At 45.2% G+C, this 144,179-nt stretch overlaps 1 protein-coding gene, 1 long non-coding RNA gene and 4 other non-coding genes across 6 annotated transcripts; 1 reads left to right on the top strand and 5 right to left on the bottom strand.

Moving 5' to 3' along the window:
* Positions 1–79,672: 79,672 nt before the first annotated feature.
* On the bottom strand, positions 79,673–110,805 carry LOC125740326 (polymeric immunoglobulin receptor-like). Its single transcript, XM_049011291.1, has 14 exons — positions 110,679–110,805; positions 109,782–110,274; positions 109,263–109,391; positions 106,884–107,204; positions 105,583–105,894; positions 92,168–92,458; positions 89,427–89,451; positions 88,955–89,046; positions 88,338–88,375; positions 87,523–87,666; positions 83,069–83,137; positions 82,238–82,291; positions 81,864–81,950; positions 79,673–80,098 (listed from the first exon to the last, which is right to left on the bottom strand). Exons 3-14 carry the CDS (start codon positions 109,306–109,308, stop codon positions 80,021–80,023), a joined length of 1,557 nt encoding a protein of 518 aa, XP_048867248.1. The 5' UTR covers positions 109,309–109,391; positions 109,782–110,274; positions 110,679–110,805; the 3' UTR covers positions 79,673–80,020.
* LOC125740365 (uncharacterized) lies at positions 97,147–97,778 on the top strand. Its single transcript, XR_007397589.1, has 2 exons — positions 97,147–97,212; positions 97,572–97,778. It is a non-coding gene; the product is annotated as an uncharacterized LOC125740365 (long non-coding RNA).
* Positions 110,806–118,954: 8,149 nt separating the features above from the next.
* Positions 118,955–119,026, bottom strand: trnae-uuc (transfer RNA glutamic acid (anticodon UUC)). The gene has a single exon. It is a non-coding gene; the product is annotated as a tRNA-Glu (tRNA).
* A 1,379-nt stretch (positions 119,027–120,405) lies between these two features.
* On the bottom strand, positions 120,406–120,478 carry trnar-acg (transfer RNA arginine (anticodon ACG)). The gene has a single exon. It is a non-coding gene; the product is annotated as a tRNA-Arg (tRNA).
* Positions 120,479–121,470: 992 nt separating this feature from the next.
* Positions 121,471–121,542, bottom strand: trnae-uuc (transfer RNA glutamic acid (anticodon UUC)). Its single transcript has one exon. It is a non-coding gene; the product is annotated as a tRNA-Glu (tRNA).
* A 116-nt stretch (positions 121,543–121,658) lies between these two features.
* Positions 121,659–121,731, bottom strand: trnar-acg (transfer RNA arginine (anticodon ACG)). The gene has a single exon. It is a non-coding gene; the product is annotated as a tRNA-Arg (tRNA).
* Between the last annotated feature and the right edge of the window lie 22,448 nt (positions 121,732–144,179).

The raw sequence follows: 144,179 nt of genomic DNA, 5'->3' as shown, positions 1-144,179 counted from the left end.
TGCGTACATTGTTCTTAATGCACACCTCACATTCGGACAACCTTGCATCCACCATTGCTTGCATCTGAGGTGCCCAGAAACCTTGTCGTGTAATTTTCCGTAACACCTCCCCCCTTGCGCAATGGTCAAGACCATGCGCATCCGTTATCAAAATGTTCACCAGAGACAGAGGTGCGGCCAAAAGTCCCTCATGGTTGTGATACAGACCATTAGCATCCTTAGAGGCCCCCCTTTTTAGCCAGACAGAGGCCTCATAGGGACCCGCACGCTCCTGCAGGGCCACCAGATCAGAAACAGTAAGGCTCTACAGTCACCATAGGCAAAAGATGAGCAGCCCTGACCTGTGCAGCTGCCCTGGCTGCCGCATCAGCGGCCGCATTGCCTTGTATAACAAAATCACGACCTTTGCGGTGGGCCTGACACTTAATAATAGCCAAACGCTTAGGACGCATCATTGCATGTAGCAACTCCAAAATCTGATTATAATGCTGAATGGGGGAGCCGTCACTTTTGCGAAACCCCCTTTGCTTCCAGACTGCTCCAAAGAGATGGCATACACCGTGTGCGTATGCAGAGTCTGTGTAGATAGTAACCGTCTTATGTTGTCCTCGCCGGCACGCTTCAGTCAAAGCCTTTAGCTCCGCTAATTGAGCGGAACACGGTTGTGCCGCTGGCTCTGAAACGAGAGTGTAAAAATCATCACCCTGTGCCTGAACTACAGCAAACCCAGCCTTTAAGGCATCCCCATCTCTCCAACATGAGCCGTCCACAAACAACACCATCTCGCTATTTTCAATGGGAGAACTCTCCAAGTCTGCTCTCAGTTTAGTGTAAACCAAAGACTCTGCCACACACTCATGTGGCTGCCCCTCATCCTCCAGGGGAATGCTGTCTGCAGGGTTTACTGTAGTGCAGCGCTTTATTGTCACATCCGGGTAAGTGAGAAATGCAAAGTACGCTAGCTGCCTTGCTGGGGTCAACACAAATTTGCCTTTGTCAATAAGGTCCACCACCTTATGTGAAGTATAAATTGTCACTGGATAACCCATCGTGATGGCAGTGGCCTTTTCATAGCCTAAATAGGCAGCCACCACTCCCTGGAAACAGGGTGGGCATCCCTGAGCCACATTGTCCAGCTTCATGCTATAGTATGCCAATGGCTGCTTCCGTCTGCCAGGACACAAGTCCTGAGTGAGCAGAGCTGTCCCAAAGCTGTCCTTCCTGTTCCTGACATACAGATAAAACGGCTTGGTGTAGTCTGGGAGGCCCAGAGCAGGTGCATTCTGTAGCTCCTGCTTGATAGATTCAAATGCTACCGAGACCTCATTTGTCCAAATTAAGGAGGCCTTCAAATTAGTGTGGCCCTCCTCCTTTATCAGTGCCCGCAACGGTGCCACCTTCACAGCGTAGTCCTCAATCCAGTCCATGCTGAATCCTGTCATCCCTAAAAAAGTCAGCATCTGTGACACAGTCATGGGTTTCGGAGCCTTAGTGATCCCCTTTAGCTGTTCTGCTGCTATAGCTTTCCTCCCATGGCTGATCTCACGCCCAAGTACGTAACCTGCTCTTGGCAGTACTGCAGCTTGGCCTTGGACACCTTATGCCCCCCTTTCGCCAAGACCTTCAGCAACTGCACTGAGTCCTGGTGGCAGTCTGCCAGCGTTTCAGCACACAACAATAGATCATCCACATACTGTATTACTGTACTTTTTAAATTCAGTCCATCTAAGTCTGCCTTAAGCACCTGATTAAAAACATGCGGCGAATGCTTAAATCCCTGTGGCATCCTCGTGTAGGCATACTGCTGACCCCTGTAGGTGAAAGCAAACAGAAACTGTGACTGTTCTGCAAGGGGCACACTGAAAAACGCTGAACACAAATCCACAACTGTAAACCATTTTGCATTGGGGGGCACATTTGTCAACAGGGTGTGTGGATTGGGAACTTCTGCTGTCTGATCCTCCACTACCTCATTTACTGCACGCAAATCATGTACCAGCCTCCACTTTTCACCTCCTGCCTTTGGCACAGGCAAGAGGGGGGTGTTGCAGCAACTAATGGTAGGCACCAACACCCCTGCATCCAGTAATCCCTCTATCGTTTCCCTTATACCTTCCTCGGCTTCAGGTTTCAAGGGATACTGGTTTTTCCAGGGTGGTGTGCACCCTGGTTTAAGATAAATTTCCACTGGGCTAGCTGAATTTACTAGGCCTACATCTATCGTGAGCAGTCCACACCTCCTCAGGCACTTCTCTTTCCATTTCCTGCCAACATTCCTCTGTACTTTCTTTTGCATCACACTGTACTCCTATCATGCTCCACAGCCACGGATCTCTGTTGTCTAACTTCAAATCACCTACAACCTTTGCACTCCACTGAATCCTTAACATCTTCTCTCCTGCCGCTGCCTGTACGCCTTCACACACCGTCGGCACCCAAACCACCTGCTTTGCTCGCTGCATCATTTCTCCCAGATCCAGCATGGACTGATTAAAAGCCATCGCTATGTGGGGCTCCGTGTCTGGTATGTTGTACCATTCTCCCACTATTCCCATTTTCCGTATCGGAATGGCTACTCCCTCAGGGCCTAATATTATCCCGTCTGTTATCATGTACATCCTTTCTTTCTCCCAGCCAGGCAGAGACTCTATGAGCTGATCCCACTCACCCTTTATTTCAGGATCACTGAATTTTCCCCATCGCAACAAACCTATTGCTATATTTGTTCCTGTATAAATGGACTCCACTGTCCTAAAATTTCCCAAATTTTTCCAGTATCATCTTCAATCCCATATGAACTATACTGCCCTTTATGGAACAACAAATTTTGTCGCATGAGGCTGTACTGTCCACTGAGCACCTCTACACCCCCCTCTGTACATTTTATGTCTATCTGCAGCTGACACAAAGCATCTCTGCCTAACAAATTCACTGGGGTGTGCTCTGATATTAGTATGGGCATATTTACATTTTTGTCCCCTATCTTAATCTCCACTGGAGCAGATTTTGGAATATGCTGCACTTGTCCCGAGAATCCTATGGTCCTGACCTTCTCAGCGGACCGGGGGATATGATTGGCATCTTTTAGTCTTACACAAGTGTAGGTGGCTCCAGTGTCTATCATCATTGGAATTACTTTGCCATTTATTTGAACCTGCAGCATCGGCTCAGCCTCAGACCCCTTACTCAACATTGGCATCTGAGATACCCCTTTAGGATTCTCTGGGCAACCCTAGAATAAACGTCCCTGGGCCCATGGGTTGATCGGACCCCGTGATCTGTTATTCTGCAACTGCGGATTGCCACCCCTGCCTCTATTTGGCATTGGACCTACAGAGCCTCCTAGATTAACCGGGCCCATAGGGCGTGTCGGGCTCACCCCCGAAAGGGTGGATTTGGGCAGACTCTAGAGGTGTGTCCGGGCTGGTTACAGTTCCAGCACACCAGCTGAAGTGGCCTGTTCTCCAGTCTTCCCATAGACTGGGATTGTCTCATTTGTGGGAAATCAGGTGCTCTCTGATCACCCCCCCCCCACCTATCATATCTATTCTCTCTATTCCAATCAGGGACCGAAGGCCAATTAGTATTCTGAGGGGCCCCAGCGACAGGAGACTGTCAGCTGTCCACAGGCTGCCCCCGGGGGCTGGGGTCCGGAGAGACCACTGGTGCCTGGACTTTTTTCTTTTTAGCGGTCAGCTCCTCCAGCTGCATCTGATTCAGTTTCTTTGTCAGCTCCCTCTCACGCTCTTTAGCAGAGTCCTCCTCCTCTCTGTACAAGTCAATAGCATGAATCAGCTGCTCACGGTACTGCTCCTCAGGCATAATAATAAGTCCCACAACTTGCCTTAGCCTGGTTCTCACTGGCTTAGGGAGCGCGTCCTGCAGTGCCCTCCGGTACAGACCTCTGAATGCCGGATTCTGCAGGTCCTGCTCTGTCTCAGTGCGCCACCGTTTTTCTTGAGCTTGCAGATAGGCAGCTGGGCTCTCCCCCTCCTTTATGGGCTCCACCTTCATTTCAACCACACTCAGCCGTGGAGGAAACATTAATCGCAGCTGGTGCCAGAGGTTAGCATGGTAACCGCCAAAGGGACATGCATCATTCAAAGGAGTCCCTGTCGCCGCTGCCAGGCCACTGCTTCGCAGCAATCTCTCCATTGCGTCCACCCCCAAAGCGCGAGCCATAACTGCCTTTATGTCCCCTATCGCCAGGAGCCGACCCATAGTTTCCTCCTCTAATGCTTTTATCCACTTTCCGGCCCCTTCTGCTAAGACTGGGAGTCTGAGAAGCAGGCCCTCCAGATCCTGTCCTGCCCACGGCACATACTGTGTCTGTGCTCCTTTCACCATTAACGGAAGTGTAATCGGAGTGTACCTGGTGGGGGCCCTTACAGCCCTCCTGCTTCTCACTACTCTATCCTCTACTCCTTCCTCACTTTCTGTTTCCGTCTCCTTCTCCTGAAACTGACTCCATCCTTTAGATGGAGGGTTAGGGGTGTCCAGCAGGTGCATCAGCCCTTCTGCATCACTACCACTACTTACTCCGTACCCCACCTTTTTAGCACTTCCCCTTTTCTCAGATCCACATGCCTGGCCTTCTGTTATTAGCTCACTTCCTTGCAGTCCTTCCTTCACAGCCTGCCGCAGCAATGCACTCACTTCCCTGTGTTGGGGAAAGCGCCCGGCGTTTCCACCCCAACTCCACATTTACGAGACACACACTTTACAGTTTTACTTGCAGGGGTACCCACACTCTCTGCAATGCAAACTACAGCAGAATGTGTTACAAAGGGTGGTTCCCCTTGGCTTCTTTATTTATAATCAGTGGGGGGCGCAAGAGAGGGAAGTGAGATTCTTATCTAAGTAGGCAGCTGTTAACCACCTACTTAGAGTACAATAGCTAAGAGTATGTGGCTAGAAGATAAGAAATAACGTATATATGTATTTACATTCATTGTTGATCATACAGAAATGATAACAAGATGATTAACAACTGTTTCTTCAACCTAACACCCTGTATCCATCTAAACAACTTGCCGTTCCTTTCTGCTCCCTTCCTGCTTCCTCCGTCTGTATCACCTCACCTTTGAATTCTACCTTCCCCTCTATTACTGGAAACTGACCCTTGTACGAAGGAGGTGGGGCTTCCACTAACGGGTATTGACTTTGATAAGACGGTGGCCATATTTCTTCCTTCCTCATCTCTTCTTTCTCACTTAATGCCTTTCTCATTGCTTTCTGGTCCCTTCTCCGGGTCTCTCCCTTTACTTTAAACAACCTCAAAACTTCCAGTTCCTTACGCCTTTTCTTTTTACGCCTTTCTGTGTTCTTATTAGCCTTATGATACTTTATCAGAGTCTCCATCTCCTCACACACTGCTACATCCCATGTGCCCCCTTTAGGCCACTTAGTTACCAGGGCCTCTGTTCTATTCTCCCACTTTTTAGACATCTTTTCTATCTTTGTTTTAAGCAGGGGGTGCTCCCTCCCCAGCTGCTGTACTGGTGTGTCTGCTGCCTTTCATTTTACTGTTTTCCTCCACTCTACTGTCACTTGGGCTGTTTTCCTGTCTGGTATAAAAATTATCAAATTTCCTAACAGCCAACCCGTGTTCTATTGTTTTCCTTTCTTTTCCTTAATAAGAATTCTCTCCCGGACTGAACCTACTTCACCTTAAAGTGTCACTGACTCTAAATTATTTTCTACTTACTCCTAACGTTGCACCCAATTATCTACGGGCACACATATACAAAAGCCTCCCTTCTCTCCTTTTTATCAGCCTGATTTTACGTTTGCCTGTCCACCATGCACACGAGCCTCCTCACGCTTTCTCTGTTAAACTCTCTAATTCCATTGAAGGTCACAAAACCCCTTGTCTATGACCTGTTGTTCTCTCACAAAGATATGCTTTAATACCCTTATTCTCTAAACTTAGTCTCTATAGTCCATAGAATATTCTAATCACATTTTATTCAAAAAACTTTATTTTGAGATTTGTCAAAATTCTAAACTCACCTACCTGCACTTCCACTACTATAATTGATTTTTTATAGAAATGCACAAATGCTCTATCCAGTCCCCCTGCTAGATTGATCCCTTTTTAATTTTAGTTTTCTAAGCAGTTTTACCTCTGGGGTGCTTATTTCTGCTTCATACACCTTATCACTCAACTTATCCGTCAAAAATATATGTGCTTTTTCTCTGATTCAACCCAAAAATGCATATATGATCACTTTCCCCACTTCTGCATAACAAAACCAATCTGATCCAGCAGACCTTTAAAATCCCCACAACTTCTAATACTTAGGCTCTCTCTGGCCTTATTACTTTACCAATATTTTATTTGCAACACAACATAACCTTTGCTTAAAACAATTCCTTAACAACTTAGCAATATCTTTGCATCACGACATAACAGCATTTAACAACTTAAAACACACGGGCCCCTCCCTTAGGGCCACCCAACCTTTACTTTATCAGAACAGGGAGACCCCCCTCTCTTAGGGCGATGTCTCTGACTCACACTAATCCAAGAACCTGCAGCACAAACACTGGCCCTCTCTCAGGGCAATACCTTTAAATCACTATTAAACCTTCAAGGCCTCTATGCCTCGCAACAGTATATCAAGCCCTCAGGGTCAACTTTCCCCTCCTTCAAGGCGCTTATCTCTGAGGGAATATCCACACGTGACCCTTCCTTTAGGGATTTCTCTCACATCACACACACACACTGGGCCCACTGGACACTGCACAAACAGCTCTCCTATCTTTAGTTCTTCTAATCGGCGAGTACCCTTACCGGGAGGCTCTGCCTGGCGGCGTATGTCCCCGAGACACCCCCGTCTCCGTCTCCTTATTCTATTTCCCTATTCTATTAAACAATAATAAAAAGCTTTCCTTACCTACGTTTGGGCGCGCCGCTCAAATGCAGACGGGTGTCTCCCGGTTCTCCGCCAGGTGGTCGCCTCCCCAGGTCTCTTCTCCGATCCTGTTCGTGACGCCAATTTATGTCGTGGTTTTTTCTCCTTCCCCGCCAAATCAGAAGTCAGAGGGCCGCTTGTGTAGTATCCAGAATTCAGTCTTTATTGCAACAATGAAGTTACATCCAAGGCTGGACACGTAAAGTGTGTTCAGTACTGTTTTACACCTGTTAGGTTGAAGAAACTGTTATTAATCATTTGTTATCATTTCTGTATAATCAGCAATGAGTGTAAATATGTATATACATTATTTTGTTTTCCTTTATCTTCATACTTTAGATTATATTAGTTTACACGTATCCTGAGTACGTGTTTAAATAGTTGTCCACCTGAGTAAAACCACAACTTCTTCTTACTCTCACAGTCCTTTCTTTGTTCTCACTCCAAGACCCCTGCCCCCCATTGACTATAAATAAAGGTGACAAGGGGAACCACCCTTTGTAACACATTCGTTTGTAGCCTAGCATGCAGAGAGTGTGGTTACCCTTGCGCAAGTAAAACTTTAAGTGTGTTGTCTCATAATTAATAGTGTGTGCAGAGTTGGAGTGGAAAGCCTGACGCTTTCTCCAACAGAGGGTATACTGTAGGTAGGCCTGTTTGTGTCTGTTTGTGTGTGTGTACGCGTTTGGGTGGGTGGTCATGTACATAGTGCTATAAAAACATGTTATGTTGACTTTGTAGGGACATGTTTTCGATCCCGAAAGTAAGAAGATACTGAATTTTATTAAATTCTGTGAATGCAGTCAAAGGAATAATTCAAAAAGTCTTGCATTTTGTTTGGTTGCTTACTGTTACTGCTTGGTAACTACTGCAATGTTTAAGGTTGCCATAGTTAGGATTGGGGTTACGCCCGTACAAATGAATGGAGAATCTCCACAAAGATTCAGATACCTAATCTGTGTGTGTGTGTGGATTAGGTGTATATTACATTGTGGGGACCAAATGTCCCCCACAATGTGACAAAAACCTGTTATTTTGATGTTTTGGGGGGCATTTTCAGGTACTCACAAAGATCTGTAAATACAGTCAAAAAACTAACTATGCCAAAAGTCTTGTATTTGGTTTGGTTACATATGGTTAAGGTTAGGGGTTGGTAGGGGTTAAAGTTGTCATGTTGGGATTACAGTTTTCCCCATAGAAATGAATGGAGAGTCCATCCATCCATCCATCCATTTTCCAAACCGCTTATCCTATTGGGTCGCGGGGGGTCCGGAGCCTATCCCGGAAGCAATGGGCACGAGGCAGGGAACAACCCAGGATGGGGGGCCAGCCCATCGCAGGGCACACTCACACACCAGTCACTCACAAATGCACACCTATGGGCAATTCAGCGACGCCAATTAGCCTCAGCATGTTTTTGGACTGTGGGGGGAAACCGGAGTACCCGGAGGAAACCCCACGACAACATGGGGAGAACATGCAAACTCCACACACATGTGACCCAGGCGGAGACTCGAACCCGGGTCCCAGAGGTGTGAGGCAGCAGTGCTAACCACTGCACCACCATGCCGCCCCTGAATGGAGAGTCCCCACGGTATTATAATTACACACCTGTGTGTGTGTGTGTGTGTGTGTGTGTGTGTTGTGTGTGGTATCAGATCAGTCCCTGAGGCCTGAATGCTTTTCCAGATGCTAGGAGAGTGAAAAGATTATGTGAGGGGTGGGTGCGGTCATCCACAATGTTGGTGGCTTTGCGGATGGAGCGTGTGATGTGAATGTCCATGATGAAGGGGAGAGAGACTCCAATAATCTTCTCAGCTATCCTCACTATCCGCTGGTCTTGTGATCTGAGGCGAGGCAGTTCCCAAATCAGACCGTGATGCAGCTGCTCAGGATGCTCTCAGTAGTTCCCCAGTAAAATGTTGTGAGGATGGGAGATGGACTTTTCTCAGCTTCCGCTGAAAGTAGAGGTGCTGCTGTGCTTTCTTGACTATGGAGCCTGTGTTGAGACAAACTTGTGTGTTGTTTTTGTTTGTCACATAGCGTAAAAATTGCCTAAGGAATCAAAAATGTGGTTCCATGGGGTTCCAGACAGTGGCCTTTTTTCGAAGACAGTGAGACTAAATTTTATACCTAGGTGCACCAGTTATGACATTAGTCAGGTAGGCTGTGGTCTGTTAGTTGGTGACAAGTGGCTGGTGATCCATGCAACCCAAGCAGAAGTGAGCAGAACTTGTATCAGCCAAATAGACAGGAGCCCCCAATCAAACACCACATCCTTTGTCTTTTGTTGTTTCCATAGTAACACTGACACTGTCTCCATCCACACCCGTCACCTCCTGTTTGCCCACTGACAGCCCTGGAGGACTTGAACACACAGGTAAAACACTCAAAGATTTGCACAGCAATGAAATGTTTATGAATATCAGCCCATTACAACATACATACTGTATGTAAATGTTTGCCCAATAAAGTGACATTTTTTAACATATTACTTATCATATTTAACCTCATGAAGTCGCCCAATTTAGCTGACACTGTTACTTCTTCCAAGTCTCGTTTATCATATTGAGTTAAATTAAAATGCAGATTTTTGAAATATTAAAACATTTTTTCCTTCTGTGTTTGTGTTAAGGTCCTTCCTTTTTGACTCAGTGACATGTTACATACTGTGCATCTCATTGGCTACAGTCTGCAGTACAGACATCTTACCATCAGTGACTGACAGATTAACCTGATCAAAGAGGCTCCACTGATCTTCACACCACACCAGTACCGATCGGAGTCCTCAGCTGTCAGATTGTTGATGGTCACAGTGAAGACTCGCTGGTCAGGATCATCTCTGACTGACACTTTACCCTCCTGTGGAGAGTCAGTGTGTACTGTGGGAGTACATGACCTCACAGCATGCCATTTGTACCAGTATTTCACATGAGTTTTATATCTGTTACCATAGGAACATGGGACTGTTACAGATCATCCTCTCTATACACAGACCCATTTCACTGTCGACACACCATCAGCACCTGTGGGGAAAATAATTAACTGAATAAGGATTTTCCACCTCATGACATCTCTAACTAATGATGCTTGGTTTGTATAATACTTAGATTAGGTCATGTGTAATTAACAGAACAGTGATGATGTATAAAACTCAAAGACCATCATTTTACTATAAAAACAAGGAAAACAAAACTAGTGTCTGATCTTGGGAAGGGCTTCAGCAGGATGTAGGATCGGGAATCTGAGCTTGGCAGTGTGTTCTAGGGTCTAAGAGGAAAACCAGGACCTTAAATCCCTAGTAAAAGGCCTAGATGAGGTGAATGAATGGGCTTGTCACTGTGTGGGATGGCCACACCCCTTCAGTACTATGGCCTTACTTGTAAACATATCCAGTCCTGTGATACAGGCCCTCTCCTATTCCCTCTATACATGCTTCCTTTGGGTTCTATTTGTGAACATTATTATGTAAAATATCATTGCTATGCTGGTGATACGCAGCTCTATCTGCCATTAAAACCTGGTGACTGCTGCTCTCTGGTGGCCCTTTCTAACTGTCTGGAGGATATTAAGAACAGGACAGCAATGACTTTCGTCCAGATTAATGAAAACAAGATAGAGGTAATGAGTTTTGGTCACTGTTCATGATCTCAGAGAACAATTAGGGCCTCATTCAGAAAACTTCCAGTCACATACTAAAAATCTTGGTGTCATCTTTGATTCATCACTGAGTTTGATAAACAAATAAATGCTGTTGTGAAGGGGTGTTTCTGTCAGCTGAGTTCAATAGCCTGGCTTAAACCACACCTTTCAACCAAAGACCTGGAGAGTTACTCCTGCTTTTATCCTGATTGGGTTACTGCCGTTCTCTGTACCCAGGTTTACAGTTACTCCTGCTTTTATCTTATCCCCATTGATTTACTAAAATTATATATTTTATGTAACTTTATCCAATGTCTCTGGTTGTATGACGTATTTCATGCTTTTATTGTACTATTTTTATCTACAGCATTTTGGCACAATATGTATTGTTTTTTTTACTGTACTTTTTCAATAAAATCACTTGACATGACTTATACAAAAAGCATTTCAATGTATTTTAGTTCAGCCATTTATCTTGCACATTCATATTAAGTACAGGGTCAGTACAGTACTGGGAGCATGGAGCTGATCGGAGGCAGCACAGGGCATAAAGTCGGGGAACACCCAGGACAGGATGCCAGTCTGTCACAGGGCAAACACTCACACACAGTCACTATGGGCACTTTTAGAGGCATCAATTCACCTGAACCACGTGTCTTTGGACTGCGGGAGGAAACCAGAGAACTGAGAGGAATCCAAGGTGGATACAGGGAGACCATGCAAACTGCCCATGTAACACCCTGAATAAAGGGGAAATCTAAATAAACACATCCATGCACGATGCTTCCTCCGTGGTAGCATTACCGAGAATATATGTGTATTATTTTCAAAACATCTGCAGAGATGCATCGTTTTGTCCAAAATAAAATATTCCAACAATTAAATATGCGTTTATAAGGTTATTCTCAAAACAAAATATTGCACCAATTATATTCTCTTTCAGCTCCGAATGTAATTCCATTCTGCTGTACAGGTAAATAAACACTAACATCTCTCACTTTTCTTAAAACAGATAAAATCAAGTGTAACAGGTAAGTATAACAAGGGTCTATTAATCAGTAAACATGACCTTAAATTTACAAATGAGAATTTACAGAAAATAAACATAAAAAATACATATAGCATGTGTCCCTTCGTATTATCCGTTTTTTATCATGGCGACTGACTTAAGAAGTGAACATACGAATAAATGCATAACAAAGTACACCCACAAACATACCAAAACCCAAATGCTTTGTGTGCGTCTTACTGAGCTTGACCTGAGCAGAGTGCACACACTATACAACAAGCTGGCCTCAGGTCATTCTGTTCCCGCCACTGGGGAAGAAGTTTCAGCTAGCCGCTTAGCCATATACTGATTAACAATTTACAACTGACAATACAGCTTCAAAACACACTCAACATACAATCGACATGTTAATAAAACACACATAAAATAGCGCAGCAAACATATTAACAATTCAGGAGCTAATATGCTCATATCGTACCTGAATAAAGGGGAATGTAAATAAACACATCCAGGCACAACGCTTCCGCCGTGGTAGCATTACTGAGAATGAGGCATCGCACTGAAAGTTTCCCCTTTCCAGCCTCCGCAGACATAATCAATCAACCCGTTGTGAGCAGTAAGGCTCAACAGGTAGACAGCAAGTTAAATATGGATGTATAGGCAGGTATAATTTTTTTTCTTTAAAAGCTTTTAACCCCGTCAGCCCATTTTTAACTTTTCTCATAGCTTTGACATTTTAACCTTTTTTAAATAAAACTTTGTTTTTATCTGACATTTTATATTTATAATTATGAATTTATTAATGTATTAATAAATGAATTCTGCTTTCCCTCAATGACCGTTTTATTTTTTTTAAAACTACTGTGTTACAGCTTTCTAATAAAAATTAATCTATCTCACCCACAAAAAGCTGGGCCAGATATCGAAACCACAAGCCCAGCTAGAGGTTAACTTGCTCTCCAAACCTGCTGCAGAGTGAAACACAACCAGGTCTAGTCTCAACTCCTGAGGCTGATCGTGACCACTGATCTGGACCCCCTTGCCTTCTCACTCTGGATCTTCAATTCCATGTCACTCATCCCCCTCCCTCTGAGCCTCAACACCAACTTCTAGAAGAAAACATCAATATTACCTTTATCTTGCAATTATTATACTTTTTAACACCACATCTGTCTGTGACAGACAGGTTGACCCAAGACCAAGCTACGCCCTGCCCTTAGTACCCCAGTTGACATCCCTGATGGATCATGTCATCCTTTGCCTATGCAAGGAGGGAAGTGATGAGGAAACGCCTCCTTCTGTTACCAAAGAACAAGGGATAAGTTCTTTTCCTAACTTCGCTGGGTGTTTCACTGTGGGAGATACAGACGGCTCCCAGAATGCACTGCAGTATCCCGAATCAGGAAACTATAAACACCCAAAAGCTGATTCTTACACCAGTTCTGAGGGATTGGCTTCCAACACTGCATGTGCACGGACGGCCCTGAGACAGCCAGCCTGTAAAAACACACAAATGTGTACAATGTAGCTCAGCTTGCCACATTACAGATATCCTGGCCTGACACCCCCTGAACAAGGCCCATGATGTGGCCACACCCCTAACAGAATGGGCATCGTATCGCACCGAATCACACTGCATCACAATAGGGGTAAATGACATCGAATTACGTTAGTAGTTTCTTCATATGTATCTTAATGAATCAGATGGTTGCCAGTGCATTGAGATGTGTATCACATCAGCCTTAGTGATGGAGAGGCACACCCCTAATGTATAAGTTTAGGGTATAGCTTGTACAATGCAGTGAGGAAGCCTCTGGCGGGACAGTGATTTGCCCCTCTGGGGTGTAGCCCAGGACACGACCAGCTGATGGTACCTCCTGAAGCCCGCTGTCCTGTGTACATACACAGGCAGGGTCTGAACTGGATACAATGTGCTCAGCTTCTGCTCCTCAGCAGAGGAAAGAAGAGGGGGCTAGAAAGCTGTCAGCTCCAGTGAAGAGAATCTGTAGGCCAAGTCTGCAATATTGTGACCACCAGCATGACTCTAAAAAGGATGACACTTGTATCCAAAAAGGAGGACTACAGCACAGAAAGGAGGATGACATCTGTGTGCATTGGTTCCCATATAAAATTTGGTCAATGAACAAATTTCTCGATCAGATTCCATTTTTTTAAACTAATGTAACGCCGGTGGGGCGCATATCCCAGCATGCCCCGCGTACAATTGTAAATAGAAGGACCACGACAGGCACCCAACAAGCACCGAACCCAAATACACAGATGGGAAACACAATGTAGTCAGATGCTGAACTGCGAAATGCACATGCAGTGAGAGATTTACACACACTAAATACACGTTAGGATCGGACAGGGTATACACACAAGACATGGGCAAAGTGTAAAGTGAGGTAGACCTTCAACAGCACGTCAGTCCATTGTAGGGCAATGGAAGCTGGAGAAATGCCATGTGAACAGCAGAAATGTGGTCATACAGGATGTGAGGGTGAGACTGTGTGCTGTATACAGAGGGTCTGACCTCACGACTTTGTTTCAGTCTTTAGTATTGTGATGACATTGTGATAGCCCAGTGATAACTATACTGGATGGGTGGTACCCCTTTAAAGAGCAAGGGGAGATGGGATACCATTGTGGTATACAAGCAGGTCCTCAGGGTTGTCACACATGTTTTTGTGAGGTGTACACTACTGGTTGCTTGAGCCCTTGGATGAGACACTGGTCAGTGCCCTGCAGAATCGCTGTGGGCAGTGTGAGGACTTCTGCCCTCTCAGTTAAACAATAGGCGGAGGCACTGAGTCAAATGAGTCTCTCTGCATCCTGGCTAATGATATCAAGGGGTTGTGTAGGCGTGTCTGTGCTCACATGGCTCTATCAGTACAGAGTGAACTGGCCAGGGACCAGTTTATCCAGACACTTAACCCCAGATAGCTCACATTCAGACACAGCCAACGCACCCTTGTATGCATGTCTTTTCTTTTTGGTAAGAAGTTGAACTTATGTTTAATATGTTTTATAGTAAAACAATTCACTGGAAAAGAAGGATGTTATTTTCTTTTATGAAAAGACTGATATTGAATACAATAGGAAATGTATATTAAACCTTTTTAATTTACATGGGAAATATTTTATTCATAGATGTAAATATGGACAAAGAAGGAACCCAGGATCCAGAACTTTAAAATCGAAATGGTACTTTATTTCCAAACTCTGCATGGATCAAAAAACAGAAAAGCTGTTAAGACCATGGATGCATTTTCAGCCTTGAGCTTACCGTTAAAACTTTTTCTCCTTTTTCTATTCTGTGCATTTACCCCTGTCTGTATCTTGCTGTATTTCGTTTTGTTAAGTGTGTTCAAATGAGAACATCTGCATGTTGTTGTTTGGAATGCTTAATAATAAATAATAATAATAAAAAGAGTATCATGCGTGCAGCCATCTTTGTTTATGTACGGCTTCAGGGTACAGCCATGTTTGTTTACATTCTTTTTTTTCTCCCAGAAGCTTTATTAACAACATAAAATTCAGAACAATATACAGAAATACAAATTCTCATGGCCGATGTAAGAACTATAAAGAATAAGCTAGGGGGCAATCTACCGAAAAGAAAAACAAAATAAATACACAATATGGGAGCATGAATAAAAAGGGACACTTTAAACAATAGGTTTTCATTAATCTGATGTGAGATGATTCTAGCGCTTTTCCAGTTTTTTTTTATCTACTTAAAAAAGGATATTACAATTAAAATTTATTCAAGAACTAGGGAAAAGAGGGCTTGTTACTCCTTCACTTACTACAGTGTCTTTGTTTACGTTCGGCTTTAGGGCGCGGCCATCTTTGTTTACGTTCGGCTCCAGGTCGTGGCCATCTTTGTTTACATTCGGCTTCAAGACGCGGCCATCTTTGTTTACATTCAGCTTCAAGACGCGGCCATCTTTGTTTACATTCGGCTTCAAGACGCGGCCATCTTTGTTTACATTCCAATTAAGGGCACGGCCATCTTTGTTTACGTTCGGCTTAAGGGCGCGGCCATCTTTGTTTATACTCGGCTCCGGGACGCCGCCATCTTTGTTTAAATTCTTTTTTCTTTGTTCATACGAGGAACGGTTACTTGAGCTAAATCTGTTCAGTCTCAAGCAAAGGAGACTGAGGGGGGACATGATCCAGGTATATAAGATTCTAACAGGTTTGGATGCTGTTCAACCAAATAGTTACTTCAGCATTAGTTTAAATACACGAACTCGTGGCCATAGGTGGAAATTAGCGGGAGAACATTTCAAGCTGGATTTAAGGAAGCACTTCTTTACACAGCGCGTAGTCAGAGTATGGAATAGTCTTCCTGATAACGTAGTGCAAGCTGAATCCTTAGGTTCCTTTAAATCAGAGTTAGATAAGATTTTAACAACTCTGAGCTATTAGTTAAGTTCTCCCCAAGCGAGCTTGATGGGCCGAATGGCCTCCTCTCGTTTGTATAGTTCTTATGTTCATTGCAGAATAGAAACCCACAAATGCAGCTCCCTCCACCAGCAACGCCAACCAGCTTAAGCGCTTCTATGCTCAGTTTGATATGGACAATAAAGAAACTGCCACAAAATCCATGCCCCTGATGACCAGCCCCTTATAATTCCACCACCGTTGTGGGGTCCATACTACAAAGAGTCAACGCAAGGTAAGCTGCAAAGTGCAGACAAATTTACAACCTACCCTACCAGGGGGTTCATTTGAAGCCGGTGTTCTGTCGAAACATGCTACCCATTGAATTGTGCTACTTAGTGGATCTGCGCATGCGCAGTCCCACAAGTTTGCACTCAGTTTCCACGCCCATGAATCCGTGCTACCTTGGTGCTGAGACTTCGGTTTAAAAAGGTGAGTTTAAAACGTTTTTTTTGCTTAATTTGACCGAAACATTTGAATTTCTGCTAAACTGTTGTGAATGAGCCTTAAGGTTGAGTGAAATAAAAACTTAGTGAAGAAAATTATAGTGGAAAAGCTTTATTGCGATCCAACCAACAATTCCCTGACAGCCCACGGATCCGCAGACCGAAACTGGTTTAGGCTCCCAAATTTAAACACCTACGTTTACATCTTTTTTTGTAAACTTGAATATCTTGTGGTTATCATATGTGTGCAGCGCTATTCAGTGCACAGTGTGGTTCATACGTAAATGCTTACGCACGTGATGACATATGCGATCAGCTACCTTTTGATTAAATGTATGATAATGCTAATAAAAACGAACAGCTCTTCTAATAACATTGAATGTCCACAGAGTAGTTTTTCAATAATTTCGGTCAGCATTTATTAACTTTACACAAACGTTAGTAACAATAACTGCGAATGAACTCCTAACTAATTTCTGCGCCATTACCCTGGTGAAAAGGTTTACCGTACGAATAATAAAGCAATTTACCTTTTAGTGTAAATATGAAATAGTGACGAAATGGTAGCCACCTAATACTCAATGCACAGTTAGAAAATGAATACTATCTTGGTACTATTGTGTTAAATTTTTCAAGTGTGTGTGTGTGTATGTATGTGTATATATAGTAATAATAAAATTCGTTATTTGTGTGTGTAACTTTTATTTCTCATCTCTTAGCTAAGGAGGAAAGGTGGGCAGAACTATTTAACTTTCTGTCTCTGGGTACATACCCATGTGGATACAATAAATCCCAGAAACTAAACCTTAGGAGGTATGCTTCCAAATTCACATTGAAGGGTGAGTATCTGCAATATATTCAAATGTAGCTGGTGTCTTGGTGAAATAGCTCAATAATGATGTTAGTTTCTGAATTAATGTTAATTGCAGAAGGAGAGCTCTTCTATGGCAGAAGAAAAGTCATTAAGACGAAAGAAGATGCAAGAAAGCTCTTCAAAGAATTTCACTCTTCTCCAATGGGGGGGCATTCAGGCATCCTGAAAACGCGCAATGCAATGTCCTCTAGATTTTATTGGCTTGGCATGACCATTGATATTGACCGCTGGGTATGAGTTTTCATTTGTTTTGTCTTATATAATTGTGGATGCTGTATCAATATATTAAGACTTGATTTCTTAAAGGTCTTGGAATGTGACATGTGCCAGAAGGTTGGAAAACCTTTGACTTCTACACAGCCATTAGAGTGTATTAAGGTAAATGTATATTATGCTTTATTGGTATTATAAACAGCTATTACTTAAAACATCAATTTTCATTTATATTTAAGACATAAATCTAAAAATAAATGTATTTGTTTTATTTTGATAGGTTTCTGCTGTATGGGAGCTCATTGGCATTGATCTGACAGGACCTCTACCACAAACTGAGGATGGGTTCCAGTATATCCTAACAGCGACAGACTACTTTTCAAAATGGGTTGAAGCTTTCCCATTAAAAACAAAAACAGCAGCTGAAGTGGGACGCCATATTTGTTCTATTATATATAGACATGGTTGTCCTAAAAGAATTCTCTCAGACCAGGGAAGAGAATTTGTGAATGATGTATGTGTGTTTCAAATTAGTATTGTAGTAAATATAACCCAGGAATTATTTCTTTCTGCTTTGATTGTATTTGTTCTAACAACATTTTTTTTTTTAGCTTAACAACAGCCTTTGTAAAATTTTGGGCATTGAAAGAAGTGTCACTGCTGCATATCATCCCCAAACCAATGGCCTGGATGAGAAAACAAATGATAACATAAAACGGCAAGTCTGTTTTTGAGGTTTTTTTAGAATTGTGTGAGACAGGTTCTAGTCTTTTAACATTACATAATGAATTATTGATATTTTTGACAATAAATCCCTTAATATTTATTCTCTATTCATATTTATTTAATATAATTGATCTCAGTATGTTATGCAGTCCATGATCAGAGCAAGAAATTCAAAACTCTCTGAGGCAGAATTTATCTCATTTTTGCATTTCTTATCTTACATCTTAGGGCTCTGAAAAAATTGGTCAATGAGAAACAGAACAACTGGGATGTCTTCTTGGATGCTACATTGTTTTCTCTTAGATCTAAAATCCACACCACCACAAAATTCTCTCCTTTTTTGTTAATGTATGGAAGGGAGGCAGTTTTCCCCTCTGAGGTTCCTGTTGACATGCCTGTAGGTTTGTTTCTGGAGTGCTTTATAAAATCTTAATGATTTGTGGCAAGATCGGATCATGTGTGTTGAAAAGTTTCTTATGACTGACAAGTAGTTATTTAAGAAGTCAAACTTTAACAGAAATAAGTCATGGATGTTCATATCTTGAAACGGCAAATTGCATTGTTCTTAATGATTTAAAAAATAATACTTTTTGTCATGATCTATGAATAATAATAATTTGCTGTGAATGTTTTTCCACTTCAGCTTTCCACAATTATTCTTCCAGATGAGAAAAGCTATGGCATGTTTTTTGATGAGAAAAATAAGGTAGTTGAGACAATAAAAACAACAACAGCTGAAAACATCTCCAAGTCACAGGAAAAACAGAAGGAGGCATATGCTAAACGAATACAAAAGAAGTACCAAAACATAGATTATCATGTTGGAGATGAGGTGCTTCTGTTCAACATGAGGAAGTGGGGACGGAAGGGAGGAAGAATGGAACCGGATTTTACTGGACCTTATGTCATCCAGGCAATATGTGGCAAGTTGGTTACACTGTCTAATTCTAAAGGGGCAACTTTAAAGAACAACTACAATGTAAACCACATCAAGCCATACAGAAGGAGCCAAACTGATGTCCCAAGTCAGGAATCACACAAGGTGCCAGAAGAGTGTAAGACAAGTAAACCTCCCTCTAGCCCAGAGCCTCTGACAGAGAGGCCACAGAGGCCTTCAGTAATTCATTTTTCTGCAAGAAAAGATGTTAAAATCCTCCATGAAACAAGAGGGGTAAGAGCAAAATCACTACCTAACAGACTGTATGTGCTCTTTTTTTCCCCATTGTATGTACTTTTAATAGTTTTATTCTGCATTATTTTTCAAAATACTGTACGAATATAGACAGTTTTGTTACATTTTGTTGTATAACTATGTGAAATCTTAAATCTTTCAAAGGAAAAAAATTCAAAGGAAAGCTTACAAGAAAGAGGTTGTAGTTCTATTTGTGCATGTTTGACCCATTGGTCATTTGTTTGGCCTACCCAAGTTTGTTTGCATGAAAAAGGGTTTGGCCTGGTCATGTTGGCCTGTTGGCCATTTTGACCCGTTGGTCACTGGTTGTGTAATACAATATTTTGGCCTGTTGGCCATTTTGACCCGTTGGTCACTGATTGTGTAATACAATATTTTGGCCTGTTGGCCATTTTGACCCGTTGGTCACTGGTTGTGTAATACAATATGTTGGCCTGTTGGCCATTTTCACCCGTTGGTCACTGGTTGTGTAATACAATATGTTGGCCTGTTGGCCATTTTGACCCGTTGGTCACTGGTTTTCTTCTACAGTATATTGCCAAAAGTATGTGGATAACCATTCCAACGGATTTGATCAAGCAATAAGGGAAATCTTTGTTCCAGCATGTAAAGACAATTATGTGGGTTCAGCTTTTCACAACTGTTTTAAAATGTCCTTTTTGTGACATTAGATCCCAAAGAGAGGCTTACTGAGGCTAGCCTTGAACATGTTTGAAAATAAATGTTAAACAAGCACATATAATTATGACATTGTGGCGTCGGTATACTTTTGGCCATATTACAGTAGTGCAGGGACTCTACAAAAATGTCTGTGGTTTAACATTTATTTTGCGTTTTTAGTTAGAATGCTCTGGTCTGCCGAAGATCATGGCCAGGTGGAAGCAGTTGTTGGACCATACAAATTGTATGATACATCTTTCCGAACACTGCATGGGAATGAATGGTTGGCTGATGAGGTAAGAGACTGCTTAGTTATAAATGTATTAAAAAAGAATATCTAAAATTGTTATTAAATTTGTTTTCTATACTTCAGGTTATTGATGCATACTTGTTCATTCTCATTGAAAAACAGCAGGCAAGTGGGAATCATATTTATGTAACTTTTGTTTAATATTTCTTGTACTATAATTTAGTGTTAAAATAATTTTGTGTTTAACAGAAACCTGTTCATCAAGTCTGTGCTGTTGTTGCAACATCACTTTTTTCTGGACAGTTCCAGAGACTCAGAAAGGTAACTAATTTTTCACAGCATCTATATTAGTGATTATCTATAACAATAATTAATGATAACTTGGAATTGAACCTGTTCTTCAGATGAAGTTTCCAGAGGAGGGAATTTGGATATGTCCTGTAAATGTTGGAGCTCATTGGATTATATTGGTATGGTCACATTTTTTGCTTCTTCTATAACGCAATATAATTGACATTAATGAAATATTATTTGCATGTATTTTGACTATATATATTTTACTTGACGGCTAATGCAGCAAAATTCATACTCTTTGGATAAAGCATCTGCTAAATAAAAATAAATGTAGAGAGAATAACAGAACTGCACTGAATATTTTCAGATTGTCAACATGTGTGAAAAAGTTCTTGTGCTGATCGATCCATTGGCAAATGAAGGTGCTTATGAGCGCAGGTTTCTACGCAACTGGAGGTAACAGTTCTGTCTAAAGGTGTCTAAATTGACTGTTGCAATACAGAGCAAAGTTTAAGGCATTTTATGTAACGGAAATTGAGCTGAAGCTGTCACTAAAAGTGATCATTTGTCATTGTGAACATACCACAAGACATCACACAGTGCATCACAAATGAAATGTGACCTCTGCATTTAACACATTTAATTTATTATTATTTTTTACAATAATTAGGAATTTCTTGAGGACGACAGACTGTGGAGACCATGGAGCAAATTGGACAGTACAAGCTATGCAGCACAACAAGCAGGCTGATTCCAGCAGCTGTGGCATTTTAGCACTGATGGTTAACATTTTGTACTATTATTTTTGGCATTTATAAGTAAATTATACTTATACTGAACACACTAAAATGCAATGCAATTTTGCAGTTTTCTGAACATTATCTTGAGAGGGGAGACATCAGTGGTGTCAAGACATCTCCACAAGCAATAAACAAGGCAAGACTTGAAGTAGCCTGTGCACTGCTCCAGTGTAAAGGTGAGTAGAATCAAACACTTAGTGAAAGCAAATTAAAAAATGGACTACAAGGAGTTCCTACTTAATAATGTTAAATATAAAACTATTACACCTACAGTATAATAGTTATTTTGGCAACTTTAAAGAAAATATCAAATTTCTTTCAATTTAATACAACAAATAAAATACATGTGCATTTTTACTCACGTGAAATATACAGAGTGTGCGATAATGTACTCATATAGAATCACAACAGTTTTAAACCTTATAAAAAAACATTGTTTCTAGGGAATGCAGATGACTTTTGTGTGGTTTGCTCATTGCTGGAAACTGATGCTGATAAGAGCATGATTGAAATGGTAATGTATAAAAGAATGTGTGTTTTGTACTATTAATTTACTTTAGCATGTCTGCATAGTGACATATAATTCGTCTCATTGTGTAATTATATGTACCTAATTGTTATTTTTTTTGCTTTTCTCACCTGTAGGTGCAGTGTGATATGTGCAGTAGGTGGGCACATTTTGAATGTGCCCAATATGAGAAAGACAGTTGTTTGCCATATCTGTGCAAAAAGTGTCAGAAAAAAGAATAATGTTCTCAATGATTTCATACTGTGTAAGCCCTGTTTAGAATGTCCTTAGAGTTTCCCGTATTTTGTATGTTTTATTTATATTTTCTTTTTTACATTAAAATTTTTTTTAACGAGTTTGACATATTTTACAAGTACTGGTGCAATAAAAAAGTAGAAGCATTATTTTGGTTTGGACTTGGTGTATTGCTTTTTTAAGTAAAGATGTTATTCAAAATACATTTAAATAAATAACTTTTGGGCGGCATGGTGGTGCAGTGGTTAGCACTGTGTACCTCACGCCTTTGGGACCCGGGTTCGAGTCTCTGCCTGAGTTACATGTGCGGAGTTTGCATGTTGTCCCCATGTCGTCGTGGGGTTTCCTCCGGGTACTCCGGTTTCCCCCCACAGTCCAAAAACGTGCTGAGGATAATTTGAGTTGCTAAATTGCCCGTAGGTGTGCATGTTTAAGTGAATGGTGTGTGAGTGTGCCCTGCGATGGGCTGGCCCCCCCATCCTGGGTTGTTCCCTGCCTCGTGCCCATTGGGATCTGGGATAGGCTCCGGACCCCACGTGACCCAGTAGGATAAGTGGTTTGGAAAATGGATGGATAAATAACTTTTACTACACAATGCTTTAGATTTGTTATAAATTGATACATATAATTTTTGGTATAGAACAAAACATTACAGATAATTTGATGCCATCCTAATAGCACAAAATCACTTTGTGTTGCACTGTAAGCATTATTTTATAAGGGATATTAGTCTATCAAATTATGCTACACATACAATTTAAAAAACATGCTAATATACACTGAACAAAAATATAAATGCAACACTTTCGATTTTGCTCCCATTTTGCATGAGCTGAACTCAAAGATCTGAAACATTTTCTACATACACAAAAGACCCATTACTCTCAAATATTGTTCACAAATCTGTCTAAATCTGTGTTAGTAAGCACTTCTCCTTTGCCGAGATAATCCATCCCACCTCACAGGTGTGGCATATGAAGGTGCTGATTAGACAGCATGAATATTGCACAGGTGTGCCTTAGACTTATATTTTTGTTCAGTGTAAGTATAGACTATAGAGTATCAAACCATGCTCCCCATATTCAAACTGTGCACAAAGACTGAATATTGACGTGAAATCATGATATTCTGCACTGGGAGCATTTTTCGATAGGGCACCTTAGTGTATCGAATTATGCTACTCTTGATATTTTAATTAAAGCTAATATAATAGAGTATCAAACCATGCTCCCCATATTCAAACTGTGCACAAAGACTGAATATTGACGTGAAATCATGATATTCTGCACTGGGAGCATTTTTCGATAGGGCACCTTAGTGTATCGAATTATGCTACTCTTGATATTTTAATTAAAGCTAATATAATAGAGTATCAAACCATGCTCCCCATATTCAAACTGTGCACAAAGACTGAGTATTGATGTAATATTATGAGATTCTGCACTGGGAGCATTTTTCGATAGGGCACCTTAGTGTATCGAATTATGCTACCCTTGATATTTTAATTAAAGCTAATATAATAGAGTATCAAACCATGCTCCCCATATTCAAACTGTGCACAAAGACTGAGTATTGATGTAATATTATGAGATTTTGCACTGGGAGCATTTTTCAATAGGGCACCTTAGTGTATCGAATTATGCTACTCTTGATATTTTAATTAAAGCTAATATAATAGAGTATCAAACCATGCTCCCCATATTCAAACTGTGCACAAAGACTGAGTATTGATGTGAAATCATGATATTCTGCACTGGGAGCATTTTTCGATAGGGCACCTTAGTGTATCGAAGTATGCTACCCTTGATATTTTAATTAAAGCTAATATAATAGAGTATCAAACCATGCTCCCCATATTCAAACTGTGCACAAAGACTGAGTATTGATGTAATATTATGAGATTCTGCACTGGGAGCATTTTTCGATAGGGCACCTTAGTGTATCGAATTATGCTACTCTTGATATTTTAATTAAAGCTAATATAATAGAGTATCAAACCATGCTCCCCATATTCAAACTGTGCACAAAGACTGAGTATTGATGTGAAATCATGATATTCTGCACTGGGAGCATTTTTCGATAGGGCACCTTAGTGTATCGAATTATGCTACCCTTGATATTTTAATTAAAGCTAATATAATACAGTATCAAACCATGCTCCCCATATTCAAACTGTGCACAAAGACTGAGTATTGATGTAATATTATGAGATTTTGCACTGGGAGCATCATGTGATAAGGGAAACAAATTTTCTCATAAATTTGATAAATAGCATGAAACCTTGCCCTACATATTTTTCTTTTTAATTTAAAGGATGATAATACAAATGCTATATTACTATGAAACATGTACTGTTATGGGAAATACACCATTTAAAAAGGAAACCATAAAGTAGCATTTTTCGATGCGGTAGCGTAAATCGATAGACTCTGCTATCGATTTGTGCTACGGTAGCATTTTTCGACAAAGTAGCATAAATCGACAGAACACCAGCACCCGGCGATATTTCGCCACCTGTGGGTAAGTACATAGCCGGCTACTTTCAGTTGTTGAAAAAAAAAATCTGCCTCTGTTACCAGAATCAAACGATCAGCACTCGGTGCCACAATAAAAGATTTATTTTGCAGAAATTTCCGTGTTCTGTCTAGGCGCAGCCATCTTCATCTTAGCTTGGCTTTCTTAATTCTTATCTTCGTTTTGATTGGCTATTTTTGGCAAGTTTTTATTCTGCGTTTTCTGATTGGCTGATTGAGGCAAGTGGACAAAATGGCGTCTAGAAAGCGAAGCAGCCTTCTTGACCAGTGGCTGCAACCGAGCGCGAAATTGCCCAGGACTGAAGGAACTGAAGGTGAGTTTAATACTTAATAAAGTGAAACCAGCATGGCGTAACACTATACTATTTCATCCCGGTGTCGTCGCTTCGTTTGCTGCATGCATTGCATTGACATACGACTCGACTCGTCGACTTATTCACACAGTACAGATGCACATGGATCAGACCAGCAGCAGACGATCGATATCTTCGTTCGTTTGAGCCAACATCGGCGTAAAATTGGTGAAGAATATGGGGAGATATTGCATGACACTGATTTTGTTTGAAAGCTAAGGCCGACAGCTTATTTACAAAGTGAAATATTCTGACAAAAAAAAAACGACAGAACGCTGGAGCATCTGAACTCGCTGATCTAGTTGTGTGTGTAGGCTAGCTACTATTACTAGCCATATAAAATACAGCGATGACGTCACGATCAGCCGAGCTTGTTTACAAACATTAACACGTGTTCCAAGTTAACCCATTCTGACAGTTTTTATACCATGCGTGAAAATTCAGTCTTTCTTAGTAAATTCAGTCTTTCTTATTTGATTTTCAGATTGATTATTTACCCTGTACTGTGCCTGTGGAATATTTCTAGCCGAGTCTTGACATGAGTGTACCTGGTAGGATTATGGAATTATTTTGATTTAGGAGACCACTGAATTTACTGAATTTAAGAAGCTACATTCAGACAGTTGTAGTTGTAGTGTTAACATGTCTAATAGGGTGTGAAATAAATAAAGTCATAGACATAATTTCCTTTGTCACGTTAACTTTATTTTTTTAAATGATTGGTTAATGGTTAAAAGTCTTATTTCAGACACTGGTAAGCTGACCTCTTGTTGATGAAACCATTACTTGATAATTGAGCACTGCAACTGACCAGTACATCAATCATTAATCAACATAATCTGAGAATGAGATACATTTGGTGTCCTCAGTAACAGACTGCTACTACTACTTAGTACTACTACTGTATGATGAAAAATAACCCAGAGTTTGTGTCAGTAAAATTTGGTGGAATGAGGCCTCTAAGATGCCTGAAAAAGGGACTATTAATGGGTCTACATTTCAAAATTTCCCCAGAAGGACCCCTACCACCCCCTGAAATTGGTTTACGTCTCATGTCTCAGAGTTTGCATGTCGAGTTTCCCTAAACAATGGTAGCCACTTACTTTCAAGGTGGTAGCCTCCTTCTCCTGAAACTAATGAACCCCCTGCCCTACATAGTGCACTACGTTTACTTTGTACTATGAGTTCTGTCTTTGCACCATATCTGTTTGGCACTATATGTCAGTCATTCCTGTTATTCAGTGATTTTTCTGTCCCCATAGTTTACTTACATTTTCTCTAACATGAGTCACATATTTAAAGCAAATAGCTTATATATTTAGGTCTTTATCACGTAAAGAGATATAATACGTATTAAAATATCATTTTGTATATACACACCTTTTTTTGATGTATGCATTAAGGCTGCTATGATTAGTGGACATAGTGGATGACATGTCTTTCTTCAATATCACTACGTAATTATTGGAGTAGTTATTCTCTATAGCCCTGCAGTGACATACAGTTTGTTGTTGTCAAAATTAAACTTAAACACTCAATGTGATTTTATGCAGGAAAATTAATTGTTTAGATTGCATCAGAGGAAGCTGGAAGGGGGGATGTGACCTTTATGGAGTAGAATGAGACAGAAGAGCTGTAAAATAAATGGTTATGCTAACTGCAGTGAGGCCTCTTTCACGCAGATCTGCTCAGACTGTCTAGTCAGACCATGAGAGTCAGTTAATGAAGGAGGTTTGGATTGTCTGCTGGGAACCTGTACAGCCGGTGCTTTGTACTGCTGATGGCCTCTTCTTCACACGTGCTTTGCTGCCACCTGCTGGTTAAAAAAAAATCTTATTGCATTGCTTATTGTTAAAAATTGTATAATTGTGAATATTTTGATTTAATAAATATTCTGATTTAATTAATATTTTACAAATATTTCAAAATTAAATGTAAATAGTTGTGGATTTCAGAGCTCCCCCTCAGAGCCCACCAATCAGTGACCATCTTGTAGTATAATGAAAGACATGAAATTAGGACTTTTTTTCTCATCCTGTAACGTCTCTCCTGCATGCCCTGTTGCTGTACCACAGTTCCTCCTGTCATCAGAAGCAGCACCAGCACCTGCCTGCCATCACCTGCCCACTTTGAGACTCAAATCTTAAAATATAGACAGTGTGAATTGGGACCTTGACATTTTGCTCATATCACTACCTGTGCCGGCACTTGGAGGATGGGCTTCCCCTTTGAGTCTGGTTCCTCCCAAGGTTTCTTCCTTCTAAGGAGTTTTTCCTTGCCACTGGTTTGCTCTCTGGGGGCTTTGGGCAGGGGATAAGGTAAAGTGATTTGAGACAATGTAATGTGAAAATGCATGACAGAAGTAATGTTGAATTGAATTGAAATTAATCACACCAGCTTGTCTCAGCTGACAGCAGCTCTTACTTATCTGATGAGGGGTAAGGGGAGAAAGATATCACATACCTTCTAGTCAACATCAAAATAAATATACATATAATAATGTATTGGAAACTGGTATAATACTCACTAAATGGGACCTATTATGCTTTTCCCTTTCTATTAGTGTGTTTTATGGCTTCAGGTGCATGTAAACAGTCTGTAAATTCTTAAGACGCAAAGTACATAGCAAAGGGAGTAACTTTCACCACGGAAACCACTCTTCTCTCATCTGCCTAAAACACCTCATTGGAATTCCAGCCCTTATTTTCACAACACGATGAGGTCTCTTCATAACACAATCCTTATTGGCTGTCTACCTGCAAGGATCTGTCTGCCAACTGCAAGACAGGGGAATGAAGGGTAAGCCGACCAATCAAACCACACGGGACTCATTGGGGGTGGGATTAGACAGAGGGTGAATAGAGATATGCATTAATGAGAAAATATGTGTTTTTGGAACACTGAAGCATGCAAACTCTATTCTTGTAGAGCCTAAAAATAGAATTATAAATTGAAAGTGAGCATAATAATGCCCCTTTAAGCAACAGTAGGCTGCTGTCTATGGTGCTGAATGCCCGAATTGGCAAATTTTACATAAAATTCCTTTATCTAATGTAACTATAACCCTCTAATTTTGTTGGCAGTGATGCTATGTGAAGTCTACTAGGTTGGTATTGAAAGGATTACAGTGGGTAATAGGTGATTTAGATGAACCTAGATGAAATTTGACATCCAAAAGGGTTTGGGCACTCAGTTCAACTTTGGACAACAAATCTTCCCAGAAGTTTCTCTCTGTCTCTCTTGCTAGTTATTTTCTGTTTCACCTGAATCAAGGAGGAATCAAATGCACAAGCACACTGTAGGATATATAAGATGCAAACCCATTAAAAAGCTTTTTGTTTAAATATTATAAAACATATTTACATACATTAATTAAGTGCTTTGAAACTTCATTTAGAAAAAGCAGGCGATGACCAGCCCAACCAGTAGTTCCATCTCAGATTTTTCAGAATCTCTTGTCCCTTGGATAACTTTTGAAGTCATGATATAACTAATTTTCAGCTCTGTCTTCAACTTCATCAGTTAGATGATCATTGTGGAGGGAAATGCAGTGAAGCCATGAAACATGCTAGATTTAAACTTTTCAGGTGTTTCACTGAGACACATTGCCAATAAGAATTACAAAAAAAAAAAAAGGTCTTCTCGTTTGGCTCTCATCGGAGGCGGTCGCACTTCTTACCCTCTCCCTCCCCTTATCTTCCCTGCTTCGCTCCTCTCGTCTCGTCTAGTCTACTGTCTTATACTGTGTCTGTGAAGAGACTCTCTCAGCCCTGCTCTCCAAACTACGAAAAATTATGGATTTGATCAGCTGGTCTCTCAACGCAATTGACACCATCTTCTCGACGAGAAGCCTAGGGTCGGGGGAACCTGACTGTCCTGCAGGAACGTACGCAGCTGGCTACACGATGGACGGATGGGAGCGGTGGAGGGTCGTGTGCCTGGCAGCTCTTTCCGTGGAGGACATTGAAGACATTTACTTATTCGGAACCATGATTACAGGTATTATGCTGATTGGATTAGGCATTGCCCTGGTTTATCAAAGATTGAAGAAGACGGTGACAGCCTCTCAAAGCCCCACTAGGCTGGCCGGAATGATTGACGGAGTGGGCAGAGCTGTTAGCACTCAGACTGTGCAGATGGATCGCAAACTGGATAACATCGTGGAGAAGCTAACAGCTTTGCAAAAATTATTGGATGGCGGAGATCAGCGTGGACATTAGAGGAGCTGGAAATTTCAGCTCCCCGCATGGAAACCCAAACAACCTTATTCTATCAAGTATTTGGCTCCCCCATATCAGCACTGGCCTTGGCCAAGGCTGCTGCTGGAACTAACAACTCCCCCAGAAGAACAAGGCAGTGAGACTCTCTTGCATTCCTCTCCCCCAATCCCAAGGACTTACCCTCACCCCATCCCACGCCTCCGCCGCTTCATACCCCCAGCGTGAACAGGCGGGTCTGACCAGCGCCGTTTCTATGGCAGCAGGACCGGATGGCTGTCTGTCTCTGCTGGGTCACCTCCACACCCCCTTTCCGCTACCCGTTGCAAGTCGTGTCATTTTTATGTAAGGTGTAGTGCCCATGTGCTTATGTTGCTGAGGTGTTTTTTTCGGTTCCCACAATGTACTCCCTACTGGAGTGCATTCTGGGGGGTGTTTTTTTATTCTCCTCCTCTCCCACCATGTTATCTTGTTTCTATTCTTCTCACTTCCCCTGTCTCCCGGCCGGTCTTCCCCCTACTGTGATGTCTGTGTATATGTAAGGTCGGTTGATGGCCTGCTCTTCACCGGTACTTGTGACTGGTGCCATGGTATATTGCATCAGCAATAAAGGGTTCCGATGATGATGATGATGATGATGAAAAAAAATCCCCAGGTAATTTAATTTAATAATTTAAAGTAAAAATTAATTAAATTTAATTATTTAAGATAATAAATTACCTTTGTCTTTTCTATTTATGTGTGCAGTTTCATTATGGGTTATTGCACTTAATTTTGAGTACTCAGTTACAAAGAGAATGGGTCACTCCAGTATCGATGGGTGTCCCAGAAGGGGGCCCGGCCATGTCTCGATCTCCCGGAGAGGGAGACGGGGACACACCATCCATGGTTGCTGCTCCGGCCCCGCTGCACGCTCCCACCCTGCAAGGCCCTTGGAGCCCTCCAGGTCCTGCTCCTGCCCTGTTCTGCACTCTGCCGCTGGACTACTGCATCTGGGCACTTCACTCTATATTTACATTTATTTAAATTACATTTTTTTTGCTTTTTAAAAACTAATCCCTTCCTTATTCCCTTTAGAGATATTTAATATGATTATTAGGATAAAATATACCATGTCAAATTCAGTGTATACGTGTCTACTTGGCTCATAAAAATGATTGACTGAAGTCAGCTTCCAAAAACCATTGGCGCTGTGTGTACAGTGAGTCGTGTCATTTGATTTAGGCTTAAAAAGCTTTTGTTGAAAAAGACATATTTCGCATATACCTATTTTGTGTCAAGTGTGTGTAGATTGTAAAATGAGAGTTAACTGTAAAATCACCATTCATCCTGTGAGAATTTTTGTTTTAGTTATGACTTCAAAAGTTACCCTGACAAGGCATTCTGTACAATCAGAGATGCAACTGCTGGTTTGAACGTAAAGTTTCAAAGCGCTTAATGTATATGTCTGTTTTATAATGTTAAAACAAATCTTTAATGTGTTTGCACCTTATATCTCCTACTAGTGCTGGGCGATATGGAAAAATCATATAGCGCAATATGGATTAATTTATATCACGATAACGATATATATCACGATATACCACAATAAAGTACGTTTTCAGTTATTCTCTGAAAAGTTTGACAAAAATATCATTGCATACTTTTTTTTGCAACTTTATTTTGAAGTTACATTTAACTGAACTGTCACAAATGAGAAAAATACATTTTAGTTTAGCAATATAAATGTATCAAATGACAACAGATGTGGTGGAGGTAGAGCTACAGTAGCCTTCACATTTTTTTTATCCACATCATAGTTATTTAAATAGTATTATCAAAATAAACTATTAAAAAAAAACTATTAAAGTGCACAACCATTTCAAGTTTCTGAGCAGAAAAGCACTCAATTATAAAAAATAAACACAAAACATTTTTCAACCTTGTAGTGCAAAGTTTGCAAACCAAAATAAAGTATCAAAAGTAAATATCAGAGTTGAACATAACACTGTTTAAGGCATTAGCCATGAATAAAAGTGCAAACATAAAAGGCTACTTTGTAAAAGTAGAAAAAATGTCTCTGTCAAATTTAGAGGTTGAGTGCGAGGAAGACAAGTTGGTCAACTGTGTTTGGCTTAAGACATGACCTCTTACATGTGATGATGTTCCCACTCGCACTGAAGGCCCTTTCAGATGAAGAACTAGTAGCGGGAATGCTTAAGTACTTCTTGGCGAGCCTGGCCACCGATGGGAAACTCAACTCATGCTGCCTCCACCATTCCAGAGGGTCGGTCTCCGAGTCAGGCCCAGGTGCCTGAAGATACATGGAGAGCTCCAGTTCAATGGATGCTCTGCTTGGCTGGGAGTGGGTGGTACCTTGACCTGCCTTTTTGAAGTAGCTACCCAAACTCTTCTTTGTTTTCTTTGTGGGATGGGGACAGGGAAGCTCTGGATTATCTTCAGCAGCTGGGGGTGAAATGGAGGCTGCTTCTGTTTGTGCACTTTCAGGTGCTGCCATGTCCACCAGCTCTGCTGCAGCTCTCATTTTTATGAACTCCACCCTCTCTTCCTTCATGTAGGCTGTCTTAAACCGTGGGTCAACAAGTGTCGCCATGTCCAGAAGGTTGTTGGTGGTATGGTCATCATACTTTTCATTAAGGTACTTGAGAATGCCCTCTTTTATTGCTTTTGTGAGCTCTGTATCCCCATCCTTCTGGCTGAGGATTTCGTTGTTAAAGAGGTGCAGTACCGGCTTCAGAAAAGATACGCTGACATACTTCTCCCCCGACAAAGCATCAATAAACTCGAACAGTGGACCCAGTGCTGTGTTTAAGGACTCTAGCACCACCATGTCTTGCTAGCTTGGCACCAGGTGTCTTGCCTAAGTCAGATAGCAAGCAAAGAAAATGGGTTACTATCATGAGGTGAATCTAGGCTACAAACAAATCAGAATCCACAATGAAAATCAGTGTGTAATGTCCATGTCTCACCTTCTTGTCTGCAAGGAGGACCTGTGAAAGAGCTTTCTCCTGTTCAAGGAACCTCTCTATCATCTGCTGCCGAGAGCCCCATCTTGTAGGGGTTTCAGTTATGAGCTGATGGGGAGGCAAGCCCAGCACTGCTTGTGCCTTGGCCAAGTCACGTTTTCTCTTCCATGAGTTGGAGAAGGCACTGACCACCTTTTTACAGACTCCAACTGCACGTTCCACAGCCTGCTTTGTAGATGCTGGTGTGAGAGCTTTCAGAGCGTTCTCTGTTTGGATCAAATGGAAAAGTATGTAATTTAATAACATATTTTGACATTTTAACTTGATCATGTATTCCTTAACCAATTTATGGATTTATTTAACATTTAACGTATGGTAATACAACTAGATCTGTGGGCAGCTAGTATTCAGTTTTTGCCATAAAAGGGTAAAATAATAAATAATGAATAAAATGTAGGCAAGTATAACTTGTTCAATAATAATGTCTTGTACATCAAACATAACACAGGATAACCAAACTAATCTCAATTCACTAATATTTTTGCTGTTAGTATAGTATTCCCATTGAAATATTACACTAGGCAATTTTTAGATTGTTTTACACTTACCAATGGCTAGCTGTAGACGATGACCAAAGCACTGTAGCCATTCCCACTCATTCAGTTCCATTGCAGAGATGTTGTTAGTGGCATTATCCGTGGTGACACAGACAAGGTGGCATTCTTGCAGTCCCCATGTCTCCAGTGCATCTCTCAGACCTAGATAGATAAATACTTTAAGGGGTCTCACTCGGAATTACTACAGTAAAAATGACAGAACAGTAAACTAAAAGTACATCATACAAATTACTGCACGAGTAACGCACCTTGGGCTATCATGGCTCCCGTGTGGTCATCTGGAAAGTACGCAGTCTGTAAACAGCGAGCACGGAGGATCCAGTCTTTGCTGATGTAATGGATGGTTACGCTCATGTAGGGCTGCGTAGCTCTGCTCGTCCACAGGTCAGTTGTCAAGGCATAATGGACCACACTGCGAACATCCTTCTCTACTTCGGCCCGGCATGCGTTATATAAGCGAGGCAACTCGACTTTACTGAAGTGCTTACGACTGGGCATAACGTACCTCGGGTCAAGGACTTTGACGAGGTCTCGGAAGCTACTCTTCTCAACTGTATACACGGGGGTCATGCCTTTACAAATGTAATGCAAGATGGCACATGTGATTTCTTTATGGCGCTGGGACGTTTTTTCATACGGTGTGCTTTTTATGAAAGACTCTTTAATTTTAGGCTGGCTATATTTTTTCTCGCCACTTGCCCGGGCTGTTTCACAACTTTCTTTACGTCACATTTCTTCGATTCTCCCGTATTCTTTTTCGTGGACCTTCTTCAAGTGGTAAAAGAGGTTTGTTGTGTTAGCGTCGGGCGCGGAAACAGTCTTTTGGCAGAGTTTGCATATGACTGTCTTCTGCTCCGTGTCGGAGCTCTTGAAACCAAAATGCAACCAAATCATTGACGTACCCCCACGTTTCGGTAAAAGTACTTCTTGGGATGCTGCCTGCATAGCAGTTTCAGTTTGTTGCGACTCCGGGCATTCATCTTCAACCTCTTGCTTCTCCATCACTCACGAGTTAACTAGCGTAAAGCATGTCGCAACAACGTAAAGCGTCATGTCGCAAAACCACAAAACGGAGTTACTTTGCGAAAAAGTTTTTTTTTTAAAGTTCATTTTTATTCTTTATTATCACTTATATAAAGGGTAGAGTATGCATTGCATAGCGACAAGACATTATCATACATTTGTCATAGCCTATTTAATGCAATATTTTCGTTAGTAAGTTAGTAATTAGGTTAGAAATGATAGAAACGATAGAAGAGAAATAGGACGATAGACACTTTTCTATCGTCCCCACGATATATATCGTCATATCACCCAGCACTATCTCCTACAATGAGCTTGTGCATTTTATTCCTCTTTGATTGGAGGGTAACGAGAAATAACTAGCAAGACAGACAGAGAGAATCTTTTGGGAGGCGTTTTTGTCCAAAGTTGAACTGATTGTCAGAAGTTCATCTAAATCACCTATTACCCACTGTAATCCTTTCGATACCCACCTCTTTAGACTCCTAAGAGCATCACTGGCAACAATATAAGAGGGTTACAGTTAAATTAGGTAAAGGAATTTAATGTAAGATTTGCCAATCCAGGTTTTCAGCACCATGGACAGCAACCTAGTGTTGCTTAAAAGGCCATTATTATGCTCATTTTCACTGTTCAAAACTTCTACTAGAATAGATTTACATGCTTCAATGTTCCAAAGACACATATTTACCCCAAACACTGTGGTATTACGCATTACCGTAATACTGCATAGCAAAGACAAAATGGCATAAGGATTTACAGACAGACTTTACAGACAGAATTGTGTAGTTTCCCTTAGACAGACAGATACATGGTTTACGGGCTTGAAAGCAGTTAGATCAACAATATCCAATCAGGCGCAAATGCAATAAGCACCAACTAAAGATGCTGCTTCTGATTGGACTAGCTTCAAATTTGTCCCTCCCTGACAATCAATTCTGGCTTTCTTTCGTTGAACATAGTCTTAAGAATAATAATTTTTAGGTGGTTCACTTTTACAAAATTACTAAATTATTGCCGGTTAAACATAAACTTTCTGATAGAGAGATGGTGCAGAGATAAGCAGCATCTCTTCAGATGTTATTTCTTCACAATTTGTTTTGTTAACATATTTAATTCAATAGAAACTGGTGATGTAGAAATGGATGTGTGTTGGATAAATTTTGTTATGTACATGTGCTTGTTTCCTTCCTCTGTTTCTATCTTCACTCCAGATCCCACATCTCCAGCCCGCTGTTCCTGGGAAAAGCCATCTGCCAATCATCCTTGGAGCAGCAGGCATTCTCAGGATCTCCTACATCACAGATCACCTAATAATCACAGAACCTGTCGACGACTGGAGAAAAGGAGAAACACTGAAGTACAATGGGCATTTTGCAAGCTTTTCATCATAGTAAATTACATTTATCTCTAATGTTTCTGTGTGCATTTTCATTATGGTTAATTGCACTTAGTTGTGATTACTCAGTTACAAAGACAATGGGTCACTCTATAATGGGTGATGGTATGCTTTTAGCTGTGCTTCCACAGGTTTAATCTGACTTAGTGAACAACTAAATTTGTCTCATTCACTTGTGTTTTTGATTGTGTGTATATATGTAATTCTAAAAGTATACCCATACATTGTTGAAGAGGAAATACAGACTCATCCATACGACTGCCAGACAGAGATGCATGATTCGTCACTCCACATAACACGTTTCCACTGCTCCACAGTCCAGTGGTGGTGTGCTTTACACCACTCCATCCGACTCTTGGCATTGCGTTTGATGATGTGAGGCTTGCTTGAAGCTGCTCAGCCATAGAAGCCCATTCCCTGAATCTCCCAGTGCACAGTGTTTGTGCAGGAGTTAATGCCAGAGAAAGTTTGGAACTATAAAGTTATGAGTCGACAAAGCATTAGCAATTTTTACACAATATGCACCTTAGCACTTCACACTTAGTTACTTCACATGGCCTGCCACTTTCTGGCTGGGTTTCTGTTCCTAAACACTTTAACTTTGCAATAAAACCACTTACAAGTGACTGTGAAATATATAGTAGGAAAAGAATTTCACAAACTGACTTGTTGCAAAGGTGGTATCCCGTGACAATAGCAGGCTAAAATTCACTGAGCTCTTCAGAACAACCCATTATTTCACAAATGATTGTAAACCAAACTGCATGACTGGGATTTTACACACTTTTGGCAATGGGTCTGAACATTGCACGGTGATGATGAAATCATGCTCAGGCCTGGAACGTTTAGCGCAATGTGTCCGCAGACAAGTGGGGCGGGGGGGGGGACAATCATGCTCAGACATGGTACAAGGCCAATTGTGAGTACATCCTAACACTGACCATTTGCCAGGCTGAGCTCTACCTGGGAGGGTCCTGGAGCAACTACTGAAAGATGTGGTGCAACTCTACTCACCTCAGCCACCTGACAGACAACCTCAGTGCCTCCAAACCTACAATGAAAGAGCAGCCTGCAAGGGAAGAGCAGGCCATGAAATACAGACACCATCACGAAGGGCTACGGAGCCAGACTCCACTCACTCACAGAGATGGAACTCAGGCGTTCATGACGAACCATTTGCATTATTTGTGATTATAGCATTATTAAGTGTTTCCTCTGTTTATGTTAAAGTTCAGTGGTCAGTTTAACAGATAAACCACACACAGTTCCTCAAAGTGGTCGGATCCCACGCAATTTATTTGACTTGAATATACCTGCATTTAAGCAGGTTATAGGAAATTATAATCACTCTGAAACAGAATATGTTAGGGTTATCTTCTTCTAAAGAGACGCTGGAAACCAACCTGTCTCTGAACACAGAACAACACGGACAGCTGCAATGACTTTTTACTTGCTGCAAGGGACGTCCGGTCCTGACTGCGAGGTGTCAGCCTCTCAGTCGAACTCAGCCAACTTCGAAAGAGGAACTCCCCTCGCAGTATCTTTTATTGAGGTACACAAACAGGATATGCAAATAACATTCAACATTGTTTATCGCCATGTATGGGGGTGGAAATTTTCAAGCGACAGTTCTTAAGAAGTGTTATTGCTAAATTAAGATCAAGGTGCTGCAGGGTGTTATTTCCAAGCGTCTATCAAAATGACAATAAAAAAAGTACATATTTCTCTAACATAATATCAAAAAGATCTGAAATATTCACAATGAATATGAGTCTAAAAGTTTGGAAAGCACAAAAAAGCCCAGTTATGTTAATTATCTATTTTATTTCAATGGATTAAAAATAACAAATAATAACAAAATAACAAAGGAAATTTAAGTGCATATTTTATTTGTACCATTTGTTTCTGTCAGCGCTACTAATGATTACAGCCTAGAAAAATTCTGTGTTTCTAGGACATTATTCTTTATTTTTGTGACTGGGGACCTGTAGTCTATTCTCCAGCTGGGGTCATCAATTGTAATGGAATAACTATATTTTATTCTTCAAAACAAATATAAAAATAATTATGCAATAAAAATGATTGTGTGAGCTTGCTGGAAAACTGTTTGGCTACACATTAACTCACATCAAAGTATATGATGTTTCTGTGATCAGTTATGGCCAATAAGCAACATCTTATGCATGATTTAAAGTGCTCAAAACAGCAAACTGGGATGTCTTGGTGCTGGGTGATACTGGTAATTTAATCAGTCTCAGTTAGCCTCATATCACACCAAATCCCATCAGTCTAAGTGAAGTAGTTCAACAACGAACATAAATCTACCTGATGGCTGTGGGGCTTCTTTGGATAGTATGCTGCCTTCTGTCTTTTCTGAATGAACACAAAACAGTGATTGGTTTAAGAAAAAGGCATTTATTTGCTTAACACAAACTCCAACAAATGCATGTAAGGTGCAGAGTGCTGCAAGCTGGGTGATCATTGCCATGGTGCCTGGGGTGGGGGCACAGCTGGCAGAGGGTGGCAGTTCTTGATCCTTCTGTTGGCCTGGGGGTACAGACTGTTCTGGAGTCTGGGTGTTGTGGTATTAACACTCCTGTACAGGTTTCATGAGAGTGACTATTTGTTGGGTGAGGTGGGTGAGACTGCTGACAATGCTGCTGGCCCATCTGCAGATTCTCCTGTCACAGATGTCCTGCAGTGAAGGGAGACCTAACCCTGTGATTTTCTGAGCTAACATGATCACCCACTGCAGTGCCTGTCTGTCCTGTCCAGCGCAGCTGCCAAAGCACGCAGCTATGCAGCAGATTAATATGCTCTCCACAGTGCACCTGTAGAAGCTGCCTAGGACTGTCAGCAACATGCCAAATTTCTTCAGCCTCCACATAAAAAGTAGGCTTTGGTGAGCTTTCTTAAGCAGCCATACCATGGTCTTTGACCAGTTTAGATCCTAAGACCAGCTGAAAGAAGCAAAACACACAGCCACAGAAACACAAAGTAAATGGCTGAACAAAGCCAAGGGGGAGAGGGAGGGAGCACGCAAGCTGCATAGGAAGCCTCACACTGCATTGCTTGATATGATGAGGGGCAGTCCTGCCCCCTGCTGGTGGGATGGCAACAGCTGTTCAGTGAACATCTGCTTTAATTAAGTTTTGCATCATTTTCATTCCAGTGCTGGAAAAGCTAGGAAACATAAATGGGTGATATGTAGCTTAATTAATTAATGTAAGTTAATTTATGTGCAAAGCTGAATTTTACACCACTGCATAAACTTAATTAAGAAGTTTAACCTTTTGAATGGCTGGATAGGCCAGCTTTACAAATACCAAATTGAAATTCGATTCAGATGATTTCGGTTCAACTTGCAATATGCAAGGCTCATTTCAGCGGCATAGATATATACATTTTTAAAAGATTTACATCCAGTGCCTTGCTGGAGTCGACAGTCAGATTAAACTCCTCTGCAAGAACCACGTTGAAAAGGTCTGAATTGACTCCTTTACTGGCACCAGTTGAAGGGCAAGACTGAGAAATTAGCATACAATGTATATAAAATGGTAGGCAGCAACAATCAAGGCACCATTAGTGTAAAAAATCTAGCTTGCTAACCACGATATTTAGTATCTTTACAAAAAAGCATTCGTACTAAATAAACAATATTGCAGATACTCAGAAGGCGCTTATTAATAAAAATACACCGTGCAGTTGAAATTACATAATGCAGCGTCGGGGGTACCGATGCAATGCAGAAGCAGAAAGAACCACGGAGACTCGACGGGCGGAGAGAAAACGCTCTATATTAGTCGCCCTGAAAAGAACCATATCAGACAAGCAAAGCGCATCCAATCAATTACATACACGAAACATAAGGTTGCCAGACACCGAACTGTAAGACGCGTGCACGGTGGAAGATTTACGTAAATTAATTACACACGAGGATGCAACACACAAGCGCAACATTAAGGAAATGTAACCAGTAACATTAACAATAACGACAAAACAAGGGCTACTTACAACTTGCATGCGAGGCATGCTGGGACATGCGCCCAGCCGGCGCTACGATACAAATAATCCCTTCAAAGACTAACAAGCTGTAAAAGACGGACAACTCGAGTCCCTACGTCGTGACTACAACAATTTGAGCTCCTACCCATGACATCATTAAACAAGGACCTATTCGCAGGCGCATTGTTTTGAATTAGACGTCTAAAGAGCAAAGGAATAAACTTTCACAGCTAATATATTCTAATTAATTCAATGTAATACAATGATAACAGAACAATTACTATTAGTAGGGATGTTACCTTCAATCTAAAGAAATACGGGACTTAGGAAATACAAGACACCGGAACACAGAGTTGGACCGGGGGATTCTGATTGGATGCTTAGTTTCAAATGATACCGATCTCTCTTTTTATGCAAAATAGTAAATAGATGAAAATAAGTGGGAGGTAACGATTAGTAAGGCGACTAGCTGCTGCTACGAAAATTACTTTTACCGGTTAGTACAGCTTTTTTGTAAATCTCTAAGCGACCCATGTTTATATTTAGCTAACAATTGCGTGGTCAAAGCAGTGGTAAATTAAACTTACATGTGGACCGCATTTCCGTTTTTATTTGAAAGGGCGGTGTAACGTATTTGTTTTGCAAGTTTACCCTGTACTTACGTAATCCCGTTTCTCATTGGCTATCGGGTTTAATCGCGATATGACGGGCAGCTGTGTTGAGTTCTAGAATTTCTACGTCACGCGGTCCTCTGGCCACAGAGGGACAGGACGTACAGTAGGTGGGTGGAAGTACTTATAGTTATAATAGGTGCTATTCCATTACTCTGAACTTGGTGCCAGCATCTACAGAGAGCCAGTGAAGAGAGACAAGGTACGGTGTATCATTGGAGCGTTTGGGCTGACTGAATACCAGACTTCTTAGTTTTGAACGGATCGGATGAAGATGGAAAAAGTATGTGAGCTGTGCTGTGGGCTATATCCATGACTGGACCGGGACATTGGACTCAAACAGAAGACATTAGGATCAGCGGGTGAGGTTGGCATGCTGACCATCAAGGGAACGAATGCCGGTAGGTGCCGTTTCATTAAACTAATCATGTTGCAAGCGCCTATATATATGGAGCCAATGAAGACAGACGAAGTTGTATCTTTGGCGTATTTCATCTGATTGAGTACCAAATGTTCTGCTTAGTCTTATAAAAGTTCAGTTGGACATGGTGAATGTCTGGGGCTCCGCTGCCGCGTTTTAGTATCTAGTGATTTTACTTTGCAGCTGCAATATCACGGGATCCTTACCGACCCCAACATTGTGTGCATGGACTTGCTGTCCCTATATTTCAATGGATTCCTCCCATATTTTTATTAATCAAAAAGAAAAGACCTGATAAGAAGAATGATAATATGAAATAAATTTAAATAATTCAAATAAGCTAAGAGAAAAAAAAATGATAAAAAATAAGATGATAAAAAATAAAATCACTAATATATTTGTTGTTGCTGCTGATGTTCTTGCTGCTGCGGATGTTCTTGTTTCTGCGGATGTTCTTGCTGCTGCTGATCTTCTTACTGATGTTATTTGCTGCTGATGATGTTCTTTGCTGCTGCGGATGTTCTTGCTGCTGTTGATTTTCTTGCTGATGTTCTTTGCTGCTGCTCATGTTCTGTGCTGATGTTATTTGCTGCTGCTGATCTTCTTGCTGATGTCATTTGCTGCTGCTGATGTTCTTTGCTGCTGCGGATGTTCTTGCTGCTGCAGATGTTCTTGCTGATGTTCTTTGTTGCTGCTGATGTTCTGTGCTGATGTTATTTGCTGCTGATGATGTTCTTGCTGCTGCGGATGTTCTTGCTGCTGCTGATTTTCTTGCTGATGTTCTTTGCTGCTGCAGATGTTCTTGGTGCTGCTGATGTTCTTGATGATGTTCTTGGTGCTGCTGATGTTCTTGTTGCTGCTGATGTTCTTGCTGCTGCTAATCTTCTTGGTGATGTTCTTTGCTGCTGCTGATGTTCTTGGTGCTGCTGATGTTCTTGATGATGTTCTTGGTGCTGCTGATGTTCTTGTTGCTGCTGATGTTCATCCGCTACTGCTGCTTTTCTTGCTGATGTTCTTTGCTGCTGATGATGTTCTTGCTGATGTTGATGTTCTTGCTGCTGCTGATGTTCTTGCTGTTGCTATTGTTCTTGCTGCTGCTGATGTTCTTTCTGCCAGTGGTTTCTGATGTTTTTAATCCCTGCCTGTTCCTGTGCAGCTAGTTTCACTTTGTAGATCATTTTGTTCTCTTAGTTACTTTAGTGGTCCTTTTTGTTTTGTAGTGTTCTCCGTGTTTTTGGTTTTTGTTAATAAATCCCTCGCCCCCATGCCAGAACCTCTCGAGGTCATGACAACAATGCATATCTTAACCTACTGATTGTCAAGACCTAATATGAAGAATGATAGTAAAAACACAAATCAAAATATAACTGCAGGCAGTAAGGAACAGGTCCAAAGTGTAGGATGGTCGTCCTGGTAGGACAAAGAGTAGAGGAGCGTACTAGAAAGTCAAACAGAACTATAGGTCAGCAGATGTCTGACAGAGCAGGACTGGTTTGGGTCAGATGGTCTGAGTAGTAGGTAGAAATGAGGATGGAGATTGTTGAGTGTCGGTCTAGCAGGTCAGCAAATGTAGGACAGAATGTAGAACCCAGTGGTGGAGTGCCTGAGCTTGAGTGAATGCATGGTTTGGGTCTGATGGTCTGACTAGTTGGTAGATTTAGGCACCTTCATACCTGGTCTGATAAGTCTAGATCTTACAGGGTTGCTTTGTTTATACTGCTTGTGTAAATATAGGCTGTGCTGTATATTATTAACAAAGTGCCGAGTTGCGGCACTGCTACAAGTAACAGCAGTAATATCATGCTGTATCCTATTCTAGGCTGTTCATTCAGACAAGAGAATGGCTGAAAGTATTGAATGGCATTTTATAAATGGAGCACTGACTCCATCTGCTGGCAGTTGCTGCAGTGTACACAGCCTGAAGTATCATTGAAGTTTGAAAAATTCCTAAAAGTCAAATGGCAGGATAATGACAGGAAATTAAAAATCTGGAGTCAGATGAAGGGAATGGTAGCAATTCTTTGAAGGTTTTATGAGAAATAAGGACATTTCAGCTGAATTTGCTATGGTGGGTGTTAGACATATATATGGACAGTGGCCTTAGCACTTAGGGTCTGTTTGTGGTCTAATGCTACATTACTGGGTCAAATTTGGTGAGGATTGGTTGAAGCATGCCTGAGATAAAGGCACCTGATTGAAATGAGTATGGAAATGGTGCAGGGTTGGTTGTGGGTCCACTACGTGCTTTGGACCCTTAATTAAAAGAATAAAAACAAACTACGATAAAACAACAAAATGATATTTATTTCTCACATAGAAAATATCTAATAGAAAGAACCTCCATTAAATGAAATTAGAATGACGAATACGATTAAATAATTTAAATAACTTTAATATATAAAAGCAGTAATGCAAATATCTGTATTGTAAGTTAATGTAAGTCACAAGATAAGGAATGGCTAAAAAACATTGTGGTACCAACATAGAGTGTCCATTGCATGTGAGGTGTTAACCATCCTCATTTAGTATATGGGTGTTTGGGCTAGTAGTACGGTATGAGTTTGGGATAGAGTTGGCATTCTGAGTCTAGTTAGGGTAATATTGTAGATGGTATATCTAATGGCTAGGGCCAAGGCTAGGGTTAGACTTGGCATTACGGTTAGGGTTAGGTTTGAAATTTATACTTTGGCCTAGTGTTGTCTTTGAATATAGAACTCAGCTTAAGATCAGGATTGGCGTTCGCACTAGAGTTTGTTTTGGGGGTTGCTGTAAAAGTTAGAGATATAGCTATTGAGGTGGTTAGGATATGCACTAGGCTTCAATTTAGGGCTGGCAATAGAGTTCAGGCTAAGTCTAGGGATCATATTACAGATACAGCCACCTCAATATTCCCCTCTAAACTGGCTGCCTGCCAGCTGCCAGCCGACTGCTTGCCAAAAGTCAGCCAAAAGGAGTAACCCCTCTCCTTCTGGGGGTGACCCTAATTTCTCGTCTAAACCCTCCTATTTATTCACTTTCAGGATGTTACCATGAGATGGCGCTTTCTTTACAAAAACACATTTTACTTGTCACAATTTTACATACACAAGTACAACAGGCATCAACCAGAATCTTTTGGTAGCCATTAGCAAGCTTCTGGCATAATTCTGACTGAATATTTGACCACTCTTCTTTGGAGAATTTCTAGTTTATTTAAACTAGTTGGGTTCCTGCCACGGACCCGGCTTTTAAGCATGATCCACAAATTTTCAATAGGGTTGAGATCAGGGGTACTTCACAAAGCAGGATTTCTTGCTTAGCCGAATAACTTGTTGGAGTTAAGGTGAATTGAAGACACAGCCGAAGTTTTTACAACACCAGAGACAAACAGGGCTAGGTACTTGGCTAGCGAGCATGCCGGCACATACTAATCCAGTGCTATGATATAATACAGTGCATACAAAACCAATCGGAAGTGCAAAGCATGTGCTTCCCATCTCTGCCTTCAACCAGACAGAAACTGTTTTGAAGCTTGGCATCTTGATCAGGAGTGACAATTTGTTGTTCTAATATTCATTTATTGTTTTGTATTATTCCTGTAATATAATGTGATTGCACATTTTATTCAACAACGTTTAATTTGTTGCATGTTATAAACTGTGAAATTATACTAGTATTGTATACGGTACAAACTCAGCACCAATAATCTGAGATCATTTTGAATGTGATTATTCTATTTTTTTGTTAAAATCTACTTTAAACATATACTTTTCGAATCCTATTTTCAGTGGTGCTGACAAATTGTAAAAAAATCACATTATAAACATTTCTAGCCAAGACGTTTGAGCTCTGAACCTTATAGACATAGGGGCTGGCTACACAAAGGTGAATGAGACACATTCAAAGAATTGTGTGAGGTTTGATTACTAAAGTGTTACAACTTTGAAGTGACTTTGGAGTCACCACACCTTTGCATACTGTCATTGGTCCATCAGTCTGGAATGTCTGTCACTGCTCCTCACACTAATCAGTTTGGAAAGGCAGTGTGAATTTTACAGTTTTTTTCAATTGCTAAGACAGATACTGCAATACTGAAGTTGCTTTCTCAAAACTCTTCATACAGTCACCACAACATTAACTTATGTGGGCTAAACTGTTAAAATGCTTATGTTAAGCATTTTGCTTTGCTTTCATACAAAATGCTAACTAAATGCATGTGTAACTAAATGCTTCAAAAATCATGGATTCCTGTCTCACTCATAACATTAAATTTTCAGAGGCCATTTTGCACATAAGTACATACTAACCTAAAACTGCCAATAAAACAGTCAAAATTGAAATATGTCATTTTGCTAAATTACTATCAAGACCCTTTCTAAAATAGATTGTAAAAACCACATAAAATAAACAAATTATGTTAATTGACACAAGATCAAACAATGAATGCTGTATGCCAAGATATTTCTCCAGAGCAATGCAATGAGTATGTGAAGAGAGAGTACCGTGGATTCTACTCTGTGTTAGCAATTGGAAAAAAACTGTAAGAAAAGACACAACACTAGCCTTTTTGCAGTTTATGACATGCAACGGATTAAACGTTGACGTATAAAATGTGCAATCACATTATATTACAGGAATAATACAAAACAATAAATGAATACTAGAACAATAAAATTAGTTAGCTATTAGTTGCTGAGCTATTAGTTAAGTTCTCCTCAAACGAGCTTGATGGGCCGAATTACCTCCTCTAGTTTGTAAATTTCTTATGTTCTTATGTTTTTATGTAAATTGTCACTCCTGATCAGGATGCCAAGCTTCAAAACAGTTGTGGGTTATGCTTAAAAAGTCAGGTCCGTGCCAGGAACCCAACTAGTTTAAATGAACTAGAAATTCTGCAAAGAAGAGTGGTCAAAAATTCAGCCAGAATTATGCCAGAGGCTTGCTAATGGCTACCAAAAGGTATCTGGTTGATACCTGTTGTACTTGTGTATGTAAACTTGTGACCACAACTAAAATGTTTTTGTAAAGAAAGCTCCATCTCATAGTAACACCCTGCAAGTGAATAAATGGGCGGGTTTAGACGAGAATTTAGGCACACCCCCAGAAGGAGGGGGGTTACACCCTTTGGCTGGCTTTTGGCAGGCAACCGGCAGATAGCCGGCTGGCAGTTGGCTGGCAGCCGGCAGGCAGCCGGCTGGGAGGGGAAAATTGAGGTGGCTGCATCTGTAGTCTGTTACACACATCTTGGGTCACTCTCGTCTCCCAAAATAACTCTATTGCTTGGACACACTGCTGCTTTGTACCTGGCTTGACCTCCTTGCGGATGAAGTTTTTCATCATGTGCCAAACAAGTCCGATAGGCTTCAAATCTGTTTAATTTGACAATATCAGTCTTGTTACTTTGGTTAGGCCTGTAATTATTATATCTTGGGTCTGCCTCATCTCCAAAAGGTGAAGTAAAATACAAAATTCTAATTCCATCAATAAACTGACTGAAAACACATTTTGCTAGTTTTAGGCCATCTTTGCCTCACAACAGAAACAATTTGTTTAAATTTCACAGGCCATTTATTGCAATGTAGTCAGTTTATTAATGAAATTGGAATTTTCTATGAATATAAGAAAATTATACTTGCTTAGATTTTCATTTTTTGCAGTGGTGTTACAATACCAGATTTCAGGTAAGTCACTTCAGCTTTCATAATCACTGCTCTCCCTGGTGGATGGATAAATCATTGCAAGTACTCTACAGACAGAGTGTTATTGCTGAACTCGTAGTCTAAATTTAAGTGGCTACATCTGTATTTAGCCAGCAAACTCCTAGAACACTGCCACAAGGAGGCAGCGAGCTGAGCCACGTCCGACGAGCGAGGAAGCCTTGGTCCAAGCTTCCAGGTTGTCATACTCTCCTGTCATCTGGAGCCAGACCCAGTCAGACTCAGAGACTAAGGAAGCACTGTGCCTTGAACCCCATCACGACCAAAATAATAAAAATTCTGGAGAGCAACGTTTTCCATCATCAGAGCACTCGAGGATGGCGGGAGGTGGGAGGCCGCGAACGGAGCTGCGTGGCATGGGCTGGTAGAGCAAGAGCTGAGCCGAGTGGCGTGAGCAAATGAGGCTGCGAGCTGAGCCGCGTGGCATGAGCTAGGAGGCCGCAGGCTGAGCTGCGTGTCGTGAGCTAGGAAGCCGTGAGCTGAGAGGCCACGAGCTGAGCCGTGTCTCGCGAGCTAGGAGGCAGCGAGCTGAGCCACGTCCGACGAGCGAGGAAGCCTTGGTCCAAGCTGTGTCCCGCGAGCTAAGAGGCCGCAAACTGTACCGCCTCGACCCACATTGCTGAACTCGTAGTCTAAAGCGTCCAACAGGTTGTCATACTCTCCTGTCATCTGGAGCCAGACCCAGTCAGACTCAGAGACTAAGGAAGCTTCTCTGGAAATAAGACTCCTCGGGCTCCTTTTTGCAAGAGTGATATTTAGCCAGCACTGTGCTTTGAACCCCATCACAACCAAAATAATAAAAATTCTGGAGAACAACGTTTTCCATCATCAGGGGACTCGAGGATGGCGGGAGGTGGGAGGCCGCGAACGGAGCTGCGTGGCATGGGCTGGTAGAGCAAGAGCTGAGCCGAGTGGCGTGAGCAAATGAGGCCGCGAGCTGAGCCGCATGGCATGAGCTAGGAGGCCGCAGGCTGAACTGCGTGTCTTGAGCTAGGATGCCGTGAGCTGAGAGGCCACGAGCTGAGCCGCGTCCCGCAAGCTGGGATGCCCCGAGCTGAGCCGTGTCTCGCGAGCTAGGAGGCAGCGAGCTGAGCCACGTCCGACGAGCGAGGAAGCCTTGGTCCAAGCTGTGTCCCGCAAGCTGAGAGGCCACAAACTGTACCGCCTCGACCCACATTGCTGAACTCGCAGTCTAAAGCGTCCAAGAGGTTGTCATACTGTCCTGTCATCTGGAGCCAGACCCAGTCAGACTCAGAGACTAAGGAAGCTTCTCTGGAAATAAGACTCCGCGGGCTCCTTTTTGCAAGAGTGATATCTAGCCAGCACTGTGCTTTGAACCCCATCACAACCAAAATAATAAAAATTCTGGAGAGCAACGTTTTCCGTCATCAGGCCACTCGAGGATGGCGTGAGGTGGGAGGCCGCGAACGGAGCTGCGTGGCATGGGCTGGTAGAGCAAGAGCTGAGCCGAGTGGCGTGAGCAAATGAGGCCGCGAGCTGAGCCGCGTGGCATGAGCTAGGATGCCGTGAGCTGAGAGGCCACGAGCTGAGCCGTGTCTCGCGAGCTAGGAGGCAGCGAGCTGAGCCACGTCCGACGAGCGAGGAAGCCTTGGTCCAAGCTGTGTCCCGCGAGCTGAGAGGCCACAAACTGTACCGCCTCGACCCACATTGCTGAACTCGCAGTCTAAAGCGTCCAAGAGGTTGTCATACTGTCCTGTCATCTGGAGCCAGACCCAGTCAGACTCAGAGACTAAGGCAGCTTCTCTCGAAATAACACTCCTCGGGCTCCTTTTTGCAAGAGTGCTATCTAGCCAGCACTGTGCCTTGATCCCCATCACGACCAAAATAATAAAAATTCTGGAGAGCAACGTTTTCCATCATCAGAGCACTCGAGGATGGCGGGAGGTGGAAGGCTGCAAACGGAGCTGCGTGGCATGGGCTGGTAGAGCAAGAGCTGAGCCGAGTGGCGTGAGCAAATGAGGCCGCGAGCTGAGCCGCGTGGCATGAGCTAGGATGCCGTGAGCTGAGAGGCCACGAGCTGAGCCGTGTCTCGCGAGCTAGGAGGCAGCGAGCTGAGCCACGTCCGACGAGCGAGGAAGCCTTGGTCCAAGCTGTGTCCCGCGAGCTGAGAGGCCACAAACTGTACCGCCTCGACCCACATTGCTGAACTCGCAGTCTAAAGCGTCCAAGAGGTTGTCATACTGTCCTGTCATCTGGAGCCAGACCCAGTCAGACTCAGAGACTAAGGAAGCTTCTCTCGAAATAAGACTCCTCGGGCTCCTTTTTGCAAGAGTGCTATCTAGCCAGCACTGTGCCTTGAACCCCATCATGACCAACATAATAAAAATTCTGGAGAACAACGTTTTCCGTCATCAGGGCACTCGAGGATGGCGGGAGGTGGGAGGCCGCGAACGGAGCTGCGTGGCATGGGCTGGAAGTGCAAGAGCTGAGCCGAGTGGCGTGAGCAAATGAGGCCGCGAGCTGAGCCGCGTGGCATGAGCTAGGATGCCGTGAGCTGAGAGGCCACGAGCTGAGCCGTGTCTCGCGAGCTAGGAGGCAGCGAGCTGAGCCACGTCCGACGAGCAAGGAAGCCTTGGTCCAAGCTGTGTCCCGCGAGCTGAGAGGCCGCAAACTGTACCGCCTCGACCCACATTGCTGAACTCGTAGTCTAAAGCGTCCAACAGGTTGTCATACTCTCCTGTCATCTGGAGCCAGACCCAGTCAGACTCAGAGACTAAGGAAGCTTCTCTGGAAATAAGACTCCTCGGGCTCCTTTTTGCAAGAGTGATATCTAGCCAGCACTGTGCTTTGAACCCCATCACAACCAAAATAATAAAAATTCTGGAGAACAAAGTTTTCCGTCATCAGGGCACTCGAGGATGGCGTGAGGTGGGAGGCCACGAACGGAGCTGCGTGGCATGGGTTGGTAGAGCAAGAGCTGAGCCGAGTGGCGTGAGCAAATGAGGCCGCGAGCTGAGCCGCGTGGCATGAGCTAGGATGCCGTGAGCTGAGAGGCCACGAGCTGAGCCGTGTCTCGCGAGCTAGGAGGCAGCGAGCTGAGCCACGTCCGACGAGCGAGGAAGCCTTGGTCCAAGCTGTGTCCCGCGAGCTGAGAGGCCACAAACTGTACCGCCTCGACCCACATTGCTGAACTCGTAGTCTAAAGCGTCCAACAGGTTGTCATACTCTCCTGTCATCTGGAGCCAGACCCAGTCAGACTCAGAGACTAAGGAAGCTTCTCTGGAAATAAGACTCCTCGGGCTCCTTTTTGCAAGAGTGATATCTAGCCAGCACTGTGCTTTGAACCCCATCACAACCAAAATAATAAAAATTCTGGAGAACAACGTTTTCCGTCATCAGGGCACTCGAGGATGGCGTGAGGTGGGAGGCCGTGAACGGAGCTGCGTGGCATGGGCTGGAAGTGCAAGAGCTGAGCCGAGTGGCGTGAGCAAATGAGGCCGCGAGCTGAGCCGCGTGGCATGAGCTAGGATGCCGTGAGCTGAGAGGCCACGAGCTGAGCCGTGTCTCGCGAGCTAGGAGGCAGCGAGTTGAGCCACGTCCGACGAGCGAGGAAGCCTTGGTCCAAGCTGTGTCCCGCGAGCTGAGAGGCCACAAACTGTACCGCCTCGACCCACATTGCTGAACTCGCAGTCTAAAGCGTCCAAGAGGTTGTCATACTGTCCTGTCATCTGGAGCCAGACCCAGTCAGACTCAGAGACTAAGGAAGCTTCTCTCGAAATAAGACTCCTCGGGCTCCTTCTTGCAAGAGTGCTATCTAGCCAGCACTGTGCCCTGAACCCCATCACGACCAAAATAATAAAAATTCTGGAGAGCAACGTTTTCCATCATCAGAGCACTCGAGGATGGCGGGAAGTGGGAGGCCGCGAACGGAGCTGCGTGGCATGGGCTGGAAGTGCAAGAGCTGAGCCGAGTGGCGTGAGCAAATGAGGCCGCAAGCTGAGCCGCGTGGCATGAGCTAGGATGCCGTGAGCTGAGAGGCCACGAGCTGAGCCGTGTCTCGCGAGCTAGGAGGCAGCGAGCTGAGCCACGTCCGACGAGCGAGGAAGCCTTGGTCCAAGCTGTGTCCCGCGAGCTGAGAGGCCACAAACTGTACCGCCTCGACCCACATTGCTGAACTCGCAGTCTAAAGCGTCCAAGAGGTTGTCATACTGTCCTGTCATCTGGAGCCAGACCCAGTCAGACTCAGAGACTAAGGAAGCTTCTCTCGAAATAAGACTCCTCGGGCTCCTTTTTGCAAGAGTGCTATCTAGCCAGCACTGTGCCTTGAACCCCATCACGACCAACATAATAAAAATTCTGGAGAACAACGTTTTCCGTCATCAGGGCACTCGAGGATGGCGGGAGGTGGGAGGCCGCGAACGGAGCTGCGTGGCATGGGCTGGAAGTGCAAGAGCTGAGCCGAGTGGCGTGAGCAAATGAGGCCGCGAGCTGAGCCGCGTGGCATGAGCTAGGATGCCGTAAGCTGAGAGGCCACGAGCTGAGCCGTGTCTCGCGAGCTAGGAGGCAGCGAGCTGAGCCACGTCCGACGAGCGAGGAAGCCTTGGTCCAAGCTGTGTCCCGCGAGCTGAGAGGCCACAAACTGTACCGCCTCAACCCACATTGCTGAACTCGCAGTCTAAAGCGTCCAAGAGGTTGTCATACTGTCCTGTCATCTGGAGCCAGACCCAGTCAGACTCAGAGACTAAGGAAGCTTCTCTGGAAATAAGACTCCTCGGGCTCCTTTTTGCAAGAGTGATATCTAGCCAGTACTGTGCTTTGAACGCCATCACAACCAAAATAATAAAAATTCTGGAGAACAACGTTTTCCGTCATCAGGGCACTCGAGGATGGCGTGAGGTGGGAGGCCGCGAACGGAGCTGCGTGGCACGGGCTGGAAGTGCAAGAGCTGAGCCGAGTGGCGTGAGCAAATGAGGCCGCGAGCTGAGCCGCGTGGCATGAGCTAGGATGCCGTGAGCTGAGAGGCCACGAGCTGAGCCGTGTCTCGCGAGCTAGGAGGCAGCGAGTTGAGCCACGTCCGACGAGCGAGGAAGCCTTGGTCCAAGCTGTGTCCCGCGAGCTGAGAGGCCACAAACTGTACCGCCTCGACCCACATTGCTGAACTCGCAGTCTAAAGCGTCCAAGAGGTTGTCATACTGTCCTGTCATCTGGAGCCAGACCCAGTCAGACTCAGAGACTAAGGAAGCTTCTCTCGAAATAAGACTCCTCGGGCTCCTTCTTGCAAGAGTGCTATCTAGCCAGCACTGTGCCTTGAACCCCATCACGACCAAAATAATAAAAATTCTGGAGAGCAACGTTTTCCATCATCAGAGCACTCGAGGATGGCGGGAAGAGGGAGGCCGCGAACGGAGCTGCGTGGCATGGGCTGGAAGTGCAAGAGCTGAGCCGAGTGGCGTGAGCAAATGAGGCCGCGAGCTGAGCCGCGTGGCATGAGCTAGGATGCGGTAAGCTGAGAGGCCACGAGCTGAGCCGTGTCTCGCGAGCTAGGAGGCAGCGAGCTGAGCCACGTCCGACGAGCGAGGAAGCCTTGGTCCAAGCTGTGTCCCGCGAGCTGAGAGGCCACAAACTGTACCGCCTCGACCCACATTGCTGAACTCGCAGTCTAAAGCGTCCAAGAGGTTGTCATACTGTCCTGTCATCTGGAGCCAGACCCAGTCAGACTCAGAGACTAAGGAAGCTTCTCTGGAAATAAGACTCCTCAGGCTCCTTTTTGCAAGAGTGATATCTAGCCAGCACTGTGCTTTGAACGCCATCACAACCAAAATAATAAAAATTCTGGAGAACAACGTTTTCCGTCATCAGGGCACTCGAGGATGGCGTGAGGTGGGAGGCCGCGAACGGAGCTGCGTGGCATGGGCTGGAAGTGCAAGAGCTGAGCCGAGTGGCGTGAGCAAATGAGGCCGCGAGCTGAGCCGCGTGGCATGAGCTAGGATGCCGTGAGCTGAGAGGCCACGAGCTGAGCCGTGTCTCGCGAGCTAGGAGGCAGCGAGTTGAGCCACGTCCGACGAGCGAGGAAGCCTTGGTCCAAGCTGTGTCCCGCGAGCTGAGAGGCCACAAACTGTACCGCCTCGACCCACATTGCTGAACTCGCAGTCTAAAGCGTCCAAGAGGTTGTCATACTGTCCTGTCATCTGGAGCCAGACCCAGTCAGACTCAGAGACTAAGGAAGCTTCTCTCGAAATAAGACTCCTCGGGCTCCTTTTTGCAAGAGTGCTATCTAGCCAGCACTGTGCCTTGAACCCCATCACGACCAAAATAATAAAAATTCTGGAGAGCAACGTTTTCCATCATCAGAGCACTCGAGGATGGCGGGAAGTGGGAGGCCGCGAACGGAGCTGCGTGGCATGGGCTGGAAGTGCAAGAGCTGAGCCGAGTGGCGTGAGCAAATGAGGCCGCAAGCTGAGCCGCGTGGCATGAGCTAGGATGCCGTGAGCTGAGAGGCCACGAGCTGAGCCGTGTCTCGCGAGCTAGGAGGCAGCGAGCTGAGCCACGTCCGACGAGCGAGGAAGCCTTAGTCCAAGCTGTGTCCCGCGAGCTGAGAGGCCACAAACTGTACCGCCTCGACCCACATTGCTGAACTCGCAGTCTAAAGCGTCCAAGAGGTTGTCATACTGTCCTGTCATCTGGAGCCAGACCCAGTCAGACTCAGAGACTAAGGAAGCTTCTCTGGAAATAAGACTCCTCGGGCTCCTTTTTGCAAGAGTGATATCTAGCCAGCACTGTGCTTTGAACGCCATCACAACCAAAATAATAAAAATTCTGGAGAACAACGTTTTCCGTCATCAGGGCACTCGAGGATGGCGTGAGGTGGGAGGCCGCGAACGGAGCTGCGTGGCATGGGCTGGTAGAGCAAGAGCTGAGCCGAGTGGCGTGAGCAAATGAGGCCGCGAGCTGAGCCGCGTGGCATGAGCTAGGATGCCGTGAGCTGAGCCACGTCCGACGAGCGAGGAAGCCTTGGTCTAAGCTGTGTCCCGCGAGCTGAGAGGCCACAAACTGTACCGCCTCGACCCACATTGCTGAACTCGCAGTCTAAAGCGTCCAAGAGGTTGTCATACTGTCCTGTCATCTGGAGCCAGACCCAGTCAGACTCAGAGACTAAGGAAGCTTCTCTCGAAATAAGACTCCTCGGGCTCCTTCTTGCAAGAGTGCTATCTAGCCAGCACTGTGCCTTGAACCCCATCACGACCAAAATAATAAAAATTCTGGAGAGCAACGTTTTCCATCATCAGAGCACTCGAGGATGGCGGGAGGTGGGAGGCCGCGAACGGAGCTGCGTGGCATGGGCTGGTAGAGCAAGAGCTGAGCCGAGTGGCGTGAGCAAATGAGGCCGCGAGCTGAGCCGCGTGGCATGAGCTAGGATGCCGTGAGCTGAGAGGCCACGAGCTGAGCCGTGTCTCGCGAGCTAGGAGGCAGCGAGCTGAGCCACGTCCGACGAGCGAGGAAGCCTTAGTCCAAGCTGTGTCCCGCGAGCTGAGAGGCCACAAACTGTACCGCCTCGACCCACATTGCTGAACTCGTAGTCTAAAGCGTCCAAGAGGTTGTCATACTGTCCTGTCATCTGGAGCCAGACCCAGTCAGACTCAGAGACTAAGGAAGCTTCTCTCGAAATAAGACTCCTCGGGCTCCTTTTTGCAAGAGTGCTATCTAGCCAGCACTGTGCCTTGAACCCCATCACGACCAAAATAATAAAAATTCTGGAGAGCAACGTTTTCCATCATCAGAGCACTCGAGGATGGCGGGAAGTGGGAGGCCGCGAACGGAGCTGCGTGGCATGGGCTGGAAGTGCAAGAGCTGAGCCGAGTGGCGTGAGCAAATGAGGCCGCAAGCTGAGCCGCGTGGCATGAGCTAGGATGCCGTGAGCTGAGAGGCCACGAGCTGAGCCGTGTCTCGCGAGCTAGGAGGCAGCGAGCTGAGCCACGTCCGACGAGCGAGGAAGCCTTAGTCCAAGCTGTGTCCCGCGAGCTGAGAGGCCACAAACTGTACCGCCTCGACCCATATTGCTGAACTCGCAGTCTAAAGCGTCCAAGAGGTTGTCATACTGTCCTGTCATCTGGAGCCAGACCCAGTCAGACTCAGAGACTAAGGAAGCTTCTCTCGAAATAAGACTCCTCGGGCTCCTTTTTGCAAGAGTGCTATCTAGCCAGCACTGTGCCTTGAACCCCATCACGACCAACATAATAAAAATTCTGGAGAACAACGTTTTCCGTCATCAGGGCACTCGAGGATGGCGTGAGGTGGGAGGCCGCGAACGGAGCTGCGTGGCATGGGCTGGTAGAGCAAGAGCTGAGCCGAGTGGCGTGAGCAAATGAGGCCGCGAGCTGAGCCGCGTGGCATGAGCTAGGATGCCGTGAGCTGAGAGGCCACGAGGTGAGCCGTGTCTCGCGAGCTAGGAGGCAGCGAGCTGAGCCACGTCCGACGAGCGAAGAAGCCTTGGTCCAAGCTGTGTCCCGCGAGCTGAGAGGCCACAAACTGTACCGCCTCGACCCACATTGCTGAACTCGCAGTCTAAAGCGTCCAAGAGGTTGTCATACTGTCCTGTCATCTGGCGCCAGACCCAGTCAGACTCAGAGACTAAGGAAGCTTCTCTCGAAATAAGACTCCTCGGGCTCCTTTTTGCAAGAGTGCTATCTAGCCAGCACTGTGCCTTGAACCCCATCACGACCAACATAATAAAAATTCTGGAGAGCAATGTTTTCCGTCATCAGGGGACTCGAGGATGGCGGGAGGTGGGAGGCTGCGAACGGAGCTGCGTGGCATGGGCTGGTAGAGCAAGAGCTGAGCCGAGTGGCGTGAGCAAATGAGGCCGCGAGCTGAGCCGCGTGGCATGAGCTAGGATGCCGTAAGCTGAGAGGCCACGAGCTGAGCCGTGTCTCGCGAGCTAGGAGGCAGCGAGCTGAGCCACGTCCGACGAGCGAGGAAGCCTTGGTCCAAGCTGTGTCCCGCGAGCTGAGAGGCCACAAACTGTACCGCCTCGACCCACATTGCTGAACTCGCAGTCTAAAGCGTCCAAGAGGTTGTCATACTGTCCTGTCATCTGGAGCCAGACCCAGTCAGACTCAGAGACTAAGGAAGCTTCTCTCGAAATAAGACTCCTCGGGCTCCTTTTTGCAAGAGTGATATCTAGCCAGCACTGTGCTTTGAACCCCATCACAACCAAAATGATAAAAATTCTGGAGAACAACGTTTTCCGTCATCAGGGCACTCGAGGATGGCGTGAGGTGGGAGGCCTCGAACGGAGCTGCGTGGCATGGGCTGGTAGAGCAAGAGCTTAGCCGAGTAGCGTGAGCAAATGAGGCACGGGGGCTGAGCCGCGTGGCATGAGCTAGGATGCCGTGAGCTGAGAGGCCACGAGCTGAGCCGTGTCTCGCGAGCTAGGAGGCAGCGAGCTGAGCCACGTCCGACGAGCGAGGAAGCCTTGGTCCAAGCTGTGTCCCGCGAGCTGAGAGGCCACAAACTGTACCGCCTCGACCCACATTGCTGAACTCGCAGTCTAAAGCGTCCAAGAGGTTGTCATACTGTCCTGTCATCTGGAGCCAGACCCAGTCAGACTCAGAGACTAAGGAAGCTTCTCTCGAAATAAGACTCCTCGGGCTCCTTTTTGCAAGAGTGCTATCTAGCCAGCACTGTGCCTTGAACCCCATCACGACCAAAATAATAAAAATTCTGGAGAGGAACGTTTTCCATCATCAGAGCACTCGAGGATGGCGGGAGGTGGGAGGCCGCGAACGGAGTTGCGTGGCATGGGCTGGTAGAGCAAGAGCTGAGCCGAGTGGCGTGAGCAAATGAGGCCGCGAGCTGAGCCGCGTGGCATGAGCTAGGAGGCCGCAGGCTGAGCTGCGTGTCATGAGCTAGGAAGCCGTGAGCTGAGAGGCCACGAGCTGAGCCGCGTCCCGCAAGCTGGGATGCCCCGAGCTGAGCCGTGTCTCGCGAGCTAGGAGGCAGCGAGCTGAGCCACGTCCGACGAGCGAGGAAGCCTTGGTCCAAGCTGTGTCCTGCGAGCTGAGAGGCCACAAACTGTACCGCCTCGACCCACATTGCTGAACTCGCAGTCTAAAGCGTCCAAGAGGTTGTCATACTGTCCTGTCATCTGGAGCCAGACCCAGTCAGACTCAGAGACTAAGGAAGCTTCTCTCGAAATAAGACTCCTCGGGCTCCTTTTTGCAAGAGTGCTATCTAGCCAGCACTGTGCCTTGAACCCCATCACGACCAAAATAATAAAAATTCTGGAGAGCAACGTTTTCCATTATCAGAGCACTCGAGGATGGCGGGAGGTGGGAGGCCGCGAACGGAGCTGCGTGGCATGGGCTGGTACAGCAAGAGCTGAGCCGAGTGGCGTGAGCAAATGAGGCCGCGAGCTGAGCCGCGTGGCATGAGCTAGGATGCCGTGAGCTGAGAGGCCACGAGCTGAGCCGTGTCTCGCGAGCTAGGAGGCAGCGAGCTGAGCCACGTCCGACGAGCGAGGAAGCCTTGGTATAAGCTGTGTCCCGCGAGCTGAGAGGCCGCAAACTGTACCGCCTCGACCCACATTGCTGAACTCGTAGTCGAAAGCGTCCAACAGGTTGTCATACTGTCCTGTCATCTGGAGCCAGACCCAGTCAGACTCAGAGACTAAGGAAGCTTCTCTTGAAATAAGACTCCTGGGGCTCCTTTTTGCAAGAGTGCTATCTAGCCAGCATTGTGCCTTGAACCCCATCACGACCAACATAATAAAAATTCTGGAGAACAACGTTTTCCGTCATCAGGGCACTCGAGGATGGCGTGAGGTGGGAGGCCGCGAACGGAGCTGCGTGGCATGGGCTGGTAGAGCAAGAGCTGAGCCGAGTGGCGTGAGCAAATGAGGCCGCGAGCTGAGCCGCGTGGCATGAGCTAGGATGCCGTGAGCTGAGAGGCCACGAGCTGAGCCGTGTCTCGCGAGCTAGGAGGCAGCGAGCTGAGCCACGTCCGACGAGCGAGGAAGCCTTGGTCCAAGCTGTGTCCCGCGAGCTGAGAGGCCACAAACTGTACCGCCTCGACCCACATTGCTGAACTCGCAGTCTAAAGCGTCCAAGAGGTTGTCATACTGTCCTGTCATCTGGAGCCAGACCCAGTCAGACTCAGAGACTAAGGAAGCTTCTCTGGAAATAAGACTCCTCGGGCTCCTTTTTGCAAGAGTGATATCTAGCCAGCACTGTGCTTTGAACCCCATCACAACCAAAATAATAAAAATTCTGGAGAACAACGTTTTCCGTCATCAGGGCACTCGAGGATGGCGGGAGGTGGGAGGCCGCGAACGGAGCTGCGTGGCATGGGCTGGAAGTGCAAGAGCTGAGCCGAGTGGCGTGAGCAAATGAGGCCGCGAGCTGAGCCGCGTGGCATGAGCTAGGATGCCGTGAGCTGAGAGGCCACGAGCTGAGCCGTGTCTCGCGAGCTAGGAGGCAGCGAGCTGAGCCACGTCCGACGAGCGAGGAAGCCTTGGTCCAAGCTGTGTCCCGCGAGCTGAGAGGCCGCAAACTGTACCGCCTCGACCCACATTGCTGAACTCGTAGTCGAATGCGTCCAACAGGTTGTCATACTGTCCTGTCATCTGGAGCCAGACCCAGTCAGACTCAGAGACTAAGGAAGCTTCTCTGGAAATAAGACTCCTCGGGCTCCTTTTTGCAAGAGTGATATCTAGCCAGCATTGTGCCTTGAACCCCATCACGACCAACATAATAAAAATTCTGGAGAACAACGTTTTCCGTCATCAGGGCACTCGAGGATGGCGTGAGGTGGGAGGCCGCGAACGGAGCTGCGTGGCATGGGCTGGTAGAGCAAGAGCTGAGCCGAGTGGCGTGAGCAAATGAGGCCGCGAGCTGAGCCGCGTGGCATGAGCTAGGATGCCGTGAGCTGAGAGGCCACGAGCTGAGCCGTGTCTCGCGAGCTAGGAGGCAGCGAGCTGAGCCACGTCCGACGAGCGAGGAAGCCTTGGTATAAGCTGTGTCCCGCGAGCTGAGAGGCCGCAAACTGTACCGCCTCGACCCACATTGCTGAACTCGTAGTCGAAAGCGTCCAACAGGTTGTCATACTGTCCTGTCATCTGGAGCCAGACCCAGTCAGACTCAGAGACTAAGGAAGCTTCTCTTGAAATAAGACTCCTGGGGCTCCTTTTTGCAAGAGTGCTATCTAGCCAGCATTGTGCCTTGAACCCCATCACGACCAACATAATAAAAATTCTGGAGAACAACGTTTTCCGTCATCAGGGCACTCGAGGATGGCGTGAGGTGGGAGGCCGCGAACGGAGCTGCGTGGCATGGGCTGGTAGAGCAAGAGCTGAGCCGAGTGGCGTGAGCAAATGAGGCCGCGAGCTGAGCCGCGTGGCATGAGCTAGGATGCCGTGAGCTGAGAGGCCACGAGCTGAGCCGTGTCTCGCGAGCTAGGAGGCAGCGAGCTGAGCCACGTCCGACGAGCGAGGAAGCCTTGGTCCAAGCTGTGTCCCGCGAGCTGAGAGGCCACAAACTGTACCGCCTCGACCCACATTGCTGAACTCGCAGTCTAAAGCGTCCAAGAGGTTGTCATACTGTCCTGTCATCTGGAGCCAGACCCAGTCAGACTCAGAGACTAAGGAAGCTTCTCTGGAAATAAGACTCCTCGGGCTCCTTTTTGCAAGAGTGATATCTAGCCAGCACTGTGCTTTGAACCCCATCACAACCAAAATAATAAAAATTCTGGAGAACAACGTTTTTCGTCATCTGGGCACTCGAGGATGGCAGGAGGTGGGAGGCCGCGAACGGAGCTGCGTGGCATGGGCTGGAAGTGCAAGAGCTGAGCCGAGTGGCGTGAGCAAATGAGGCCGCGAGCTGAGCCGCGTGGCATGAGCTAGGATGCCGTGAGCTGAGAGGCCACGAGCTGAGCCGTGTCTCACGAGCTAGGAGGCAGCGAGCTGAGCCACGTCCGACGAGCGAGGAAGCCTTGGTCCAAGCTGTGTCCCGCGAGCTGAGAGGCCGCAAACTGTACCGCCTCGACCCACATTGCTGAACTCGTAGTCGAATGCGTCCAACAGGTTGTCATACTGTCCTGTCATCTGGAGCCAGACCCAGTCAGACTCAGAGACTAAGGAAGCTTCTCTGGAAATAAGACTCCTCGGGCTCCTTTTTGCAAGAGTGATATCTAGCCAGCATTGTGCCTTGAACCCCATCACGACCAACATAATAAAAATTCTGGAGAACAACGTTTTCCGTCATCAGGGCACTCGAGGATGGCGTGAGGTGGGAGGCCGCGAACGGAGCTGCGTGGCATGGGCTGGTAGAGCAAGAGCTGAGCCGAGTGGCGTGAGCAAATGAGGCCGCGAGCTGAGCCGCGTGGCATGAGCTAGGATGCCGTGAGCTGAGAGGCCACGAGCTGAGCCGTGTCTCGCGAGCTAGGAGGCAGCGAGCTGAGCCACGTCCGACGAGCGAGGAAGCCTTGGTCCAAGCTGTGTCCCGCGAGCTGAGAGGCCACAAACTGTACCGCCTCGACCCACATTGCTGAACTCGTAGTCTAAAGTGTCCAAGAGGTTGTCATACTCTCCTGTCATCTGGAGCCAGACCCAGTCAGACTCAGAGACTAAGGAAGCTTCTCTCGAAATAAGACTCCTCGGGCTCCTTTTTGCAAGAGTGCTATCTAGCCAGCACTGTGCTTTGAACCCCATCACAACCAAAATAATAAAAATTCTGGAGAACAACGTTTTCCGTCATCAGGGCACTCGAGGATGGCGGGAGGTGGGAGGCCGCGAACGGAGCTGCGTGGCATGGGCTGGAAGTGCAAGAGCTGAGCCGAGTGGCGTGAGCAAATGAGGCCCCGAGCTGAGCCGCGTGGCATGAGCTAGGAGGCCGCAGGCTGAGCTGCGTGTCATGAGCTAGGAAGCCGTGAGCTGAGAGGCCACGAGCTGAGCCGCGTCCCGCAAGCTGGGATGCCCCGAGCTGAGCCGTGTCTCGCGAGCTAGGAGGCAGCGAGCTGAGCCACGTCCGACTAGCGAGGAAGCCTTGGTCCAAGCTGTGTTCCGCGAGCTGAGAGGCCGCAAACTGTACCGCCTCGACCAACATTGCTGAACTCGTAGTCTAAAGCGTCCAACAGGTTGTCATACTCTCCTGTCATCTGGAGCCAGACCCAGTCAGACTCAGAGACTAAGGAAGCTTCTCTGGAAATAAGACTCCTCGGGCTCCTTTTTGCAAGAGTGATATCTAGCCAGCACTGTGCTTTGAACCCCATCACAACCAAAATAATAAAAATTCTGGAGAACAACGTTTTCCGTCATCAGGGCACTCGAGGATGGCGGGAGGTGGGAGGCCGCGAACGGAGCTGCGTGGCATGGGCTGGAAGTGCAAGAGCTGAGCCGAGTGGCGTGAGCAAATGAGGCCGCGAGCTGAGCCGCGTGGCATGAGCTAGGATGCCGTGAGCTGAGAGGCCACGAGCTGAGCCGTGTCTCGCGAGCTAGGAGGCAGCGAGCTGAGCCACGTCCGACGAGCGAGGAAGCCTTGGTATAAGCTGTGTCCCGCGAGCTGAGAGGCCGCAAACTGTACCGCCTCGACCCACATTGCTGAACTCGTAGTCGAAAGCGTCCAACAGGTTGTCATACTGTCCTGTCATCTGGAGCCAGACCCAGTCAGACTCAGAGACTAAGGAAGCTTCTCTTGAAATAAGACTCCTGGGGCTCCTTTTTGCAAGAGTGCTATCTAGCCAGCATTGTGCCTTGAACCCCATCACGACCAACATAATAAAAATTCTGGAGAACAACGTTTTCCGTCATCAGGGCACTCGAGGATGGCGTGAGGTGGGAGGCCGCGAACGGAGCTGCGTGGCATGGGCTGGTAGAGCAAGAGCTGAGCCGAGTGGCGTGAGCAAATGAGGCCGCGAGCTGAGCCGCGTGGCATGAGCTAGGATGCCGTGAGCTGAGAGGCCACGAGCTGAGCCGTGTCTCGCGAGCTAGGAGGCAGCGAGCTGAGCCACGTCCGACGAGCGAGGAAGCCTTGGTCCAAGCTGTGTCCCGCGAGCTGAGAGGCCACAAACTGTACCGCCTCGACCCACATTGCTGAACTCGCAGTCTAAAGCGTCCAAGAGGTTGTCATACTGTCCTGTCATCTGGAGCCAGACCCAGTCAGACTCAGAGACTAAGGAAGCTTCTCTGGAAATAAGACTCCTCGGGCTCCTTTTTGCAAGAGTGATATCTAGCCAGCACTGTGCTTTGAACCCCATCACAACCAAAATAATAAAAATTCTGGAGAGCAACGTTTTCCATCATCAGAGCACTCGAGGATGGCGGGAGGTGGGAGGCCGCGAACGGAGTTGCGTGGCATGGGCTGGTAGAGCAAGAGCTGAGCCGAGTGGCGTGAGCAAATGAGGCCCCGGGCTGAGCCGCGTGGCATGAGCTAGGAGGCCGCAGGCTGAGCTGCGTGTCATGAGCTAGGAAGCCGTGAGCTGAGAGGCCACGAGCTGAGCCGCGTCCCGCAAGCTGGGATGCCCCGAGCTGAGCCGTGTCTCGCGAGCTAGGAGGCAGCGAGCTGAGCCACGTCCGACTAGCGAGGAAGCCTTGGTCCAAGCTGTGTTCCGCGAGCTGAGAGGCCGCAAACTGTACCGCCTCGACCAACATTGCTGAACTCGTAGTCTAAAGCGTCCAACAGGTTGTCATACTCTCCTGTCATCTGGAGCCAGACCCAGTCAGACTCAGAGACTAAGGAAGCTTCTCTGGAAATAAGACTCCTCGGGCTCCTTTTTGCAAGAGTGATATCTAGCCAGCACTGTGCTTTGAACCCCATCACAACCAAAATAATAAAAATTCTGGAGAACAACGTTTTCCGTCATCAGGGCACTCGAGGATGGCGGGAGGTGGGAGGCCGCGAACGGAGCTGCGTGGCATGGGCTGGAAGTGCAAGAGCTGAGCCGAGTGGCGTGAGCAAATGAGGCCGCGAGCTGAGCCGCGTGGCATGAGCTAGGATGCCGTGAGCTGAGAGGCCACGAGCTGAGCCGTGTCTCGCGAGCTAGGAGGCAGCGAGCTGAGCCACGTCCGACGAGCGAGGAAGCCTTGGTATAAGCTGTGTCCCGCGAGCTGAGAGGCCGCAAACTGTACCGCCTCGACCCACATTGCTGAACTCGTAGTCGAAAGCGTCCAACAGGTTGTCATACTGTCCTGTCATCTGGAGCCAGACCCAGTCAGACTCAGAGACTAAGGAAGCTTCTCTTGAAATAAGACTCCTGGGGCTCCTTTTTGCAAGAGTGCTATCTAGCCAGCATTGTGCCTTGAACCCCATCACGACCAACATAATAAAAATTCTGGAGAACAACGTTTTCCGTCATCAGGGCACTCGAGGATGGCGTGAGGTGGGAGGCCGCGAACGGAGCTGCGTGGCATGGGCTGGTAGAGCAAGAGCTGAGCCGAGTGGCGTGAGCAAATGAGGCCGCGAGCTGAGCCGCGTGGCATGAGCTAGGATGCCGTGAGCTGAGAGGCCACGAGCTGAGCCGTGTCTCGCGAGCTAGGAGGCAGCGAGCTGAGCCACGTCCGACGAGCGAGGAAGCCTTGGTCCAAGCTGTGTCCCGCGAGCTGAGAGGCCACAAACTGTACCGCCTCGACCCACATTGCTGAACTCGCAGTCTAAAGCGTCCAAGAGGTTGTCATACTGTCCTGTCATCTGGAGCCAGACCCAGTCAGACTCAGAGACTAAGGAAGCTTCTCTGGAAATAAGACTCCTCGGGCTCCTTTTTGCAAGAGTGATATCTAGCCAGCACTGTGCTTTGAACCCCATCACAACCAAAATAATAAAAATTCTGGAGAACAACGTTTTCCGTCATCAGGGCACTCGAGGATGGCGGGAGGTGGGAGGCCGCGAACGGAGCTGCGTGGCATGGGCTGGAAGTGCAAGAGCTGAGCCGAGTGGCGTGAGCAAATGAGGCCGCGAGCTGAGCCGCGTGGCATGAGCTAGGATGCCGTGAGCTGAGAGGCCACGAGCTGAGCCGTGTCTCGCGAGCTAGGAGGCAGCGAGCTGAGCCACGTCCGACGAGCGAGGAAGCCTTGGTCCAAGCTGTGTCCCGCGAGCTGAGAGGCCGCAAACTGTACCGCCTCGACCCACATTGCTGAACTCGTAGTCGAATGCGTCCAACAGGTTGTCATACTGTCCTGTCATCTGGAGCCAGACCCAGTCAGACTCAGAGACTAAGGAAGCTTCTCTGGAAATAAGACTCCTCGGGCTCCTTTTTGCAAGAGTGATATCTAGCCAGCATTGTGCCTTGAACCCCATCACGACCAACATAATAAAAATTCTGGAGAACAACGTTTTCCGTCATCAGGGCACTCGAGGATGGCGTGAGGTGGGAGGCCGCGAACGGAGCTGCGTGGCATGGGCTGGTAGAGCAAGAGCTGAGCCGAGTGGCGTGAGCAAATGAGGCCGCGAGCTGAGCCGCGTGGCATGAGCTAGGATGCCGTGAGCTGAGAGGCCACGAGCTGAGCCGTGTCTCGCGAGCTAGGAGGCAGCGAGCTGAGCCACGTCCGACGAGCGAGGAAGCCTTGGTCCAAGCTGTGTCCCGCGAGCTGAGAGGCCACAAACTGTACCGCCTCGACCCACATTGCTGAACTCGCAGTCTAAAGCGTCCAAGAGGTTGTCATACTGTCCTGTCATCTGGAGCCAGACCCAGTCAGACTCAGAGACTAAGGAAGCTTCTCTGGAAATAAGACTCCTCGGGCTCCTTTTTGCAAGAGTGATATCTTGCCAGCACTGTGCTTTGAACCCCATCACAACCAAAATAATAAAAATTCTGGAGAACAACGTTTTCCGTCATCAGGGCACTCGAGGATGGCGGGAGGCCGCGAACGGAGCTGCGTGGCATGGGCTGGAAGTGCAAGAGCTGAGCCGAGTGGCGTGAGCAAATGAGGCCGCGAGCTGAGCCGCGTGGCATGAGCTAGGATGCCGTGAGCTGAGAGGCCACGAGCTGAGCCGTGTCTCGCGAGCTAGGAGGCAGCGAGCTGAGCCACGTCCGACGAGCGAGGAAGCCTTGGTCCAAGCTGTGTTCCGCGAGCTGAGAGGCCGCAAACTGTACCGCCTCGACCAACATTGCTGAACTCGTAGTCTAAAGCGTCCAACAGGTTGTCATACTCTCCTGTCATCTGGAGCCAGACCCAGTCAGACTCAGAGACTAAGGAAGCTTCTCTGGAAATAAGACTCCTCGGGCTCCTTTTTGCAAGAGTGATATCTAGCCAGCACTGTGCTTTGAACCCCATCACAACCAAAATAATAAAAATTCTGGAGAACAACGTTTTCCGTCATCAGGGCACTCGAGGATGGCGGGAGGTGGGAGGCCGCGAACGGAGCTGCGTGGCATGGGCTGGAAGTGCAAGAGCTGAGCCGAGTGGCGTGAGCAAATGAGGCCGCGAGCTGAGCCGCGTGGCATGAGCTAGGATGCCGTGAGCTGAGAGGCCACGAGCTGAGCCGTGTCTCGCGAGCTAGGAGGCAGCGAGCTGAGCCACGTCCGACGAGCGAGGAAGCCTTGGTATAAGCTGTGTCCCGCGAGCTGAGAGGCCGCAAACTGTACCGCCTCGACCCACATTGCTGAACTCGTAGTCGAAAGCGTCCAACAGGTTGTCATACTGTCCTGTCATCTGGAGCCAGACCCAGTCAGACTCAGAGACTAAGGAAGCTTCTCTTGAAATAAGACTCCTGGGGCTCCTTTTTGCAAGAGTGCTATCTAGCCAGCATTGTGCCTTGAACCCCATCACGACCAACATAATAAAAATTCTGGAGAACAACGTTTTCCGTCATCAGGGCACTCGAGGATGGCGTGAGGTGGGAGGCCGCGAACGGAGCTGCGTGGCATGGGCTGGTAGAGCAAGAGCTGAGCCGAGTGGCGTGAGCAAATGAGGCCGCGAGCTGAGCCGCGTGGCATGAGCTAGGATGCCGTGAGCTGAGAGGCCACGAGCTGAGCCGTGTCTCGCGAGCTAGGAGGCAGCGAGCTGAGCCACGTCCGACGAGCGAGGAAGCCTTGGTCCAAGCTGTGTCCCGCGAGCTGAGAGGCCACAAACTGTACCGCCTCGACCCACATTGCTGAACTCGCAGTCTAAAGCGTCCAAGAGGTTGTCATACTGTCCTGTCATCTGGAGCCAGACCCAGTCAGACTCAGAGACTAAGGAAGCTTCTCTGGAAATAAGACTCCTCGGGCTCCTTTTTGCAAGAGTGATATCTAGCCAGCACTGTGCTTTGAACCCCATCACAACCAAAATAATAAAAATTCTGGAGAACAACGTTTTCCGTCATCAGGGCACTCGAGGATGGCGGGAGGTGGGAGGCCGCGAACGGAGCTGCGTGGCATGGGCTGGAAGTGCAAGAGCTGAGCCGAGTGGCGTGAGCAAATGAGGCCGCGAGCTGAGCCGCGTGGCATGAGCTAGGATGCCGTGAGCTGAGAGGCCACGAGCTGAGCCGTGTCTCGCGAGCTAGGAGGCAGCGAGCTGAGCCACGTCCGACGAGCGAGGAAGCCTTGGTCCAAGCTGTGTCCCGCGAGCTGAGAGGCCGCAAACTGTACCGCCTCGACCCACATTGCTGAACTCGTAGTCGAATGCGTCCAACAGGTTGTCATACTGTCCTGTCATCTGGAGCCAGACCCAGTCAGACTCAGAGACTAAGGAAGCTTCTCTGGAAATAAGACTCCTCGGGCTCCTTTTTGCAAGAGTGATATCTAGCCAGCATTGTGCCTTGAACCCCATCACGACCAACATAATAAAAATTCTGGAGAACAACGTTTTCCGTCATCAGGGCACTCGAGGATGGCGTGAGGTGGGAGGCCGCGAACGGAGCTGCGTGGCATGGGCTGGTAGAGCAAGAGCTGAGCCGAGTGGCGTGAGCAAATGAGGCCGCGAGCTGAGCCGCGTGGCATGAGCTAGGATGCCGTGAGCTGAGAGGCCACGAGCTGAGCCGTGTCTCGCGAGCTAGGAGGCAGCGAGCTGAGCCACGTCCGACGAGCGAGGAAGCCTTGGTCCAAGCTGTGTCCCGCGAGCTGAGAGGCCACAAACTGTACCGCCTCGACCCACATTGCTGAACTCGCAGTCTAAAGCGTCCAAGAGGTTGTCATACTGTCCTGTCATCTGGAGCCAGACCCAGTCAGACTCAGAGACTAAGGAAGCTTCTCTGGAAATAAGACTCCTCGGGCTCCTTTTTGCAAGAGTGATATCTTGCCAGCACTGTGCTTTGAACCCCATCACAACCAAAATAATAAAAATTCTGGAGAACAACGTTTTCCGTCATCAGGGCACTCGAGGATGGCGGGAGGCCGCGAACGGAGCTGCGTGGCATGGGCTGGAAGTGCAAGAGCTGAGCCGAGTGGCGTGAGCAAATGAGGCCGCGAGCTGAGCCGCGTGGCATGAGCTAGGATGCCGTGAGCTGAGAGGCCACGAGCTGAGCCGTGTCTCGCGAGCTAGGAGGCAGCGAGCTGAGCCACGTCCGACGAGCGAGGAAGCCTTGGTCCAAGCTGTGTCCCGCGAGCTGAGAGGCCACAAACTGTACCGCCTCGACCCACATTGCTGAACTCGCAGTCTAAAGCATCCAAGAGGTTGTCATACTGTCCTGTCATCTGGAGCCAGACCCAGTCAGACTCAGAGACTAAGGAAGCTTCTCTGGAAATAAGACTCCTCGGGCTCCTTTTTGCAAGAGTGATATCTAGCCAGCACTGTGCTTTGAACCCCATCACAACCAAAATAATAAAAATTCTGGAGAACAACGTTTTCCGTCATCAGGGCACTCGAGGATGGCGGGAGGTGGGAGGCCGCGAACGGAGCTGCGTGGCATGGGCTGGAAGTGCAAGAGCTGAGCCGAGTGGCGTGAGCAAATGAGGCCGCGAGCTGAGCCGCGTGGCATGAGCTAGGATGCCGTGAGCTGAGAGGCCACGAGCTGAGCCGTGTCTCGCGAGCTAGGAGGCAGCGAGCTGAGCCACGTCCGACGAGCGAGGAAGCCTTGGTCCAAGCTGTGTCCCGCGAGCTGAGAGGCCGCAAACTGTACCGCCTCGACCCACATTGCTGAACTCGTAGTCGAATGCGTCCAACAGGTTGTCATACTGTCCTGTCATCTGGAGCCAGACCCAGTCAGACTCAGAGACTAAGGAAGCTTCTCTGGAAATAAGACTCCTCGGGCTCCTTTTTGCAAGAGTGATATCTAGCCAGCATTGTGCCTTGAACCCCATCACGACCAACATAATAAAAATTCTGGAGAACAACGTTTTCCGTCATCAGGGCACTCGAGGATGGCGTGAGGTGGGAGGCCGCGAACGGAGCTGCGTGGCATGGGCTGGTAGAGCAAGAGCTGAGCCGAGTGGCGTGAGCAAATGAGGCCGCGAGCTGAGCCGCGTGGCATGAGCTAGGATGCCGTGAGCTGAGAGGCCACGAGCTGAGCCGTGTCTCGCGAGCTAGGAGGCAGCGAGCTGAGCCACGTCCGACGAGCGAGGAAGCCTTGGTCCAAGCTGTGTCCCGCGAGCTGAGAGGCCACAAACTGTACCGCCTCGACCCACATTGCTGAACTCGCAGTCTAAAGCGTCCAAGAGGTTGTCATACTGTCCTGTCATCTGGAGCCAGACCCAGTCAGACTCAGAGACTAAGGAAGCTTCTCTGGAAATAAGACTCCTCGGGCTCCTTTTTGCAAGAGTGATATCTTGCCAGCACTGTGCTTTGAACCCCATCACAACCAAAATAATAAAAATTCTGGAGAACAACGTTTTCCGTCATCAGGGCACTCGAGGATGGCGGGAGGTGGGAGGCCGCGAACGGAGCTGCGTGGCATGGGCTGGAAGTGCAAGAGCTGAGCCGAGTGGCGTGAGCAAATGAGGCCGCGAGCTGAGCCGCGTGGCATGAGCTAGGATGCCGTGAGCTGAGAGGCCACGAGCTGAGCCGTGTCTCGCGAGCTAGGAGGCAGCGAGCTGAGCCACGTCCGACGAGCGAGGAAGCCTTGGTCCAAGCTGTGTCCCGCGAGCTGAGAGGCCACAAACTGTACCGCCTCGACCCACATTGCTGAACTCGCAGTCTAAAGCATCCAAGAGGTTGTCATACTGTCCTGTCATCTGGAGCCAGACCCAGTCAGACTCAGAGACTAAGGAAGCTTCTCTGGAAATAAGACTCCTCGGGCTCCTTTTTGCAAGAGTGATATCTAGCCAGCACTGTGCTTTGAACCCCATCACAACCAAAATAATAAAAATTCTGGAGAACAACGTTTTCCGTCATCAGGGCACTCGAGGATGGCGGGAGGTGGGAGGCCGCGAACGGAGCTGCGTGGCATGGGCTGGAAGTGCAAGAGCTGAGCCGAGTGGCGTGAGCAAATGAGGCCGCGAGCTGAGCCGCGTGGCATGAGCTAGGATGCCGTGAGCTGAGAGGCCACGAGCTGAGCCGTGTCTCGCGAGCTAGGAGGCAGCGAGCTGAGCCACGTCCGACGAGCGAGGAAGCCTTGGTCCAAGCTGTGTCCCGCGAGCTGAGAGGCCGCAAACTGTACCGCCTCGACCCACATTGCTGAACTCGTAGTCGAATGCGTCCAACAGGTTGTCATACTGTCCTGTCATCTGGAGCCAGACCCAGTCAGACTCAGAGACTAAGGAAGCTTCTCTGGAAATAAGACTCCTCGGGCTCCTTTTTGCAAGAGTGATATCTAGCCAGCATTGTGCCTTGAACCCCATCACGACCAACATAATAAAAATTCTGGAGAACAACGTTTTCCGTCATCAGGGCACTCGAGGATGGCGTGAGGTGGGAGGCCGCGAACGGAGCTGCGTGGCATGGGCTGGTAGAGCAAGAGCTGAGCCGAGTGGCGTGAGCAAATGAGGCCGCGAGCTGAGCCGCGTGGCATGAGCTAGGATGCCGTGAGCTGAGAGGCCACGAGCTGAGCCGTGTCTCGCGAGCTAGGAGGCAGCGAGCTGAGCCACGTCCGACGAGCGAGGAAGCCTTGGTCCAAGCTGTGTCCCGCGAGCTGAGAGGCCACAAACTGTACCGCCTCGACCCACATTGCTGAACTCGCAGTCTAAAGCGTCCAAGAGGTTGTCATACTGTCCTGTCATCTGGAGCCAGACCCAGTCAGACTCAGAGACTAAGGAAGCTTCTCTGGAAATAAGACTCCTCGGGCTCCTTTTTGCAAGAGTGATATCTTGCCAGCACTGTGCTTTGAACCCCATCACAACCAAAATAATAAAAATTCTGGAGAACAACGTTTTCCGTCATCAGGGCACTCGAGGATGGCGGGAGGTGGGAGGCCGCGAACGGAGCTGCGTGGCATGGGCTGGAAGTGCAAGAGCTGAGCCGAGTGGCGTGAGCAAATGAGGCCGCGAGCTGAGCCGCGTGGCATGAGCTAGGATGCCGTGAGCTGAGAGGCCACGAGCTGAGCCGTGTCTCGCGAGCTAGGAGGCAGCGAGCTGAGCCACGTCCGACGAGCGAGGAAGCCTTGGTCCAAGCTGTGTCCCGCGAGCTGAGAGGCCACAAACTGTACCGCCTCGACCCACATTGCTGAACTCGCAGTCTAAAGCATCCAAGAGGTTGTCATACTGTCCTGTCATCTGGAGCCAGACCCAGTCAGACTCAGAGACTAAGGAAGCTTCTCTCGAAATAAGACTCCTCGGGCTCCTTTTTGCAAGAGTGCTATCTAGCCAGCACTGTGCCTTGAACCCCATCACGACCAACATAATAAAAATTCTGGAGAGCAATGTTTTCCGTCATCAGGGGACTCGAGGATGGCGGGAGGTGGGAGGCTGCGAACGGAGCTGCGTGGCATGGGCTGGTAGAGCAAGAGCTGAGCCGAGTGGCGTGAGCAAATGAGGCCGCGAGCTGAGCCGCCTGGCATGAACTAGGATGCTGTAAGCTGAGAGGCCACGAGCTGAGCCGTGTCTCGCGAGCTAGGAGGCAGCGAGCTGAGCCACGTCCGACGAGCGAGGAAGCCTTGGTCCAAGCTGTGTCCCGCGAGCTGAGAGGCCACAAACTGCACCGCCTCGACCCACATTGCAGAACTCGCAGTCTAAAGCGTCCAAGAGGTTGTCATACTGTCCTGTCATCTGGAGCCAGACCCAGTCAGACTCAGAGACTAAGGAAGCTTCTCTGGAAATAAGACTCCTCGGGCTCCTTTTTGCAAGAGTGATATCTAGCCAGCACTGTGCTTTGAACCCCATCGCAACCAAAATAATAAAAATTCTGGAGAACAACGTTTTCCGTCATCAGGGCACTCGAGGATGGCGTGAGGTGGGAGGCCGCGAACGGAGCTGCGTGGCATGGGCTGGTAGAGCAAGAGCTGAGCCGAGTGGCGTGAGCAAATGAGGCCGCGAGCTGAGCCGCGTGGCATGAGCTAGGATGCCGTGAGCTGAGAGGCCACGAGCTGAGCCGTGTCTCGCGAGCTAGGAGGCAGCGAGCTGAGCCACGTCCGACGAGCGAGGAAGCCTTGGTCCAAGCTGTGTCCCGCGAGCTGAGAGGCCACAAACTGTACCGCCTCGACCCACATTGCTGAACTCGCAGTCTAAAGCATCCAAGAGGTTGTCATACTGTCCTGTCATCTGGAGCCAGACCCAGTCAGACTCAGAGACTAAGGAAGCTTCTCTCGAAATAAGACTCCTCGGGCTCCTTTTTGCAAGAGTGCTATCTAGCCAGCACTGTGCTTTGAACCCCATCACAACCAAAATAATAAAAATTCTGGAGAACAACGTTTTCCGTCATCTGGGCACTCGAGGATGGCGGGAGGTGGGAGGCCGCGAACGGAGCTGCGTGGCATGGGCTGGAAGTGCAAGAGCTGAGCCGAGTGGCGTGAGCAAATGAGGCCGCGAGCTGAGCCGCGTGGCATGAGCTAGGATGCCGTGAGCTGAGAGGCCACGAGCTGAGCCGTGTCTCGCGAGCTAGGAGGCAGCGAGCTGAGCCACGTCCGACGAGCGAGGAAGCCTTGGTCCAAGCTGTGTCCCGCGAGCTGAGAGGCCGCAAACTGTACCGCCTCGACCCACATTGCTGAACTCGTAGTCGAATGCGTCCAACAGGTTGTCATACTGTCCTGTCATCTGGAGCCAGACCCAGTCAGACTCAGAGACTAAGGAAGCTTCTCTGGAAATAAGACTCCTCGGGCTCCTTTTTGCAAGAGTGATATCTAGCCAGCATTGTGCCTTGAACCCCATCACGACCAACATAATAAAAATTCTGGAGAACAACGTTTTCCGTCATCAGGGCACTCGAGGATGGCGTGAGGTGGGAGGCCGCGAACGGAGCTGCGTGGCATGGGCTGGTAGAGCAAGAGCTGAGCCGAGTGGCGTGAGCAAATGAGGCCGCGAGCTGAGCCGCGTGGCATGAGCTAGGATGCCGTGAGCTGAGAGGCCACGAGCTGAGCCGTGTCTCGCGAGCTAGGAGGCAGCGAGCTGAGCCACGTCCGACGAGCGAGGAAGCCTTGGTCCAAGCTGTGTCCCGCGAGCTGAGAGGCCACAAACTGTACCGCCTCGACCCACATTGCTGAACTCGCAGTCTAAAGCATAATGAAGTTTTTAATTTTCTTTTTTTATTAAGCTGCGAACAAGAACATCAAACATTCATTAATATAAGAAGTAGGACAAATGTCAGATAGCATGGGATAATTGGGGGGAAAAAAAGAAAAAAAAATTACCACTATCAACAATAATAAGACAATTATTTAAATAAAATACTATGCAAACACCTTACATACTTTTATACATTTATATGTATAAATTAAGTCACATATCAGATAAATTAGCAAATGATTACGGGGCAACACATGACAAATAACCACAACCCTTGTCTTGATGTATGGATATGTGTCTTATAAGCTCTTTTTTCAGGGAAAACAGAAGGAAAGATAGAACAGAAGAAAGATAATCAAAAGATAATAATAAAATCAACTAAATAACAATAATAATACAATTACATAATCATTAGGCGTTGTGATGTAGTGAATATCTGTAGACTATTGAGGCTGCGTACTGTTTCCCCTTAATGGTGGGCATGCATTGTGTGTTGGTGAAGATACAAGTAACACATCAGGGGGTAGAGATGGAAGAGAGGATAGGTGGGAGAAAAAGGAAGATTGATGGGGGGAAGATTGTTGTTTGATCAATGCAGGTTGGGCCGCCGTGCACCGTGAGCAGAGCAGAGGGAGAGGCATGGCAGCCCCCAGGACAGCACCCCCCATGTAAACCCCGGCCCAGGCAGACCACACCGAACGCGACCTGCTACCACTGCGTACCCCTAGACAGGGGATAGAGTAAAGGCGTATTAAAATGGCAATTCAAGATGGAAGATGCTTATTGGGCTTTTTATTAAGACAGAGGGGTGATGAAGCTGTGCTGTAGTTCAACCATGTTCCTTTTTTGTGCTTTTACAGACGCTCCCCTCCAAATACTGAGCAGGTTCTGTGCCCATACCGATTTCTTAAAGAAATGATTGACCACAGAAAGTTTGTCATGTCCTGCTGTTTGCTTTTCAATTTGTCTCACATATTTTTGTTTTTTTATAGGCCAGCATATTTTATTTATTTATGAACACCTTTGCTACTTGTTGTGTAAAATAATAAACATTTGAAAAATTATTTGATTTTCTTTGTTGCTTTTTCTCATCCATCTTTAAGTACTGTTTGGTTCATCATGACATTTATAAATTGTATTACATATAAAGGTTCACACACTGATAGGGGTATTAGTAATATATGGCAGTCAATGTTGTCCATAAGACCACATTGTAAAAATGTGTGTCAGTGTATAAAAACACAAATGATTTTCTCACTGTCACTGTTTTGATTACGGGTACAGATATGGTGGTACTGCAATATGTCAGAATATCTGCAGACTTTGTCAGTCCTTCATGCAGCTGTAATGATAGAATTAGAACATTTCTGTGTACTGCTACCACATAGTGGACAAATAAAATATTGCAATCAATTCTAAAATCAGTCAGTCAGCCCAGATGTCTTTACAGGCAGTCCCCGAGTTAAGGAAGGCCGACTTATGGACAGCTCATACTTACGATCGGACTGCCATGAAGCCTTTTATATTAAAAATTTGGGCTAAATACAATGGTTTGTAATAACAAACAGATGCGCCATTAGTGACACTCCCAGGGGGTTCATTAGTTTCAAGAGAAAGAGGTTACCACCTTGAAAGTAGGTGGCTACCATTGTTCAGGGAAACTCGACACGCAAACTCCGAGACATGCGACGTAAACCAATTTCAGGGGGTTGTAGGGGTCCTTCTGAGAAAATTTTGAAATGTAGAACCTTTAATATTCCCTTTTTCAGGCATCTTAGAGGCCTCATTCCACCAAATTTTACTGACACAAACTTTCATCATACAGTAGTAGTACTAAGTAGTAGTAGCAGTCTGTTACTGAGGACACCAAATGTATCTCATTCTTAGATTATGTTGATTAATGATTGATGTACTGGTCAGTTGCAGTGCTCAATTATCAAGTAATGGTTTCATCAACAAGAGGTCAGCTTACCAGTATCTGAAATAAGACTTTTAACCATTAACCAATCATTAAAAAAAATAAAGTTAACATAACAAAGGAAATTATGTCTATGACTTCATTCATTTATTTATTTCACACCCTATTAGACATGTTAAAGGAACCTACAACTGTCTGAATGTAGCTTCTTCATTCAGTAAATTCAGTGGTCTCCTAAATCAAAATAATTCCATAATCCTACCAGGTACACTCATGTCATGCCCATGAAATACTAGTACTTATGAAAAAAACTACCACTCCAAGTTACCAACTAAAAGTCTCTTTCAAAATACAATGCCTCTGAGCCAAACTGATGTAGGTTCATAATTGGTATAAAAACTGTCAGAATGGGTTAACTTGGAACATGTGTTAATGTTTGTAAACAGGCTCGGCTGATCGTGACATCATCGCTGTACATTATATGGCTAGTAATGGTAGCTAGCCTACACACACAACTAGATCAGCGAGTTCAGATGCTCCAGCGTTTTGTCGTTTTTTTGTCAGAATATTTCACTTTGGAAATAAGCTGTCGGCCTTAGCTTTCGAACAAAATCAGTGTCATGCAATATCTCCCCATATTTTTCACCAATTTTACGCCGATGTTGGCTCGAACGAACGAAGATATCGATCGTCTGCTGCTGGTCTGATCCATGTGCATCTGTACTGTGTGAATAAGTCGACGAGTCGAGTTGTATGTCAATGCAATGCATGCGGCAACCGAAGCGACGACACCGGGATGAAATAGTATAGTGTTACGCCATGCTGGTCTCACTTCATTAAGTATTAAACTCACCTTCAGTTCCTGCTTTGCTTTCTAGACGCCATTTTGTCCACTTGCCTCAATCAGCCAATCAGAAAACGCAGAATAAAAGCTTGCCAAAAATAGCCAATCAAAACAAAGATAAGAATTAAGAAAGCCAAGCTAAGATGAAGATGGCTGCACCTAGACAGAACATGGAAATTTCTGCAAAAAAATCTTTTACTGTGGCACCGAGTGCTGATCGTTTGATTCTGGGAACAGAGGCAGATTTTTTTTCAGCAACTGAAAGTATCCGGCGATGTACTTACCCACAGGCGCCGAAATATCGCCAGGTTCCGGCTTCAAATGAACCCCCTGTGCTCCTGAAATCATTGCACGGCTTCAGCGGCTTGCTGGCTGGAAGTACAGTACTGTATTTTTGTTTTTTACTGTATAGCAGTAATAATAATGATAATTATTATCATGTACTGCATTTACTTTTCTGACTTTCCTACAAATTCACCTTAAAGACTGACTTTGGGAACCGATCTGGTTTGTAACCTGACGACTGCCTGTACTCTGAATATAACCTCCTACCCGACATTAATCCATATGATGTCCGTCTATTGAAGGGCTCATACACAGTTAAGGGCTGAACTACATGCTGTCAAATTATAATGAATTTATATATTTTCCTGGGATATCTGCTGTTAATCATTATAAAAACGAAGTGAAGAAATAACCATCCTGAAGTAAGTGATTCTCACCTGGAGGCCCATCAGAGGATGAAGAGGAGCATCAGATGAGCCTTATGTGTGTCTCACTGCCCTCAGATCTGTGGAGACTGACACTCATTTCCTGATTCTCCAAATCTGCATTGTTTCTCTGTCTCTATCTGTGATTGAGGAGTCCAATGAAAAACCCACTTTCTCCTCTCTGATTGGCTGATACGAGTTCTGCTGTCTTCTGTGTCACCTACTGACAGACCACAGCCCACCTGACCAACGTCGTCCTTTACAGCAGTGACTGGCTGTGGCATGTGTGGCCCTATAAGGGCAGCCCTGCATGTGCTGAGGAGGCCAGCAGCACTGCCATGGGGTGTGTGTCACTGGGGGAGGGAGGGTGTCTGGGGGCAGGGGGGGAGGAAGAGCAGGAGGAAGAGCAGTGCCCAGGGCTCTACATCAGCAAGAAACTGTCAGCAAGAGAGACAAAGTATAGCACCACTGAGAAACAGTGATTGATAATTAAGTGAGCTGTCCTCACCCTCCGCTTCTACTTCCTGGGGGGGAGGGGTACTTCCCCCTCTGTTGTGACCGTGCTCCCCCCATTACTCAGATCACTCAGCACTGTCTAGCTGGAACACCCTTCAGCTTCCAGGGAGCCTATTAGCTGGGGGGCGGGACCTGGTCTGGACTGACTCCCTCCCCCAAGAAGGTGGGCGTCAGTGCAGCAGTGGATAGTTCAGGTCCAGAAAGTAAAAATCCAGACCAAGATTTAGTTTCAACCAACCAGCTGAGTACTCTGTGTCTGTGGCACTTTACACAACTAGTTGTTTGAAACAACATCTAAAACTGGATTTTTACTCTCTGGACCTAAACTATCCACTTCTGGATCAGTGTCATTCTTAAAGTCGTGTTTCAACTTCTGGCAAAGTTCTCCCAGGAGCCCATCTCTGTTGTATGTACAGTCGGCATGTAATACATTCCTACCCAGATCCCTGACAAACAGTTGGAGGCAGAATTACTTGTTATCAGAGTATGTGAATTTATACACACACCAGCAGCTGTGACAGAGTAAGACATTTCCTGTATACTGCTGCCACATACTGGACACAAAGAAGACTGCAGTCAATTCTAAAATCAAAGTTAGTCAACATGCTACCACCACAGACTATTACAGTTTTTCTGAATTGCTAAAACGCATTTCCTAAAATCTCCTCTCCTTTTCTCAAAACACTAAGCACAAACCCTAAAGTTCAAGCTATGCTCATAAAACCTTTTACTTGTCTTGCAAAATCAAACAGTTGAACCGAGACAACTCAAAAGAACCAACTTTACTCAAAATCAAGCACAACTGTCAGAAAACACACAAAACACTACTCAGAAATTGACACACTACATAAACAAATGCAAATCACTCTGGGATAAAAGGAAAATAATCTTTATTTAGGACATTCCTGTACCTATGAAAGCTTATTTACATCCAAACAAAGAAACCTGCAGCAAAACAAAATGCACTCTGTACTTTTACATATTTTTACATCAAAATCAATCAGTCATTCAGCCGCATCATCATGCCTTTGCATCCAGTCAGGCCACAGGACTTCATCTACATCACATGCAATGTTCTCCCTTGCAAGACAACGTGGAAAGAATCCTTTGGCTTCCCGAATCCAGCCTTGGCAAGATTCCATTCTTACATCATCACACGCTGCATCCATTGCTTGGATGAGATTTTCCTGTATGTAGGGATTTCGGTAATATACTTTCCACCGCCATGCTGAGAAAAATTCCTCAGTAGGGTTTAAAAAGGGAGTGTATGGAGGAAGGCAAACATTCATAAAATGCTGGTTATTGTTAAACCAATCACGTATTCTTGGACCACGGTGAAAGCTCACATTGTCCTAAATGATAACATAAATGCGATGCTCTGCCTGCTCGTCACCTCTCCGCTCATGTCCAAGCAAAGCATCCCATAGACCATCCAGGAATGTTAGAAGAAGGTCAGTGTCATATGGCCCAACAACAACATGGCAGTGGACAACCCCATAGCTGCTGATGGCAGCGCATATGGTCACATTTCCACCACACTGGCCAGGCACTTCTACAATGGCACGTTGACCAGTTATGCTGCGACCTCTCTTTCTCCTTTTTGCCAGATTGAATCCAGCTTTATCCATGAAGATGTATTCGTGAGGCCTCTCCATTGAGTCAAGTTCAAAAAGTCTCTATACACAATGAAAATAGATTACCCTCCGTTCTGTGAATGACATATATAGTACAGTATACTGTACATGCTAGTGCAGAGTGTACTGTAACAGTTTAGTTACTTGCACATATTGATTTCGTTGCTCTTTCACTATTTCAGTTTCGCTCAAACGGCACCCTATAGGCTTGTTTCATCCTTATCTGGTTGCGTTGCAGGACACGGTCATTTGTTGAAAGACTCACATGATTTATTCTATCGAAATGCACCTTGTCTTCAATAATCTGCTGTTGTATTTCACACAAGTTGTATTGCATTGTTTTGATGGACCATCTCAGCAATTACTATCTCTTATTCTTCTGAGAACTTACGTGCTCTTCCACCCCTACTGTATGTGGCCATCTGTCAATTCTGCAAAAAGATAATATTGTTAGCAGTATACATGCTGTACTGTAAATGTTCTCTACTGTACAAAAACAGATATAGTGCCGTAAGGAAATTATTTTTCCCTGTCCCCTTTATAGAGATTGGTGGAGCCATTGACTGACACTGAAGTCACGCCGTAACTTTCAGAGACAAAAATACATTTTACCGGTTTTCTTCCCTGAAGGTCCTGACCATGGAGGCCACTGTGAACCGACATAGTTTTGGTTGCACATGTTGTCCTGCTTCCCTCATCATCATGCCATGAACCACAACGTGATCTATGACCGTTGCTCTGATTTCATTTGAAATTACACCTCTTCTTCTTGGTCTTCCTCCTCGTCCACCACCTCTGACTCGCACTCCTCTTCCTCTTCTGTTGTAATGCTCCATGTTGAATTCAGTCACACCGCTTTCATTTGACTTGGCTTATATCCTGTTTATTGAATGGGTTCCACACATCACAGACTGCACACGTGTGCTCAGTTTTGAGTGATAGTGTTAATGATGAAAATAGGGTGTTATTTCTGTGTAACTTTTAGAGTCTGTGTGTGCCATTCTGGGTCCAAGTGCACCACACTGCTAAATGTGTTTTGTGAATGAGAATGTGTTTAGAGTTTTGCTAATTGGGAGATTCAGATTTGCTAATTGTATCTAAGCAGACAAACAGTGTTTATCATTTTGCAAACTGTGGAATTGATTTGATGAAGGAGTTTTGGTAGTTGACAGTTTAGTTTTTAAACTGAGGTTTAGTGTTTTGGCAATTCAGAAAAACTAACAGGAAGTGATAAAACTTCATGGAAGAATATGAATATAAATGTAGTAAATATATTATGCAAAATTTATCTTCATCTTAATTACACTGAATGGTGGAGTGAGAGAGAGTGAGAGCTTGTCTCAGAGTAAGTGATCCTCACCTGGAGGAAGAAGATGAAGAGGAGCATCAGAGGAGCCTTATGTGTGTATCGCTGACCTCAGATCTGTGGAGACTCAATTCCTGACTCTCCTTAACCTCACTGCCTCCCTTTTTGTGGGTTTTAAATGTTTAAAAATCATCCATCTATCTTTCCCCCTCTTGCCCAGGCTGGGGTCACAGTCAGCCTGGGGCACATCCCAGGAAGCACGGGGCCCAAACCGGGGACACAAACAGCACACTGACAGCCAGGGGCAGGATTCAAACCCAAACCCCTGAAAGTATGAGGCGTCCGTGTTACACACAGCCACCACTGCAGCATGCAGGAGCAATGAAAAGCATTTTTATTAACATGGTGTATGACAAGTCACACAGTCTGTGTTCTGCATTTTCAGTAATACTCCATCTATCACTAAACTGCAAATCTGTAATAAGGCATCAAAATAGTGAAGTTACTCCAGCAGGGGGTGTCAGTAAACCCTCATCAGTGTGTATACTGTACACAAGAGAAACGATAGACGGATCGGTGCAGCATTGGCAGTAATGTGGACGCTGTACTGTACTGTCGAGAGGAGGGAGCTGAGCTGGAAGGCGAAGCTTTTGATTTACCAGTCGATCTATCTTCCTACCCTCACCTATGGTCTTGAGCTCTGGGTAGTGACTGAAAGAATGAGACTGTGGATACAAACGACCGGAATGAGCTTCCTCCACAGCAGGCCTGGGCTCAGCCTTAGAGACAGGGTGAGGAGCTCAGACATTCGGGAGGAGCACCGAGTAAAGCCGCTGCTCCTCTGCATTGAGCTGAGCCAACTGAGAGGTTCGGGCATCTAGCTGGGATGCCTCCTGGACGCCCCCAGGGGAGGTGTTTCCGGTATGTCCAACCAGGAGGAGGCCCTGGGGCGTTTCTCTCGGCTGGCCTGGGAACGCCTTGGTATCCCCCGGTGGAGCCGGAAGAGGTGGCTGGTGAGAGGGAGGTCTGGGCATCCCTGCTTAGACTGCTGCCCCTGTGACCCGACCCCAGATAAGCGGCAGAAAATGGATGGATGGATGGATGGAAGGAAGGAAGGACGGACAGACAAGAGAAAGAGACACTGGCCAATACTTTCTCAAAATACTGTATATTATGATAATAGACATTTTATATTATACAAATAAACTAATACTGCTAATGATATTTTCTCCATTAATATAAAAGTGACATTTCACAGACCACCAGAATAAAACCTCACATTTACATTTATCTTATTTAGCAAAAGTTTTTCTCCAAAGCGACGTACAAGTGCAGCAAATGGCGTCTTGATCACGGTAAAAATGTACAACAGCCACGAATGTCTGTTTCTCACTGGCTGATTCTTACTGTCACACTGTAACATGACATTGCTGCATGCCATTTAAATACAGCTCACATCACTGTAAGATTCTCCTCCATGGTGATGATCCCTCCCCATCACTGGAGTATCTGCGTGTCCCTCTCATCCTGGGCAGCAGCTCCCCACATGTAGAGCAGTGCCTCTGTTGCTGCCCCCTATTGGACAAGGAACAGACAAGCATTAACATCAGTTTGGTTTCTCAGACACTAACACCTTCCTTAGCATTTCAGGGAATATAGAGAATCAATGTTAGTTCTACAGGAACAGGAAATGAGCCAGACTGATACATTAATCTGTGAAACCTCTTTAGTTTCATCCGATTAAAATCTGATGCCAAGTGAACCGCAGGTATGATGCTGGAATCATGACCATATACAGTGTCAAAGGAAACTCATAGCTAGGTGAACAGTAGGCAGGGTGTGTATTTTGGCAGCTTGGATGCCATGGGACCATCTGATTGTGTAATTAGTACCACAGTAATTCTTCCTTTCTGTTGCGGTGATGCTGGCACTTTAATATCAGCGAAACGGCAGAGTGTGTGAGGGGCTGGAGCTCCCATATGACATCAGGGTTAGGAAGTGGCTGTAGAGCAGAGTGTGTGAGGGGCTGGAGCTCCCATATGACATCAAGGTTAGGAAGTGGCTGTAGAGCAGAGTGTGTGAGGGGCCGGAGCTCCCATATGACATCAGGGTTAGGAAGTGGCTGGAGAGCAGAGTGTGTGAGGGGCTGGAGCTCCCATATGACATCAGGGTTGGGAAGTGGCTGTAGAGCAGAGTGTGTGAGGGGCTGGAGCTCCCATATGACATCAGGGTTAGGAAGTGGCTGTAGAGCAGAGTGTGTGAGGGGCGCGAGCTCCCATATGACATCAGGGTTAGGAAGTGGCTGTAGAGCAGAGTGTGTGAGGGGCTGGAGCTCCCATATGACATCAGGGTTAGGAAGTGGCTGTAAAGCAGAGTGTGTGAGGGGCTGGAGATCCCATATGACATCAGGGATAGGAAATGGCTGTAAAGCAGAGCTGAGTGTATGTAGCAAAAATATACGAATAGATGGTTATAAAATACCGAAACGGTCAGCAATATCAGGACAAAAGTGTAATCATCAGCGGACTAAGGGGGATGAGTGATGATTTTGTTATTCTTCGATTCCCGGAGACTGGGAAAACGTGCTAGGTGTGTGATATCCCCTCCACGGCACCACTGACCAGCGGGGCAGAGGAAGTGGCAGTAAAGTACACTGGTGGATGTCTATGGATGCTGACTATCATGGGTTGTCATGGGCTGGCGGTGGGGTCGCTTTGGCTTTGCATGACTGCTTCACGCTTGCTGGGTTGCCTGTTGGGGGGTGATGCTTGGCGGTTCCTTCTTGCGTTAATTGACGTGCCAGCTAATTTGGTGGCATGCCGGTTGATGTATGGGGTGGCTGTGGGCTGGCGTCCCCTGGCTGGTGGCTTAGTGGGTGTGGGGTGCTCAGGGGGGGCTGCAGATACTTTACCATTGTTTCTTGGTGGGTGGCGTGGGTCTGTGATGCGTCTTGTATTGGTTTGTGCATTGGATCGTCGGGGGTCATGGATTGCTTGGGTGTTGCTTAGATGTATGGATTTTGTCCTTCTTATAAAGTGTCATTTTATGTAGTTGTGGTGTTTTTCCTTTATTTAGGAACCAGCCACTACTGTTGTCTATAGATGTCCAATAGACTGAATTGTCATTAGGAGGTCGAACTAAAGTGTGTTTTATGTCTCTCATAATCGTTAAGTACGGCAGTTACGTTATAAAAAGTAATGCTTTTCTTTAAACAGTGCAGTTGAGATTTTCTTCCATGGCCGGTGGCATCATTTATGACCAGCAAACACATGACCCACATGCAGCATGGCACAGACTAAATGTAAAACAGCTCATGTTAGAGCAGATTCTCCAAACTCACCTCTCTGTGCTTCAGGGTGACTGAGCTGTAGACCACATCGCTTGCTGGGTTCACAGCAGGACAGTGTGAAGAACATCCTGAGGACACCTGCTGAGAGTATGTAGCTGCTTACAGTGGAGGTACAAGACCAACCTTTGTACAGAAACCACAAATCCATAAACTCCCAAACCTCCCATGTGAATCACTATGAAATATCAGGGGTATCATGGTACTTCTTGTACATTACAGCTAATTCTGATACACATGGATCTGAGAGATCAGCTGAGGAATAGATGTACCTGCCCAGTCAGTACATTATTGGTATACATGTCACTCTCATTGGTACGGGCATAGGAGCAGTATCACAAAAACTGATTTACATGAAACCATCTTACCTCTGGCAGGACAATGGAGCTGTAGGTGACATCAGCACCAGGCTCCATAGAGGTCTGAGAGAGGAACATTATGACCATGTATCTCTACAGAACCACCTGTCCATTCTTTAACTGACAATAATGAAATGTCATTCTTGATGAATTTGGAGATAATCCAATGTACAAGCAAATGACTTTACCATTAAAGATATTGTCCAAAATAAAGACTTTTTATTTCCATTTAGAAACCATTTTTACCATAATGCAGTAACTCACTTTTGAACTGGTAATGAATAATAAAGGAACTATCAGCACCTGGTAATGAATAACAAGAGGAGTACTGACACCCGGTACTGAATAACAAGAGGAGTACCGGCACCCGGTACTGAATAACAAGGGGAGAACCGACACCCGGTACTGAATAACAAGGGGAGAACCGACACAGTACTTGGAGCTGTTTGATGCGCTACACTAACAGCAAGACTATTCCATACTCTAACTACACACTGTGTAAAGAAGTGCTTCCTCAAATTCATTTTAAAATGTTCTCCCACTAATTTCCACCTATGGCCACGAGTTCTAGTATTTAAACTAATATTGAAACAGCATCCAGACCTGATAGAATCTTAAGATTCAAGCACTGGGGGTAGGAACTATCAAAAACACACACAGGAGACACTACTCTGATATTACACTGTTACAACACTCTATTTACAGCGTAAGAACATAAGTACACACATTATGTAACATGATTACTCATACAGTATAAGCCGATAACCTGAATGATCAGTTGAGCAGACCAGCCCCGCAGCCTCATGATATCATTGTATGTACTTTATTCCTGTGCCTTACCTGTCCTGGGGGGTCTCCCTCACTGATGCCAGTTCTGTCTATTACTGCATATTCAGGGTCTGGGTTCAGCTAGAACAAAGTTACAGCTGAGTGTTAAAAACATTCACACCTCGTTCATTTTACATCATCTTTTTATACAGAAACTGAACGAGTTACAGGCTGTTGGCAGTTCGGTTTCAGTTTATTTTTCATATAATATTGTGGCACCAAGCAGACCAAGACATTGAGAGAGCAGCAAAGAACAAAAAGACTTGCTTATCAGGGTAGAACATGCTCTTTATCTGCAGTCTTTAGCAGGAAAATAAGAAGCACCCAACGAGCACCAGACCTAACACAGTATGAAAACACAGGAAGGTCAGACGCTGGACCGTCAGGTACGCAAACGGTGGGTGTCGCGTTTTAAGGAAGACACGAGACAGGTTGTAAATCGAAGCTGTTCAGTCATTTTTTCCCTAAAAACCTGCTCTCCTCTTCCTGCGCACTGTCCCCTTAATATTCCCCAAACGTAACGTGTTTTTTGTGTGAGTACATAACCTTTACCCCCCCCCCCCGAAAACAAAATCAGTCATGATAATTCGGCAAACTGCACTCACCCAGTTGTTTGGGATGCCCTAAAATGTTTCAGATAAACAATATATTAACACAATTTGGCATGGAAAAGCACAATAGTACTTAGCGTACCCAGCACATTAAATGAACTGCACAGAGAGCCAGGTGCAAGGTCAGCATATCAGAATTCAGTCAAAGTCCCTTGGGTAACCTGGGCGAGACTGGATGCGAGCTGATCTTCGAGGGGACTCCAATGTAGACTCGAATGGATGTGCGGCTGGGCACTGAGTGTGCTGCACTATGGGTTCAGATGTGAGCACACCTCGTTCCATAGGTAAGTTCTAATCACCTTCTGATGAAGGGGAGCCAGCATGAACATGAGTGCTGGCCAATTCCGGAGCTGCCACCTTGCGGAGGCGGCCAGCGTGCCATCGAGACCCATCAGAAAGAGAAAAGGTAGCTGGCCCTAGCTTCCCCGCCACCTGAATAGGAGGGGACCAGAATGAGACCAGCTTGTGGTCACGATGAGCGCGGCGGATTCTGACCCAATCCGAAACGGCAATAGTGGGGTTCCTCGTCCCCCAAGACCGATCAAACCGCAGCTTCATCTTGTGCTGCTGGGCGGACACCCTGTGGCAGCATGTAGGGGGAGGGGCCACTGGCCTTGAGTCGATCCAGTGGAAGCTGCAGTTCGCAGCCCAACATAAGTGACGCTGGCGAGCAGCCTGTTGTGCTGTGCTTGGTGGCTCTGTAATGGAGCAGTGTGTGAAGGAGCACCGCTGAAAAGGGGTAACCTTCAGCTAAGTGGGCTCAGATGCCATACTTAAGGGTCTGATTGAGACGCTCCGCTCCGCCATCGGCCTGGGGGTGATATGAAGCTGTGCAGATGTGACGGATGCCTGGATCCGTCAGAAAGGCTTCGAACTCAGCAGACACAAATTGGGGCCCATTATCCATCGTAATAGCCAGAGGAAGTTCCCATCGAGCAAAGAGGGCGTCTAAAAAGTCAGTGAGTACCCGTGCCGTGACAGTGCCAGTGGAGACCACCTCAGGCCACTTAGAGTGGAGATCATGCACCACAAGGAGGAACCGCTGCTGGTGTGGAACTCCATGTAGTTCCCCACAGATATCCAGTAGGAGATGTTCCCCAGGATGGGCCAAACCGGAGGCTGCAGGGGGGGTGGTGCAGGTTGGCCCATTTTCCTGCTCATAAGGCAAGCTGCACAATCCCTAACTAGATTTTCTATGTCCCTATCAATGCCGGGCCACCATACTAGGTCCCTACAACGTGGTTTGACATGTACAATGCCCAAATGGCCTTCATGTGCCATGCTAAGAACACGGGCCTGAAGGCTGCTTGGCACCACTGTGACAGCTCCACGAGCTACGCAGTGCTCATTCCAACATGAAAGCTCATCCCTGACCCTGTGGTAAGGGGTCACCTCAGCAGAGACTTCAGTCGGCCAGCCTGTGCGAATGTATGTACGAAGCTGAGGAAGGACTGGGTCTGGTTCTGAGGCCAGCCGGAGTTCATCAAAGGAGACAGCTGCCTTCAGTGGTGTGTGCATCATCTGGCTGAGGTCTGGTTCCTGAGAGATGGAGTCAGGTGCTGCAGTATACTGGGTGTAGCGGGACAGCAGGTCTGCCACAACGTTATCACAACCTGGGGTAAAACAGGATGATATTGTACTGCTGCAGTTGCTCAGACCACCGGTCATTGTGGTTTGCATCCTGTACTAGCTGTTGCAAGCAAGGCTGTCAGGGCCTAGTGGTCAGTGCGCAGTGTAAATGCCCTGCCATAAAGATACATGTGCCACCGCTCACAGGCCCAGACACAGGCTAGAGCCTCACGTTCGCCCACGGAATATTTTCGTTCGGTGGGGGTGAGAGCACGGGAGGCAGAGCCAATGGGCCAGTCCACTCCATCCTGCAGCTGTGACAGTACAGCTCCAACTGCCACAGCTGAGGCATCACAGGTGACAGAGGTGGGGCAGGAGAGGGAAAAGTTTGCCAGAATAGGAGGTGATGTGAGATGGGACTTCCGGAGCTGGAAAGCCTCAAAGCAGGCTGGCATCCAAATGCATCTTTCTGCAGCAGCTGATGTAATGGAGCTGTGGTAGCGGAGTAGTGAGGCAAAAAACACAGGTAATAAGCTGTCATGCTCAGGAAAGAGACAACCTGGTTAGCATTCGTGGGTCCAGAAATACGCTGAATGGCCTCAATATTAGGTTGAAGTGGAATGAGGCCCTCAGCCGTGAGGCAGAATCCATGGACCATGATGTCATCGAGGTAGATAATCACCCCAGGTATGCCAGTGAAGATGGTAGTCATAATCTTCTGGAAGCAGCTGGGGGCAGAGCTAAGCCCAAATGAGACCCATGTGCACTGAAACACTCCAGCATGTGTCACAAAAGCCGTGAGATTCTGGCTGTCAGGCTGGAGAGGGATCTGCAGATAGCCCCGACGAAGGCCCAGTTTTGTGAAGACCATCGAGCCATGAAAGTGGGAAGTGACTTCTACTATGGAAGGGAGGGGGTACATGTCAGGGACGACGGCCTTGTTTACAGCCCGGAGGTCGACACAGAGACACAGACTCCTGCATTTCTACTTAGCTATCACCAGATTTGAGATCCACTGAGAAGCATCAACTAGCTCAATAATGTCTGCCTCCAACAGGTGGTGCAGCTCAGCAGCAACACCATCATGAAGGGCCAGGGGACTCAACATGGGAGCTGAAGTACTGAAGTTATAGATGGGACAAGTAGGGGTTGGTGATTAAATGTGGAGAGACAGCCTACGCCCTCCAACAGGGGACTGCTGCTGCCATGGCAAGTTAAAACGGCAGATCCAGTCGTATCCAGTAGGAAGAATCCAAGGGCAGTAAAAAAGTCAAGGCCCATGTTGGCAAAATGGTGGGAGACGTGAAAGGGAAAGTCTGGGACTAGTTTAGAGCCACAGCGGACTGATAGCCGGCTGGAGCCTAACATGTGAATTTTGGAAGTGCCATAGCCACATGGAGCAGGAACGGCCTTAGAAAGTGGCACATGGGAAAAAAACTACCGTACAGTATCTAGATTAAGTGAATGTGGCCCCAGTACCCAATAAGAGGGGAAGGCAGACTTTGTCCAGCTCTCCAGTACAGCTGGCAGTGTGAATAGTTGTAGAAGCAGATGGAGGTGCAGTGGAGAGTGACAGCGCTGTAGAATTTGCAGGGGTCGACCGGCATACTTTGGCAAAATGGTTAACTTTGCCACAGCGCTGGCACCGTTGCCCATGGGCAGGACAGCTCCGGGCCCCAGTAACACGGCGTCATGATACGGCAAGCTCGGACTGGGAAAACAGGCGAAGGACAAAAAGGGATTTAATAGGGAGCCGGATCGGCATACGGAACAAAAATCACCATAACAATACAATGACAGAACTAGGGAAACATTCTCTGACCTGGACATAAATACACAAAACTAATGAAGACACTTCGAAACAGCTGGTAAACACGGGGATTCCACGGCATCCAGGAGGATCGGACGGGCGGGTCGACACATTGGAGAATGAGCCACAATTCCCACAGCGTTGTCGTTGTTGCTTTCGTGGTGTATAATGCACTTCTGAACCAACTTCAGATAGTCCTGACGAAGGTGGCTGTGATGCAGATACATATTGTGCAGGGAGCGAGGTGACAGCGGGGTAAGGTAATTTAGACGTAAACTCCGCTGCTGTTTCAATTTGAAACGCGACTTGTATAGCGATAGCGAGGTCATGTGCTGCCGTCAACAGTCGCTCTCTAATTTTAGGGTGGTTAGAGTGTTCAGCCAGCTGACCACGAATGAATTCATCCTGCATGCCACCAAATTTACAAAGACTGGCTAAACCACGCAGATTAGCCACGTACTGATGTACGGACTCACCCGGCTGCTGTCGCCTTCGGCGAAAAAGAATCTGCCACAGGATGACACTTTTTGGAGCTGCGAAGTGAGAACCCAGGAGCGAAACAGCGTCTTCATACATCTCCGCAGGTCCGAGCGTCCGAAAGATCTGCCGTCCTTCCGTGCCTAAGCAGTGAATAAGTATGGCTTTCTTCCGAGCGTCGCTGACTTCATGCTGTCCCAGGACATCCGAGTATGTCTGGAATGATTCCAGCCAGCGAGTCCAAGGGACAGGAGCTTCGCCGGGAAGTGCAAGAGAAGGTGAAGGTGGTGGAAGTGCAAGCTCTATTCTCGTCGCCAAAATGTCGCGTTTTAAGGAAGACCGAAGCTGTTCATTTATTTTTTCCAAAAAAATTGCTCTCCTCATCCCGTATACTGTCCCCTTAATATTCCCCAGACGTGACGTGTTTTTTGTGCGTGTACATAAAAGTGAGTAATTTACATGATGCTAAAGACATGCGAGGGTCGTACAGGGTGCATACAAGACACGGGCAACCATATATGCCACGATCGGGAAAACAAGGGATTTATTAGGGGATGACACCATCGGGAACTCAAGGACCACCAGTAACATTAAGATGTTAATGACCCTGGGTAGCATTTGTGGGTTCGGAAATACGCTGAATGGGGAAACATACTCTGAGGCGGACTTAAATACACAGGACTAATTAGATGTAACAAAAAGCAGCTGATAACACGAGGATTCAACTTGAGGTAGGTGAGGGGGCTTGGCACACAAGAGGATCGGCATGATCGGAGCATGACAGATTTTCTTCCCATATGAAACATGAACTTACTGTCCTTCCTACATTTTGGCCCCCAGCCACATTTTTCTCTACAAGGAAAGAAATGAGGAAAAAAATAGAAAATTATTCTGCTGACACCATTGTCTCTGTCCTTAACCGACACAGATGACTTGCTTTGTAACAAACACATTCACTTTTAATCAGCATGTACATACATCTGAAAATATTATCAAGTCTAATTAATGAGTAAAACTATCTACTCAATAGGGGCAATAGTTTTCTTATTTCTATGACAACTGATTACCAGTCTGAGCTTGCTGGTAACCAATCAGTGAATCCCAGCCGGCCCTGGTTAGAATAACTAATTCAGGGAGGTTTTTATAAGCTCAGCTGGGTGGACACAGACTCAGGGGGTCAGAGGAAAGTCTGATCATGGATCATGGAGGAAAGGGTTCGGATTAGAAAGGCTCCTTCAGGGCTGCTGTCCTCTGATGTCCTGTTTGTACTATAGTGGATTTTAGCTCTGCACTGTTATTCCTTTTCCAAAGGGTTGTGACCACGTTCTATGTTTTAATTTCACTGCATAGACCTGTGTGTCTGAATGCTGCTGTCTGTGTCCCTGTCAAGCAATCTTTGGAAAAGGATAAAAGCATGAAGTTGCCACTCACTGTGTTTGTCCCGCACTTTCCATGTGATGATGATGACCAACAGCAGCACCAATAAGCTCAGTCCTACATACAGAGCCAGCTGGACCAAAGAGCTGAATAAGAGGGTGGATGTGAACAGTAAAGTCTTACATGCTTTATAGAAACACGGTACAGCCACATCTGTAGTATTACACAGGACACATGTGAGGAACAGGAGACATTAACAAAGAGCATGAAAATAGCTAGAGATTATCACACAACATGTTACACTATTTTGTAAAAACAGGCCTGCAGTCGTTCCCCAGCAGCACAGGGCACAAGGCAAGGGCTCACCCTGGATGGGATGGGATCTCAAGTTTATTATTAAGAAAATGAAATAAAAAACAATATCTTTTTTTCTTAAAATTAAAATGACAGTTTCCCATCACTGTGTGATCAGGTAAATGCTGCTAGCAGGACCCCCACACTACTGTAAATGCTGCTGAATGCTTACCTCCGTTTTTCATTATCCCCTCCTTCTTCATCATGTGCAGAGAAAAGGAGAGCAGTGGAAACAGGAGAAAGGATTGTTAATAAAAAGCAATTTTCTGTTAATAAAGACTAAGAAAAGGTCACTCTTGAAACTGAAATATAAATTATGAAAGATATTCTACAGAGAAAATGATTAGATGGAGAACAATGAATTAGTGTCATGACCAAAGTGTTAATATCCCAGGGCACTGATAGTGAACAGGTGAGATTAATTATTTTATGAAAATATTATAATATATTTATTGTAGCTTTAAACAAAATGTACTATTTTATATCGGTAAAACACAGCCATCCTGTTTTGGGGGGGGGGATTTATGCGTATTGCATGTCTAGGCATGTCGGTCAGCTAATGTCCGCGACAGTGGGTAACGGGGCGTCAGCACAAGAGCTTTTGGAGTCGTGAGCGATAAGCCCATGAGAAGGAAGCAAACAATGAAACAAAATGGCCGCCGGTTGACAAATTGTTGCAGGGTGACTGCAGAGTGACTGTAATATCTCGTTTAACCGCTGGTCCTGGATGTAAGAAGCAGACAGCCAGCAGTCCCATCCTGGCAGAAAGCACATTACCTCTATTTATTAATCTGTCTTGTTTGTGAATAGTATAAAATAATATATTTCTAATTTAAATAAAAGTCGATCTCTAGCACCACAGCTCTGGGGCTCTGGCATAGGCCCGGACGCCCCGCTGCAGGCCTCGGGTGTTGGGTAAAGTATCTGTCACGATCGGGGTGGTGCAGGCAGGCAGCTGGGTACGATCGGGAAAGAACACGTGGGTAAGCAGGGGGCGTGGCACACATGAGGAGCCGACGAGCAGGTCATGACAGAACCCCCCCTCCAAAGGCGCGCTTCACCGGGCGTGCCAGGGAGGAGGCGACAGACGGGACACGGGAACCGGGACCTGGAGCAAAAGAAACAGAACCATCAACGAGAGACGGGAAACAGGACCGATGCACAAAACAGGGCAAGAGACAGGACGTGAGACAGGAGCTGACAAAGGACAGGGAAGGCAGAAAGACAAAGCAGGAAAGGGGACATAGCGGGAACAGGAGGAACAAAAGGAAGGAGGGACAGAGGCAGAGAATGAGGGGAATGGGGGCAAAGTCACTAGGGCAGGCAGTGGAAGGGGCGCCTGCCCGAAAGCTGCAGGTTGCTGCAGGGGGGGTGCCTGCCCGGGAGCTGCAGGCTGTAGGAGCGGCAGAGAGGGCGCCTCGGGCGTGGGCGTGGTCTCCGCAGGCAGCGGCGGCTGCACGGGAGCGGGGTCCGCAGGCAGCGGCGGCTGCTCGGACTCGCAAGCCGCAGGTGGAGGAAGCTGCGCAGACGTAGCGGACAGCGGTGATGGCTGCTCCGGCTACGCAGGTTGCAGAGGCGGGAGCTGCGCTGACAGCGCAGGCAGAACTGGCAAGTCCTGGGAGGGGGAGACGGGTGCGATCCTCTTCGGGACCCGGGGCACTCGGGGGATCGAGTCCCTTACAGCCCTAAAACCTCCCCAATTTGCCAGTCGTTCGGGCCGGTAACTGTACCGGTCCAGGGGCGGTAGCTGCTCTGGGGGGATAGGCTCCAGCACAGGGAACGTGAAGGGCTCATCCTCGTCGTCGTCGCTGGGAGCCCAGAGCCTCGCTAGGGAGTAGGCTCCCAGATAGAGCGGTTCTGGGTCAGTGCCCAGGACGAGCTCCTCTCTCTCGCCCTCCGTGAGAGGCCAGGGGTTGGCGAGGGAGCAGGCGCCCAGACTGATCGGCTCCTCCAGGTGCTTCCTTCTCCTCTGCTTCCTCCTTTTCTTACGGTCTGTCATTCTGTCACGATCGGGGTGGTGCAGGCAGGTGATCGTGCGGGTTAGCTAGTACGAAGCAGGCAAACAGGCAGGTATCGGGGCAAAACGGGGGTTTATTGGGGGAAACTAGGACTAGCGACTAGAGACAGACAGGAAACCATCACCAATACTACAGCTAACAACAATGACAGACAAAGGACTCAGGTAAGACACGGACTGAAATACACAGGACTGATTGAAAATAATCAGACACAGCTGGGTACGATCGGGAAAGAACACGTGGGTAAGCAGGGGGCGTGGCACACGTGAGGAGCCGACAAGCAGGTCATGACAGTATTAGTATCTGATGAGGTTATCAGAGCTGAATTACAGGATGTCTCTCTAAGAATTAAGGCTGATGTGTAAGTCAATATTCCAATACATTCATAGACACATAAAACTACAGCCATCCACCCATCTATCTTCCACCCCTTTCTCCTGGTCAGGGATGTGGGGCCTGGAGCCTATCCCAGGTAGGACAGGGCACAGGGATGGAGTACATCCTGGACAGGATGCCAGTCAGTCATAGGGTACATAGACACACACTCTCTATTAGAGACGCCATTTAGCCTGACTTCAAGTCTTTGGACTGCGGAAGGAAACCCACACAGCACATGGAGAACATGCAAACTCCACACACACAGAGCAGAAGCCAGATTCAAACCCCTAAACATGGAGGTGTTAAGTAACAGCGCCGCCTACTGGACCACCGTGCCACTAGCATAGAAACTATAATCCCAATAAATTACCTTATTTCACAATATCTTAAAATAGGGGACTATCCCCACAAAGAAGCACAAACCCCCTTCATGAAGGAAACTGTAGGGTTAATTAGTTTTTATCTATTTATATTCAAGCATAAATGATTCACATGCAGATTTAAATGAATTACTTACGTCTAACAGTAATATGAACTGGGATCTGCAGGATTCCAGCAGCACACCAATACCAGCCAGTGTCCTTCCTCTCCAGCCCACTCATTGTCACACTGAAGACTTTATTTACTGTGTCATCCCTGATCAGGACAGGCCTCCCATCCAAACTCACTGATCTCTCTGATGCACAGCAGCCCCCAATCTTACACCACATCCTATGTCTTCTGTTGTTTCCATAGTAACACTGAACACTGACACTGTCTCCATCCACACCCGTCACCTCCTGTTTCTCCACTGACAGCCCTGGAGGACCTGAACACACAGATAAAACACTCAAAGATTTGCATAGCAATGAAATGTTTATGAATATCAGCCCATTACAACATGCATATGTAAATGTTTGTCAAATAAACTGACATTTCTTAACATATTACTTATCATATTTAACCCCATGTAGTCGTCCATTTAAACTGTCACTTGTTACTTCTTCCAAGTCTCGTTTATCACATTGAATGAAAATAAAATGCAGATTTTTATAATATTAAAGCATCTTTTCCTTTAATATTTCTGTTAATGTCCTTCCTTTCTGGCTAAATGACATGTTACATACTGTGCATTTCATTGGCTACAGTCTGCAGTACAGACATCTTACCATCAATGACTGACAGGTTAACCCGATCTCCAACATCTGAGGCTCCACTATGCTTCACACCACACCAGTACCTATCAGAGTCCTCAGCTGTCAGATTGTTGATGGTCACAGTGAAGACTCGCTGGTCAGGATCATCTCTGACTGACACTTTACCCTCCTGTGGAGAGTCAGTGTGTACTATGGGTGTACATGAACTTACATTAAACCCTCTGCACCAGTATTTCACATGAGTTTTATATCTGTCATCACAGAAACATGGGATGGTGACAGATCCTCCTCTCTGTACAGTCACCCATCCAACTGTGGACACACTGTCAGCACCTGCAGGGAGAACAACCAACTGAATTCACATTTTCCACATCACAGTATCTCTAAGTAACTGTATAATGTTTGTATAATGCTTGGATTAGGGTCACATTCATTTATTAGAACCACAGGGATATTTAAAAGACAAAGACTGTCATTTTGTCACAAGAACAAGGGAGAGACACAGGAAAACAAAACAGGTGTCAGATCTTGGGAAGGGCTACAGCGGGATGTGGGATCGGGAATCTGAGTCTGGGAGTGTGTTCTAGGGTCTGAGAGGAAAACCAGGACCTTAAATCCCTAGTAAAAGGCCTAGATGAGGTGAATGAATGGGCTTGTCACTGTGGGACGACCACACCCCTGTGACACTAAGGCTTCATTTGTAAACTTAATTCTGTGGTATTTGACTTAAGAATGAGATACAGAAAGTATTTAAATGTATTTTAGTTCAGCCATCCATCTTCCACATGCTTATCCAGTACAGGGTCAGTACAGTACAGCGAGTGTGGAGCTGATCTGAGGCAGCACAGAGCACAAGGCAGGGGAATACCCAGGACAGGATGCCAGTCTGTCACAGGGCAAACACTCACACACAGTCACTATGGGCACTTTTAGAGGCACCAATTCACCTGAACCACGTGTCTTTGGACTGTGGGAGGAAACCAGAGAACTGAGAGGAAACCAGCATAGATACAGGAAGAACATGCAAACTGCCCACAGAGAGCTAGGCCAGATATCAAAACCACAAGCTTGGGGGTGTGAGGCCCCCACACTGCCCCTAGTCTCTACCAGCTAGAGGTTAACTAGCTCTCCAAACCCACTGTAGAGTGAAAGACAAGCAGGTCTAATCTCGATCCCTGAGGTTGATCTTGAGCCCTGATAAACACAGACCTGCTCCAGTAGCACATGAAGCTGGGTGTTTAGACCCCACTGACTGTACACACAGAAATGACAGATGGCATCCCGGCCGTCTGCTCACATAACCACCTGTACTGCTGAAATGACCCCAGTCAGCCTCACAGAAAATCACAGGGTACAAGAGACGAGGGCATCTTATCTGCAGTAACAGTGTCTTTTTACTGATTGATCACTAAAAGGGAGAGATGACATCATCACACAGTATATTTAGATATTATACTTAATATCAATAATCTGATTCACGATAGATTGATCATTCCTTAAATATCACTGTTCCTGAAATAGTTTGCAAAAGACTTTAAAAAGCAAATGAAATCTGCTTTTTTAAAAAAAAACAAAATTAGAAATTCATGAGGTATAATTTTCTCTTTTGAAATTACAGTGGAAACTGTTTATATCACGTCTGTCTGGGCAAAATTGATCACTATAAGCGGATGATCATTACAACAGATTTTATTCTTCTTCTTTATGCCTCAGGCAGATTACTATCTAATTGAGGTTTGTATATTTTTACATGAATATAAGGTAATAAACTGCACAGCGTAACTATTCACTGAATTTTATTGACGATGTCAAAACACAGTACAGCTGTTTCAAACGCTTTTCAAATTACAGTACTGTACAAATTAAATTACTGAACTGTGCATAATTCAAATACGCTATAATACAGTACAGTACTGTACATAAATATTCAGTTCAATACATTTGTATTTTCACAGCACATTTTCATGTTTTCTGTGCACGCAGCATTAGCCTTAGGTAACTAGCCAGAAGCAGGCAGGTTACCGCAAGGCAAAGTTACAGGACGATCAAAGTGAAATTACATTATATATAAAAAAAGAATTACTACCTCCGTTTTCATTTTTTCTATAGGTCGTCATGTCGAAAAAGACCCAAAATGATCAGTGTTAGCAGACTGCTTGATTACTATAACTGAATTATCTAAACAGTATTTGTACAGGAATGGCTCTGTGCCAAGCATTTGATCCATATTACCGTGATCACAATAAGTGGCTTCCACTGTATGCAAGAATGTGTCATTTGTTAAATATCAAAAAGTACTCAAAATATCCAGGACCACATTATTGTAACTAGCAGCAGATCTCCATCATGATCTCCAAAGTGCAGCTGAGAGTGTGGGGAGGAGCAGGAGAGAGATCTCTACTCAGTTCCACTGTAATGAGTGACACTCACCTGTGAGCCCAGCAATGAGAAGAAACAGGAGCATCAGAGGATCCATACGTGTGTGTGTCACTGAGCCCAGATCTGTGGAGACTGACACTCACTTCCTCATCCTCTGTACCGTCACTGTCTCTGTCGTTTCTATTCTCACACACAGCAGGCAGAGTGAAGGGGGAGTGGACACTTTACACAGGAAGTGATAAAATCATAAGGCTGAATGTCTAGCGCTTCATCAAGTCATAACATTACTGTTACTCAAGAACATAAACTATCAATGCATAGACTCCTTCAGTAATAAAATTAAAATTTCAGCCGGAGTAAAGAAGACTTCATGAACGACAGTATCCAGTTTATATCCATTAATATTATCCATCCATGCATCCATCTTCTATACCCACTTGTCCTGTGCAGGGTCACGAGGGTCCACAGCCTATCTGGGAAGCTATGGCCATAAGGCAGGGAATAACCCAGGATGGGGCACCAACCCATTGCAGGGCAAACACACCATTCACACACATGCACACCTACAGACAATATGGTAACTCCAACTCACCTCAGCATGTTTTTGGACTGTGGGGTGAAACAGGAGAACCCAGAGGAAACCCCACACCGACATGGGGCGAACATGCAAGTGCAGGGGGAATATTTAAAAAATTTAAGTCAGTTTGCTTGGTTTCCTGTGTCATTCATGTGACTCACAGCTATTTTCTGCAGATACAAAAATAAAGTGTGAAATGAAGAGCTGAGAGGGAGAGACACTGCAGAAAACAGTGAGGGCCAGTACATACTGTCAGAGGTTATAATCTTTACGATGTGTGTTTGTCCACTGATGCATTTTCTGTGTATTTCTTATCAGTTAAAAGGAAAACATTGTTGATGTTGTCTTTGTTCTGTTGTTTACAGGAACAGATATTTTAAGAATATTTGAAATCTTATTTTAGCAACATAAAATAACTGATAGTTGGTCTTTACAAAGTATCATTTTAGCTCACAGGGTAGCTTCATTAGTTGTAGTCAGTATGGTTTGAAACTACCACAGCACTTTTGATGCCGCAAATTTTAGGTTCATAATGGAATAATATAGACTTATCTTAAGATCTCTTGCATGCATAATTAAAAAAAAGTAAAAAAAATAATAAAAAGAAAGATCTCTGGCATGAGTGCGAGTCAGAGAGCGTGTGTCACGTCACATACGTTAGAATTGGCAGCCCTGCATATTTCTCTTATGCACGAGTATAAAGTAGCTGACATATTTTCAGTTACTTGAGGTGAGACTGTGCTGCATACAGAGGGTCTATCCTCAGGCCTTTGTTTCAGTCCTTATTATGCATTATACAGTTTTTAAAGTGCCACTGCATTAGGTCCTTTTAATTTCTGTGGATCAATACTAAAACAAGAGGCCCAGTAGGATAGCCTCTGTGGGTGTACTCACTGTGGCTTAGTATGACTGCCTCTCAGATCAGCGCACACATTGCACTTAAAGTTTCAGGCCTGAACACGCTTTCGTTATCACCGTGCTACTTTCTGTGTTGTGCTTTTCTGTTTCATGCGTTGTCTTTTGTGTTGAAGAACAGCACTACTGCACAGAATATCGGAGCTCATGATTGTCCTTATTTTGCGATTTATCTGGGGTTGTCTTGCGTGCATTGACACACAGCCCTCATAGATTTATCCAGTAAGCAACTAAGCGAATACAATTGAATCGTGCTGCACATATAAGAAGGTAGCCCCGTATTTTAACAAATATCTCGGACTTCTTGTATTTTGCATCTAGTTGTTCCTGGATACTGTAGTCCGTCAAAATTTCCAGCAAACTCTGCACCTCTGCCGTACACCAAAGTATTTCATTTGCCGTAATATTTGTTACGTTTGTCGCTACTAGTCAGTACGAGCCGCAGCACGCGCACTCTCTGTCATTTGCACGCTCTGCCTCTGACGTCACGCGCACCCTGCAAACGACCCGGAAGACGAGGATCCGGGAGGCTGCAGCGAATATGGTGTTGTTAAGGTTATTATTTACCGTATTGGCGTGTATATTTCAAATTTTATTAAGTGGTTTACATTTGTAATGGCTCGGACTAAATGTTGCAATGTCAAGTATGCTAGTAACTGATTTTCTTGACATCTCAGTTAAACTTTGGAGTTATGGTAGCTGTTACCTAGTTAGCTAATGGTAGCTTAAACGGCGTAAATTAGACACGTTTCCCCTTATTGCAGAGCTTCTCCAGTGAGCCAGCTAACGTTAGCTTGTAATGTTTAAAGTTTCTCATTTGTACAATTTGTAGGTGTCCGAACGCTAAAGCGTGTGGGTTTGAATCCCCTTGCAGAGACCGTTGCTGAACGTGTTCCTTTTTTGTGCTTTTACAGACGCTCCCCTCCAAATACTGAGCAGGTTCTGTGCCCATACCGATTTCTTAAAGAAATGATTGACCACAGAAAGTTTGTCATGTCCTGCTGTTTGTTTGCTTTTCATTTTGTCTCTTGTGAATTTTTGTTTTTTTATAGGCCAGCATATTTTATTTTATTATGAACCCCTTTGCTACTTGTGTAAAACAAAAAACATTTGAAAAATTATTTGAGGTTCTTTGTTGCTTTTTCTCATCCAGCTTTAAGTACTGTTTGGTACATCATGACATTTGTAAGTTGTATTACATATAAAAGTTCACACAGTCATAGGGGTATTAATAATCCATCCATCCATTTTCCAAACCGCTTATCCTACTGGGTTGCGGGGAGCCTATCCTGGAAGCCATGGGCACAAGGCAGGGAACAACCCAGGATGGGGGACCAGCCTATTGCAGGGCACACTCGCACACCATTCACTCGCACACCATTCACTCGCGCACACACACATATGGGCAATTTAGCAACGCCAATTAGCCTTAGCATGTTTTTGGACCGTGGGGGAAACCGGAGTACCCAGAGGAAGCTCCATGACGACATGGTGAGAACATGCAAACTCCACACACGTGACCCAGGTGGAGACTCGAACCCGGGTCCCAGAGGCATGAGGCAACAATGCTAACCACTGCACCACCATGCTGCCCCTTATTAGTAATATATGGCAGTCAATGTTGTCCATAAGACCACATTGTAAAAATGTGTGTCAGTGTATAAAAACACAAATGATTTTCTCACTGTCACTGTTTTGATTATGGGTACAGATATGGTGGTACTGCAATATGTCAGTATATCTGCAGACTTTGTCAGTCCATCATGCAGCTGTAATGATAGAATTAGAACATTTCTGTGTACTGCTACCACATAGTGGACAAATAAAAGATTGCAATCAATTCTAAAATCAGTCAGTCAGCCCAGATGTCTTTACAGGCAGTCCCCGAGTTAAGGAGGCCGACTTACGGACAGCTCATACTTACGATCGGACTGCCATGAAGCCTTTTATATAAAAAATTTGGGCTAAATGCAATGGTTTGTAATAACAAACAGACACGACATTAGTGACGCTCCTGAAATCATTGCACGGCTTCAGCGGCTTGCTGGCTGGAAGTACAGTACTGTATTTTTGTTTTTTACTGTATGTATAGCAGTAATAATAATGATAATTATTATCATGTACTGCATTTACTTTTCTGACTTTCCTACAAATTCACCTTAAAGACTGACTTTGGGAACCGATCTTGTTTGTAACCTGACGACTGCCTGTACTTTGAATATAACCTCCTGCCCGACATTAATCCATATGATGTCCGTCCATTGGAGGGCTCATACACAGTTAAGGGTTGAACTACATGCTGTCAAGTTATAGTTAATTTATACATTTTCCTGGGATATCTGCTGTTAGTCATTATAAACACGAAGTGAAGAAATAACCATCCTGAAGTAAGTGATTCTCACCTGGAGGCCCATCAGCGGATGAAGAGGAGCATTAGAGGAGCCTTATGTGTGTCTCACTGCCCTCAGATCTGTGGAGACTGACACTCACTTGCTGATTGATCAGTCCAATGAAAAATCCACTTTCTCCTCTCTGATTGGCTGATACGAGTTCTGCTGTCTTCTGTGTCACCTACTGACAGACCACAGCCCACCTGACCAACGTCGTCCTTTACAGCAGTGACTGGCTGTGGCATGTGTGGCTCTATAAGGGCAGCCCTGCATGTGCTGAGGAGGCCAGCAGCACTGCCATGGGGTGTGTGCCACTGGGGGAGGGAGGGTGTCTGGGGGCAGGGGGGGAGGAAGAGCAGGAGGAAGAGCAGTGCCCAGGGCTCTACATCAGCAAGAAACTGTCAGCGAGAGAGACAAAGTATAGCACCACTGAGAAACAGTGATTGATAATTAAGTGAGCTGTCCTCACCCTCCGCTTCTACTTCCTGGGGGGGGGGGGGTACTTCCCCCTCTGTTGTGTCCGTGCTCCCCCCATTACTCAGATCACTCAGCACTGTCTAGCTGGAACACCCTTCAGCTTCCAGGGAGCCTATTAGCTGGGGGGCGGGACCTGGTCTGGACTGACTCCCTCCCCCAAGAAGGTGGGGGTCAGTGCAGCAGTGGATAGTTCCGGTCGAGAAAGTAAAAATCCAGACCAAGATTTAGTTTCAACCAACCAGCTGAGTACTCTGTGTCTGTGGCACTTTACACAACTAGTTGTTTGAAACAACATCTAAAACTGGATTTTTACTCTCTGGACCTAAACTATCCACTTCTGGATCAGTGTCATTCTTAAAGTCGTGTTTCAACTTCTGGCAAAGTTCTCCCAGGAGCCCATCTCTGTTGTATGTACAGTCGGCATGTAATTCATTCCTGCCCAGATCCCTGACAAACCGTTGGAGGCAGAATTACTTGTTATCAGAGTATGTGAATTTTTACACACACCAGCAGCTGTGACAGAATAAGATATTTCCTGTATACTGCTGCCACATAGTGGACACAAAGAAGACTGCAGTCAATTCTAAAATCAGTCAGTCAACATGCTACCACCACAGACCATTATCGGGAAGTGATAAAACTTCATGGAACAATATGAATATGAACAAACAGATGTAGTAAGTATATTGTGCAAAATTTATCTTCATCTTAACTACGCTGAATGGTGGAGTCCCAGAGTAAGTGATCCTCACCTGGAGGCCCATCAGTGAAGAAGAGGATGAAGAGGAGCATCAGAGGAGCCTTATGTGTCTCTCACTGCCCTCAGATCTGTGGAGACTGACACTCACTTCCTGACTCTCCTTAACCTTACTGCCTCCCTTTTTGTGGGTTTTAAATGTTTAAAAATCATCCATCTATCTTTGATTTTCATAAACTGTTTGTCCACTGATGCATTTTCTGTCTATTTCTTGCCTGTAAAAAGGAAAACAGTTAGATGCTGCTGTTGTCCTGCTCTTACCAGGAATAAATATTTTAATTACATCTACAACCTTATCATTTTAGAAACATGATTTTATAGCAAAATTATTGATAGCTGGTCTTCACAGTGAATCATTCATGCTGACAGAGCTACAAACAAATTAATCAAATAAGTCTAGTTATTTTCTAAACTGTTACTTCCTCATATTGCAAATGAGCAAAGAGCAGTGAAATCAGACTTATTCTGAAAAGCAGAAATGTCGTTATACAGGATGTGAGTGTGAGACTCTGCAGAAACACTGTGTGCTACATGCAGAGGGTCTGACCTCAGGCCTTTGTTTCAGTCTTTATTATGTTTTATACAGTTTTAAAATGTCACTGCAGTAGGTCCTTTTAATACCTGTGGATCAGTACAAATCAAGAGGTCCGTTAGGAAGGTGTCTGTATGACAGGGGTGAGGGTGTCCTGGGGGGGCAAAGTCAGGTGATTCACTTCATGTGGGTCTTAGCAGCAGTCATATCAGACTGAGAGCTGTTTGTGTTTCTCTCAGCACCACAATAGTGTTTCACACATAATGGGGTCCGTGGGCCTCCTCAGTTATATTCAGGCTTTCAAAGTTCATCAATGATAAAAATTCACATGGATCTGACACTCTGACACTGTTATATTTATTTGTTTTAATTCAATTGAAATACTACATATTACAGCTAGTTGGTGGATCCGTCTGCTCTTTATCTGTTCCTCACTGGCATACCTGGGTCTCTCTACAGTGCTTTCCTGAAGCATCAGAACCATTCATAAGGGAATCTATGTGTGGCTGCCCTCTAGTGGATACACAAAATTCAGCTACTTAAGTGGAAATTAGTTTAGTCATGACTTCAGAAGTTACCCTGACAAGGGATTCTGTACAATCAGAGATGAAGCTGCTGGTTGGGCTGGTCACCGCCTGCTTTTTCTGACTGATGTACGTCTGGATGTAAAGTTACAAACTGCTTAATGTGTATCAATCTGTTTTATAATGTTCACACAAAAAAGTGCTTTTAATGTGTCTGCACCTTGTATCTCCCACAATGTGCTTCTGCATTTTATTCCTTCTTGACTTGGGGGTAAAGAGATTTAACTCGATGGATTTTACTTTTGTGAAGCACTATAGTACAAAGTTGAACTGACTGTTCAAATCTTTTTGGTTTTTAAGTAAAACTACTTAAATTAAATTATCTGTAACCCTCTTTGTGCCTTTCTAGACTCAACAAAGCATCATTGCCAATAAAATAAGTGAGTTACGTGAGTTACAGTTAAATCAGGTAAAGAAGTTTCATTCGGAATTTACTGATCCAGGTTTTCAGCACCACGGACAGCAACTAGACTTACTGTCATTTAATAGGAGTGAAAGCAGAAACCAATAGATCACACAGGGATATTTTCATTTGATGGTATCTTTCTTTTTACTTTTGATATGCCGTCTTCCTCCTTAGCTGATATGTGAGGCTGCTGTCAGCTGAGACAAGCTGGTGTGATTTTACGCAGAGTGATAAGTGGGCGGTCCTGTTTTCGTGTGTTACATTTTCATTTGATGTTGGCCAATATGTATGTGGTACTGTTTCCTCCTTATCTGATATGTACAGGCTGTTGTTAGCAGACACAAGCTGGTGTATTTGTACAGCAGATTGAAAAGTGGGTGGTCCTGATTACATCACTCTCTAAAAGAGTCCCTGATTGGTGGGCTCTGACGAGGAGGCGTGACCTAAAAACCCCAAACCATTTAACTTTGTGAAATTCGTTTTTAATATTTACCAATTTCAGAAAAATACTAAATGTTTTGTAAAGTAGCAATTTATTAATCATGTATTAAAGCAAATAATGACCAGTATAAAAGACATATACAAAACTGTGCAAAAGTCTTGGGCTATCAAAGAAAATTATGTTCAAATGATCTTCATCTTCGTCTAGAATTATAATATTTTGTCCATGAAAGTGTGGCAGCCCAGTCATTTCAAAATCTCTTCTAAAGTCACCACAGTATTTTTCACCAACCATCCAATAGACCCATATATTTTTGACTTGACCATTAACACACCTCCTATGGCTAATCAATGCATCATTAACATTTGTTTAATAAATAAATTAATTAATTGAGCTGGTGGTGAAATTTAACAAATACATGGAATGGCTGAGGTGCCGCTGAGGAGAGGTTTAGGAACCAAAGCGTGGTTCATCTAGCGATCCAACAAGGCATCAGTAACTTTATGGAGAAAAGAAGAAATTCTTGTTAGTTCTTATTGTGTTACTTTTAATTTGCATATATTTTTTATGATAATTGTGTTTTTGTTCTGAGCAAATATACACAACCCAGATAAATAGCATTAAACATTTTCTTTGATGGCCCAAGACGTTTGCATAGTACCGTATTTTTTCAGAATTCAGAGACAATTTAATAAAATCCAGTCTTACCTTCACTAGATAACTATTATGAAACATTAACCAGCAGGTGGCAGCAAAGCACTTGTGAATAAGTGGCCAATACGTGGTTGTACAGGTTCCCAGCAAATAATCAACCCCTCTGTGTTTAACTGTCTCTCATGCTATGACTGTACAGACTGAGCAGGGCCGAGTGAGAGAGGCCTCATTGCAGTTAGCATAACTGTTTATTTTACAGCTCCTCTGACTCATTCTGCTCTATGAAGGTCATCTCCTCTGCCAGCTTCCTCTGATCCAGGGAGACCCTCTGCTTCTCTCTGATTGGTTCCCTCTTTTTACAGGAGGTCCAGTGTAGCTGAATGGCGATGATGGTGCAAATCAGATAAAACACACCAGTCCCAGCTTTCAGTACAGCATCCAGAACCTGCTCCCACCTGTCAGACATATAATACACCAGTGTGTCTGTCAGTCACACATATCACATTTAAACCTGAAGAACAAAACAGTGAATCTGTTCTGACTGAATTAAAACCACCTTGATAATCAACAGCAGCACCGATCAGCTCAGTCCTACATACAGAGCCAGCTGGACCAAAGAGCTGAATAAGAGGTTGGATGTGAACAGTAAAGTCTTACATGCTTTATAGAAACACGGTACAGTCACATCTGTACTATTACACAGGACACAAGGCAAGGGCTCACCCTGGATGGGATGGGATCTCAAGTTGATTATTAAGAAAATGAAATAAAAAACAATATATTTTTCTCTTATAATTAAAATGACAGTTTCCCATTACTGTGTGATCAGGTAAATGCTGCTAGCTGGACTCCCACACTACTGTAAATGCTGCTGAATGCTTACCTCAGTTTTTCATTATCCCCTCCTTCTTCATCATGTGCAGAGAAAAGGAGAGCAGTGGAAACAGGAGAAAGGATAGTTAATAAAAAGCAATTTTCTGTTAGTCAATAAAGACTAAGAAAAGGTCACTCTTGAAACTGAAATATAAATTATGAAAGATATTCTACAAAGAAAATGATTAGATGGAGAACAATGAATTAGTGTTCGCATCCCAGGGCACTGATAGTGAACAGGTGAGATAAATGATTTTATTAACATATTTTAATGTATCTATTGTATCAGGGTGGCATGGTGGTGCAGTGGTTTGCAATGTCACCTCACTCCTCTGGCACATGTACTCAAGTCTCTGCCAGAGTTCCGTGTGTATGGAGTTTGCATGCTCCCCCCGTGTCATTGTGGGGTTTCCTCCAGGGACTCTGATTTCCCCCCACAGTCCAAAAACATGCTGAGGCTAATTGGAGTTGTCAAATTCCCGGTAGATGTGCTTGTGTGAGGGAATGGAGTGTGAGCGTGTCCTGCAATGGGTTGGCACCCTGTCATGGGACGTTCCCTGCCTTGCGCCCATAGGGACCCTGACTTAGACAAGTAGTTTCAGACAATGGATGGATGCAGCACTGGGACAGATATTACAGAGTACAACTGTAACACTGACCTCTGCTACAATGAAAAATCAGTCAGTCAGCATACCTTTAGTAACAATTCATTCCCACAAAAAAAATGCAAACTACATGGATTTGTATACATAACAAAGGACTGGCTGTATGTTTGCAGCAAAATGGTGTGATTTTTTCATGTTACATATTGATCATAAACTAGAAGACACACTGTATATTAGAGACATCAATTAGCCTGACTGTGCGTTTTTGGATTGTTGGTGGAAACCCACACAGCATGTGGAGAACATGCAAACTCCACACAGACAGAGCAGAAGCCAGATTCAAACCCGTAAACATGGAGGCGTGAAGCAACAGCGCCGCCTACTGGACCACCGTGCCACTATCATTGAAACAATAATCCCAATAAATAACTCTGTTTCACAACAGCTGATAAATAGGGGATTATCCCCACAAAGAAGCACAAACCCCCTTCATGAGTGAAATTGCTGGGTTAATTAGTATTTATCTTTTTATATTCAAGTATAAATGATCCACACACAGATTTAAATTAATTACTTACGTTTGATAGTAATATGAACTGGAATCTGCTGATATCCAGCAGCACACCAATACCAGCCAGTGTCCTTCCTCTCCAGTCCCCTCATTGTCACAATGAAGGTTTTATTTACTTTGTCATCCCTGATCAGGACAGGCCTCCCATCCAAACTCCCAGATCTCTCTGATGCACAGGAGCCCCCACATCCTATGTCTTTTGTTGTTTCCATAGTAACACTGAACACTGACACTGTCTCCATCCACACCCGTCACCTCCTGTTTGTCCACTGACAGCCCCGAAGGAGCTGAACACACAGGTTAGGAACAGATAAAACACTGAAATACTTACACCACAATGAAATATTATGAAAATCAGCTCATTAAACATGCATATGCAAATGTTTTTCCAAAAAGCCATATATTACTTATCATATTTAACTCTGTGAAGTTGCCCATTTAAACTGACACTGTTACTTCTTTCAAATCTCGTTTATCACATTGAATGAAAATAAAATGCATATTTTTACAATATTAAAGTATTTTTTCCTTTTACAGGAAACAATATTTGTGTTAATGTCCTTCCTTTTTGATTCAATCACCTGTTACATACTGTGCATCTCATTGGATACAGTCTGCAGTACAGACATCTTACCATCAGTGACTGACAGGTTAACTCGATCTCCAACATCTGAGGCTCCACTGATCTTCACACCACACCAGTACCTATCAGAGTCTTCAGCTGTCAGATTGTTGATGGTCACAGTGAAGACTTGCTGGTCAGGATCATCTCTGACTGACACTTTACCCTCCTGTGGAGAGTCAGTGTGTACTATGGGAGTACATGACCTCACATTATACCCTCTGCACCAGTATTTCACATGAGTTTTATATCTGTCACCATATAAACATGAGATGGTGACAGATCCTCCTCTCTGTACAGACACTCGTCTCAGTGTGGACACACCTGCAAGGAAGGTATGAAAATTACCAGGCTGATTAACTCTCTCTCCCTATTACACCATTTATACACAAATTAATAAAGAGGCAGAATATTATACACAGAGTATTAAACAAAGAATATTAAAATTTGCTTTGCTAAAGGCACGGTAGTGTAGTGCTTAGCGCTGTTGCCTCACATAGAGTCTGACTCTCTGCTATGGCTCTGTGTCTGTGGAGTTTGCATGCTCCCCCTGTGTCATTGTGGGGTTTCCTCCAGGTGCTCTAGTGGCCCCCCACTGTCCAAGAACATGCTCAGGTTAAGTATCCGAATTGCCCGTAGGTATCAATGGTGTGTGTGTGGAGAAGGGGTTCAGGTAAACATTACATTGTGAGGACCAAATATCCCCACAATGTAATAAAAACCAGTTATTTTGATGTTGTGGGGACCATTTTCTTGTGTATTTTGTTTGGTTACTTATGGTCCAGGTTAGGATTTGGTTGGGATCAAGGGTTTCATTGTTGGGAATAAGGTTTTGCCCATAGATATGAATAGATGGTCCCCACAAAGATATGAGTACAGGTCTGTGTGTGTGTCTGTGTGTGCGTGCCCTGCGACAGGTTGGCGCCCCATCCTGGGTTGTTCCCTGCCTTCCACTCATAGGCTCTGGATACCCTGCGACCCTGAACAGGACAAGTGGTTACAGGATATGGATGGATGGATGGATGAAAACTTCAAATTTATCCCTGAAAGTTGCAGGACCCCTGATGTAGCCCATTTAAACTGGTACTGTTACTTCTCTCTGATTTTATTTATTACATAAGTGAAAAATATGTATATTTGGACTTTAATTTACAAAAATGCAGTTTAACACTGGCTGATTCATTCCTTGTATTTATTTTAATTCCATCCTTATTTACAAATAAATACTTTACAGTCATTTTAACTCATAAAATGAACATTTGCATTCATGCTTATATAGGTCTGGTCAGATATTTTACCTTCAGGCATCTTACCTTCAGTTACTGACAGGTAAACCCAATCTCGAACATCTGAACCTCCACTGATATTTACAAAGCATGAGAACCAACCAGAGTCCCCAGCTGTCAAATTGTTGATGGTCACAGTGAAGACTCGCTGGTCAGGATCATCTCTGATTGACACTTTACCCTCCTGTGGAGAGTCAGTGTGTACTATGGGAGTACATGACCTCACATTATACCCTCTGCACCATTTTTTCACATGAGTTTTATATCTGTCACCATAGAAACATGGAATGGTGACAGATCTTCCACTGCGAACAGTCACCCATCCACCTGTGGACACACTGTCAGCACCTGCAGGGAGAACAACCAACTGAATTCACATTTTCCACACCACGATCAGGTCAGGTCAGGTCAGGTTGGGGAGTATGCGCTGATGCAGCATGTTGCTGCACCCACCACACAGCGAAACTCCCCGGGATCCCGGCCAGCGATCCTCCAGGCAGATACACTGTCCAGTCCCACCATCCATCTGCCGCAGCCAGGTGCTGCATGGGCATCCCCTTGGCCTGGTCCAGCCGCTTGGGTCCACAGCATTGAGGATCCTGTGACCCGGATCACCCGCAAGGAAACGCACCACATGTCCGTAGTGCCGTAACTGACAACTTCCTCACAATGCGGATAATGTCCCTCATTCAGGGCTCCTCTAGTAATCGCTCATTCGACACAAAGTCAAATCAGTGGTACCCAAGGATTCTCTGAAGAGACACAGTACTGAAGGAGTCCAGTCTTCATCTCAGCTCACTGCATAGCGTCCATCTCTTATAGCCATAGGGCAACACAGGGAGCACCAGGGCTCTCAAGACTTGAACCCCCGTCCTCTTGCAGAGATATTCGTAATGCCACACGCCCCTTTCCAGCAACCTCACGACCCCACATGCTTTTCTAATCCGTCTGCTGACTTTATAGGAAGATTCACCAGAGACATGAATGTCGCTGCTGAGGCGGGTAAATCTCTCGACAAGGTCGATATTCCCCTGCAGACAGACACACAATTGATGGCTGTGCCTTAGAAATCATTAAAAGCCTGGATCTTGGTCTTTATCCAGGACACCTGCAATCCCAGAAACTCAGACTCCTCACTCAGTCTCCGGTGAGCCCCGAGCTGAGCGTCCATTGACTCCGGAAAGATCACAGCACAGCAAAGTCCATCCATCCATCCATCCATTTTCCAAACCGCTTATCCTATTGGGTCGCGGGGGGTCCGGAGCCTATCCTGGAAGCAATGGGCACGAGGCAGGGAACAACCCAGGATGGGGGGCCAGCCCATCGCAGGGCACACCCACACACCATTCACTCACACACGCACACCTATGGGCAATTTAGCGACTCCAATTAGCCTCAGCATGTTTTTGGACTGTGGGGGGAAACCGGAGTACCCGGAGGAAACCACACGACGACATGGGGAGAACATGCAAACTCCACACACATGTGACCCAGGCGGAGACTCAAACCCGGGTTCCAGAGGTGCGAGGCAACAGTGCTAACCATTGCACCACCATGCCGCCCCTCATAAATATTCAATTCAATAGAATTTTTTTACACAGTGTCATGACCTGCTCGTACGATACTCCTGTATGCCACACCCCCTTATCATCCTCGTGTGAATTCCTGATTGTTCTCAGCCGTTCTGCGTTTCCGTCCCTTTAGTTCTGTGTATTTAGTCTGTGTGCTAGGCTGTCTCCCCTAGGTCTGTCATTGACGTTCTCATGCTCCCTGTCCTGAGTCTGTCTCTCGTCAATAAGGCTTCCATTGCCTGCTTGCCTGCCCCGACGCAACACACAGCACAAATTTCAGAATGTTACATTGTTTCAAACCGCTCACTGTAGTTTTGCTGCTGCATCTCCGTGGTCTTGTTTTTGGTGGTTTATCATAAGTTTTGATTATTCTATATTTGTTATTGAAAGAAAATGACTTTCTTTTTCCAGTCTTGTTTTCTGTGCTAGCCTCAAGTAGCTAGCCAGAAGCAGATGGGTTACCGCAGGGCAAAGTAGGATGATCAAAGTAAAGTAAGCAAAGAAAATAACTACTGCAGTAAAAAAGACCCAAAATGAACAGTGAAAGCTGACTACTTGATTACGACAGACAAATTATCAAAACAATATTTGTACAAGAATTAATCTGTCCCAAGTATTTGATCCATATAAGTGATTCATCGTGATAACCACTGTATGCAAAAATGTGAAATTTGTTAAAATTGAAAAAGTATTCATTATTTCCAAGAACACATCAATTACATCATCATGTAACTAGCAACAGATCTCCATCATCATCTCCAACCTGCAGCTGAGAGTGTGGGGAGGAGCAGGAGAGAGATCTCTACTCAGTACCACTGTAATGAGTGACACTCACCTGTGAGCCCAGCAATGAGGAGAAACAGGAGCATCAGAGGATCCATATGTGTGTGTGTCACTGAGCCCAGATCTGTGGAGACTGACACTCACTTCCTCATCCTCTGTACCTTCACTGTCTCTGTCGTTTCTATTGTTACACACAGAGGCAGAGTGAAGGGGGAGTGGAGACTTTACACAGGAAGTGACAAAACCACAAGGCTGAAAGTTTATCACTTCAGCATGTCATTCTATTATTATTTGTCTATTGAGCAGAAAATAAATTAGAAAATAATTAGAAGATAGACTCCTTTATTAATGAAATTAAAATATCAGCATGAATACAGATGATGCATGAATTAGTGTTGATGTGTATTTATGCTATGTTTTTGCTTATATGAAAAGTATATTTGTTTGATCCCCCTGTTGCGTCAAAGATTCGTCTGTTTTCATCATTAGAATAATTATGTAGAATCTAGATAGGATCAAGACAGATTCTAGACCCTAATGCAGGAAGCACACAGTGTAAAGTGAGGTAAACCTTCAACAGCACGTCAGTCCATTGCAGGGCACTGGAAGGTGGAGAAATGCCATGTGAACAGAGGAAGCCTGCAAACTGCACACAGACACAGTTATGGCCACATTCAAAACCAGCACTCAGCAGTGCTGGGATGGCAGATGTATGAGTCAGATATCTAATTCCAGCATACATCAAAGACACAGAGGGACATTGATGAACCACAGCAAGACCAACAGAAGACGGGCTTCTGACAGTAAGGCATCAAAATCCGTCACTGTTTACTGTCGATGTCTCATTGTTCTTAAATGAACTGCAGGTGCAGCCAAAGTGGATTTTTAAAAATTCTTTATCTTGCTTGGTTTCCTGTCATACATGTGAGTCACAGGTATTTTTTGGTAACTTCAAAAGTTAAAGCATGAAATGAAGAACTGTGAGCCCCTGTACATTCTATCAAAGGATATCATCTTTGAGAGAGCTTGTTTGTGCAGTGATACATTTTCTGTGTATTTGTTGTCTGTAAAAAAGAAAACAGTTTGAGGTTCAAAGTTTTTGTCCTGCTGTTACCAGGAATAAATATTTGGAATTTTATAATTTTAGAAACATAATTTCATAGTAAAATAATTGATTGTTGGTCTTTAAGGTGAATCATTCCTGCTCACAGAGTTTAAAATACAAGCAAATGAAGCAAATAAGTCTAGTTTTTTTCTGAACTGCTATATCCTCATTTTTCTCTTGCAGATGAGCATAGAGCAGCTAAATCATTAGCATGATGTAGAAGATAATTTCAGACAGACACTCATTCTGAAAAGCAGAAATGTCGTCCTACAGGATGTGAGGGTGAGTGTCACAGATCCACCCAACTCCCCTGCTGCTATGGCTCCTGGCCAGGGTGAGCGCCTCTGTCATGACTCCGCCTACCCTCCTCGTTGCCATGGCTCCTGGCCAGGGTGAGCGCCTCTGTCATGACTCCGCCTACCCTCCTCGTTGCCATGGCTCCTGGCCAGGGTGAGCGCCTCTGTCATGACTCCGCCTACCCTCCTCGTTGCCATGACTCCTTGCCAGGGTGAGCACCTCTGTCATGACTCCGCCTACCCTCCTCGTTGCCATGACTCCTGGCCAGGGTGAGCGCCTCTGTCATGACTCCGCCTACCCTCCTCGTTGCCATGACTCCTTGCCAGGGTGAGCGCCTCTGTCATGACTCCGCCTACCCTCCTCGTTGCCATGGCTCCTGGCCAGGGTGAGCACCTCTGTCATGACTCCGCCTACCCTCCTCATTGCCATGACTCCTTGCCAGGGTGAGCGCCTCTTCCCTGACTCCGCCCACCTTCCTTTTGATTCAAACAGGTGCAACAGAGGGTGAGCTACGCGGATGAAGAGATCTGTGTATCCAGGGATGGAGAAAGCCGTTTATGGCCTTGTGATGGCTACAGCCACACAGTAAGAACTTAGTTCAGTATTTGTATGCATTTTCTAATTAAATTGCTTTACAGTAGTAATTCATAGGTTTTAGTTGTGTTTTGTCTTTGGTGTTAGGTGTAGTGCGTGTGTGTATATATATTTTGATATTGTAGGGTTGTGTGCAGTGATTGTTTAATCTCTTTGGTTTGTAGTTACTTTGTTTGTAGGGGATGGTCTTTTATTCAGCGTAAAGGTGTGGCTGAGGGCGGAGGTGTCTCAAAAGACAACCCCTGGAGTAGGAGCGAACCATGTGCTGCCATGGCAAGAGGGGGGAGTTGGGGTTTAGCTGTGTTTTGCTTTGTTTAGTTATATGTAGTGCTTATTTGTTTTATCCCTTTTGTGTGTTAATTGGTTTGGCCAAACCGCTATATATGTTCCCTCATGTTACCATATTAGAAAGGTCAGTTTGCTTCAGTTACTGTTTTGCTTTGTAAAATTATGCCATGTTTGTTTTTGTTGGCCTCTTTTATGGGCCCAGTTATTAAGGTTTTGAGTTTGTTATTGTTTGCATTTCGGGGGTCAATAAAGCTCTGTTTCTTTAATTACGTTACTGCTTGGTCCCTCACAGCCTGGATCATGTGTCTCGTGTCGGGATGGTGGCAGCTGACTCGGGTGTGGCATGCCCCTGGGTTTGCCGCAGCTGCTGCCCAATTCTCCGGGAAGTGTATGGTGTGCATGAAATTCAGTGTGGGAAAGGGCACTCCAACCGACCCTGCAGTGACCCCGAGTCCCCAAAGCCCATTCGATCACCTGCAGATGGATTTCATTGAGCTAACGCCGTGCAGGGGATATAAGTTTTGCTTGGTGATTGTAGATCTGTTTTCCAGATGGGTGGAGGCATTCTCTTGCCGTCGCCCTGAAGCTCTGAGCGTGGCTAAATGTCTGCTAAAGGAGGTGATTCTGCGATGGGGCATTCCATCTAAAATCACCACAGACAACGGTCCTGTGTTCATCGCAGAGACCCTGGCTAAATTGGCTGCAAATTGATTTGAAGCATTATTGTGCCTATCACCCCTATCGCGCGCGGGACAGTCCTGAAACATTTCAGCAGTGCAGGCCAATGGTGAGCCGTTACAGGTGAAACGATTGTTTGACTTAAAGCCGGAGATCGTCTGACCGGAGGCGCGATGAGGCGTTTCTGTTGTTTCCTCTTTGGGTCACGTGTTTAGAGGCGCGGAGCTTCCATACGGTCCAGCGATTCCTGATTCATCCACAGGGTGGCGACCTTGCACGCATTTGGCGTGACACTCACGCTTTCCGACTTTCATGCTGTTGCCAGAAGTGTTATGGTAAATATATATTCTTCCACTTTAAGCCCCAAATTAGCTACATCAAAAGCACTGGGGCAGTTTTCAAACCCAACAGACTGTTTACAAGGTAATAAAACTCTTACATGCATGTAAAGCATTGTGCAGATTTATCCGCAATGAAAATGGCATGTCAGCCAGCTGACGAAAGTAGACATCCCTGTAGCCTGGCGGGCCGGGTTCCGTTCCCGGTATGGCAAAGGCAGGTTTTCACGTCTGCAGCCTGGTAGTTTCCAATATGCCTTAAATGAGAAAACATAAAACTCTTCCTGAAAAGTTTTGCTAATTTGCTCATTTAGTTTCAATCATAATTTTACTTTTAGTTGACTAAATATCATAATTACAGTGAACTAAAACTTCAGTTGATTTAGTCGTCTAAAATTAAAAGTGCTAAGTATAATGTTTAAAGTTTCACTTCGATTTCTGAAAGTCACTATATTCACCATAGGCTCCGGACCCCCCGCGACCCATTAGGATAAGCGGTTTGGAAAATGGATGGGTGGTTGCACTATATTCACCAAGATGAAATGAAAGCAATGTTAACGGATGGTATTAAGGTCTGACTGTGCAGTAAACAAATACACAGATTTCTCTCCTATTTGAAACACAAACTTGTGTTTGTTTACCCCGGAAACTGAAAACTGTAAAATCTCTAGTGCCATTAGTGCAAAATTAAATCACTTCAAAATGCGTAGGCTATAATGCCACCAGGCCTGTTCTCTCTGAATATTAAAACAGAAATATTTAAATAAATATTTGAAGATTGAGGCGGCATGGTGGTTAGCAGTGTTGCCTCACACCTCTGGGACCTGGGTTCGTGTCCTCCTGGGTCGCATGTGTGTGGAATTTGCACGTTCTCCCCATGTCGTCTTGGGGTTTCCGTGGCTAATTGGAGTTTCTAAATTGCCCGTGGGTGCGCATGCGTGTGTGTGAATGGTGTGTGGGTGTGCCCTGCGATGGGCTGGCCCCCTATCCAGGGTTGTTCTCTGCCTCGTGCCCATTGCTTCCGGGATAGGCTCCGGACCCCCGCGACCAAGTAAGACAAGCGGTTTGGAAAATGGATGGATATTTGAAGACGTAGTTTATTGGTGCTTTCATGTTCGTTGAAGTTTCTGCTTTTTAACAACTGTATAAAGTGATGTTATTTGTTATATAAATCAACTCAGGTGAAATAAAAAAATGTACGTTTTCAGGGTTGCCAAATCTCAAGCATCTGGCATTACACTCACGCATTCAGATTCACGCAGGAAATCTTACGGCTAACCGGTAATATTCCTTTATAAACCAAAAATTGGCTACGTCAAATGGGAATTTCCACGGTTAAATACAGAAACAGACTATTTACAAGGTAAGAACTGTTACATTTGTGTGCAGACAACTCGAACTGAAAACCTCACTCCAGCCACCTGGTTGAAGTTGGTAACCCCACGTTTTATTTGGAATAAAAAGTAAAATCTGCTGTTTTCGCCTGAAACAGCTCGTCATTCCGTTTGCGTTGTGACAAATATAAAGCTAATATGAGAAAAACATGTCACGTTTGATATCTTTTCGAAATAATATCCTACTCTAATAGCGATCGAAGTCATAAGTTTGTATTTATATTAAAGCGAGACTGTAATTGTATTACCGTTGTTGGGTTATCGAAACCAATACTTAATTCCATGAACACTAACATATATGACACAAACACAACGGTATTAGGGTTTTACGGCTTAAGTGAAGCACTTTATTCAAACATGTACAATTTCCACGTTTTATTTATTTTTTCTTATTTTAAAATGCAGCCGGGGTGGCATGGTGGTGCAGTGGTTAGCACTGTTGCCTCACACCTCTGGGACCCGGGTTCGAGTCTCCGCCTGGGTCACATGCATGTGGAGTTTGCATGTTCTCCCCATGTCGTCGTGGGGTTTCCTCTGGGTACTCCGGTTTCCCCCCACAGTCCAAAAACATGCTGAGGCTAATTGGAGTAGCTAAGAATTGCCCATAGGTGTGCATGTGTGAGTGAATGGTGTGTGAGTGTGCCCTGCGATGGGCTGGCCCCCCATCCTGGGTTGTTCCCTGCCTCGTGCCCATTGCTTCCAGGATAAGCTCCGGGCGACCCGATAGGATGAGCGGTTTGGAAAATGGATGGATGGATGGATGAAATGCAGCCCTACTTTTATTTAGTAAATGAGAAAACTTTATGCATATATGTTCAGTTCTACGTCACATGACAAATATTGTCGAAAACTTTTTGAATTGTACTGAATTAATTTGATTTGCCAGTCAGTTATTGATTAGATGCAGTGTTCATACAACTAATAGGTTATTTAAATATATGTCATACTAAATAGTTAGACATTATGATCTTCCAGACCTTTGCTTCTAGAAAATTTCTCTAACTTCAAATTTTAGTTGAATATCCCTGTATGCGAACTACATTAGTTCTGATTGTATATCTCGTCTCCGGCAAACATTTTCGTCTCGTTTTTATTCGTTGACGAAAGTGTCAATACCCTTCGTCACAGTCTTAGGCCTCGCGAAATAATTTTTATTTAGTTATCCTCTCTTTTTATTCTGAAAATAAAGGTCGTTGATGATAACCATGGCGAATATTTTTCGTCAACAAAATTAACACTGCTGAAAATACAGATAAGTCATCAGATATCATTCAGGCGGTCCTCTTGATTAACTGCCGTTTCACACGGGATTTTTGATCGAAATGCATGTGAAGATTTGTCTGTTTAGTTTACCCTAAACTGGGATATATAGAACCAAAGCGGCCATTTTCGTCACCTTCTCACACATTTTGTTCAGAGAAAAACGTACTAATTACACATTCAGAGTTTTTTTACATGTTTACAAACCCGAAGGAAAGAAAAAAAACAAAGAGCAAACAACTGATACCCAATCGCATCCACTATTACAAATCTGACTGCGCGGATTCTGAATACACATTCGCAGATTATTGTACACATTCGCAAATCTCAGCAGATATTTAGAGATTCGTACGCAAATTTACAAGTGTAATAACGCACACACGAATTGAGATACCATTACACAACTCTCCGCACACATTTGATACTAATTTTGCAACAACAATAATAGCCCCAAGAGCAAAGAAATTGAAACTACTTAGATAACAACAGTGCTTCAAGGCGAGGGCCAGCACCGGGCCCCATATATGGGAATAGAACAAACGATCGGGCCTTCGTGAAATAAAACGCTTAAAACACTTGCACAAAAATGCCCAAACATAGTCTAGGTATAATCCAGATAGTTAGGAGATGCCAGCCAAACCCAAAACTGTTTCTTACTTACACGGATAAACAAACTCGAGTTGTTAACAAACTAGGGCTGACAGATGTCAACGTGACATTCCCTTATTAAAAGCAGTGTGAAGACTGCTGCTGTGTTCCCAGTCAAACACATTATTTTATATTTTATAAGCTCGGACCCTTTGGAAAATTGATATAAATCTTGTTTTGATCGGCTGAACGACGGCGACACGTCACCAGCCTTCCCAACGCCACCACCAATTAAGTGTCTAAAACAGCAAAATTAAAGTATAATAAGCTGGCTTACCTTGTTTTAATAGTAGTTTTTCCGATTAATTCCATCCCTGGCTTTGTATCCGAAGTGTTAAAAGTAATTCCCCGCATACCCCCCCGCATATCCTCCCTGGCGCCATGAAGATGTTGCGCAGCAAAAGTTTAAAACAAGTTGGGGCCTGTTATACCTCACTGTTAACGTTTGTTTTCTTGTTTAAGGAGCTGCTGGTCCCCGTGTTTAGAAGATGGTTAGCTGAAAAAGCCTTGCCATTCAGGGTGCGCCGATCATACTGTCCCCACACCACCTTATTTTATTCCGGCCCCGAGTTGATTCGCGTGGACGCGCATTGCACGTGCTGAAACCCTACTGTTGACTGATCCATCGGAGGTGAGGCGGGCCTACAGCTAAATAACCTGTAACTTAGATCATTTTGAATAACTGAGTGACCTGTAGTCGGCATTTTGTTGCTTATCACAAGCGAGACGATTAATGAAATTATCTTGAATACCTATGAAAACATAAATTTGTATTTTTTTACTGATGTAACAGGTCTGTAATGGTTTAATCCAACTCCTGAATGATTAAGATCCTAGCTAGTGCAGTAACACTAATACAGCATGTGGCGAATAGAAATGTATTTTTTCTCTCTGTTTCTGGCTGTTCTAGTAACGAATATAAAATCTGAACAACATGAAGATACTCCTGTGCTGTACACACGCATGTCCCTGTTCTGCACACACGCATGTCCCTGTGCTATACACACACATGTCCCTGTGCTGCACACACGCATGTCCCTGTTCTGCACACACGCATGTCCCTGTTCTGCACACACGCATGTCCCTCTGCTGTACACACGCATGTCCCTGATCTGCACACACGCATGTCCCTGTTCTGCACACACGCATGTCCCTGTGCTGCACACACACGCATGTCCCTGTGCTGCACACACACGCATGTCCCTGTGCTGCACACACGCATGTCCCTGTGCTGCACACACGCATGTCCCTGTGCTGCACACACGCATGTCCCTCTGCTGTACACATGCATGTCCCTGTTCTGCACACACGCATGTCCCTGTTCTGCACACACGCATGTCCCTGTGCTGCACACACGCATGTCCCTGTGCTGCACACACGCATGTCCCTCTGCTGTACACACGCATGTCCCTGTGCTGTACACACGCATGTCCCTATTCTGCACACACGCATGTCCCTGTGCTGCACACACGCATGTCCCTCTGCTGTACACACGCATGTCCCTATTCTGCACACACGCATGTCCCTGTTCTGCACACACGCATGTCCCTGTTCTGCACACACGCATGTCCCTGTTCTGCACACACGCATGTCCCTGTTCTGCACACACACATGTCCCTGTGCTGCACACACACGCATGTCCCTGTGCTGCACACACGCATGTCCCTCTGCTGCACACACGCATGTCCCTCTGCTGTACACATGCACATATTAAGTAAATCCAACTAACTGACAACACCTGTTTCGTGGAATAACCCCCCCACTCCATTTTGTGGTAATCCAGCTAACTGACAACACCTGCTTCATGGAATAACCCCCCCCATTTTGTGTTAATCCAGATAACTGAGAACACCTGCTTCATGGAATCCCCCCCCCCCATTTTGTGTTAATCCAGCTAAATGAGAACACCTGCTTCATGGAATAACCCCCCATTTTGTGTTAATCCAGATAACTGAGAACACCTGCTTCATGGAATAACCCCCCCATTTTGTGTTAATCCAGATAACTGAGAACACCTGCTTCATGGAATCCCCCCCCCCATTTTGTGTTAATCCAGCTAAATGAGAACACCTGCTTCATGGAATAACCCCCCATTTTGTGTTAATCCAGATAACTGAGAACACCTGCTTCATGGAATAACCCCCCCATTTTGTGTTAATCCAGATAACTGAGAACACCTGCTTCATGGAATAACCCCCCCATTTTGTGTTAATCCAGATAACTGAGAACACCTGCTTCATGGAATAACCCCCCATTTTGTGTTAATCCAGATAACTGAGAACACCTGCTTCATGGAATAACCCCCCCATTTTGTGTTAATCCAGATAACTGAGAACACCTGCTTCATGGAATAACCCCCCCATTTTGTGTTAATCCAGATAACTGAGAACACCTGCTTCATGGAATAACCCCCCCATTTTGTGTTAATCCAGCTAACTGAGAACACCTGCTTCATGGAATAACCCCCCCATTTTGTGTAAATCCAGATAACTGAGAACACCTGCTTCATGGAATAACCCCCCCATTTTGTGTTAATCCAGCTAACTGAGAACACCTGCTTCATGGAATAACCCCCCATTTTGTGTTAATCCAGCTAACTGAGAACACCTGCTTCATGGAATCCCCCCCTTCTTCCCCTGTCTCTCTTATTACATAATTAACTACAAATGCTTGATTTCCTCAAAGACCATATTTAGCAGTGATTTCTCTAAAAATGCTTTGCAATATATTGATAATTCCTGACCTGTTCAGGAAAAATTAGACTCATGTCCTATCCCTGTCATAATTATGATGCACACATCACTGAAACAGAAGGAAACCGTACTAGGAGTAAGACTTATCTTCAAGGTATAACCGAAATCATTAATATAAAAACAATCAATAGAAAGTCAACTAACACAAATCTGTGAAGGACTTGGAAAATACGTAACACTTTGCAAATATGCCTTATCATAATCTCTGCACTGTCCCGGTTTTGTCCAGTGCGGGGCTCAACAAGTGACACAAAGAGAAAAGGATTAAACGCATTTGCATTTGGCTGTTTCACCACGGGTAAGATATTTTTTTTCTGTATAAATTGCATTTCGTAACCAACAAAAGTTATAAAGATCAGTTGCAGGGGTGCAGTCAACGATAAGTACAATTCCCATACCGGGAGTCTAACCCGGGCCGCCTGGGTGAAAACCAGGAATCCTAACCGCTAGACCATATGGGACACCATACAGCCTGCCTCTTGTGAGCTCCCTGTCTGCAGCTGATGCGAGGAAGCCAAGACGTTGGTAGCATGGAGCGGCTAAAGCAGAAAGCATTAGAGTAAAGGAAAGAAATGGCCGAACAAGCCAGGAGTCGAACCTAGAATCTTCTGATTCGTAGTCAGACGTGCTATGCATTGCGCCACTGGCCCACAGCACAGAAGGATAAACAAGTAGCACAAAGAGAAAAGGATTAAATGCATTTGCATCCAGATCTTTCTTGTGTCGATTTCACACTTCAGATGACTTTCAAGTATTTCTTAAAAACAGATTCTTCCTCTCAGTATCAAATAATGTCACAAGAAATTTCATCTTTTTAAGTAGCAATAATGCTTATGAGAATGACGAATGGAAAATCAACTAAAAGTAAATGCTACAGTCTGAAAATACGGAATGCTTCCCAAATCTGTCTGTCATCTATATTCCTTTTTCCAGCCTCCTTTCGGCTTTAGTGCGACAAATGTTTCAGCCCTTTATTGGCCAGTTGAAGAAGTGTTTCAACTAAATGTTTTACAACGGTCTCGACCAATTGGCCAAGCGATTCGACTGGCCCCGTGTGGTTGGCCAGTGAAACAAGGACCCGCCCGCCCCGCTGACACGCTGGTGTTGCAGCACGGACATTCCCTTCGCATCGGTGACGGTTTTGGCTTCGCATCCAGCATCCTAGACAATGCACACATGTATGGCCGAAAAACTGCTAAATTTGAGCAAAATCTCTCGTATTTTTTGGTGTTTTCTTTTTGGCTGTTTCACCACAGTTAAGATATTTTTTTTCTGTACAAATTGCATTTCGTAACCAACAAAAGTTATTTTATGGTAAAAGTTCATTTTCTCAAGTAATTCATTTCATTTTGTGTGTCTGATCTGAATTGTCGGGGACAGTGTTTTTCAGGGGTAACCTGGCATGGCACCACAACCTACGACTGGAGGAAATCGGCGCTGAGATTATTCTTTAGCTTGGCTTAAAAATACTAAAAATGTAATAAATATTGTGACACCAAAGTATGGCAAAATCACGTGCAAGGTGAGAGCTCCACCTGAGTTGTATGAAATGGCTGGTCAGTATTTCCAGCAAGATTGTTAGACTTCCCAGGAAGAGCATTTTTGCTGCCTTGGCACAGGGACACGATTAGTTGCAATGCTGCAGACAACGATAAGTATAATTCCCATACCGGGAGTCTAACCCGGGCGAAAACCAGGAATCCTAACCGCTAGACCATATGGGACACCATACAGCCTGCCTCTTGTGAGCTCCCTGTCTGCAGCTGATGCAAGGAAGCCAAGACGTTGGTAGCATGGAGCGGCTAAAGCAGAAGGCATTAGAGTAAAGGAAAGAAATGGCCGAGCCAGCCAGGAGTCGAACCTAGGATCTTCTGATCCGTAGTCAGATGTGTTATCCATTGCGCCACTGGCCCACAGCAAAGAAGGACAAGCAAGTAACACAATGAGAAAAGGATTAAATGCATTTGCATCCAGATCTTTCTTGTGTCGATTTCAACTTCAGATGACTTTCAAGTATTTCTTAAAAACAGATTCTTCCTCTCAGTATCAAATAATGTCACAAGAAATTTTATCTTTTTAAGTAGCAATAATGCTTATGAGAATGACGGATGGAAAATCAACTAAAAGTAAATGCTACAGTCTGAAAATACGGAATGCTTCCCACATCTGTCTGTCATCTATGTTCCTTTTGCCAGCCTCCTTTCGGCTTTAGTGCAACAAATGTTTCAGCCCCCTATTGGCCAGTTGAAGAAGTGTTTCAACTAAATGTTTTACAACGGTCTCGACCGATTGGCCAAGCGAGGCGACTGGCCCCGTGTGGTTGGCCAGTGAAACAAGGACACGCTGGTGTTACAGCACGGACATTCCCTTCGCACCGGTGACGGTTTTGGCTTCGCATCCAGCATCCTAGACAATGCACACATTTATGGCCGAAAAACTGCTGAATTTGAGCAAAATCTCTCGTATTTTTTGTGTTTCCTTTTTGGCTGTTTCACCACGGGTAAGATATTTTTTTTCTGTACAAATTGCATTTCGTAACCAACAAAAGTTATTTTATGGTAAAAGTTCATTTTCTCAAGTAATTCATTTCATTTTGTGTGTCTGATCTGAATCGTCGCGGACAGTGTTTTTCAGGGGTAACCTGGCACGGCACCACAACCTACGACTGGAGGAAATCGGCGCTGAGATTATTCTTTAGCTTGGCTTAAAAATACTAAAAATGTAATAAATATTGTGACACCAAAGTATGGCAAAATCACGTGCAAGGTGACAGCTCCACCTGAGTTGTATGTAATGGCTGGTCAGTATTTCCAGCAAGATTGTTAGACTTCCCAGGAAGAGCATTTTTGCTGCCTTGGCAAAAGGATACGATTAGTTGCAAGGCTGAAGACAACGATAAGTACAATTCCCATACCGGGAGTCGAAGCCGGGCCGCCTGGGTGAAAACCAGGAATCCTAACCGCTAGACCATATGGGACACCATGCAGCTTGCCTCTTGTGAGCTCCCTGTCTGCAGCTGATGCGAGGAAGCCAAGACGTTGGTAGCATGGAGCGGCTAAAGCAGAAAGCATTAGAGTAAAGGAAAGAAATGGCCGAGCCAGCCAGGAGTCGAACCTAGAATCTTCTGATCCGTAGTCAGACGCGTTATCCATTGCGCCACTGGCCCACAGCATAGAAGGACAAACAAATAACACAAAGAGAAAAGGATTAAACGCATTTGCATCCAGATCTTTCTTGTGTCGATTTCACACTTCAGATGACTTTCAAGTATTTCTTAAAAACAGATTCTTCTTCTCAGTATCAAATAATGTCACAAGAAATTTCATCTTTTTAAGTAGCAATAATGCTTATGAGAATGACAGATGGAAAATCAACTAAAAGTAAATGCTACAGTCTGAAAATACGGAATGCTTCCCAAATCTGTCTGTCATCTATGTTCCTTTTTCCAGCCTCTTTTCGGCTTTTTTGCAACAAATGTTTCAGCCCTCTATTGGCCAGTTGAAGAAATGTTTCAACTAAATGTTTTACAACGGTCTCGACCGATTGGCCAAGCGAGGCGACTGGCCCCGTGTGGTTGGCCAGTGAAACAAGGACCCGCCCGCCCCGCTGACACGCTGGTATTACAGCACGGACATTCCCTTCGCATCGGTGACGTTTTGGCTTCGCATCCAGCATCCTAGACAATGCACACATTTATGGCCGAAAAACTGCTAAATTTGAGCAAAATCTCTCGTATTCTTGGTGTTTTCTTTTTGGCTGTGTGGTAGTAAATTCTTGATTATGCTAATCAGTAATCAATAATGGAATATAGACGATTATGCAAAATGCATTACCTAATCAGTAATTAACAATTGAGTTTATAATGTGTTGTTGATTTACCTATAATGATTGAACCAATATAACCTCACTCAAATTACTCTGATGTATCAAGCACAATGTACTAATGCAAGCTTGCTTACTGTAAGTAAAGGGATTTCTATTTTCTATGAAGGAACTAACGTTTGCCATAATGTAGCTTGCTCAGCAAGGGCCCGGGTCAGCATGACCTGGAAGTGAGATAAAAGTAATTGGGTAATTGGATAAATTTAACTCGACTCAGTATGAAACTGCAGAGGAATTTCTGTGCTGATAAGCAAGCCTCAATAAGCAGAAGTGCCGGGTGTCTACAGACACCTGATCCTTTTCTTTGAACTATCTGATGACGGAATTTTTGGCTATAAGAGATGTATGCACTTGTTGTTCGGGGAGCAGAACACGAGACGCATGATTGCTGAGTGTCTGTTCCCTTTGAGCTCATCCAATAATAAAGTTCTGTCAAACACTTAAACATCGGACTTCGAGAAATTTCTTCCACAGATTTGGGGGCTCGTCCGGGATTGGAGAAAGGGAACAGCCAGAGCGCACGGACGGCGAGGAACGAGGTGTCCTGTTAGAAGGGAGCGGTGAAGCGCTACCGTCAGCCAAGGAGCGAGGAAAAAAGTTACTCGATCCGGCTCAGCATCCCATCCTCGTCGGACAAACGCCTGGACGTCCCAATCCGATCAACGGACCAAAATTAAAGGGAAAAATTGTAAGTTGATTTATTTAATCGCAAGTCGATGTTTAAGTCTATATAGTATCTATATGTGCTGTTTGACAAACTTTGGGAAAAGCGCTAGTGGATTGTGATCCACAGGAGGATCCTCGTATTCACAGGAAGGTGAATACAGGTATTTGCAAGGAAGCAAATACGGGTGTCTGTAGAGACACAGGTCTTTGACAGGGAGGGAGTATGAATAAGGTTGTGTGTGTGGAAACTGTCCCGTCGGGCAGCTAACACGGCTCTGCCAGGGGCAGCCTGGTAGCGGACTGAGTCCTGCCAGGGAAGTGAATGGATAGTAGCTGCCGCGCAGTGATTCGTGTCCTGCCGGAGGAAATTGTGTGAATGTGTGGAGCGTGTAAATATCCTGGTTGTGATGAATGTGAATGTGTTGTGTTGTCTAGTGCAAAATATCAGATAAACGAATTAATAAGTGTCCAGAAAATTAGACAGAGATACCGGTGTAAAAAGCGCCGGAGGCCAAGCGGCCTCAATAAGCAGAAGTGCCGGGTGTCTACAGACACCTGATCCTTTTCTTTGAACTATCTGATGACGGCTTGATGATTGTCACGATGTGGTCGAGACTGAGATGAGAGAGTGTGAGAATGTGCCAAATGGAGTAAAATGGCAAGCGGGCGCTGGCCCGTGGACGGCACGTTCGATCCAACAATAATGCAACATACAAAGCGTGTAATACAAAGCAAAAAGGGATGTTGTGGAAAATATGGGGATATTGATAAGTTTGAAAAGCGGATATATGTGGCTAAATTGAAAGAGTTAGAGAAGGAAAAGGCAAATAATAAGGGACTGCGGGACAAACTGGCCAGGGAGACAGCGGAGTTAAACGCTGAAAGGGCTAAAAATGAGGCTCAGGCCCAATCCCTCAGCATGGTGTTACAGAATACTAAGAAGAAAAAGGAAGAGATACCTCTGTACCCTCCTCTGCCGAATGTGCCCCCTCCCCCTGCTTATCATCCTCAGCTAGGAGCAGCTGCAGCAGCACCGGCGTCTGTGGAGACCACTGCCCCTCCCTCAGAGAAGAAGGAGGAAGATGACACAGTGGGGGGAGCAGGAGCCCTGCCGCTGAGACAGAGCCAGAGACTGCTGCAAAGGGGGGGAGACTCAGCCTCACAGTTGTAGGATCACACATGCACATATCACAAAGCTTAAATTCCAGGTGGCCTGAGACAAGGCCTACCCTGGTACGAGAAGGCACACATCGGCCTAGGCCCCAAAGGGGGGGTTCGTGACCCCACACACATAGATAACCAGGGAGGCCAGCACTCCAACTTTTATTGCCCAAAGTTTAATGACCTACAGATAGCAGAGTGGATCCCCAGGGACAGGGGCCCCTCGACTTGGCCCACAACCCCATCACCCGACATCCTGCCTTGCATACCACTCTCCCAACACCCCACAGAAAGTTTCTGTTAAGTTTGGTTTTTGTATACCCTGTATAGTATGTTGCTTATGTCTCAATATGCAAGTCATGTTTATGTGAGTGTCCTTAGACAGTCTTAGGTTTGTGTGCCACCCTTATAACCATGTTCACAGCGTGTCTATTATTTTACCCCTCACACCTAAACACTTGTATAAATTTGAATAAATAAATAGGTATAGCTACCACTGCATATATGTTAAACCAGAATAATCTTGGAAATTGAATAGTCTAACCAGGGACCTTAGTGTGCCCTAACTTTCGAAGATTCTTTTCCTTTGTCTGACAAACCTTCCCCCCCCTTTTTGCTTTGCCACATTCCTCGGCAACCCTTATCTGATCTTTGTATTTCACCATACCTATCCAAGGGTAAGATGTGCTGATGACAAGAGAATGTCATATAATGTCTGTATAAAGGGTATACATCTGTTGAAGTGTAACCTATACTGTCTACCATATATACCACATACTGGTGTGAGTAATAGAACATAACATAATAGCATAATATAAGTAATCATTAATTAATCATCACAGATGGGATTTGGTGTGAACCGCTAGGCTGGTATGGCATGTTTGGTATCAAACCGACGGGAAATCACTCCAGTTTCCAAATCTGGTCAATGGTTACCACAAAAGTGGACATATCAAAAGTTACACCAGCCTAATGAAAATCACCATTACCAGAGAAGTCAGTCTGGTCATAAATCCCAAAAGGACTGATACCGACCCCCTTCCAAAAGCCCGCCAAATGGATGGTCAGCCATTGGCCCAGGACTCGAATTCCTGGTCACTCCTATTCACGAACTTTACACTATAAAACCTGGCACCTCAGAACAAAGCGGGGGGAGAGGGAAGAAAAGGAGAGAGAAAGGTGTAGAACATCAGCGGAGCGGAGGAGAGCGGAGCAGAGGAGAGCGGAGGAGAGGAAACAAAGACCATTAGCCCAGGAGAAGAGAAGCCCACAAGCAGCCCTCCTGAAGCCTATCAGTTTAGACCCAACTGGACAAAGAACTGAAACTCAGTCCAAGCTTCACCAGGAGAGAGAATCAGAGGGCTCCACTCCAACAACCGCTGTAAACACCGCGCCTCCCTGAGAGCCATCACCCATCAGCTCATTAGCCTCTGCAACCAACTGCCAAGACCCCCCCTTTCCTGCATCCAAGTAAACCAACTTCCTTTCATTTCTAATAACCTAAACTGTCCTATTCACCTGCTATATTCCTTTAGGTTCATATTTCCACAAACTGTTTGCTTTGCAGAACAGTTTTTCCCTTTTTAGGTTAATCCTTTTAAATCTGGTCATTGCATTTTCATGATTACATTGTTTGTGTCTATTCCGTTATTTCATGTTTATTCTTTGTTAGGTGTAATGTCTTTCTTATGTTAGTTGTAGGAATAAATGCATGTCTTTTACACAACTTCAGTCTCCGTCATTGAGTGCTCACAATACTCCCTGCCTCTGTGCGATCTGGCTACTACGCTCTGAAACCTCTAAACTCGCCTGAAATATCGCGAGACTCTCTCTCATCGGCCGTGAGGGGAGCTTTTCTACCGACCGTTTACATTACCTGGTGACGCAGCTCGCTGGACGAGCCTACTAACCCAGGTTATTAAGCGATACTGGTTATTAATGAGTCCCATTTAAGTCTCACATTAACAGATATCGGGGATTCGCAATTGAGTTTGGAGGAGCCGACCATTCAGCATAACAATTGGTTAATAATCAGCATTAGATAATAATTAATTAAAAGTTAATTAATTTCAAAACATATTGGTGGAGATATTAAAATTTACCTGAGCTAATAATTCCTACACCTCCTTGTCCTTTACGCACTGAAATTCCTTCAGATTCCTTCAATCTTTTAATTATGTTATGCACTGTTGAAGGTGAAATATCCAAATCTCTTCCTGTCGTTCTTTGAGGAACATTGTTTTTAAACATTTCAATAATTTTCTCAGGTATTTGTGCTGCTTTTGTACCAAATCATAATTACAATCACCTGTTGACATCACTTGTTTCAAATCACATCATTATTTAACCAATTTACCTCACTACTGGCCCTAAATTGCTCCTGTCCCGACTTTTTTGGAAATGTGTTGCAAGAACCAAAATTGGAATACGTGTTTATTTTGAGAAAAACAATGAAATTCATGAGGAACACATTAAATAATGTGGTGGGGGTAACACAATAAATTTAAGATTTTTATTAGCGAAATGAAATTGTCGTTACTCCAGTCGGTGTAAAAAACACACTAGTAAAAGGACATCAAAATTAAACAACGTGAATTAACAAAAGAAGTACTGAAACTACAGAAAGATAATAAGAAAATATAACAATAAAAGGTATATAAAAAGTAAAGATGAAAATGTATAAAAAAATATGTAGAAATGTTTATAATACAGATTGTAGTTATAGCATATTTTAGCTTTTAATCTATGATGTTAATGATCCTACTGGCCTGGGGGTAGAAGCTTCTCCTCGGCCTCTCTGTCCCGGCCATAAGGCCCCGGGGACTTATGCAGGGCGGCAGTTCTGTCCTGGTGATTCTCTGGGCGCATCGTATCACCCTCAGCGGGACTCGGCGGCCCTCAGAGCTGGAGCTGCCGTACCGAGCAGTTATGCTCCCGGAGAGCACAGATCCCACATTGCCGCTGTAGAAGGTTTTTTGTAGCACAGAGGAGAGTCTGTATTTCCACAGCTGCCTCACATGATACACTCACTGTCAAGCTTTCAGCACTAAAGTTACAGATTACTGGGTGGCCGAGAGGTCTGTGAAATTTGGAGGGTCAGTAGCTTGCCTGGGAAGCCTTAGCATTCAGCGAAAACTGAACAGAGCGGCCTGTAGCAGGGTTGTCAAATTTGATTAGCTGGCTGGCATAAGATTTTCAGTTTGAAAGAAAGTATGCACACAGATTTACATGTACGTAACAGTTTTATTACCTTGTAAATAGTTTGTAGGGTTTTCAAAGTACCCCAGTGCTTTTGATATAGCGAATTTTAGGTTTATAATGAAATAATATAGATTTCTTGCGTGAGCGTGAGAGCCTGAAGGTGTGAGTGTCACAACAGATGGGTGAGAGCTGGCAACCCTGGCTCTGTTCAGTAGCCTCAGAAATTCTTTCGAACTTTCCACACACAGCTGATGGAAATCAATGGACGCAAAGGTTCTCAGTGACCATTTTAGCTTGTTTTTAGACTAAAGGCCTATGATGGATCTTTGGAATGTTGCGGAGATACGAATGCTGAGGACAGCATACTTTGTGCTGTGAGTGTTATGCTATCCATGTAAACAAAGTACACAGTCCAACCAGATACTATATTGAAATGCTAACAAGTTGTTAAATATTTTTATTCAAGTGACTTTAAGTCTGGATAATGTTTTTAATGGTTGGAAACGTGTGTATTACTGTAAATTAAATAATTAAACTTCTGAAATGGCCGCTCAGCACCCACCACTGAGCTTCACTGGTCAGCCTTAACTGGTTCTGTGCTGGTGGCAAGAGGCTCAGTGCAGGAGGAGGCTGCAAACCTGAAGAGGCACACAACCGTATGGATGGGGCAGGGGATCAATGGTGTGAGGTAGAGGACCAGGGCAGTGGGATTGCAGTGGCACAAGGGCAACCGTGTGGTCATCATGGGCTCCTCCAATGGCAGCTTCAGGTAAGTCGCTCCGGTAAACCCCGTTAGACTCCAGTGAAGTGAGTGAGGCTGCAGCGCTACACTGGAGGGGACACATGTGGGCTCAGGGGCCCATGTGACTGTAGCAGAGGAAGGGATCTCTAGCTGATGTGGAGGTACAGGCCCAATGGCAGTAAGGGGTGGGCAGTCAGGTGCAGAGGCTGCGGGGCCAGCGGCCCCACTGTACACATGGACCGCAGGGAATTTCAGCATGTTGTGCCCAAAGTCCAGCACACATGCTGTGCTCCGGGGGAAATTCAGGCCCAGGATGGAGGGATCGAGCATGTCAGCCATCCACATAGTTACTATTCACAACTAAACCCCCCATGTCAAAAGGGAACAACCCCGTCCCTCTTAAAGGGGCCAGGTCACCAGTCATTGTTCTCACCTGCACCAATGTCAGTTCTAAACAGTGTCTGGTCTCACCAGGGTTGCAGTGGAACCTGTATGGACTAGGGCAGTACATGCGACTCACATCACTATGGTGGGTATGTGACAGAAGTTGCCTCTGTGAGTCCAATCCGTAGTCACAACCTCTGCAGCAGGTGGCAGCAGGGCCACCTCCCCGGTGTCACCAAGGAAGTTCAGGAAATTAACCTTGTTGGCCCACATCTTCCCGGCTATGCGTGCCCTTGGCGGAACCCTGGGTGGCGGTGAACTTGGGACACTTTCTGAGGATTGCGGGGTGGGGGGGGGGGGGTGCTGCTGCCTGTCAGCCTACAGGCAGTCTGCATCCAGGAAGTAAACCTGAGGGCCTGGGTCCTCCAAGCCCTTTGGCGTTTCCTCACAGCTTGGTTGATTTCTCCCGCCTCGTTCCCCGCCACCTCGCTGCCCACAATTTCTCTCTCCAAAGCCAGTTCCAGGGCCTCGTCTAGGGACGCAGAGGGGTTGACTGTGTCTGAATGTGAGCTATCTGGGGTTAAGTGTCTAGATAAACTGATCCCTGGCCAGTTCACTCTGTACTGATAGAGCCATGTGAGCACAGACACGCCTACACAACCCCTTGATATCATTAAGCAGGATGCAGAGAGACTCATTTGACTCAGTCCCTGCACCTATTGTTTAACTGAGAGGGCAGAAGTCCTCACACTGCCCACAGCGATTCTGCAGGGTACTGACCAGTGTCTCATCCAGGGGCTCAAGCAACCAGCAGTGTACACCTCAGAAAAACATGTGTGACAACCCTGAGGACCTGTTTGCATACCACAATGGTATCCCATCTCCCCATGCTCTTTAAAGGGGTACCACCCATCCAGTATAGTTATCACTGGGCTATCACAATGTCATCACAATACTAAAGACTGAAACAAAGTCGTGAGGTCAGACCCTCTGTATACAGCACACAGTCTCACCCTCACATCCTGTATGACCACATTTCTGCTGTTCACATGGCATTTCTCCAGCTTCCATTGCCCTGCAATGGACTGACGTGCTGTTGAAGGTCTACCTCACTTTACACTTTGCCCATGTCTTGTGTGTATACCCTGTCCGATCCTAACGTGTATTTAGTGTGTGTAAATCTCTCACTGCATCTGCATTTCGCAGTTCAGCTTCTGACAACATTGTGTTTCCCATCTGTGTATTTGGGTTCGGTGCTTGTTGGGTGCCTGTCGTGGTCCTTCTATTTACAATTGTACGCGGGGCATGCTGGGATATGTGCCCCGCCGGTGTTACACTAGTATAAAAAAAGGAATCTGGTCGAGTTTGTTCATTGACCAAATTTTGTTTTTGCAAACCAAATTGTTTGTAGGCCAAAGCATTTGTGAACTGCAAGCACTACTGTACTAATGATAAATTGGTATGAAAAAATGGAGACAATTTCTGAGACACCAGAGCGATCCGTGTACTGTAATATTTATCTTATCAATAACACAGTAAAAATACACATTAGCGCCAATTCATCTTCTTTATTCATCATGAATATTTTAATTCATTAATGCAGGAGTCTGTGATAAATCGCTATCAGCATTTGGTTTATAATGGCCAATTAATGATAACTAAAAAGAAACAGAGAGACTGAAGACAGAACTTTCAACCATGATATGAGTGCTGTTGCTGCATAATTTGTCCACCAGGGGTCACAGCGCAACCCCCATCTCGGCAAGATGGATGACTTGAAATACGTTTCTATATCAAGTTGAATTATTTTTATTTCTATAGCACATTTAAAAACAATCTATGTTGTGCCAAAGTGCTGTAGGTCAAAATAATATAAATATATAGTAAAAGTAGAGACATTGGCCAATGTTACACAATGTTACACAAAAAATAATCAGAATCAGACTGTGGTTTATTGCCAAGTAGGTTGACCCTACAAGGAATTCTTTTTGGTATAATGGTGCTCCATGGAAAAACAAGACTAAGCAACAACCAAGTTCAAAAAACAGCGCAAAAGTTATACAATAATCTAGTAATAAATATAAAATCACTATAAATGTTAAATACATGATGTGCAAAGCAGAATAGTCAGATTAAATAGATAAATAAAATGTGTTCCTGTGTGTGCAGGGTCAGTACAGAGATGCATCTAATAAGAAGCGGTGTAAGGCTGAATTAGCTTCGAGACGGACTGGGGACCTATGCCATGTATCGCCTTAGAAAGAAATAAGAAATCTTTAAACTGTATTCTCAGAAATTCTCAAAACTTAACAGGTAGCCAATGCAATGCAGCCAACACAGGGGAAATTTGGTGTCTATTTTTTGTTGAGAGCCTGGTAGCACCGTTTTGAACAAGGTGTAGTCAGAATAAAGATGCTTCTCGTAAACCTGGGTACAGAGAACGGCAGTAACCCAATCAGGATAAAAGCAGGAGTAACTCTCCAGGTCTTTGGCTGAAAGGTGTGGTTTAAGCCAGGCTATTGAACTCAGCTGACAGAAACACCCCTTCACAACAGCATTTATTTGTTTATCAAACTCAGTGATGAATCAAAGATGACACCAAGATTTTTAGTATGTGACTGGAAGTTTTCTGAATGAGGCCCTAATTGTTCTCTGAGATCATGAACAGTGACCAAAACTCATTACCTCTATCTTGTTTTCATTAATCTGGACGAAAGTCATTGCTGTCCTGTTCTTAATATCCTCCAGACAGTTAGAAAGGGCCACCAGAGAGCAGCAGTCACCAGGTTTTAATGGCAGATAGAGCTGCATATCACCAGCATAGCAATGATATTTTACATAATAACGTTCACAAATAGAGCCCAAAGGAAGCATGTATAGAGGGAATAGGAGAGGGCCTGTATCACAGGACTGGATATGTTTACAAGTAAGGCCATAGTACTGAAGGGGTGTGGCCATCCCACACAGTGACAAGCCCATTCATTCACCTCATCTAGGGATTTAAGGTCCTGGTTTTCCTCTCAGACCCTAGAACACACTGCCAGGCTCAGATTCCCGATCCCACATCCTGCTGAAGCCCTTCCCAAGATCAGACACTAGTTTTGTTTTCCTTGTTCTTATAGTAAAATGGTGGTCTTTGACTTTTATACATCATCACTGTTCTGTTAATTACATATGACCTAATCTAAGTATTACACAAACCAAGCATAATTACTTAGAGATGTCATGAGGTGGAAAATCCTTATTCAGTTAATTATTTTCCCCACAGGTGCTGACAGTGTGTCTACAGTGAAATGGGCCTGTGTACAGAGAGGATGATCTGTAACAATCCCATGTTCCTATGGTGACAGATATAAAACTCATGTGAAATACTGGTGCAGAGGGTATAATGTGAGGTCATGTACTCCCATAGTACACACTGACTCTCCACTGGAGGGTAAAGTGTGAGTCAGAGATGATCCTGACCAGCGAGTCTTCACTGTGACCATCAACAATCTGACAGCTGAGGACTCCGATCGGTACTGGTGTGGTGTGAAGATCAGTGGAGCCTCTCTGATCAGGTTAATCTGTCAGTCACTGATGGTAAGATGTCTGTACTGCAGACTGTAGCCAATGAGATGCACAGTATGTAACATGTCACTGAGTCAAAAAAGAAGGACCATAACACAAACACTGATGGAAAAAATGTTTTAATATTTAAAAAATCTGCATTTTAATTTAATTCAATATGATAAACGAGACTTGGAAGAAGTAACAGTGTCAGCTAAATCGGGCGACTTCATGAGGTTAAATATGATAAGCAATATGTTAAAAAATGTCAGTTTATTGGCCAAACATTTACATACAGTATGTATGTTGTAATGGGCTGATATTCATAAACATTTCATTGCTGTGGACATCTTTGAGTGTTTTACCTGTGTGTTCAAGTCCTCCAGGGCTGTCAGTGGACAAACAGGAGGTGACGGGTGTGGATGGAGACAGTGTCAGTGTTACTATGGAAACAACAAAAGACAAAGGATGTGGTGTAAGATTGGGGGCTCCTGTGCATCAGAGAGATCAGTGAGTTTGCATGGGAGGCCTGTCCTGATCAGGGATGACACAGAAAATAAAACCTTCATTGTGACAATGAGTGGGCTGGAGAGGAAGGACACTGGCTGGTATTGGTGTGCTGCTGGAATCCTGCAGATTCCAGTTCATATTACTGTTAAACATAAGTAATTGATTTAAATCTGCCTGTGAATTATTTATGCTTGAATATAAATAGATACATACTAATCAACCCAGCAGTTTCACTCACGAAGGGGTTTGTGCTTCTTTGTGGGGAAAATCCCCTATTTATCAGCTGTTGTGAAACAGAGTTATTTATTGGGATTATTGTTTGAATGCTAGTGGCACGGTGGTCCAGTAGGCGGCGCTGTTGCTTCACGCCTCCATGTTTAGGGGTTTGAATCTGGCTTCTGCTCTGTCTGTGTGGAGTTTGCATGTTCTCCACATGCTGTGTGGGTTTCCTCCAACAATCCAAAAACGCACAGTCAGGCTAATTGGTGTCTTTAATATTGAATGTGTGTCTTCTAGTTTATGATCAGTCTGTAATATGACAAAAATCACAGCATTTTCCACAGACGTACAGCCAGTCACTTGTTATGTATACAAATCCAGACAAATCCATGTAGCTTGCAACATAATTCAGGCATTTTTTCATCTTTGTGAGGATGAATTGTTACTAATGGTGTGCAGACTGACTAACATGTCTGTAGGTGGTTTTTCATTGCAGCGTAGGCCAGTGTTACAGTTGTACTCTGTAATATCTGTTCCAGTGCTGCATCCATCCATTGTCTGAAACTGCTTGTCTAACTCAGGGTCCCTATGGGCGCAAGGCAGGGAACGTCCCATGACAGGGTGCCAACCCATTGCAGGACACGCTCACACTCCATTCCCTCGCACAAGCACACCTACCGGCAATTTGACAACTCCAATTAGCCTCAGCATGTTTTTGGACTGTGGGGGGAAATCAGAGTCCCTGGAGGAAACCCCACAATGACACAGGGGGAGCATGCAAACTCCATACACACGGAACTCCAGCGAAGACTTGAGTACACGTGCCAGAGGAGTGAGGCGACAGTGCAAACCACTGCACCACCATGCCACCCTGATACAATAGATACATTAAAATATGTTAATAAAATCATTTATCTCACCTGTTCACTATCAGTGCCCTGGGATGTGAACACTAATTCATTGTTCTCCATCTAATCATTTTCTCTGTAGAATATCTTTCATAATTTATATTTCAGTTTCAAGAGTGACCTTTTCTTAGTCTTACTTACTTCAGTCAGAATAGATTCACTGTTTTGTTCTTCAGGTTTAAATGTGATATGTGTGACTGACAGACACACTGGTGTATTATATGTCTCACAGGTGGGAGCAGGTTCTGGATGCTGTACTGAAAGCTGGGACTGGTGTGTTTTACCTGATTTGCACCATCATCACCATTCAGCTGCACTGGACCTCCTGTAGAAAGCGGGAACCAATCAGAGAGAAGCAGAGGGTCTCCCTGGATCAGAGGAAGCTGGCAGAGGAGATGACCTTCGTGGAGCAGAATGAGTCAGACGAGCTGTAAAATAAACGGTTATGCTAACTGCAGTGAGGCCTCTCTCACTCGGCCCTGCTCAGTCTGTACAGTCATAGCATGAGAGTCAGTTAAACATAGAGGGGTTGATTATCTGCTGGCAACCTGTACAACCACGTATTGGCCACTTATTCACAAGTGCTTTGCTGCCACCTGCTGGTTAATGCTTAATAATCGTTATCTTGTGAAGGTAAGACTGGTTTTTATTAAATTGTCTCTTGATTCTGAAAAAATATGGTACTATGCAAAAGTCTTGGGCCATCAAAGAAAACGTTTAATGCTATTTAATTGGGTTGTGTATATTTGCTCAGAACAAAAACACAATTATCATAAAAATATATGCAAATCAAAAGTGACACAATAAAAACTAACAAGAATTTCTTCTTTTCTCCATAAAGTTACTGATGCCTTGTTGGATCGCTAGATGAACCATACTTTGGATCCTAAACCTCTCCTCAGGGGCACCCCAGCCATTCCATGTATTTGTTAAATTCCGCCATCAGCTCACTTAATTAATTCATTTAATTAAACAAATGTTAATGATGCATTGATTAGCCATAGGAGTTGTGTTATAAAAATATATGGGTCTATTGGATGGTTGGTGCAAATGTTTTACTAACTTTAGAAGAGATTTTGAAATGACTGGGCTGCCACACTTTGACGGACAAAATATTATAATTCTAGACCAAGATGAAGATCATTTGAACATCATTTTCTTCGACAGCCCAAGACTTTTGTACAGTTTTGTATGTGTCTTTTATACTGGTCATTATTTGTTTAAATACATGATTAATAAATTGATACTTTACAAAACATTTCATATTTTTCTGAAATTGGTAATTATTAAAAACGAATTTCACAAACTTAAATGGTTTGGCTGCGATGGGCTGGCCCCCCATCCAGGGTTGTTCCCGTGTCCATTGCTTCCGGGATAGGCTCCGGACCCCCCGCGACCCAGTAGGATAAGCGGTTTGGAAAATGGATGGATGGATAAATGGTTTGGAGTTTTTAGTTCACCCCTCCTCGTCAGAGCCCACCAATCAGGGACTCTTTAAAAGAGTGATGTAATCGGGAACGCCCACTTTTCAATCTGCGGTACAAATACACCAGCTTGTCTCTGCTAACGACAGCCTGTGCATATCAGTTAAGGAGGAAACAGTACCACATACATATTGGCCAACATCAAATGAAAATGTAACACATGAAAACAGGACCGCCCACTTATCACTCTGCGTAAAATCACACCAGCTTGTCTCAGCTGACAGCAGCCTCACATATCAGCTAAGGAGGAAGACGGCATATCAAAAGTAAAAAGAAAGACACCATTAAATGAAAATATCCCTGTGTGACCTATTGGTTTCTGCTTTCACTCCCATTAAATGACAGTAAGTCTAGTTGCTGTCCGTGGTGCTGAAAACCTGGATCAGTAAATTCCAAATTAAACTTCTTTACCTGATTTAACTGTAACTCACTTATTTTGTTGGCAATGATGCTTTGTTGAGTCTAGAAAGGCGCAAAGTGGGTTTCAGATAAATTAAATGAAGTAGTTTTGCTTAAAAACCAAAAAGCTTTGAACAATCAGTTCAGCTTTGGACTGTAGTGCTTCACAAAAGTAAAATCCATCCAGTTAAATCTCTTTATCCCCAAGTCAAGAAGATATCAAATGCAGAAGCACATTGTGGGAGATACAAGGTGCAGACACATTAAAAGCACTTTTTTGTGTGAACATTATAAAACAGATTGATAGACATTAAGCAGTTTGTAACTTTACATCCAGACCTACATCAGTCAGAAAAAGCAGGCGATGACCATCCCATCCAGCAGCTTCATCTCTGATTGTACAGAATCCCTTGTCAGCGTAACTTCTGAAGTCATGACTAAACTGATTTCCAGCTCTGCCTTCAGTTTCATCGGTTAGATTAAATTAGGAACTAAACTAAACTAGGAGGGAAATATAGTCAAGCTACTTAAGTAGCCGAATTTTGTGTATCCACTAGAGGGCAGCCACACATAGATTCCCTTATGAATGGTTCTGATGCTTCCGGAAAGCACTGCACAGAGACCCAGGTATGCTAGTGAGGAACGGATAAAGAGCAAACGGATCCAAATACTAGCTGTAATATATAGTATTTTCAATGAATTTAAACAAATTAATATAACAGTGTCAGAGTGTCAGATCCATGTGACATTTTATGATTGAAGAACTTTGAAAGCCTGAATATAACTGAGGAGGCCCACGGACCCCATTATGTGTGAATCATCATTGTGGTGCTGAGAGAAACACAAACAGCTCAGTCTGACAGGACTGCTGATAAGACCCAGATGAAGTGAATCACCTGACTTTGCCCCCCCAGGACACCCCCACCCCTGTCATACAGACACCTTCCTAACGGACCTCTTGATTTGTGCCGATCCACAGATATTAAAAGGACCTACTGCAGTGACATTTTAAAACTGTATAAAACATAATAAAGACTGAAACAAAGGCCTGAGGTCAGACCCTCTGTATGTAGCACACAGTGTTTCTGTAGAGTCTCACGCTCACATCCTGTATGATGACTTTTCTGCTTTTCAGAATAAGACTGAATTCACTGCTCTTTGCTCATTTGCAATATGAGGAAGTAACAGTTTAGAAAAGAACTAGACTTATTTGATTAATTTGTTTGTAGTTTAAACTCTGTGAGCATGAATGATTCACTGTGAAGACCAGCTATCAATAATTTTGCTATGAAATCATATTTCTAAAATGATAAGATTCTAGATGAAATCAAAATATTTATTCCTGGTAAGAGCAGGACAACAGCAGCATCAAACTGTTTTCTTTTTTACGGACAAGAAATAGACAGGAAATGCATCAGTGCACAAACAGTTTATGAAAATCAAAGATAGATGGATGATTTTTAAACATTTAAAACCCACAAAAAGGGAGGCAGTGAGGTTAAGGAGAGTCAGGAAGTGAGTGTCAGTCTCCACAGATCTGAGGTCAGCAATACACACATAAGGCTCCTCTGATGCTCCTCTTCATCCTCTTCTTCACTGATGGGCCTCCAGGTGAGGATCACTTACTCTGGGACTCCACCATTCAGCGTAGTTAATATGAAGATACATTTTGCACAATATACTTACTACATCTGTATGTTTATATTCATATTGTTCCATGAAGTTTGATCACTTCCCGATTATAGTCTTTGGTGGTAGCATGTTGAGTGACTGATTTTATAATTGACTGCAGTCTTCTCTGTGTCCACTATGTGGCAGCAGTATACAGGAAATATCTTATTCTGTCACAGCTGCTGGTGTGTGTAAAAATTCACATACTCTGATAACAAGTAATTCTGCCTCCAACTGTTTGTCAGGGATCTGGGCAGGAATGAATTACATGCCGACTGTACATACAACAGAGAAAAATACAACTTTGCCAGAAGTTGAAACACGACTTTAAGAATGACACTGATACAGAGTACTCAGCTGTTTGGTTGAAACTAAATCTTGGTCTGGATTTTTACTTTCTGGACCTGAACTATCCACTGCTGCACTGACCCCCACCTTCTTCTTTTTTTTCCCCTTTGTCCTGTCCGGCAGCTTTAGCAGAATCATGGTCTGAATGCACTGCTGTGCCAAACATGTTTGCTTTACCATGAGGGGTTCTATAAACTCTGTATAGGCCTCTCATCTTGATCGATTTCATTTTTTTAATTTTATTTATTTATTTCATTTTTAACACGTAAAGTATTGCAGTGGGTGAGCTGGCCGAAGAGGATGGACAGATTAGGAGGGAAAAAAAGAAGGAAAAAGAAGAAAGGAGTAAGTGAGATGAAATGAAAGTTTTTAGCGGGTGTCTCTAACTTTGCTCTGCCATTGCATGCACACCACTTCCAGGGCCAGCCCTGCTCTCACGCTGATATACTGTCAGATTATGCACATCTTATATGTTGTTTTAACCCTTAGCGTATTAGTAAAGGCTGTTTTGTACTTATTTGATGTGATGGTCCACTTTACTGTGGCCTTGAGTCACATTAGAAATTTATTTCTGATATATTTAACTTAATCCTCATTTTTCTTTTGCCCATGAGCACGAAACAGCTAAATAATTAGCATGATGCAGAAGTTATTCTCAGACAGGCACTTAATCTAAAAAGCAGAAATGTCATCATACACGATGTGAGGGTGAGACTGCAGACACACTGTGTGCTGCATACAGAGGGTCTGACCTCAGGCCTTTGTGTCAGTTGTTATTATGTTTGATTTGTGATTCTCACCTGGAGGCCCCCTCAGCGGATGAAGAGGAGCATCAGAGGAGCCTTATGTGTGTCTCACTGACCTCAGATCTGCGCAGACTGGCACTTACTTCCTGATTCTCCATAACTTTACTGTTTCTCTGTCTTTATCTGTTACTCAGGAGTCCTGAAGTCCAATGAAAAATCCGCTTTCTCCTGTCTATTTGGCTGATACAAGTTCTGCTCACTTCTGCTTGGGTTGCATGGATCACCAGCCACTTGTCACCAACTAACAGACCACAGCCTACCTGACTAATGTCATAACTGGTGCACCTAGGTATAAAATTTAGTCTCACTGTCTTCGAAAAAAGGCCACTGTCTGGAACCCCATGGAACCACATTTTTGATTCCTTAGGCAATTTTTACGCTATGTGACAAACAAAAACAACACACAAGTTTGTCTCAACACAGGCTCCATAGTCAAGAAAGCACAGCAGCACCTCTACTTTCAGCGGAAGCTGAGAAAAGTCCATCTCCCATCCTCACAACATTTTACTGGGGAACTACTGAGAGCATCCTGAGCAGCTGCATCACGGTCTGATTTGGGAACTGCCTCGCCTCAGATCACAAGACCAGCGGATAGTGAGGATAGCTGAGAAGATTATTAGAGTCTCTCTCCCCTCCATCATGGACATTCACATCACACGCTCCATCCGCAAAGCCACCAACATTGTGGATGACCGCACCCACCCCTCACATAATCTTTTCACTCTGGCATCTGGAAAAGCATTCAGGCCTCCACAACCAGACTCAGAAACATGGCGTCAGACTACTGAACTCTCAGGGACTGATCTGATACCACACACAACACACACACACACACACACAGCTGTGTAATTATATCTTCGTGGGGACTCTCCATTCATTTCTATGGGGAAAACTGTAATCCCAACATGACAACTTTAACCCCTACCAACCCCTAACCTTAACCATATGTAACCAAACCAAATACAAGACTTTTGGCATTTTTTGTTTTTTGACTGTATTTACAGATCTTTGTGAGTACCTGAAAATGCCCCCCAAAACATCAAAATAACAGGTTTTTGTCACATTGTGAGGGACATTTGGTCCCCACAATGTAATATACACCTAATCCACACACACAGATTAGGTATTTGAATCTTTGTGGGGATTCTCCATTCATTTGTATGGGCGTACCCCCAATCCTAACTATGGCAACCTTAAACATTGCAGTAGTTACCAAGCAGTAACAGTAAGCAACCAAACAAAATGCAAGACTTTTTGAATTATTCCTTTGACTGCATTCACAGAATTTAATAAAATTCAGTATCTTCTTACTTTCGGGACCGAAAACATGTCCCTACAAAGTCAAAATAACATGTTTTTATAGCACTATGTACATAACCACCCACCCAAACGCGCGCGCACACACACACAAACAGGCCTACCTACAGTATACCCTCCATAGATTCCTGTATGAAATATCTGTAAAGCAGTTATTATGGCATGGCGTTTGGTTTGAACATGCAGTTCACATATCTTTGTTCACATTATGAGAAATTAAAAACACCAGGACACAGAATGTGAATAACAAGAACTATAGTGTTCTTTCTCAAAAGCGTACCGACCAACGTGGCTAAAATGCTAATTGCGTTCACCAGCTATGGAAAAAAAACAGCGGAGCACCCCAAACATCGCGGTATTACGCATTACCGTAATACTGCATAGCAAGAACATAACGTCATAAAAAAATTACAGTCAGTATTTATAGACAGAACTGCGTGGTTTCCCATTGACAAGTAGATACATGGTTTACGGGCTTGAAGGCGGTTAGATCAACAAATCCAATCACGCCCAGCCAGAACAAGCACGAGCTAAACATACTACTTTTGATTGGTTCACCTTCAAATTCGTCCCTCCCTGACAATTAATTCTCGTTTTCATTCGTTGAAAATGGCGTCAGTACATATCTTCATCCTTTCGACCAATGAAAAATTTCGCTGGTTTCCATAGAAACAAAATCAGTGCAGTTTGAGCATAAACTTTCTGACAGAGCGATGGCGCAGAGGTGAGAAGCATCTCTTCGTATGTTTCTTGCTATTTCTTCAGATTATGTTTTGTTAGCATAGTTAATTTTATATTTCATTGTATGTCGTGATACAGTTCATACAAATATTGCCGCAAAATATAATTGAAATATATTTTAAATTAGTAGCTTAAATTGTAGATGCTGTGGCCATTTTTCGTAATGTGATTGCTTATATTTAAATTGTAAGAGAAAATAATTGTGTTAAACTTAAAAACAATAAGACTTATGGTTGATATGATTGGTTTTACTCATCCGGTCTGTCGTAATGCGTTTCATCTGAAGATGTTATTCTGAAAAGAGCCCCTATACGTTTACTTTTTAAATGTCCCATGTTGTTGAAGTAAGATTAACCGTTTGCTGGGTTCATTACCATGGCGATGTTATAACGTACCGAAGCAGCGTCCTGATTTCGCCAGCGTTACTGTATTAGGTTGTGAAACAGTTTTAGCAATTTGGCCACTTCTATCGGAGTAGCCTCGATGCCACGAGCAGCTAATGAAGGCTCCATCCCTTTCCATAGGCATTCTTGGTGAATAGCATTTAGCAAATGTCTGGAGTGCGTTGAAAATACACAGTGTCTAGTTTGGCTTTGAGAGTATCACAGACGGCTAGTTAATTATGTTAACCAGAATGAAAATTCCGAAAGCTGTTTCCTGGACCAACGACCAGCACTGGGGAGCCTGGGACCTGTGGGACGAGGTGATCGACTGGGGAGAGAGGAAAGGTTTGGAGGAGTGCTCACCAGCGACACCCCCCACTGTCCAGGCTGGGGAGGTTATGGGGGGACTGGGAGGTGTGACTGACTGGTGTAAGGGAGGGGAGGGTGTGAGAGTGATAGGCAATGCTGGCATTGTTTCTGAGACTCTTCAGAGAGGAAACTGGCGGTGTAGAGATAGATGTGGGTCAGGTAAAGATAGAAGATGTAGAAGTGGTGGAAAATTAATATTAAAGTTGAGCTTGTAGAGCTCTTGACACAGAGAAGAGCCAAAATACAAGGAAGATGAAGTTATGGTTCTTCTGCTGCTGTTTGGGGAACATTAAATGTTTGAAACAGTATCAAAGATAATGAAGTAAGTGTGATAAATTTTGAGATGTATATTGGAATGTTTATTAATAATTGTTAATGTGGCGCCCCTGAACCCCCTCGGTTGGCCACCCCTGCTGGTTGTGTGGGGTCGGGGATGAGGACTAATCGGGGCCAGTCGGGGATCTGGCCCCGGTGCCAGGGGGGGGCCACTCCTGCACGCCCTTATTGCTCCCCTGGGCCGGACACCACATTTCATACAACACTAGGGCTTTGAGGGGCAGTGGGGAGGTTTTACTTGCACATTAGACAGCACATGACACTAGGGCTGAGGAGGTGGGTTTAGGCAGGTGGGGCTCTGCCTTCTGCCAGCGGTGGGGTGCCCGTGCCTCGACTGTTCACCAGCTTTTTGCACTTTAGTTATATACACAGTCCATGCTACATTAGGGCCTTGGGGTGCAGGGAGGGGGATGGGGGACTCTGCCATCTGCCAGTGGTGGGGCCCTCATACTCGAACTGCACCCACTAATTTTAATGCATTGTAGACATAAACACACAAGTCTCTCACACATGTACATGCACACTTCACATTAACATGGGACGGGGAATCAGTGGGGGCTGAGGGGCCCCCCCAACTCTCTGTCTCTGGCCCTGCACGTGTGGGGTGGCCCGGCAGGTAGAAGACGGCTCTGGCCGGTGTGGGCCGTCTCCTCTTGTGGGCTGCGGGCTGGGTGGTCCTTGGCTCTGCTGCGCCGTGGTGGGGCCCTGGCAGGTGGGCCGGGGTATCTAGGGATGCTCTGAGCCCTTCTAGGCGAATTGGAGGGTTCGGTTTGGGCTGGGCGGGGGGTCTGCCGCTCCCCAGTTGACGCAGGTCCACTCGTGGGGGGGGGGGGGGGGGTGCACTTTGTTTGTATGGGTCTCCCTTAGATCATCCTGCAGTGTCGGGGAGGGGGGGGGACGTGCCGGGTCGCTACAGTGGGCGGCGATCCGTCCTGCCGGGGAGCGGGCTGGGGGGACTGTCCGCCAGGGGAGTGTTCCCGGTTCATGGGGCCCTTTGGCCCTGGACCCGCTTCCCTCGGTGGAGGGCTTGCGGGAGGGACTGGGGGGCTCCCTGCCTGTACCCCTTCTGCGGACCTCCTTTTACGGGGGTTGGCGCCCCCTTAGTCCCTCGTGGGCTCCGTCTCGGGTTGGGCGGGTGGTTGTCTTGTGGACGTATGACCATGGGCCGTGTGTTTCTTATGGTTGTTTGTACTCTGTATTCCCCTACACTTTATTTTCTCCATCCCACCTTTACATCTCCAGCCCGCTGTTCCTGGGAAAAGCCACCTGCCAATCATCCTTGGAGCAGCAGCCATTCTCAGGATCTCCTACATCACAGATCACCTAATAAACACAGGACCTGTCGACGACTGGAGAAAAGGAGAATCGCTGAAGCACACTGGGCATTTTGGAAGCATTTCATCATAATAAATTACCTTTGCCTTTACTGTTTCTGTGTACAGTTTCATTATAGTAAATTGCACTTAGTTGTGATTACTCAGTTACAAAGACAATGGGTCACTCTATAATGGGTGATGGTATGCTTTTAGCTGTGCTTCCACAGGTTGTATCTGCCTTAGTAAGTGACTAAATGTCTTTTTCACAAGTGATTTTGATTATGTTTGTAGAATTAAATTAAAGGTAAACCTGTACATTGGTTAAAATAACATCTGACTGCTACAATAATACATCATACAGCGTCTTTTGTACTAATGTGCTACCTTGAGACATTCAGGTTGTATAATGAACAATTTTAATAAGAATTGTGTTAAGTAATTAACTTTCAAAATCTATCAATACCATGCAAAAGTGTAAAGTCAAATTTATGAGATACTTATTACAATAAACGGAAGTAGTCTGTACCCATTTAAAGAGGCTTTACATCGTACAGCTTCTTATACTGGTCTGGTTGGTGGGTATAAAGGATCAATTAGAAATCTTCCTCCTCCAAATGTATCATTTCATGAGTTTTGGTAGAGTGGGAGTAGCAGGATAATAATAGGATTTACTGGTTATTTTTGATACGGTAAAATCGCAAGACGCAGAAAAATAAAAATTTGTGTATGGTCAGAATTATCAGTGGTAGGAGATTTTGTCCCTACTACTGTCGTGGTTTTTTTCTCCTTCCCCGCCAAATCAGAAGTCAGAAGTCCGCTTGTGCAGTATCCAGAATTCAGTCTTTATTGCAACAAAGAAGTTACAACCAAGGCTGGACACGTAAAAGTGTGTCCGGTACTGTTTTACACCAATTTTTATATAAGTTCTTATCATTTAACAATATCTCGTCACTTAAGCATCATTATTCCTTCAGCCATTCACAATAATAGTTTTTTCCCTTAATCCACACCCCTAGGTGATAAGTTTGTCCATCATTTCTTTTACCGTTTGGTCTCTCGGCTGAACATAATGGTGGCGTGAGCAGCTCCCTTCCTTCAGTAGTAAACCTAGGCAGTTTCAGCCTTTTACACATTGTCTAACTAAAAGGTTGATAATATATTTGTCCTTTAACATTGTGATAAAATATACGTTAATAAAAGTGAATATTCATAAATTCAGGAC

This window comes from Brienomyrus brachyistius, chromosome 4 (genome assembly GCF_023856365.1).
Source record: "Brienomyrus brachyistius isolate T26 chromosome 4, BBRACH_0.4, whole genome shotgun sequence".
NCBI classification, from domain to species: Eukaryota; Metazoa; Chordata; class Actinopteri; order Osteoglossiformes; family Mormyridae; genus Brienomyrus; species Brienomyrus brachyistius.
Note: the sequence above shows the minus strand (reverse complement) of the source record. Positions and strands in the feature narration are given on the sequence as shown.

Bases quoted from the DNA above. Each gene is read 5' to 3' on its own strand.
- LOC125740326 (XM_049011291.1), bottom strand. From the start codon at position 109,308: ATGGATCCTCTGATGCTCCTGTTTCTCCTCATTGCTGGGCTCACAG. The intron at 89,452-92,167 runs GTAAGTAATTCA...CACATGATGAAG, and splicing joins AGTTCATATTACTGTTAGAC to AAGGAGGGGATAATGAAAAA. The intron at 88,376-88,954 runs GTGAGTGGCAAC...CTTTCCTTGTAG, and splicing joins GAAAGTGCGGGACAAACACA to AGAAAAATGTGGCTGGGGGC.